We start from the raw sequence: 144,179 nt of genomic DNA on the forward strand, positions 1-144,179 counted from the left end.
GGGGACCCCTGGATCTGCCGGAACCGGCCTCCAACAGGGTTTCTTAGTTGAAAATGGAGTTTTTCAAATAATATAACACGGCAATTCTGGGAACCAGATTGTCGTTGCTGTTTGTGTTTATTTTATTCCATGTTGCCTTTTTTTAAAGTTTTTAAAAATTTATTTTGAGAGAGTGAGCACAAGTGGGGGAGGGACAGAGGGAGAGAGGGAGGGAGAGAATCCCAAGGTGGCTCAGTGCTGACAATGTGAGTCTTGAACTCACAAACCCTGAGATCGTGACCTGTGTTAAAGACAGACACATGACCGCCTGAGCCACCCAGGCGCTCTCCCCTCTTTTTTTAAGGTTTGTTTTGTTTTTTTAAATTTTGTTCTGTGTTTGCTTAGAGACTTTTCACGTACAGCCCCTGGAGTCTGTGTTCATTGATCACCTACCGGTTGCACAGAGATTTTGTTAAAAGCTCAGAAACAGCAAGTCTGCTGGGCAGAGAGTGTGTGTGTGTGTCCTGGGGCACGCATTCCACACTTAGCCAGACAGTCTCAGACTCTGCCTCAGTCTACACTTCCTATGTGAAAGATGGCCACACAAAGATCACATATCTCAGAATCCGTTTTTATGAAATGTCCATACACGGCAAGTCTAGTGAGAGAGAAAGTGGATTAGTCGTGGACGGGGGCTGTGGGGAGGGCGGAATGTGGGTGACTGCCGAGCGGCATGGCATTTCTCTTCAGGGAGGTGACAATGTTCTGGAATTAAATAGTGATGATAGTGCATGTGCTAAATATACTTGTGAAGATACCGAAAAGCACTGAATTGTGTACCCACAAAAGGTGAATGTTATGTTTCGTAAATTATATCTCAGTTTGAAAAAGGCTACATGAGGTCATCTGGACTTGGTCCATGACATATCTGCTTCTGGCCAAGGTGGCTTAAAAGAGCCTGGACGTACCAGCCAGATGGGAAACTGAGAAATAGAAAATAAAATCCGGGACAATGGCTTTGACGCAGTGGGCATCAGGCACTAGAGGAGAGTGATCTCTGAGAGATGAGAAACAGAGTGTCTCACAAGTGCCCTGGATCCTTGCCCTGAGAGCTATCGGGCCACCAGGCAGGAAGGGGAGTAGCAGGCACAGACCAGAGGTTCCTGAGTTGAGGAGACGGTGCTGGGGAGACCAGCGTACTTAGGTAGATTACGAGAAATGGCAGAGCAGCAGACAGAGAGGAGCCCAGAGATCTTCAGAGGACTCCCCGCAAATACTCATCAAAGAGCGGAGCCACACATGCACACGAGGAAGCGGCCAAGGGTTGGGATGGAAGGCAAGGCCACGCGACTGCACGTCAGGAGCCCAGGGCTCACGCAGGACCGGACCAGTGCCCGTTTCCACCAGTCAGACTGGAAGGCTTTGTAAGCATCAGGGATTGGGTCCCCTACTCGACGCGTGGCATGGGCTCATTAGCCCCAGCCCCATCATGCCCCACAGAGTTTCAAAACAAGCCCTAAGAACATCAAACTGCTTCCGAGAAAACGCATTCTAAAAAATATATATAGATATGTGTAATGCATTCTCAAAGTAATTAATCAAAACATAATAAAAATTAAAAAACTTAACTTATCAATAAAAATCTTCAGTTTCCTGCAAGCTAAAATTCCCCAAGTCTGGCATCCAGAAGATTATTAAGCATTAAAAGCAGAAAAATCACATCATAATAAGGATAACAGTCGATCAATTGAAACCAACAAGAAAAGACACTGTTTGAATTAGCAGAAGGGACATGAAAATCATTTTTATAACTGCATGCCATGTATCCAGAAAGCCAAGTAGAGGCATGCAAGTCATTTTAAAAAACACTTAAGTATCTAGAGATTAAAATTCCAATATCAAAATGAAAAATACTCAGAATGGTATTAATGGCAGGTTGTGCATTGCAGGAAAGATTGGAGAAACTGGGCGCCGCGGTAGAAAAACCATCCAAGATGAAGCTTAGAGAAAGACTGCAAACCAGAAAGTCACCAGAGCGTCAGTGCGCCGCAGGGCAAGCTCGTGGGGGGGGGGGGGCAGTACGCGTGTGATGGGAGAGCGCAAAGGACAGCGGTCTGGGGACAGAAACGTTCGGAGAAGCGGCGGCAGGGAGTCTTCATGGGGAGGGGGCAACGGGGCGTGCAGCCAGGGGGGCTCCGGGTCTCCCCTGGGCGGGGGGCTTGGGCCCAGCGCATCCCGCCAGAGCGTCCTTCCCTGCCGCTGCCGGGTCTCCTCATCTCTCGGTTGCTGATTCAGGGAGCTGCGCCCAGGCCGGCCTCCGAGCTGACAGTGAGGTGAGGTGTCTGAGGTGCTCCATGTGCTCCACCTTGTCTCCTCTCAGGGAACACTTTCCTCTGTGTTGAGCCCCTCTGACCTGCTCTCCAGCAGTCTGGTCAGCTAGTGCTCACATGGCAAGACACTCCTCTTCAGCCACTTCCTCTTTCTTCATGCGTCCTGCAGAGCGCTCAGGTGTGACTTCCCCTCAGGATGGGGCGCTCAGGTGTGACTTCCCCTCAGGATGGGGCGCTCAGGTGTGACTTCCCCTCAGGATGGGGCGCTCAGGTGTGCCTTCCCCTCAGGATGGGGGGCTCAGGTGTGTGTTCCCCTCAGGATGGGGTGCTCAGGTGTGTGTTCCCCTCAGGATGGGGCGCTCAGGTGTGACTTCCCCTCAGGATGGGGCGCTCAGGTGTGACTTCCCCTCAGGATGGGGCGCTCAGGTGTGTCTTCCCCTCAGGATGGGGCGCTCAGGTGTGTGTTCCCCTCAGGCTGGGGCGCTCAGGTGTGACTTCCCCTCAGGATGGGGCGCTCAGGTGTGACTTCCCCTCAGGATGGGGCGCTCAGGTGTGTCTTCCCCTCAGGATGGGGTGCTCAGGTGTGTGTTCCCCTCAGGATGGGGTGCTCAGGTGTGTGTTCCCCTCAGGATGGGGTGCTCAGGTGTGTCTTCCCCTCAGGATGGGGTGCTCAGGTGTGACTTCCCCTCAGGATGGGGCGCTCAGGTGTGACTTCCCCTCAGGATGGGGCGCTCAGGTGTGTCTTCCCCTCAGGATGGGGTGCTCAGGTGTGTGTTCCCCTCAGGATGGGGTGCTCAGGTGTGTCTTCCCCTCAGGATGGGGCGCTCAGGTGTGTCTTCCCCTCAGGATGGGGCGCTCAGGTGTGACTTCCCCTCAGGATGGGGCGCTCAGGTGTGACTTCCCCTCAGGATGGGGTGCTCAGGTGTGTGTTCCCCTCAGGATGGGGTGCTCAGGTGTGTGTTCCCCTCAGGATGAGGTGCTCAAGTGTGTCTTCCCCTCAGGATGGGGCGCTCAGGTGTGTCTTCCCCTGAGGATGGGGCGCTCAGGTGTGTCTTGTCCTTAGGCTGGGTCATTCAGGTGTGACTTCCCCTCAGGCTGGGTCGCTCAGGTGTGACTTCCCCTCAGGATGGGGCGGTCAGGTGTGACTTTGCCTCAGGATGGGGGGGCTCAGGTGTGAATTCCCCCCAGGATGGGGCGCTCAGGTGTGTGTTCCCCTCAGGTTGGGGCAGTCAGGTGTGACTTCTCCTCAGGATGGGGGGCCTCAGGTGTGAATTCCCCCCAGGATGGGGCACTCAGGCATGACTTCCCTTCAGGATGGGGCGCTCAGGTGTGTCTTCCCTTCAGGTGCGGAGCTCAGGTTTGTGTTCCCCTCAGGATGGGGGGCTCTGGTGTGTCTTCCCCTCAGGATGGGGCGCTCAGGTGTGACTTCCCCTCAGGATGGTGCACGCAGGTATGTCTTCCTCTCAGGTTGGAGCGTGCAGGTGTGTCTTCCCCGCAGGGCGGGGTGCTCAGGTGTGTCTTCCTCGGGGCAGTGACCCTCTCCGCCCCTTCCAGTCCATCAGCATGGGGCCAGCCAGGGTGCCTGAGTGCCTGACAACGAGGTGTCAGTGGATAGACAGTCCTGTGGAGGTTCTCAGGCTGAGCCCTTTCCGCTGCTCGCTGCCCATCACCCCCTGTTGTCATGGACTTGTTCCTGCAGAAATGGCTCTCTGCCTCAGTTTCCATGGCGTGACGGCGGCACAGGACTGACAACATCCCAGCCCTATTCTGGCTGCAGCCCCCTCTGCTTGGGAACGTTGTAGCTCCTCCCCTGAGTTATTGATGACTCCTAGGAATAGATTATTAATTGGTGACTATCAATCAGTAATCACTTGTAACTTAAACACAGTCATGACACGTGAGAAGCAGCACAGGATGGGAGGGGTCACCGAGGTTTCCCTGGGAGGCGATGCTGAACGGACACGCTGAGTGTCACTGAAGTGTGAATGAGAGGTGGCATCGGGAAAGGAAACATTCCGGGCAAGGGAAGTCAAAGAGTAAGAAGCCTGGCTTCTCTGAGGAACTCGTGAAAGCTGTGTGGCTGGAGGGGATGAAAGAAGGGAGGAAACGCGAGAGGTCCCACGACCCAGGGCACTGGGATTTCGTCCCAAGAGCTGTGGGTGCATCTCTGCCGAGGTTTGGGTGGGGGGACTAAAACGATTTGGCCTGAGTTGTAATGAGCTAACTAGAGAACGGACTGGGGTGGGCAGAACCGTTCAGACACCCGGGCAGGACTCCACGCGTCTGGACTGGGGCGGCAGCCGTGGGCAGGAAGGAGGAGGAGGGCACGTTTGGGGCTGATTGTGTGCCATCACCTCTCCCTCCCCCCTCATGGTTGGGAAATGAGCTCAACAAACACGGCAGCTCCCGTGTGTAACGGTGCTGACGTGTGATCGTGACCCAGGACTAGTAGAAAAACAAGGAGTGGGGTCACAAACATGACACCATTTAAAGAACTTCCCTGATGAGAATTACTAAAATTCGAGAAAGGGCAGAGGAACCAAAGATCTTTAACGATCATCATGTCAAGGTGAAGGGCACCAGCCTTCACCCTTCACTTCCGGAAACAGTGACCTTCATTGGCGGGCAGCCTGGCCTCTGCTTTGAGAAGGTTTCCTGGAAGAAGTTATGCTCGAGCTTGGTATGGATGTGGAGGGGGATTTACACGATCTCTGGGAAGTTAAGCCCACGGAATTCGGTGTTTTATGGGGCCACTGCCTTCCGCCGGTCCCAGGAGATCAGTATAGACAGAAGAGGTTCTCATTAAAATAAACATAATTTCTCACCCATGAAGGGCAATTAAACTTCAGAGGCAGGTGAACAAGAAGTTTAATGAAGCTGTAAGTGTTTAAAAAATCATAAAATAACCATTTCCTCTTCCCCCTTCACGGGTGAGCTGTACTTGGGTTCACTCGCCAGGTGTGCATGTGAGCGCCAGGCCCCGGTCCGGCGCCAGGAGTCACAGCTAACAAGGGCGGCGAGCCTCTTGCTCCCTGGGTTTTGTTGTGCGGATTCGAAAGCCCCTTCTGGCGGGGAGAGGACCCATTCATCATTTCCTTTCTTCCCTTGTGTAAAATCGACACATACAGCTAGAGGATGGATATTAAATTAAACTCTCACCGTATGGGGTCCACTCACCTAACTAGTTCAGAATATAGGGCCAGGGCCCATGCTCCAAAAACACCATGATGGTTCATGTGTCCACTTGACTGGGTCACGGGGCACACAGGTATTTGGTCAAGGATTTTTCTGAATATTTGTGAGGGTGTATTTGCATGAGATTAACATTTGAATCGTTGGACAGAGTAGAGCAGATTGTCTTCCCCAGGGTGGGTGGGCCTCACCCAATCAGTCAAAGGCCGGAATAGCATAAAAAGGCTGAAACACCCCCCACCACACACAAAGAATTCCTTCTGTCTGATTTCCTTTGACCAGGGGCTTCGGCTTTTTCCTACGCTCAGTATGAACTAACATACCAGCTGGTCCTAGGTCTCCGGCCTGCTGGCCTTCCAACCGGGAAAACACCATTGGCTTCCTGGAACTCCAGCTTGCGGACCCACCCCGTATGTCGTCAGACTTGCCACCCTCCGCAAACCCGTACGCCAATTCCTTAGAATAAATCTCGTTCTGTGTATATGTCCTCTACTGGCTCTGTTTCTCTGGAAAACCCTAACACGGCTTCTTGTCATTGCCTTCTAGGGATGCCACAGACCGGCTTCCAAAAAGCCCGGAATAGCGACCTTCAACTTTCTGCCCATCTTGTTCCTCAGGGAAACGTGTTTGTGGTACAGCCTGACTCTCAGCAAGCCCTGTACGTCTGCATTCTCCTCCTACGTCAGGACGGGCCCCTTCTCCCACCTTCCGCGCTCTCTGCCCTGCCTCTTGGCAATCGCAAAGCCAACAAAGGAGACCAAAGCCAGCTGTGTCTTCTCTCAACTGATGTCCCCAAGAACAGCTCTGGAATATCGAAGGATGCATTTTCCTCTCCAACCCTCCACATTACCTGTTTTTATGTAAAAAGTATTTTTACTTCGTCCCCAAGCATAACCCCAGGGCAGCCTCCTGCTGGCCCCACAGGGAGACCAACGTGGCTTTGATGGAGGAGCCTGAGAGACGACGTAGCTAAGACCCTTCACCATCTATGGCTCAGGAACAAGATGGGGTTTCTCTGTTTCAATTACCCTCTTGTTTCAATTATCCCCCTGTAGAGACCTTTTGGGGCTGGTGCAGCCTCCTATGTCCTCTGAGAAGGGACAGTCTTCTTAGGGGGCGTGTATATACAAGACCATGGGAGGACCCATCCTCATCATGGTGGCCATAGAACTATTGAAAATCAGTTATGCGTAATTATTGTATTGACCTAGTGCCTTGGTAGGATTGACACGTAACCAGTCTGTTAAGTGCGTCGCTCTTCATACCCAGCTTGGGATTCATTTTTGCTTGAGTTACACTCATCCTTCCTTTAAGGTGACACGTTCTTGTCGTGACCGCGACTTCTCTTGTGCTGAAGATTCCACGTGGCATTGACCCCCTTCTTTCTCCATCTTGCCCACGTTGATTACTTTAGCATCTTGAAAACCAGTTGAAAATCAGGTCTCGCTCTTCAATTTCAGTGATCTCTGTGTCTGTTCTTAACGTCAACTCCAGGTAGTCCTAATAGCACTGTTTTGTAGTAATCAGACAACTTTCTCCAATTTTCTTTTTATTTCTCAAAATTGTCTTGGCTTTTCTAGGTTCTTCTATACCCAATATTTCATAAATCTCTGAGAATTTGTATTTTGTATAATCTCTTGCTATTTCTCCTGTATGACCTCTGTTTCTTTACCTGCCTAACAAAACACTTAATGGGGCGCCTGTGTGGCTCAGTTGGTTAAGCGTCCGACTTTAGCTCAGGTCATGATCTCACAGTTTGTGAGTTTGAGCCCCGCATCAGGCTCTGTGCTGACAGCTCAAGAGCCTGGAGCTTGCTTCGGATTCTGTCTCTCTCTCTCTCTGTGACCTCCCCTCCCTCCCCTGCTCATGTTGTCTCTATCTCTCTCTCAAAAATAAATAAAACATTAAAAACAAAACAAAACAAAACAAAATTTAGTGAAAGTATTAAGCTTAAGAAGAGTAGGTGAATTGCTCAAAGTTTAAGCCACTAGTGGATCATGTTCCTTGCCAGCCCTTATCTAAGGTCACATTTATTTTGTGTCCTGCACAAAATACCAGGAACAGAGAGAAGCAGGACAACAATGTTGTGACCTCACTGTAAAGACATCAGGGTGTCGAGATACTCTTGGGATTGCCTTGTATTTTCCCCCCACTCCTACCATTGTCCACCAAGAAAATAGAGTTGAATGACTGGCCTTAAAGAAAACACAACCTTATTCACAAATCAGTTTTTGGGGCACCTGGGTGGCTCAGTCAGTTGGGCGTCCTGCTTCGGCTCAGGTCATAATTTCGCAGTTTGTGAGTTTAAGCCCCGCATCAGGCTTGCTGATGTCAGTCTGTCAGCACAGAGCCCGCTTTGGATCTTCTGTCCCTCTCTCTCTGCCCCTCCTGCACTTGTGCTCTCCCCCCAAAACAAATAAATCTTTAAAAAAGTAAAAAAAAAAAAAGAGTTTTCATTTTTGCACCCATGGTGCAGTGAGGGTATTATTAATTTTTATAAAATGGGTAGGAGTCACTGGACAATTTGATCAGTCATTGATAGCACCAAGCCTGGTATATAAATCTTTATGATCATGCAGGTAGAAATTCATTAGTCACATTACCCTCCTTCATACTGTTCCCCATAAAAAAGACAGAAAAGGTGCTTGGGGAAAAGCTTGAGCAGTATTCCTATAACTTTTCTTCTCTCCTTTAACTGAATGTAAATATACTATAGGCTGTCAGCTCCTTATTGGAAAAAGAGGTTTAATGGCAATTGCAACTTCAGGAAAAATAAAGCACTGAATTTCAGACTTGAATGTCACCATATCTTTGGAGACAAAAACAGGAAAGAAATTGATGTTTGGCCAAATTGAAAGCTTTTAGCTTCAAGTATACACCAGAAGTGAAACAAGAGTTTATTAAGGAGTTAGCCTCTCTGAGCAAAAATGCCTTTCATTTTACCTATGAAAAATGATATGGAACTAGCATGGTGTGAGTTGCTGGGGAGAGGGGGGTGAATGGGGCCATTACTAAAAAAGCAGAAGGCACTTTTTTTTTCTTTTAAAATGCTTATTTATTTTTGAGAGAGAGAGGGACAGAGTGCAAGCAGGGGAGAGGGGCAGACAGAGAGGGAGACACAGAATCTGAAACAGGCTCCAAGCTGTCAGCACTGAGCCCGACGCGGGGCTCGAACACATGAACTGTGAGATCATGCCCTGAGCCGAAGTCGGACGCTGAACCGACTGAGCCACCCAGGTGCCCCAGAAGGCACAGACCTCCTAACAAGCTCATTCTCTTTAAAGGTATAATTCTTTCATGGAAACATCCCAGAAACGACACAAGAGAATATACCATGGATTGTCAACTGGTGTGGCATATACAACACATTAAATAAAATTTAGAGAATTCAGAGATGATGGAAAATCATGGAGTGGAGTATTAGACTTGACCTTCCTTATAAGACAGTAGAATTTAGGCAGACAGGTGGAAAGAGGGTCTGAGATTTAATAGGTAGGTCAAGAGAAAAGATGGAAACTGAACCCTGCCATGTCATCTGTAAAATAAATGGAGCTAATAATACAATGCAATAAAGCAGCATATCAGGCGGGATAGCCTAAGGAAGCCACAGCCAAATAACCATCAAAATCCTCCCAGGTTAAAATATGGTTTTATTCTCCATTCATCCTACATGTCCTCTGTGGGCCGGGAGGGGAGACTACTCAGCACAGCACACTGATGGAGCAGCCGCCATCTTGGATGCCCTATCTTGGAGCCACACAAGTAAGAGAGTCTTGGAGGAGAATTCCTATCAGCAGTTCAGTGTTTGAGCCTGTCTTCGCTCGTGTCAGTGACGGGCTCATAACTCATGGAGCAGAACTTAACACACTCACCACGGTGGGGCCAGGAATAGAATACCATGCCTTGGAATGTGGGGATGTAAATGGTATTTCAACAACATTAGTGTTGTTGCATAACACGTATCAAGGGCTGAGCACAATGATGCCTGAACCACACTGAGTCCTCAGTAAATATCGGCTTTATAATTATGTTTAAAAAAATTTTTTTTAAATGTTTTATTTATTTTTAGGAGAGAGAGAGAGACAGCATGAGCAGGGGAGGGTCAGAGAGAGAGGGAGTCACAGGCTGAAACAGGCTCCAGGCTCTGAGCTGGCAGTCAGCACAGAGCCCGACGCGGGGCTCGAACCCACGAACTGCGAGATCATGACCTAAGCGAAAGTCGGACACTTAACCGACTAAGCCACCCAGGCGCCCCTATAATTATGTTTTTAATGTTTAACTTACTTTTGAGAGAGCGCAAGCAGGAAAGGGGCAGAGAGAGGGGGACAGAGGATCTGAAGCGGGCTCCGTCTGACAGCAGAAAGCCCAATGCGGGGCTTGAACTTACGAACTGTGAGATCACGACCTGGGCTGAAGTCGAATGCTCAATTGACTGAGCCACCCAGGTGCCCCACAGCTTTTACAGCTATTAAGGAGTGAGCCTGTAAAGTTTTCGGCAAGTAATAAATTAAATGCTCTTTAATAACTACTTTACCATATTACTTTTTAATCTCTACAACCCTGAAGTATTATTATCACTCTATTACAAGTGAGAACACAGACTAAGAGCCCTTAAGCGACGTTCCTCATGTTACACAGCTTTTACTGTCTAAGTACAGATGAGTATCCAGGTAAGTTGGACTCCAAATGGATTTTCACTATGGAACATAGTGTTTATAAAAGACTCTATCAGTACTGTGGCTTGTAAGGAACATAAGTGTTCTGAGTTCTGTAAGTGTATCCATTTTGTGTAAAAATAAGATTTCAACATATATTTACTAAATACATATTCTATGTTACTAGATATCCTGATAGGTTCCAAGGATTAAAGGGTCAAGATATTCGCAAATGACATATCCAATAAAGGGTTAGTATCCAAAATCTATAAAGAACTGAACAAACTTAACACCCAAAAAAAAAAAAACAAGCAATCCAGTGAAGAAATGGTCAAAGAACATGAACTGACACTTTTCCAAAGAAGACATCCAGATGGCTAAGAGACACATGAAAAGATGCTCAACATCATTCATCATCAGGGAAATACAAAGAAAAACCACAATGGGACATCCCTCACATCTGTCAGAATGGCTAAAATTAGTAGCTCAGGCAACAATAGATGTTGGCAAGGATGTGGAAAAAGGGGAACCCTTTTGCACTGCTCGTGGGAATGCAAACTGGTGCAGCCACTCTGGAAAGCAGTATGGAGGTTCCTCAAAAAATTAAAAATAGAACTACCCTATGACCCAGCAATTGCACTACTAGGTATTTATGCAAAGGATACAAAAATGCTGATTCGAAGGGGCACATGCACCCCAATGTTTATAGCAGTGCTATCGACAATAGCTAAATTATGGAAAGAGCCCAGATGTCCATCAGCTGATGAATGGATAAAAAAGATGTGGCATATATACACAATGGAATATTACTCAGAGATCAAAAACAGTGAAATCTTGTATTTGCAAACACTGTGGATGGAACTAGACTGTATATGCTGAGTGAAATAAGTCAGAGAAAGATAAATAGCATATGATTGCATTCATATGTGGAATTTAGGAAACAAAACAGATGGACATAGGGGAAGGGAAGGAAAAATAAGGAAAAAACAGAGAGGGTTGGGGGTGCCTAGGTGGCTCAGTCAATTAAGCATCCAACTCTTGATTTCCGTTCAGGTCATGATCTCATGGTTTGTGGGTTTGAGCACCGCATTGGGCTCTGTGCTGACAGTATGGAGCCTGCTTGGGATTCTCAACTCTCTCCCTCTCTCTCCCCTGCTTGCCTGCTCTCTCTGTTTCTCTCTTAAAAATAAATTAATAAACTTAAAAAAAAAAAACCTTAAAAACAGAGATGGAAGGAAACCATAAGAGACTCTTAAACACAGACAGTAAACTGGGGGGTGTTGGAGGGGTGTTGGTGGGGGGATGGGATAAATGGGCAAGGGGCATTAAGGTGGACCCTTGCAATGAACACTGGGTGTTATATGTAAGTGATGAATCACTAAATTCTACTCCTGAAGCCATTATTACACTACAGTTAATGAACTTGGATTTAAATAATTTTTTTAAAAAGATAAAAGATCTCTGTCTGAATATTATCCAAATATCCATGGGGAAGATACATAAGTAAACAACACTTGCAATATGTGCTAAGTCCCCTACCTGAGATGTTATCAAATGCAATGGAAACATAGAGGGGAACCAGTTAGCCCAGAATGGAGGTGGAACAGGGAAAGCTCCTTAATTAGGAGATGTATGGTCCCCGTCTGCAAAGTCTAGTACAAAATAGTTGGGTAAAAGGGGCACAGGTCGGAGGGACACATTTCAAGCTGAGGAAGTCATGTGTACAAAAGCACAGGATTTAAAAAGCATGGCACAGCCAGGACATCATGTGGTTGTTTACGGCTGTGGGGCAGAGAGGGAGCGATGGTGGAGGTCATAAGAATGGAATCTACACAGGCATTGGTGAGCTCTTGACGGGCTCTCTGCACCATGCTTAGAGATTTGGATTCTATTCTGGAAGCAGTGAGGATCCTTTAAATGATTTCACGCAGAAAGATAATGGGATTAGACTGGCATTCTTCACCAAAAGATGAATTTGGATTCGAAGAGGCTGGACTTGGATACAGTGAAATGAACTAGGAGGCTTTGTCAATTAGTCTTGTTGAGAGCTGATCAATGTTTGAGCTTCAGCTCTAGAAGCAAAGATAGAATACAAGGTACATATATGAAAGTATAGTGCAAGGACCATCACGGAGAGGGATAGCCATGTCACTCCCACACACACACTCCTGTGTGGGAGGGTCGAGGGTCCATGGGGCACACCAGGGTGTCCACTGCAGCCACGGGACCTTCTCAGTCATATTCCACGTACGTTTATACTCTGTGATTCATTTAATCCTTACAACAAATGACAGACAGGTGCTATTAGTGCTCTTCTGTTACAGATGAAGAAGGTGAAGCACAGGCAGGCTGGCTGTAGAGGGAACCAGTACTCAGGACCAGAACCCAGGCTCCAATGCCTTCCCTCTTTCCGGCTCTCTCCTGAGCCAGGGGATGTAGCACTTCCGTGTGCCGTCCACATGAACAGCCTGCAGGGAATCCCCTGCACCCCATCTTGCTAGGACGTCGGCCCCTCTTGGACAGCGCAAACCATTTCCAGGTCTTATGCTCGATGTTTCACAGTGAATCCTGTGCCATTTCCCCAATGTCTAGTGAACGATGCATTTGTCATTCATTATACAAGCTTTTCTTCCAAAGAAAATAATTGGGTCATAAAACCGCTTAATATGTAACAGTAAAAATTCGAAATTACGGGAACATGGGAAAAATGTGGGCTTTCTAGACATGGTAGGAGGCTGGAAATAGAGCCCAGGCAGTAAAAACAAAAAATTTTTTTCATTGATTATTTTTAAGAAAGAGAGAGAAAGCATGTGAGTGAGGAGGGGCAGGGAGGAGGAGAGAGGATCCGAAGTGGGCACTGTGCTGACAGTAGAGGGCCTGATGCAGGCTCAAACTCACAAACCGTGAGATCATGACCTGGGCCAAAGCCAGACCTCAGGCATTTGAAAAGGTGGAGGATACAGCCACCCGATGGCTAAGATGGAGCTTGGAAGCATTCATACTAACCATAAAAAAGCAGTGGAATCCTCCAAACCTCTGACGGCGGGAGCAGAGTGGCCCCATCACTGATGGTAACCCAGTGCATGAACCCCAGAAACACTGCGCTGAGGGAGAGGAGCCTCGCACAAATGGGAACAGCCTAATTCGTGTGATTTCTGTGCCGTTCCTGAGCAGACAAAGCGAATCCGTGGTGAACAGCAATCTGGGTAGAGATGCCTCATGTGGAAAGGGTTGGACTGGGAGGGACGTGGGAACTTTGCACAGAGACGGTAGTGTTCTCATCTGGATAGCAGTGTTCTGTATCACAAGTGTATGCAGTTTTGAAAACAGAGAATACATTATTGATATTTATACACGTTTTTATATGTACACTTTGCCTCAGTGGGAAAAATAAATGTTGAATTCTCGTTAGCGATAAGCATTTTGAAGTACTGGGGGAAGTGTACTGATGTCTGCAGCCTCCTTTACTTATTTATTTTTAATGTTTTTAAATTTATCTTTGAGACAAAGAGAAAGCACGAGCTGGGGAGGAGCAGAGACAGGGAGACAGGGGCCAAAGCAGGCTCCACGTGGACAGCAGCGAGCCCGCATCGCAGCGAGCCCGATGCGGGGCTGGAACTCACGAGCGATGAGATCATGGCCTGAGCTGAAGTCAGACGCTCAGCTGACTCAGCCACCCAGGCTGCCTTAAATGCATTAATAAAATAAGGTGATGACAGACAGAGAAATGGGTGGGTAAATGTGTGGTAAGATGGAGATCGTGATTTGTAGAATCGGTACAATGGTAGAATCTAGGTTATGCGCAGAAAGGTGTTCAATGTGGAATTCTTTCAACTTCATTGTCTGATATTTTTGTAATAAAACATTGGAGGAAAGGATGGAGGACACCAGTGGCCGAGGTGCCCTGATGCACAGTTTTGGAAGACGTTTTCTTGGTAAAATGTCCTAGTAAAGCCCCCAGTACCGTTCCTTAATAATCTGGGTGAGATGACATTATGAAGCATCACCTGGATGGATACAGGTGAGGAAGCATTTCTGGTGTAAGTGAAACAATGGAATGTGCTGAGACATAAGATGACTTTGGGAGGAGTGTTGGAAGTGGGGTTTGAAGGTAGATAGTGACCATATGGTTAAGGACTCCCAGAAAGACAACGACATTGCATTTCAGGAAGACATCGTTGGGTAAATGTTGGGGAAGATCACACGTGAACCACCCAGAGCTTGAAGATTGCCAGTATTCAGCATGGTAAGATAGCTGACCTCCTTCTCTGATAGAAATGTAAGGAAAAGCCTTCTATATGGGGAGAGAAAAGTTTTAAAAAGCATATGAATCCTTCCTGCACACCAGCTTTATTTTCATGAATTTCAAAGAAGGGGGTTGGTTGTAGCACAGGCATGAGATATTATTTTGACGTACGAGTCCTTGCTTCAAAAGGAGATACATAGCCTGCAAAATATTAGCAAACTGAAGCCGTATGTGGGAAGTCTCACAGATCCAAACCTCCTGTCTGAAATAGAGATACTCATTGAATTATCTCTCCATCAAGATTCGCAGAGTTAAGCAATCAAATGTTTTATGGTGAATAAACATTCTAGTAACGCAATGATCATTGGTTTTAAAGAAATCAGAGATGAAGAGAAAACATTTAATACTAAGATTAGGGGCACTTGGGTGGCTCAGTCAGTTAAGCGTCCGACATCGGCTCAGGTCATGATCTCACGGTTCGTGGGTTCAAGCCCCGCGTTGGGCTCTGTGCTGACAGCTCAGAGCCTGGAGCCTGTTTCAGATTCTGTATCTCCCTCCCTCTCTGACCCTCCCCTGCTCACACTGTCTCTCTCTCTCAGAAATAAATAAAAACATTTAAAAAATTTTAAAAACATACTAAGATTATAAGGAAACTTTTTTCCTCCATCCATTCTAGTTAATGGACATCAAGTTTCCCAACGTGACGTGCTGTGAAATCAAGCTTTATTTGTGTTTTGTTTCTGTTGTTGGTACTAGAGAAGCACGAAACTACCAGTAAATAGGCTTCCATTTGATAGATTTCCCCCATACACTAGAGTTTACTGTATTTGGAAAACATGAATAAAATCACTACAAGTAAGTTTTACGTCGTAGAATTTAAAGATCTTTTTAACGTTTCTGAGAAAGAATGAAGGAATTTTAGATACATCCTGGTCCTCCCTGCCACGGTGCTTTCACTTCCTTAATGCAAGAACTGAAAACATCCTGAAAAATATATGAGCAGTTATGGTTTTCTGCATATTTAAAGGGAAATTGCTCAATCCATCAAGAGAGTCTCCCAGAGAGAATCGCCTGGAAGGGACAGTCTGTGTCCTCTGCTTTTGAAAGGAGCCAGCCTGGTCTTGTAAACTGATACTTATGTTCTAAGTCATCTCTCTGGAAGGGAAATTTGGCCATTCAGTGGGGACGCTCAGTGGCTTTCCATTCATTCCATGAGGTTCTTACCTCTGATCTCAGTGCTGCCTTCCCCCACTTGGCCACTAGCATCTAAATGTAATCTCATCAGTGCCAAAGGTGTCATTGGTACCCTGGTCTAAATACTCTTCCATTCTCCGCCTTGAGACTTTGCCATTTCAGAAGTGAAACTGTACCAAGAAAGTGGCCTTCTGGTAATGTCCCTTTGCCCTGCTCCATCTAGATAGATATAAACCTCCACATGAAAGGAAACCTCCCTGGGCACCTGGGTGGCTCAGTCGGTTAAGTGTCTGAGTCTTGATCTTGGCTCAGGTCATGATCTTGCAGTTTGTGGGTTTGAGTCCCACATCGGGCTCTGCGCTAATAGTGCCTGGGATTCTGTCTTTCCTTCTTTCTGCCCGCTAGTGCTGTCTCTCTTTCAAAAAAACAAAAAACAAATACATTAAAGGAAGGAAGGAAGGAAGGAAGGAAGGAAGGAAGGAAGGAAGGAAGGAAGGAAACCCCCAATTGAAAATTCTGAGAACGCTAAAGTATGGGGAGTTTTTATACCCTTTATACCATCCTATTTGCTACCATGTGAAAACATCAAGTGAGTGCAATGTTCCTTCCAAAATGTAGACTTGAGAAATGGAGCCCCAAGATCCATAGGGGGGATATGAAATATTGACATTAAAATGTCTGTCTGAATTTGCTTGGTGGACCTGGAATATTTTGTGAAGTCCAAAGGTAAGAAAGTGGGGGGAAAAAAACAAAATAAAACAAGGATGGGGCTTGTCAAAAGGTCACAGGAACCAAAGTAAAAGAGCTCCCAATGATCGAAGTAGAAGCAATCTGAGAAACAAAATAAATACTGATAGTACTTATAGTATAAAATAAACATTTAGGATTCCATTCTGACATAAATAAATGATTGAATAAATAAATAAATGAAGAAGGGAAAATTCTTGCTTATAGAATTTCAATTAACAGGGAAGGAGTTAAGGAAATAGAAAACCATTACAATATTAGAATAATAATTGCTGTAAGCAAGTTCCCCCTATAAATGCTAAAGTTAGTGAGCAGAAGTTTAAGGTTAAATAGGATATTTGCAGTTTCAATGTACAGGAGTCCTCTCTCCAGTCCACAGCTTTGCTTTCTACAGTTAAAAATCACCTGTGATTGGGGCACCTGGTTGGCTCAGTCAGTTAAACATCTGACTTCAGCTCAGATCATGAGCACATGGTTCATTAGTTCAAACCCTGTGTCAGGCTCTGTGCTGACAGCTCAGAGCCTGGAGCCTGCTTCAGATTCTGTGTCCCCCTTTCTCTCTGCCCCTCCCCTGCTCATGCTGTCTCTCTCTCAAAAATAAACATTAAAAATAAATGAAAATCATAGTGGTCAACTGCAATCCGGAAGCAGATGATCTTCTTCCTGATGAATCAACAGGCCTCACACTATGTCACATGCCTACATTACTCACCTCCCTTCATCTCTTACATAGACATTTTGTGATCTCATATCATAAGCAGAAGGGTGAATGCAGTACAATTAGATATTTAGAGACAGAGAGGAACTACATTCACATTACTTGCATTATAATTCATTGCTACAATTATTCTATTATTAGTTGTTGTTAGTATCTCACTCCTGCCTACTTCATAAATTAAATGATGATAGGTATGTGTGTATAGGAAAAAACATAGTATACATAGGGTTCTGTACTACATCTGGTTTCAGGAATCCAACGGGGGTCTTGGAATGTGTTCCCTGTGAATAAAGGGGGGAATACTATAACTTTCCCAAATATTTGTTAATTATAAAAAGAAAAACAATAACTTTACCGTGGAGTAACCCGGTAGATAACCCTCTCCCAGGTGATCACCTTGGTTACTTACTTAGCAATAAGACATATCAGTATCATGTAGCCCTAACAGGATATACATTGTAAGCACATCACAATAATGACACATCACCTTTGTGACATCCCCCCCCCCAAAATCTATAATCTCAATCTCATCATGGAAAGAAAAATCAGACAAACCCTAATGGAGGAATATGCTATCCAATACTTGATCGTTATTCCTTTAAAGTCTCAAGGATGTGAATGAAAGTCAAGAAAAGGCTGAGGAAGTATCACATATTGAAGAGGATTGTGGGGCATGATCTGCAACACAAGATCCTGTATTAGAATAAACACATTAATGGGAAAGCTGACAAAATGGAATACAGTCCCTAGTTTAGCTAATAACATACCATTGTTAATTTCCTAGCTTTGATGATTGTACCATGCCTTTGGGAGATACTGACAATGGGGAAGCCAAGTGAAGGGTGTACAGGAACTCTGTACTATCTTTTAAACTTTTCTGTAAACTTATAACTATTGAAAAAGAAGAAAAAACTTACTTTAAGGCTCTGCCTATGATGAAGATGCGGTTTTTAACATCTGTGTAACGTGGAGAGCTCATAATGAGCTCAAAAGTAGTCACAGCAACTCAGTGTTTATCACATGAAGAAGGCTCCTGATTCATATTTGTCAACTGAGTTTCTTTTTTGAAATTAAGCACAAAAGCTTTAATCAATCCTTATTTTTGTTTGTCTATTTATTTATTTATTTATTTATTTATTTATTTATTTATGAATGAGGGAGTGCACACGAGTTGGACAGAGAAGCAAAGAGAGAGAGAAAGAAAAAGAGAGACAGAGACTGAGAATCCCAAGCAGGCTACACACTCAACACAGAGCTCGATGCGGGGCTCAGTCCCATAACGCTGGGATCATGACCTGAGCCAAAATCAAGAGTCAGATACTCAACAGACTGAGCCATGCAGGTGCCCAATCCTGACTTTTAAAATCACTGGTTTGATCCATCATTTTAACCACAACAGCTCTTTTTAAGTTCTGAGTTTATCACCCACTATGTTATTACTTCTGCACATAAAATGATGGAAATTTCAAATTATGACACTCACTGAATTTTGACACCATCAATGGCATAAATAAATTTATATTACTCATCATAATAGTGTGTGTTATATTATCTTGTTATACATACATAATATTATAAATATCACGTCCAGATTTTAAAACTTGGTACTTCCAGGTAGGTGGTCTGAGAAGGCAACACTAACACTTACCTTGTCTGCCCTTGTATCTACGAAGCATGTTGTGATTTACAGCTTTTCACGCATATTGTGTCATTGAATATTAGCAGCTGATATGAATTGTGGAATCACGCTTTTCAAACACAGAGCTATGATGCTGTGAGAGAAGCATGAGGGGACCATCCGCTTCGTAGCTGTGTTGGTCTGATATCTAGACACACCCTCGATAAGGCCCTATAGTATTATCTTATGATCCTTTGTATTTCTGTAGCATTGGTTGTAATGCCTCCCCTTTCATTTCCAATTTTATTTGACTCTCCTTTTTTCCTTAATCTAACTAAAACTTTGTCAATTTTGTTTATCTTAAAAATCAACTTCAGTTTTTTTGGTCTTTTCTATTGTTTGTCTGGTTTCTATTTCATTTATTTCTGCTCTAATATTTATTATGTCCTTCCTTATACTAACTGTAGGCTTAGTTTGTTCTTTATTTTCTATTTTCTTGAATTGTAAATTTAGATTGTTTCTTTGAGTTCCTTCTTCCTTGCTATAGAACTTTATTGCCATAAATTTTCCTCTTAGAACTGCTTTTACTGCATCCCATAAGTTTTGGTATGTTGTGTTCATTTTCATTTGTCTCAAGATATTTTTTGATTTCCCTTTCAGTTTAGAAGAAAGCATACCAGGAAACCTTTTTGATACTGATCTTGACAATGATTTCTTGGATTGGATATTAAAAGCATAGGCAACAAAACCAAAGATAAGCAAATGGGATTACATAAAACTAAAAAGCTTCTGCACAGCAAAGGAAACAATCTACAGAGTGAAAAGGTAGTCTATGCATTGGGAGAAAATATTTGCAAGCCATCTGTCTGGCAAGGAATTAAAATTCAAAATATTTAAGAATCTTCTATAATCCAATAGCAAAAACCCCAAATAATTAATAAACAGGCAAAGGACTTGAATAGATATTTTTCCAAAGAGGACATGCAAGTGGCTACCAGACATATGAAAATGTTCTCAGCATCACTAATCATCAGGAAAATGCAAGTCAAAACCACAATGAGAGAGTACCTCCCATCTGTTAGGATAGTTATTATCAAAAACAAACAAATAGACACAGAGAAGTATTGGTGAGGATGTGGAGTAACTGGAATCATTACACACTGTTGGTGGGAACATAGAATGGTGAAGCCACTATGGAAAATAGTATGGGGGTTACCCCCCAAATTAAGAAAAGAATTACCATATTATCCAGCAATCTCACTCCTGGATCATATATTCGAATGAACTGAAATCAGGATATCAAAGAGAGATTCGCATTCCCATGTTCATTGCAACATTATTATGGAAACAACCCAATGTCCATCAATAGACAAATGAATAAAGAAAATGTGGTGTGTGTGTGTGTGTGTGTGTGTTTATGCAACGAGATATTATTCAGCTTTATAAAAGAAAGAAACCCTGCCTTCACAACAACATAGATGAACCCAGAGGACATTGTACAAAGTGAAATAAAGTAGTCACAGAAAGACAAATATTGCATGATTCCATTTATATGAGGAATCTAAAAGAGTCAAACAGACAAGGAGAAAATAGAACGGTGGTTCCTAGGAATTGGGGAGATGGGGAAATGGGAAATTGTTTTTCCATGGGTATAAAGATTCTGTTTTGCAAGATAAATAGGTTTTAGTACCTATAGCTAACAAGACAGTGCTATGCACTTTAAAATATGTCAAGAGGATAGATATCATGTTAAATGTTCTTATCTCCCTCAAAAATGCAAAAACAAAATACAAAAGAACACCAGGAAATGTCTGGAGGTGATGGGTATGTTTGGTAACTTGCTTGTGGTGATAGCATAATGGGTACATGCATACATTCACTCTTCAGTATGTATACATTAAATATGTACAATTTTTTTGGTATATCAGTTATACTTCAATAAAGCTTAAAGTCACAACAAAGCCATCTTTGATTAAAGGGCCATTATATAAAAATTTACCTGAAAACCACTTTTGCAAAATTGTAAAAATACTGAGGTAGAATTTGGTCAAGTACAAAGTGTAGAAACATGTCACAGAGTTCCATTCCAATTGAAATTGATTTTTTGTATCAAGATTCTCCATTTTTCTAACAATACTATTAGATTAAATCTACTTCTCTACATTTTATTCACATTTATATTGGTGAGGATCTTTTCCCTATAGCTATAATATATTTGGATTTTAGCAGTATTTTGAGAGAACAAGGGCTTAACTAAAAATCTCAGATGTGCTACTTATTTGGAGAAGTAAGGGAGATAATTTATTTTCAGAAATACCAAATAAACGCTGTGCTGTCTAGTTAACAGTAGGCTTACAATCTATTGGAAATATGTATGAACTCTCCTCCCAGCCCAACAATGGAGCCTGAAACCCCTAGGCACTTCACTTCCTGGTTCTTCTTCCTCTCTCCCTTTCACAGGTTTATTTTTGCTTTGCAATGAGCATGCGCCAAAGAACAAAGGGAGGAGGGACTGAAAATCTCCGTGTCACCTCACAGAACGTACATTTATTCCAATCAGACTACTTTTTGCCTTACATGGGCATAAGTGAAGGCTGTATCCTCTGTAGTGCTCAGCCAATGAGGATCCAGGGGAGGGACTTGTGTGCTAGGAGATAAATGGTCTGCTGTGACTTCCCTGAGTGTGCCTGTCCATCAGACCCACGCTCTTGCAAGAACGTTGATTAAAACCTCCCTTCGCTGTATTCCAATCCTCTGTGTCTTCCTCTGACTGCGTCGGTGGACTTATTTCTCACACTTACCTGGAAGTGCACTCTCCAGCAGATGACTTCACCTCATCCTCACTTTGTCTTTGTGACAGAGGTGATAATTATCCTACCTACATAGTTGCAGACATGTTTCTAATTGCTTCATAAACTCTGTGAAGGAAAAGATGCTGGTCTGTAGTATACAAATATCCTCCTCCACCAGCCATCCCTTTAGGACTTCTCTGGGTCTTGGATTCCTTTGAGAAGTTTACTGAACGTCATTTTGGACTTTCCACTGAAAAATGCACAAGTGCACATGCAGAAAATTTGTACATTATTGGGGTGCCTGGGTGGCTCAGTTCGTTAAGCATCTGACTTCGGCGTAGGTCATGATCTCATGGTTTGTGAGTTCGAGCCCTGCATCAGGCTCTGTTGACAGCTCAGAGCCTGGAGCCTCCTTCAGATTCTGTGTCTCCCTCACTCTGTGCCCTGTGCCCTCACCCGTTCATGTTGTCTCTATCTCTCATAAATAAACTTAAAATTTTTTTAAAAAATTAAAAAATAAATAAATAAAAATTTGCACATTATTTTAGAGAGTTCATGGTCGACACAAATCTCTGTGCTTGGAAACCCTATTGTGTGTGTATATGTGTGTGTATTAGAGAGAGAGAGAGAGAGAGAGAGAGAGAGCGCTATAGTGCTTTGTTGACCATGATTTGCCCTTAAGTGAATCCATTCTGTTCTACCATATTCTCTTGAAGTACTCACAATTTAAGTAACCTGTTTGCAAACAGTCTGGATTTTAGCATCTACCCTTCCCTTTTAAAAAATAATCAGAACACCAGCACATCCTTCACCTCTGCACCCCTCCTCCCTCAGCTGCCAGCTCGTATGCGGAATCTCTACCATCCTGCCTCAGTTCCTCTCAGTGACGTGGCCAGTCCTATGTCTGGCTCTGATGATTCCAACTCATTTGAGGTCCCCAGATGCTGTCCCACTGGCCCCTCATTCACGTTTGCTCTCTAATTGTTTATTCTACCTGTCAGTTTGACACGTTTCTCCTTAACACAGATGGAAAAGCAACACAAGATTGGAGAAAGTCTGTTAGATGTCATTCGTTAGCGTTACAATGTAAACGTTACGTGTCTTCCTCCCTCCCTCCTGTCTCCCCCTGCCTTGTCTTCCAAGCATTGCTAAATTTCCTACTTGGTCGCCTTGCCTTTCCTCTCTTCACAAGTCCTGCTTATGTAGACCAAGGGAGGGTCAGGAATGAGGTGGGTGTGGGCAGAGGGCTCAGGGTTGAGGTTGGCTCTCTTCTCTGATTACAGAGGCCCTTTACTAGTTCAAAGGGGGTCCATCTTGCAGTTTTGTGATTTCACTGGAAAAAAGAAAAAAAGAGAAAAAAGATAAAGGAAAAAGAAAAAGATGGCCAAGGGAAAAACCCACAAACCGCTAATATTTTGCTTCACACAGACAAAGTCTAAATGCCCCTGAGCCAGCATCCGCGGTTACAAGCAACACCAAATAAACTGTGAAACCCCACTTGCCCGAGCTTTAAGGTCCCCATGACCCCTGGCATTCTGAAAATTCCCCCTTGAGATAATTCATGGCCCACGAGCTCATTCGGCCGGTGGGGGCTCTGGACTCGACGCAGCACACTCTTACGGTGCTTTCCTTCCCAGCCTCTCCATCACCAACGCCCTGACTGACGTCGACCCGGACCTGCGGATGGCCCGACCAGGTGGCTGGAGGTTTCCGTGCTTCCTCAGGAGGCCCAAGGGTCCCGGCCTCTGAGCAGGCAGACCGCAGCCTGGTTTCTGGCCAGAGAGAAGAGTCCTCTGTCCCGGCTGGTCAGGAAGCCGACCCACGCGAGGCTCCCTCGGGACCTGGGTTCCTGCATCTCCTCCATCAGCTGGCGGTTCTGCTCCTCCCCCCCCGGGAAGGTGAGAACGTTGGAAGGTCCCTTTCCCTTTGGTACCTTGTTTCCAGGGCTCCTGTCTCTGGCTCATCAGCTCTGCCAGGTTCGTGCCCTTTACCTTCGAGCCGTGTCTCCGAAAGACCCTCCTTTGCCCAAAGTGCACCAACAAGCACACACAGAGCGAAGCCGTCATGCATAGCATTTCATGCAGGTGAGTATCTAGAAGGTTCATCTACTCACGACTTACACGTAACCTACTTCTGGACCCCAACTCAGACTTGGAGACGCGGGCTTCCCGGGATGACCCAGCAGGGTCCGTGGTTTTGTCCTCCATGTGCAAAGCCCTGCGTCTTCCAGCAGAGCTGAAATGCAATGCTTGAAATGCGATCCTCTGAAGGTCCAGCTCAGCCCAAATTCTAGGACCGTCCCAATGAGCCAGAAAAGCAGGGAGGACTTTAGCGAGGGTCAGTCCCACCGGGAAGCAAAATATCAAGTGAATGTTGTTACTTTTGAAGGCTTCTGATTCTCGAGGTCTTTGCTGAATCTGGCCGTGCCAGACGTGCTCATCTCCCTCAATCCACACGACAGCACCTCTGCTTTGTTGCCCTGATTCTAGGGGTGGGGTGCGTCCTCCTCCCTGTTCCTCACCCAGAACAGAGGCCAGGACCTGGGTTCGCTGCTCGGACAGCCTGTCCACATCTTGCCTGCCCGCCTCACTGTATCGCACCTGCGACTCCCAGAGGTGGATGGCGCGGAGCCAAAGACCACTCTGCATCGGAGCAGCCATCGTGCCCCCTGCACATGACACGCATCTGCTCCCTAATTACCCTCCTCCTCCACGGTTCTAGGACCAGGTCAAATTCACAGGCCCTGTTCTGAAAGCGACCCCCCAGTGAGACCCCAGGGGCCTCACGTCTGGAGCTGCCCTGTTAGTGAGGTCTCTGCAGCTCTTGGTCCTACTCTGAGTGCCAGCAAAGCAGGCCAGGCCCTTCAGGGAGGGTTTACAGGTTACTTACGTGTGTGTGAGGCTTGTCTGCTGCTCCCCCGCATCCATGGCACAGGCTGCCTCCCGCCCTGGCTTTCCTTCAGGTCACACGTAGCCTCTGGTACACACTGGACCTAGAACATGGGCCTTGCTTCATAAGTGCTGCAGTTAGCTGTCCGTACGATGACCAGAAACCCCTACTTGAAATGCGTATTTATTTTTGAGTGAGCATAAGAGGGGGTGGGGCAGAGGGGGGGGGCCGAGGATCCAAAGTGGGCTCTGCTGTGTCAGCAGAGAGTGCGTCGCGGGGCTTGAACTCACAAACTGCGAGATCATGACCTGAGCCAAAGTCGGACACTCAACCTACGAAGACATCCAGGTGCCCCAGGAAGCCATACTTGACAAAAATTGCTTTGGGGATCAGAAGTTCCAAATGCTTTGTCAACTTAAATTTCCTAGTACTCCCGGGAATCAAAGGGAATTAAGGGAGAAAGGGTAAGAAGGTGTGGACGGTCACTGCGTGCTGTTTTCTGTCTCATTCTCATTGGCCGCCTGGGATTCAAGCCTGTTCTTCCCCTTCCCTTTTCCCCACTTCCTCCTGAAGCTGCTTTCCTACTGCTCTTAATTGGTTACTAAGATGTAATTCATTCAGACTAAGGTGCTAATGGGTAGTTAATTGATGTGTTACCCTTTCTGGAAAACTGCTCCATTTTCCTGTGACTTTCATGCCTCACATCCAAACAGGGAAGAATGTCCATTTTAGTCTCTGATACACAGCCTGACCTTTAATTTTCCACTCTCAAGGCATTTGCATTTGGAAAAGGAACTCTTTTTCAAAATATTTATTTATTTATTTTGAGAGTTAGAGAGAGAGCACCCACACGGTCATGTGCAGGGGAGACAGAGACAGGGAGGGAGAAAGAATCCCAAGCGGGCTCCGTTCATCAGCACAGAGCCCGATGCAGGGGCTCAAACCCACAAACCATGAGATCATGACCTGAGCCAAAACCAAGAGTCAGACGCTCAACTGCCTGAGCCACCCAGGCCCCCCCTGAGGAAGAAACTCTTGGTGCCTCTTCTACAAAGCTATAATCCTCAAGACAGTATGGTCCTTGCAGAAGAACAGACACATAGAGTAATGTAATAGAATAGAGAACCCAGAATTGGACCCACAAATGAATGACCAACCAATATTTGACAAAGCAGGAAATAGTATCCAATGGAATAAAGACAGTCTCTTTAGCAAATGGTGCTGGGAGAACTGGACAGCCACATGCAGAAGAATGAAACTAGACCACTTTCTTACACCACACACAAAAATAAACTCAAAATGGATGAAAGTCCTAAATGTGAGACAGGAAATCATCAAAACCCTAGAGGAGAAAAGAGGCAACAACCTCTTTGACTTCAGCTGCAGCAACTTCTTACTCAATATATATCTGAAGGCAAGGGAATTAAAAGCAAAAAGAAACTGTTCATGTCAAGAGATCTTAAAGACAGCTATGGATCCATGCCAGGGGCAGTGAGGATTTCGGGTTGGGCTTCGTTAAGTTAAACCTCATCAGGGGCGCCTGGGTGGCTTAGTCGGTTAAGCGTCCGACTTTCGCTTAGGTCATGATCTCGCGGTTCGTGGGCTCGAGCCCTGCGTCGGGCTCTGTGCTGACTGCCAGCTCAGAGCCTGGAGCCTGTTTCAGTCTGTGACTCCCTCTCTCTCTGACCCTCCCTTGCTCACGCTGTCTCTCTCTCTCTCTCTCCTAGAAATAAATAAAACATTAAAAAAAAAAAACCTCATCAATTATTTGTAAGGTGGACTGGGTTTCCATGCAGTGGCAACATTTCTGTACTTTCAATAGCTTCCCAGCAAGTCATGTATTTAAAAGGCATTTGGGGGGCACCTGGGTGGCTCAGTAGGTTGGGCTCCTGACTTCGGCTCAGGTCATGATTTCACAGCCTGTGAGTTGGAGCCCTGTGTCGGGCTCTGTGCTGACAGCTCAGAGCCTGGATCCTGCTTCCGATTCTGTATCTCCCCCTCTCTCTCTCTGCCCCTCCTCTGCTCATGCATGCTCTGTCTCTCTCTCAAAAATAAATTAACATTAAAAATTAAAAAAAAAAAAAAAGGCAATTGGTCAGTGGACAGGAATACTTCCAGAAATTGCCTTAGAAGATTGCTGAGATCAAGTCTGAAATGTTCAGAGATGAACAGAGAAATAGAAATAGAAAGGACTGAATTCCACACACTTGGAAACTTGGAACTCAGTGGCCCCCTCCCTGCCTACCGGCCATTACTGTCCCCAGAGAGGCCACCCCCCACCCCTGATGACCCACTCTGGCTCCTTGGGCATGGACACAGGCATCCAGGCACTGCCTGGGGAGGCATCTTAATGTCCCTCAAACCACGGTTGTACCCACTTGAGCCCAGGGCTGGAGGCTGTTGGAAAGCAAGTAGGAAGAACAAAAGACATAAATGTCTGAAATGTTTGCAACGTTCAAAGAGCCCCGGAAGAAAGAGAAGGGGAATCTGAAAACTGTGTACAAGACCTACCTCCAGCCCCCAATCCAAACCTGGGGAGTGAAGAAATCAATCGAATTCTTACTCAGAAACATCCTCTCATTATCCCCCACCCCATCAGAGCTCACAGCCCCATTTTCCATCAGGAATCTGCTGTGTTCTAGACCTAATACGGTGACTCAATCATGCCCCTGAAATGTTACAGTGATCATGGCTTGATGTGTTTACCTCTCCTGCTAGCACTGCTCTTTTTCTAATGTTTTATTTACTTGTGATTTGATCCAGGGGTTTCAGTGATTTAGGTCAGTGGCTGTCAAGCGTCAGCTTGCAGCAGGATTTGCCTGCAAGGCTTGCTTAGCACCGATTTCTCCACGCTACTGCGGGAGTTTCTGATTCAGGGATGAGGTCCAAAAGTTTGCATTCCAGCACGTTTTCAGGTAATGCTGATGCTGCCCATCCGGGTGCTGCACTTTTACAAACACTTGCTTAAGTCATATGCGTTCCCCAGGCCATGGGAGAAGGCAGCCCATGATTATTTTAAGGGGGAAATAAGCAAATGTGAGAACTGGGTTCGATCCATTAATAAAACAACAGAATGCTAATCACCGGGCATTTACTGTCAATTTTCACGCTACGTGCTGGGCAGCTGACCAAAACCAACATATGGTTCTTCCATAAAAAACGTCCAAAAGGAAAGTGGGGGACCTGGCTCCAGCTCTGTTTCTCTGGCCGAGAATGCACTTTACGTTGGCGGTAGCGGCCTCTGGGTCTCCAACCGCCTTCCCTCCACCAGGTGACACGCACCTACATGGGCTCCTGTATCCACACCCGGGAGGGCCCCCACCAGCAACCCATGCTTACTCCTCCCCTTTATTTTTATTTTTATTAAAAAAATTTTTTAATGTTTTATTTATTTCTAGGAGACAGAGAGAGAGACAGCGTGAGCAGGGGAGGGTCAGAGAGAGAGGGAGTCACAGACTGAAACAGGCTCCAGGCTCTGAGCTGGCAGTCAGCACAGGGCCCGACGCGGGGCTCGAACCCACGAACCGCGAGATCATGACCTAAGCGAAAGTCAGATGCTTAACCGACTAAGCCACCCAGGCGCCCCTATTTTTATTTTTTAAAGTTCTTATTTTAGTTCCAGTTAATTAACCTACAGTGTGCTATTAATTTCAGGTGTACGATACAGTATTCAACATTCCATACGTCACCTGGTGCTCATCACAAGTGCACCTGGGTGGCTCGGTCGTTTGGGCGTCTGACTTCGGCTCAGGCATCAGCTAGCGGTTCATGAGTTCGAGCCCCGCGTTGGGCTCTGTGCTGACAGCTCAGAGCCTGGAGCTGCTTCAGATTCTGTGTCTCCCTCTCTCTCTGCCCCTCCCCCACTCACGCTCTGTCCCTCTCAAAAAAAAAAATGAGTAAACATTAAAAAAGTGAAAAACAAAAAAACAAGTGCACTGCTTAATCCCCATCACCTGTTTCTCCCATCCCCTTACCCACCTCCCTTCTGATAATCGGGTTTGTCCTCTGTGGTTAACAGTCTGTTTCTCGCTTTGTCTCTTTTGTTTTGTTTCTTAAATTCCACAAGTGAGTGAAATCATATAGTATTTGTCTTTCTCTGATTGACTTCTTTCGCTCAGCATAAGTGCTCTTTCCCTTCTAATCTTCCCCTTTAGACGGCAGAGAAGCTATAGCTCAAAGCCAACTGGGAACCTGGTGGACAGGGGCGTCCTGGCTGCCACTGTCTTCCCAGAGCCACCCGCTATGATGAGCACGTGGGGTCTAAAACATGCCGGGGTGCTGGAGGGGCTCAGTCGGTTGAGCATCTCATTTTGGGTCAGGTCATGATCTCACAGTTCGTGAGTTCAAGCCCCCTGTCTGGCTCTCTGCTGTCGGCACAGAGCCCATTTCAGGTCCTCTGTCTTCCTCTCTTCTATGTTCTCTCAGGCATGCTCTCAAAAATAAACAAACATTAAAAAAAGAATGAATGATAGAATACTTTTAAATGTTCTAATTTTAATTCTAGCACGTGATGTAACTGACAGGAGCAGAGCCTAAGAGCTGCGTTGAACCCACATCCCTTGGCCATCAACACCGTCCCTGAGATTAAAATGACTTCTCTTGTTAGAATTCACGCCGCACAGGGTCAGGGGTCAAGGGAGGAGCCCCAACCTTCAGCCTTTTTGTTTGTTTTTTCCACCTCAGTGTAGATAAATGCATGAAACCCACCCTGCCGTGCAAATTCCCTGTGAGTTCCTCTTTATAGCAAGATGAAGAGACTCCGTGAGGAAGGGTGCATCCACAGGACGGCTGGGAAGATGGAGGGCAGGCAGAGCAGCACATGGGGGTCGCCCCATGAGCCCCCTCTATGTCACGACGGCACCAGCAAGTACAGTGAGCCCAGCTGAACTTGAATTTTGACCAACAACATATATCTTTTGGGTTGTGTGCTCAACTACTGTATGGGTCACACTTGCACTAAAACACGATTTTGTTGTTTTTCTGAATCTCTGTTTTAACTGGGCACCCTGTATTTTTATTTGCTAAATCTGAAAACCCTTAGCTGCTTGAGAATAGACCTTTTACGGCTCAACAAGCAATTTTGGCTTCATGCATTGTTTTCCAAAGTATCGCTTCCATTCAGTGCTCCACAACTGGTAAGAAAATACGGAACCCGGTTTAATTTAATTTTATTTATTTATTTTTATTTTTTTTTAATGTTTTCTTTATTTCTAGGAGAGAGAGAGAGACAGCGTGAGCAGGGGAGGGTCAGAGAGAGAGGGAGTCACAGAGTGAAACAGGCTCCAGGCTCCGAGCTGGCAGTCAGCACAGAGCCCGACGCGGGGCTCGAACCCACGAACCGTGAGATCATGACCTAAGCGAAAGTCGGACGCTTAACCGACTAAGCCACCCAGGCGCCCCAACCCGGTTTAATTTTAAGAGATCGTGCACGAAAAATGCTTTGAGAAGCATGTCACAGATGAAAACTTTTTGCAACCTTTTTTTTTTTTTTTTTTTGTTTTTACCCTAGTAGAATCTGTTGTCAGGCGATCTGCCCCACTTACTTAGTTGCTTTGCCCTTAAATATGTGCTCCATACTCTTGCTCATCCAACTGTCTCTCTTTTTTATTTTTGGCAGTATTTCCACATCCTTTTGCCTTAAATTATGTAACTAGAGAGCACGTTAATCTTCTAGCTCACACATTCATTTCTTCAATTCAACAGGCATGGAAGAGTGCCAAGTCTGTGCAGGGCACTCTGCTCAGGGCTGGAAATGTCAGCTTCAGGTAAAAGTCTTTCTGAGTGGACGTGACGTCCCGGTGTGGGGAGACGGACTGCAGAAATGTCACAGATCACGTGGTGTCACTACCGCCGTGAATTGTAAGCTTGGGTTAAGTGCTTGGCAATGCAAGGGTGTGAGTGGAGTCTGTATTTCGGATATGGCACTGGGGAAGGGCTCACCACCAACATAGCAGGGCTACTAAAGCAAGTAACAGGCTGAGCATTAGGACATGCAGGGGAGCAACCTTGGAGGAGGAGGGAACAGCAGGTGCGAGGACCCTCCAAGTTGGGTTGAGAAGCGGCTGAAGCCAGGGAGCTGGGCGCGGTGAGAGAGGGTGGATGGTGGGAAATGCAGTGAGTTGCCAGAGACTGGAGAATGCGGCGTAGACACTGTAGACATATGCGGTGTCTTGCCGGGAGCCGCGCCGGCCTCTCTGGATGGCAGTCACAGCAAGGAAATGGCAGCGTGTGCACAGCTCCAGCCATGAGAAATGAAAACTGGTATCTCCTGCTACTACTGGCTCATGTTGTGCTGGTATTGACCAGGCCTCGCAATATTCCATATCAGACCAATATTCTGAACACAGATGCCTCATAAGGAAAAGCATATTCCTGCCTTTGCAAGAGAGATTTTAGATGAAAGCTCTATGGATGATTGTCAAAAGGCTCTTCCTAAGGGCCTTGCAGATCCAAGACTTACGGGGTTAAGAACACAAGAGTTACAATTGAGCCTGGCCCCGAGACAAAGAGCCTAATTTAGAGTTAAGGTACAGATCAGGGCAGAACTTAAGCTTGACTTACACCTTCTCCTAACTGGTGATGTAGGGCAGTCCCTTCCCCAAGGCCTACTTTCTGCAAACACCCTCCCTTACAGGTGGCTGGGATGAGGATAGATAAGAGGAGCTAAAACATTACCCACAAACAAAAGGCTGACACATTTAGGGCCTCCATGGTGTTCACGCATTCAGCATCAAATAGGTTTCCACAAACAACTTATTAACCGACTCAAAAACATTCATTTGAGAGCCAGACAGAATGACTCTTAGCCCATCTATACACTTAACCTATGACCTAACCTTAGCGTTATTAACTTAGAACAAATATGTATCCTGTCTTTTACTAAGAATACCCTGCTAATTCTTTAGTTATAAGATTTACTTAACCTCACTATGATTGGAATAGTTCTGCAAGAATATTTCTATAAAACCTGCTTCTGTACACCTTCCAAAGCATCTTATCACAAAGAGTTATCTATTGTAAAAATTCCTTTTTCTGATGTCATGTTATCATTTAACCTATAAATAAAGACACCAAAACCGACAGGACAGAGATGCCTGCCTGGTGATCAGAGAGAATCTCGGGGCTCTCTCACTCTCTCTCTCTCGCTGACACCGTCCATCCTTCAGGGACCCCTGGGCCTGCTGGAGCCGGCTCGGCCTCCAGCAGTGTCTCTTAGACCAGGGCTAAGACTTACTTATGGCAGCGCAAAGTTTAATAGATACAATATACCCTTGAAAAATATGGGTTTGAACTGCACGGGTCCACTTACACTGGAATTTTTGGATAAGTACAGTAAGTACTGTAAGTGCATTTCCTTTCCTTATGATTTTCTTAATAATATTTCCTTACCTCAAGCTTACTTTATTAACACTATCTCTAGCATTATAAGAACACAGTAGATAATACACAGAACATATAAAACATGTGTTGATTAATCGGTGATGTTCTCGGTAAGGTTTCTGGCCAACAGTAAGCTCTTCATAGTTATGTTTTTGGGGAGCCGAAACTTTACTCAGATTTTTGACTGTGCATGGGGAGTGGGTCAATGTCCATACCTCCGTGTTGTTCAAGGGTCAGTTGTATATACTGGTTCATCGGTTCCTTCTGAGACCTCTCTCCTTGGCGTGTAGATGTCCATCTTCTCCCTGTGTCCTCACATGGTCAACCTTCTGTGTGTGTCTGTGTTCTAATAGTTCTCTTCATTATGGACTCCAGTCAGATTAGATTGGGACCCCCCTTTCATGACCTCATTTAACCTTAACCACCTTCTAAAAGGCTCTGTCTCCAAATATAGTCACATTTTGAGGTTCTAGGGGATAAGACTTCAGCAAATGAATTTGGGGAGAACACAATTCAGCCCATAACCTAATTAGAACTTGTTTGTCACTGGATCTTAGGAGAAGCTAGCAATATTTATTGGTTTTATTTCCTGTTTAAGCATATATCAAAATTTTAATTTTTGGAGACTTTACAATGGGGGTGCCTGGGTGGCTCAGTCAGTTAAGCATCTGACTTCCGCTCAGTTCATGATCTCACAGTTTGTGGGTTCGAGCCCTACATTGGGCTCTCTGCTGCCAGCACAGAGCCCGCTTCTGATCCATTGTCCCCTTCTTCCTCTGCCCTTCCCCAGCTCATGCTCAATCTCACTCAAAAGCAAATTAACATTTTAAAAAAGGAAAAAAAAAACGTTATAAAATAGGTTATTATATCAAGACAGAATAAACTCAGTATTGCACTCATTTGTGGCTTGCAGGATTTGTAATTCATTTGAGCCCAGAAAAAGATCAGAGTAGTGCACTGAAGACCAGGTTTTTGGCAGTGGGGAGTTGGCTCAGAGTAGAGAGTATCGTACTGCGTCCCAAATGAAGGAGCAGCTCCTCGAGAAAAGGCCACTTACGGAGAGGACGGGTGACAAGACAGACCTCTTTCATCAGACCCCTAAAGGTGCCAGACTCTTCCACACACTCTCTCTGTTCCTGTGCTGTGGCCTTCAGTGTCGTAAATGGTGGACATCTTCCCTCGCTCCCACCTTCATACCTACAAAAACTTTGAGGGCATTATGCGAAAGTAAACTAAACAACTAAAGGTTTTGAACAACATAGGCCAGCATTTCAAGAAGTCAGGTACGCATCTTAGCATCTCATCCATTTTTCCTGTTTGGTATTTAGTTAAATGCTCTAGAGAGTTAGTCCATTCTTGGACCGGTAAGTAGCAGATCATATACCCAGGCCACAGTGTGGTCGAAGCCGACTTTCCAAGGACAGCTATGAAACTGGCTCAGGTGTCTGAGAGCACGCCCGTGATGCCATGGTGCGCGGCATCTGCTGACGTGGGCTGATCCTCATCACGAGGGCTGGGGTTAGGAAAAACGAAAACTCCGCTCTCAGGTTTCTGAAGGCAAACAGGTCATAAATAGTTCCAGCCTCCAATGGCTACAATTAAACCTTGAAATTGTAAGCAATTTTTTCCTCAATGGCAAATCCAATTTTATAAAACAGCGCTCAAGGGCTATTTAAAAGGGTTTCCACAAAATGCTCACTCCGTGGAGGTTCAAATGTCATTAGGTATTAGCTGAGCCCTTGAGGAGGCATAAGCCTGTGAAGTCTGAGCAAAACTCAGGAATTTCTGAATCTGATAAAATAAACTATGCTAAAATGTTAACCTTCTGTGTATCACAAACTAATGCTATTTTATATGTTTAAGATGTAAATTCAGTATCGAGGGAATTAATGTCTCCCTATATATTTTTGTAGCAATTAAGAGTGGGTTTCAGTTATATGACATTTGTTACACATATATTTAAATTGGGAGACCGGCATGTTTAAAGAACGTCAGCTATATGGAGATCTATTGCCATGGACTTCCAACAGCTCTGGGTTTGAAATCTGCTATGTACTTCCCACTATGCTACTGCAGATACCATATGAAGCTATAAAATTCCTGTCATTGTGAAAATTTTAAATTCAGTTCATGAAGATACACATGCAAAAACCCAGAAGCACACAGACAGGCACACGGATACACATGCAAAGATACACAGACACACACACACAGACACGAAGACGTACATATATCACATTTTGTATAATAATCTGTTTCTAACACTCCGGGTAACAAACCAACAATGTGAATGCTTAAGGGTTTCTGAAGATCTGGGCGAGAGCTAGGTGATCCTTAAACAGAAACTGCTCTGTTTGGATGAGGAGATGAGATTATTGGGAATGCAATTTCAGCCAGAATGCTTTTCTGTAGGAAGGGTTTTATTTATTTATTTATTTATTTATTTATTTATTTATTTATTTATTTAAAATGTTTATTTTGAGAGAGACAGAGAATGTGAGCAGGGGAGAATCCAAAGTAGGATCCAGGCTGAGGTGTCAGCCTGATGTGGGGCTCGAACCTACGAACCATGAGATCATCACCTGAGCCAAAGTTGATGCTTAACCGACTGAGCTACCCGGGTGCCCTGGGTTTTATTTATTTCTTTTTATAAGTTTATTTATTTTGAGAGAAGGGTGCACATGCTTGCTCACAAGCAGGGGAGGGGCAGAGAGAAAGGGAGAGAGAGAGGATCTCAAGCAGGCTCCACACTGTGAGCGCAGGGCCCAACTCGGGGCTTGAACTTACCAACCATGAGATCATGACCTGAGGAGAAATCAAGAGTCAGACACTCAATCAACTGAGCCACCCAGGTGGGCATGTAGGAAGGGCTTTAATGGGCAGCGCTGTGGCCTGGAATTTCCCAGTGAGGAACTGGTTCCCAGCTCTGGATTTACTGGCTGGTCTTGACTACTCCATTCAACCTCTGTCAGGAAGCAGTTGGCTCGACAGCCCACTATTAGAAGCCGAGAGAAGTTACTATACACTGATGGTTGTAACGTGAAAGTCTTCTGGGAAGAAAAATGGAACCATTTTCATTATCCCTTGGCCAACGCTAGAATACAGTGGTTTGGATTTTGTGTTAGAAAAGAAGTGGGGAGAAGGTTAGACTGGAGAAGGGGAGGAAGAAAGGAGGAGAAGCAGGAAACAGAATGAAGAGGAGTGTCCCTTAACGCTGCAACATGGCTTGCCTTTCCTAAACTCTAATGACAGCCTTGGATGACTTCCAAAAGTAGACCCCAGTGACCACCTGTGGTTGGATCACTTACTTTTCAGTCTACACAGGTCATGAAGGGTCAAGAAGGTTTACATAAATTAATGAATATCAGAGAAGATGAGAAAGCCAGCCCCATGAGACCAGATCCCTGGCACTGTGTCTAAAAATTTAGATATGAACTTTCTTCTCATGTCTGAAGAGCACTTAAACAGATTTTTTTAAGTTTATTTATTTATTTTGAGAGAGAGAGAGAGAGCAGGGCAGGTGCAGAGAGGGAGAGAGGGAGAGAAAGAATCCCAAGAAGACTCAGCTGTCGGCACAGAGTCCTACTCAGGGCTCAAACACCTGAACCTGTCAGATCATAACCTGAGCCAGAATCCTGATGCTTAACCAACTGAGCCACCAGGTGCCCCTGAAGAGAACTTTTAATGACATTGGCATTGGAATTTGGGAGATGTTTGACTTCATCACTTTAACGCTTGACTTCATCACTTTATTGTTATGCTTCTTAGGCTCCTGGAGGTATTGCATTCTTATCTAAATGGCCAGGAGCCTCCTGCGGACTATTCCTACCCAAATTTTTCTCTCTTGGGCAGGATTCAGTTTCTCTTGCTCCACTCTCTTACCACGTTAAATCTCTGAGAAGCCCTGGGGCGCCTGGGTGGCTTAGTCGGTTAAGCGTCGACTTTCGCTTAGGTCATGATCTCGCGGTTCGTGGGTTCGAGCCCCGCGTCGGGCTCTGTGCTCACTGCCAGCTCAGAGCCTGGAGCCTGTTTCAGTCTGTGTCTCCCTCTCTCCCTGACCCTCCCCTGCTCACGCTGTCTCTCTCTCTGTCTCCTAGAAATAAATAAAAATATTAAAAAAAAAAAAATCTCTGAGAAGCCCTGAGAACACCATGGTCGAGATGCCAAAATTAAGGCCCTGGATAGCAGAAAGTAGAGTTAATACAGTCATCGGTAACTGACATATGAAAATACAACAATTGTAACTGGCTTATAATAAAGGATCTGCTCCACACCGGCCTTGTGCCAGCCACCGGTCATACTTTCTATTATTCATTCAGCACTCCCGAAAGCTTGCTTGATGTAGGTACCACCTTTCTTTGTTTCACACGTGGAGGCAACGGAGACAGTTAAATGGTGAAGTGCGTATTCTCGATCACGCACTTCAAACACGTTTCACCAGGGTAATATCTCCCCATTAGAGGTGTCTGAAGTCAATGGCTAAATGAATAAATGAATGCATCTTCCTTGTCTCAGTCAGGAGTCCCCTGCTAGAAAACCAACTGTTTGGAGCAATTCACACAAAGATTTGAGAGTTCAAAATTCACATGCAACTATTATCTGAAAGAAGTGTGTTGAAATGGAGACGACAAATTAGTATTTCGATATTTAATTGTCAGTGTGAATTTTAGACCTTGGACAGACCTCGCTTTCAATACACTTGTGAATCCTACCCCGTACCGCTGCCTACACAGGAACGGCTTTGACAACGAGGGTCTGTGTCACCAGAGGACTCGGCAGGATGAAAAGAAGGGCACAGCTGCGTTTTCTTGCAAAAACCTGACACACGGGCTCGTTCCGGCGCTCACCCACCCACTCAGCAAACTGAAGGGAGCTTTTCTGAAATCTCTACTGAAATAATATTTCTCTCCCCTTTCATTAGAATTGAAAAATCGAAGGCCAAATTGCAAAGGGATGACAACCAGTCTGATCCAGGGGCATAATTTAGGCTTCAAAATCACACAGCGACTTTAAGAAGGTCACGGAGAGCCCGGCCCAGACTAGGGTGGTCTGAGAAGCAGGAAGCCCCCATCAATCACGTTAATCACATACTTTGTGAATCACTGACTTAAGGATGATTAAATTAAATGACAAAATATAACAAATGCCAGAGTGGTTTTGCGGTTCCCAGGAGGGCCATAGAAGAGTTAGTAGGAATTTAATAGCTATCTGCAAATCTATGTCAGGGACAGGAAAGCACAACTTTGCTTCCACTCTAGAGCAACAGTCTATAAACATTATTGATAGTCTGGGCCCTCGGTAAGAAAGGTTGAGTTGGTAACTACCATTCATTTTTGAGCACTTATTGGAAGAAATATCCACAGGTGTTCCCGTTTATGAGAACGGATTCTGGAACAAGAATCTATGTGTAGGTTGGGATCCCCATTCTCTCTCCTATTTGTTGTAGATCTCCATCATTCATTCACCCAATGGTGCCTTCTTTTAAGCATCTAGGAAATGAGGATGATAGCGGGAATTAAATTGGTTGATACATAGAAGTCTCTTTGAGGGGTGCCTGGGTGGCTCAGTTGGTTGAGCGTCCGACTTCGGCTCAGGTCATGATCTCACGGTCCGTGGGTTCGGACCCCGCATCGGGCTCTGTGCTGACAGCTGGCTCAGAGCCTGGAGCCTGCTTCGGATTCTGTGTCTCCCTCTCTCTCTGACCCTTCCCTGCTCATGCTGTCTCTATCTCTCTCTCAAAAAAAAAAAAAAAAAAAAAGAAGTCTCTTTGAGCTGTACCTGGCACAAAAGGCATGGTATAGAACGTTAGCAGTTATTATAACTGTCAGTGCCCCAACCCCTGGTAATGTTCAAGGGTCAACTGTATATTAAATATTATGATATTTACATATGTATATATCTTCATGTATTTATATACATGAAGATATATACATATTTAAATACATGAAAAGAGAGATTTTTAAAGAATGAGTTAAACTTAAATAGAAATATAGCTTGTGATGTTTTCCTATACTGTGTCAATGGATGACTTGGGTGCTTATTGGTGACTGTACATTCTAGTCTGAAAACCATTTCTCTATATCAGGAACCAGCAAATGTTATCTAGAATGGGCTGGAATAGTAACTACTTTAGTGTCTACTGGGCACACAGTCTTTGTAGCAAATACTCAACTCTTCCACTAAAGCACAAAAACAGCCATATGCGATTTATAAAGGAATGGGCTTGGGGATGTTCCAACAAAACATTATTTACAAAATTAGGTATCAAGCCAGGGTTGGCCCAAGGTACATAGTTTTCCCAACCTTCTTGAGCAGAAAGAAATGGGACAAATATATGTAGATCATAGGGAGTCAGCTCATCAAGAACAAGATATAGTGCAGCAATGTCAGTTCTCTTATTAATGAACTTCTCAGTACTGACATTATTTAAGCAGAAGCTGGAGTATCTCCCACAGATGATTTCATAGGAATTCTGAGTTAGATGAGTGAGGCTAGACACAGAGACTTTATAGACCCTTCTAAACCCAAGACTAATTATTTTTATTCTAAGTAATGTTTACCGTTTCATACATCCTAGCATAGAGAGTCAACTGATTGTTGACAGGGGCACTAAGAATACACAATGGGTAAAGGATATTTTCTTCAATAAATATCGTGTTTGGAAAACTGGATATCCACATGCAGAATATTAACATTGGACCTTATTTTGCACCATACACAAAAATCAATTCAAAGGTTAAAGATTTAAATGTAAGACTCCTAGAAGAAAACACAGGGTAAAACTCCTTGACATTGGCTGTGGCCATGATATTTTTGATAAGACACTAAACACTTAGGCAATAAAAGCAAAAGTAAACAAGTGGGACCACACCACATAAAATGCTTCTGCACAGTATGAAAAATAATAAACAGTGACTCTTCAATCTGCCCCCTCTTCTCTGTCTTTCTCTCAATGGATATTTGAGATGTGCAGATATTCATATATTCTGTGGCAGCCTCAGACTTTTGCTTTTCTTATTAGAAAAAAACCCCACTGTCTCTCTTCAGGGCTTTGGAAACTAGCTCTTCCTCTTTCTGTGCCCCTAAAACAGGCCTCTGTCCATAATGTCAACTTTTGCTCTCTTGCTTTTACCTTTGCCCTGACCATTCTGCCCTCGGGGCAAGAAACAATGTAACCCTGGCAATAGGAAGGTGGGAATCACACTCCATATTCTCATGAAGAAGTCTCCAATTTCTCTGTGTCTGGCAGATCAGTCTGAAGACATTAGAAGCTGTCTCAATGCAGGATAAGTATGCTCTTTGTGGCACTGTTTTCTGAACTTTATGTGTTCTGAACTTCAGGTGTTCCTTTCAGGCTACATAGGTCTCTTCCACCGCAACCTCCACCACAAATACAACTATTGAGAAATACCATGTTTAATTACCTGGTAGTTTCTAAATAATGCATGTGCAAGAACAGTTAAGTAGGTAAATGTTCCCCTTCTGATGATAAACTTTCATATTATTGAGGCAAAGGAAAAAGACAGCACAGATGTCCTCTGATAAATATTAACCACCAAAATTCCACTTCACTTCCCATTGAAAACATTATGTGCAATGAATTTTCAAGTGTCTGCAGGCATTATTTTTTGGTCTGTCTCAAAATATTTTTAAAAATGTGTTTTAATCCCTGATTTGCTGATGGGGAAATTAAGGTTTGGGAGATTAAGTGATTCCTTCAAAGATGACATGGCTGATAAAGGACAGGGCTACGATGTTTACTATTATGCCTAAAAGCTGTCTTAAATCTTCAGTCTGGAGAGAAGGAAGAAAGAGAAGAAGGTAGGCGGGCAGAGCAAAGCCATTATCTGTGATGCAGAAGTAAGGGCATCGTGTTGGCATGTGAGAAATTCTCTCTTCTCCTTTGTTCACCTCATTCTTTATGTCAAGTGCTAAGCGTAATGCCTTACCATGGTAAGGAAATGAGGATATATACGATGTACTATCTGATTTAAGTCTGACATTTACACTCCCAATTTTACCATTAAGGAAATGGGGTTTTAAAGAGATTAAGTAATTGTTTCAAACCCACAATCCTTGTAAGTTACAGAGCCAGGATCAGAAACTGACACTATAATCCAGACAGTGGGTTTCAACTTGCTTCTTCTGTAATAATTCTTCAGAGAATTTATCTGAGTTTACAGACCCGAAGCCCAAAGAAGATTATGATATGTCATCCTCCATCCCAATTAATTCAAATTCAAACACTGCTAAGATACACAGAGACCGATAAAGTTCTGATTTGACATTCATTTTCTTGAAACATCAAACACTGAATTATTTTAAGTACTTTTTCTCCTCCTTTTTCTATTTTTCCAATTCCTTCCACTTTTGTGTAGTCAGCCTCTTCAGTTGGAAGATTTGCACACCCCAGGTCAAGCAGACATCCTGGTGACAGCGGCTGGTACCGACCACAAGCTTCCTGTTCACACCTGTCAGCCAGTGTAGACATGTTGAATATGCAATGGCTTTTGCTGACTTTTCCTGGGGTCTCTGCTCCCCTGCCTTTGACCTTTGTCTTCCTAAGAGGTGTTCACCCATTTCTTCTCCCATACCAGTATGGGGGCATCGATTTGGGAGACTGACTGCCCCCAGTTACTTACTTAGCGTCTCACCATTTACCATCAGCGTATACGGTCCTTCATTTACCCTCTGGTCTCTTCTGTCACCTTCCCCATTCCTAGAGTGGCTTTGCTCCAGGTCTGCAGTCCCATGTAGCCTCATGGAGAGTCTCAGTAAGTTATTAATCTACCAGCTGTGTTCTTCCAGTCTCATACAGTTGACCTAAATGGGCTCCAACAACCCTTTTCCACGCTGGAATTCATGCTCCCAGATCAAACACATTTATTTTATTTTTATTTTTTAATGTTTTATTTATTTTTTGAGAGAGAGAGATATAGATAGCGTGAGCAGGGGAGGGTCAGAGAGAGAGGGAGACACAGAATCTGAAGCAGGTGCCAGGCTCCGAGCTGTCAGTACAGAGCCTGACATGGGGCTCAAGCCCACGAACTGTGAGATCATGGCCTGAGCTGATGTCGGACGCTTAACCGACCGAGGCACCCAGGCGCCCTGATCAAACACATTTATATCTTTATTTTGTTTCACTATTTAGAGAACAATCATTATTGACTATGTTTTGATGGTGTTTGTGGCTCGCTTTGTCTACTTGGTGCTGTACGCTGTCTGGCCAAGGACAAGTATGAAGAGTAGATAATTCTGGATTGTCACAGCTGGGAGAACGTTTACTTTTTTACATTTTTTTTAAGTTTTAATTTTGTTTTTGAGTAAGAGAGAGAGCATGAACAGGGGCGATGGGCAGAAGGAGAGAGAGAAAAAATCTCAAGCAGACTCCATGCTGAGCACGGGTCTTGATCTCACGACTGTGAGATCATGACTTGAGCCAAAATCAAGAGTTGGATGCTTAACTGACTGAGCCACCCAGGTGCTCCTAGCTGGGAGAAATTTTCGATGGTTTTAGAAAGTTCTCTGCTTTTATAGATGAGAAAGATAGGGCTGACTTGATCAGATGTATACAACTAAATTTTAGGGAGCTTAACTCAAACACTGATGTCCCGGATTTTAGTTAAGCATCGCTTATGCCACCTAACACAGCCTATGTACCCTTTGTTGGCAAGATGGTGACATAGATGTCATTTGTCGTTGCTGTCCATGCTTCTTTCTTTCTTTTTTTTATTTTACAGATAGTTTACTGTCAAGTTGGTTTCCATATAACACCCAGTGCTCATCCCCACAAGTGCCCTCCTCCATGCCCATCTCCCCCCTCCTCCCCACACCCATGAGTCCTCAGTTTGTTCTCAGCATTCAAGAGTCTCTCATGGTTTGCCTCCCTCCCTCTCCCCCACCATTTCCCCCCTTCTTCTCCCCCATGGTCCTCCGTTAAGTTCCTCCCAATCTTCGTATGTGTGCAAACATATGATATTTGTCCTTTTCTGCCTGACTTATTTTGCTCAGCATAACACCCTCAAGGTCCATCCATGTTGCTACACATGGCCAGATTTCATTCTTTCTCATTGCCGTGTAGTATTCCATCGTATAGATAAACCACATCTTCTTGATCCATTCATCCGTTGATGGACACTTAGGCTCTTTCCATGATTTGGCTATTGTTGAGAGTTGTCAATGCTTCTTTCTACCTTTGGAAACCACAACATATCTTTAGCTCCCCACAGACCCCACTTCTGCCTCTTCAAACAAATACATCAGCCCTTCACACCCCTCTTTCCAACCCCCTCTCCAGGCTGAAATGAAATTAAAATATAGTAACACTTCAGCTTGGGTTTGGTTTCCAAAAAAAAAATAGATCCTTTGGCCAGCTCCTTTGTTCTCCATTCCAGGAAACACAATGTTTAATCCCTTTCAGGGTAGAAATATCAGACAGTGTGGCCAATCTTTGAAGATGAGCTCTTTGTCAGAGAAGGCTTCCAATCACCTTCTATAATCGACCTCACCATTAAAATCCTCAGTAACGTAGTTATCAACCTGTGTGCACAGAGCACCCCATCAGTGTCTGGGGACAGCAGACACGCCATATGGACAGATATAGGAGCTACTAGGGGAAAACATTCCCCAGGCTTCAGTCGTGCCGTATGGGCACCATCTCTAACCGGAAAAAGAAGGAAAATAGCATAGCAGTGATAAAGCATGTAACCATTCTCCTTCCTCTTACTCATCCATGATGACACCAACATGGGAATACAGCTCAATGTGTAAGTGTATCTTCTAAGTGACACTAGTGCAATTAGCGAGAAGACTAATTTGCCCTTTATTTAGGACATTAAAAAAAACAACAACAACTCTTTCCTTGACTTGAAGATGATATAGAGATGAGCGCAAAGGTGTTGGGCTATCTATTTTCCTAGCCTTTACATTAAAATAGAGGGATTTGGGGACCAGTTATTAAATCAGTCTTTGGAGAAAAGACAATGAGTTCTAGAAGCCTATTTCAGTAACCAGTATGATTTCATGAAGAAAGGGTTATGCTTCACTAGCTTGTTAAGAATTCTTTGAATTTCACTCTCACTTAATCAAAGCAACTGTAATGAAACTGCATACAATACAGCAGTGGGGCAATCACGCTGCTTGGTAACAATTTTCTCTGTGTCAAATTACACTTCATTCAAAGAACAGAACCATGTGATATTAGCCAAGGGCAGGAAATGTGGATCATCCTGCAAACGGCATGGAATTACAGAACCTAGAAGCTAGACTTCCCAAATCTGGAAACGATTCTTCAAGACTATGTCTCCAGGACCATATTTTAAAGTAAAAAATTCCAGAAATTTTGATTTGCATCCTTAGGACACACAGCTAGGACGAGAAATGAGATACTGGGGCGCCTGGGTGGCTCAGTCAGTTGGGTATCCGACTTCGGCTCAGGTCATGCATGATCTCACAGTTCATGAGTTCAAGCTCTGTGTCAGGTTTTTTGCCGACGGCTTAGAGCCTGGAGCCTGCTTCGGATTCTGTGTCTCCCCCTCTGTCTGCCCCTCCTCTGCTCACACTCTGTCACTGTCTCTCAATAATAAGTAAGCATTAAAACATTATAAAAAATGAGACACTAACTCCAAGGACTTTTCCTATTACCCAGGGATGTGCCTTCCTCCTTCTCAATGAGAGAACATTCTGCCCATCCTCCACCAGGCTCTGTAAGAGTTTTGGTACAGGATGTCACATCATTGTTGTTATTAGTGAACAGTGATACTGAAAGTGATGTTTTTCAGGTTGGCAAATTATACTAAATAGTAAACCTCAGCAACGAATGGTAAGAAGAATGGAAGGGACCCTGGAAGCATTCATTCCAGGGTAGTAGATGCGATTAAGCAAAATTATGTATGGAGCTATTTGCTAAAAAACAAAAGAACAAAAATAAAATGCAAAAAAAAAAAAAAAAAAAAAAGGAAACTCTGTTGCATCATACCCAGAAAAAATGTTTGAATTGAGAGCTATCAAGCATCTAATTTGTTCTTACTACAGCATAGAGCCATTCTGGAAATTGTTAATTCTTGATGTTAATAAAATATAACTATATGTAAGTATACATATAACTCTCTCGTCTCTATATTGATAGCTAGCTAGCTAGATGATAGATAGCTAGATATTTGGCAAAGCAATGAATGTTTCTTCACTGAGAATTCTTTCTGTTAGCAATGCCATCACTGAGAAGTTGTTTCAAATTCCTTCTGCCTCAATTTCTCCATCATTTTGTCTTTCAATCGCCAATCATAGCAAGGACTCTGTGATCAAAATCCCTTATTTTACACATGACCACAGAGGCCTCCACTGGCTGAGACTCACCCAAGGGCTCATGGCTATTACGAGGTGTGGCTGAACAGGTGACACATTTAAATGTGACAAGGACCTGGGTAAAAAGACACAGGGATGGACTTTTCTGAGAACCCTCTACTTCTCAAGGGCTGAGCTTCTATGACCAGCTCAGATAAATCTCAGGCTGGCATCTCGTGGAGAATCGCCATGATACCACCCAACTGACTGGTCTTCACTCCCCCGATGACTGTCCCCAGTTATTTAAACACCAAGCACCAAAGTTACCAGGACAAACCAGACCCTCCAGAAAGAGGGGCCAGATATTACTTCTGAGACCCAGTGTCCTTCCTCCCATGACAGGCTCTCTGGTACCCAGCACCCCCCAGTGCCTGCTTTACTTTCCCAGGGCTGCCTAAACCAACTCTCACAAACCTGATGGCTTAACAAACAGGACCCTATAGTCTCACAGTTCTGGAGGCCAGACGTTAGCAATGGCCGTGTCACCGGACCCATGCTCCCCTGAAGCCTGCAGGGAACTGTCCTTCCTCACCTCCTCTCACGGCTAGAGTTTTCCAGGAGTCCCTGGCCCCTTGGCTGGCAGATGTACTCCTCCACCCACTGTCTCTGCCATCGGGGCTCACTGTCCCTCTCCCCTCCTGAGTACCCTGGTCACTGGATTAAGGAGTCAGCCCCATTCCAACATGCTTCCTTCTTACCTTCACAGACCACACTTGCAATGACCCTATTTCCAAAGAAGGCCACATTCTGAGGTTCTGGACTTAACCACATCTGTTTGAGGGGCTACAGGTCCACACATGATGGTGCCACACCTCTCCGGTGGCTCTCCCCCACGGCGGGGTGTGGCTGTACGGAAAGGCCCCAACACCATGCGCCCTGCCTTCGCAAGATAACCTGGTTTCTAGCTCGGCCAGCACTTCCGGTCCCTTTTGGGCAGCCTTTGCCCTGAGAAATCTGTACGTTCGCAAAGTGCTTCCTCAAGAGGGCAGCGCAGAGAAGGGTCTGGACAGTTTTTTAATCCAAACTTGTGCGAATCAGCAGCTCATGTAGTAGCTGCTCTTCTAAGAAATGCGGTTCGGTCCTCTGCAGTCACATTACAGAGGCCACGGGGCAGAAGGTTTTTTGGAGCCACATTCCACCTGCCCGTTGCCCTCTGAGCAGGGTTTCCTCTCGGGTCAGCTGCGCGCAACACAGCTCACACTCTCTGACCACATGCTGGGGCCGTGCTGGAGTGGTCTCTGAGCAGGGGTCTGATTCAGCTGTTCCCCTCGGGGCGCCCTCAGTCTGGAAGAGAAATCATGTAAGGGTGTGTGATGGAACACATTGACAGGTGCATGCATACAGCTTTTATATGTAAAGCACCGGGGGGTGGGGTGGGGTGGGGCTGGAACACTGGAGGATTAATTCTGCATTCCGAAAAAGAGAGAAAACCAGAGAAAGGCATTGTATCTGGATCTCAAAGACAGGAGGAGGTAGCAGAAGACAGTCCAGTTTGGCCATGATGGGGAGGCCAGTGTGTGACTGGACAAAATTGGAAAAAGAGCTTAAGGATGGGAGCCACACCCAACACAGGGCTGCAATCCTGGTGGGAATGGAGGTACAGGAAGTGAGCCCCACACTCACTGCAGCTTCCTGGTGTCAGGGAAGAGGGCCTGGGGAGGAAACAGCAGGGTCACTGGGTGGAGGAAAATCCACATTGAGGCTCTTGAGACAGCTGGATGTGGTGGAAGGGTGCTGGTGAGGGGGAACACAGAGAGAAGACACTAGACGTCTGCGGACATAGCCCCCAAGATCCTTGGCGAGCTCCAAGCTAAGCACAGGGCCACCTACAGAAAGAATAGCAAGGACAGTTACATCGAACCTAAGTGCAGGGCAGAAATGAAAGGTCACACGATGTGGGGAGAAGTTGGAATTGGTGCCTCGCACAAGAGTAGAGACCTTGACGAGTTATCCAGTTGTGACTCTAGAAAGTCCACTCTGTAGTAAAAAGAGAAAAAAAAAATCCAATTGAATACTCCTTAACTAAGCCTAAAATCAAGGCTTAACAAGAGAAAAGTGATTCACTTTTCGGTAATTTAATTTTCTGCCAAAATAAAATTCAACACTCTTTAGAGGAAGATAATGTCATACAGACATGCTACAATATACAGCCACAGTCTCCAGCTGACAGCAAAAAACTCATTGGATGTCATGATGTGTAGGAAAAAGTGACTTATAATAAAGAGATGAGTTACTAGAAACAGATCAAGATTTGGTAGCTTGTATAGTTTTTATTCTTTTCTTCTGCTCTTAAGCCCATCCAGTAAGTCTTCATTTCTGGCATTTTGAAATTCAATTTTCCATGTTTAAATGTAGGATTTCTTCTTTCTTTTATTTTCCTCCTCCCTCTGTTTATGCCTTCCTTCCATGCCTCCTTCCTTTTTTTTTTTCTTGCTGAAATGTTCCATCTTCTTGCCTAATTTGATCATTCTTCCATTAAGTTCTTCAACAGATTTTAAATAGCTATTGCCAGGCTTGTCTGTTAATTCCAAAATCTGGGTCGTTTCTGACTCTGCTTCAATTGCCAAATTCTTCTTTTGCTCATGGCTCATAATTTTCTCCTTCATGTCACGCAATTATTGTTTTTATTGCATGCTGGATATCGTGCAGGAAGAGCAGTAGAGACTGAGGTGGAGAACATTCTCCCCTAGTAAAGTTCCTCTTTGCTCTGTCAGGCAACTGGGGTAAGGCTCTGTTTTCTTCGAGCCCGTGAGGAGATGATCTGGGTTGGAGCTGGGCAGTCTCTGATGACTTCCGTTCACCTCCAGTATCTTGAGAGTGAGATCAGACATCACAGCCTCTCCAGAAGCACTTCTGTGTCTCTACATCACACAGTCATGAGCGTTTTCTCTATGTTTCAATCCAGCGTTCTGCTTCCTGCGTCACGTTTCATCCAGGAAAAATGCTGCGGTGCAGAAGTTCTGGGTCATCGTGCCTGTTTTTGTGTTGTGGAGCCTTCTCCTGCAGGGTCATTAATTATTCAGCTATTTTCTCCTGAACGTGCAACCTGGCATTTCCCCCTCCTGGCTCCTCCTCCCCTGTGTTTCCAGACTTGGCGAATAGCCTGCGGGGATAAAGTGACTGCTTGCGTCTGCTTACCCGGGAAGGCTTTGTTCCGGTCTGGAAGATAGTTTATCCACTCCCTTCATATCCAGTGCTCTTTGATCTGAAATTTTAAAGTTTAAGCCATGTGTCTTCAACGTTACAGAAAGACCTATGACCTTCTTTATGAGTTTCTTCGTCCTCGCTAGATGCAGTACTCACCTGCTCGTGTCTTAACTCAGGAATACGCAAGATCCCCAAATTTGTCCCCAACGGTCCCCTAGTAGATATAATGACCATATATGGAAAATGGGCTAAAATTATATTTTCAGAAATTTTGTCCCCTCGTCCTCATACATATGATTAGCAGGTTTCTGGAAGCAAGACTGGAACGTATCAGATTTTCTCAGGTTCATCCACCTCTGGGCCCCTCTGCTGCTTGCTTTCTAGGTTAGCTGTGAGCCATCACTGCATCACAGGATGTGAGCATGTCATCACCCTTCACCACCTGCTTGTCTTTTAGCAACTGCTCCTAGGGCAGGTTAGTGACCGGCAAGTCTGCTTTTTCGTTCTCCCACCGCCCGTGGCCAGCTCCCTCTGGGCACAGGCAGTTCACGAGGCCAGCCACCGCGTGCCCCCAAGCTGCCAATTGTGGATATGGATTTCTTCAGTCGTGCTGAAGTGAGTTATACTACCTGGAAGTACTTCAGGCAGTAGTTATGAGTAAGTAGATAGACAACCGTCTTGGTCTGTCTGATGGACTTTTCCAAAGCATGGTTTTCCATGAAGACTTTTTTCTAAAGCTTATTTATTTATTTTGAGAGAGAGAGCAGGGGAAGGGCAGAGAGAAAGGGAGAGAGAGATTTCTTTTTTTTTTTAATTTTTAAAATGTTTTATTTATTTCTGAGAGAGAGAGAGAGACAGCATGAGCGGGGGAGGGTCAGAGAGAGAGGAAGATACAGAATCTGAAACAAGCTCCAGGCTCTGAGCTGGCAGTCAGCACAGAGCCTGACACAGGGCTTGAACCCACGAACTGTGAGATCATGACCTGAGCTGAAGTCGGACACTTAACTGACTGAGCCACCCAGGCGCTCCAGGAGAGAGAGATTTCTAAGCAGGGCTCCACACTGTCAGCACAGACCTCAATGTGGGGCTCAAATCCACCAACCATGAAATCATGACTGGAACCAAAATCAACAATTGGTGACTCAACCGACAGAGCCACCCAGGCGCCCCTGGACATCTATATATTCTTAACGTTTAGAATTGTAACACAGGTGAAAATCCGAACATGGTATTCATCAGGGAGTGGAATTTGTTTCTCTGACTTATTTATACAGAGCCACTGCTTTTCTGGATTTCTACCTCCATTCATCGAAAAGTTAGTGAAAAAGTGATAGGACAATATTGTAAAAACTGACTCGAAGGCTTTCAGTTATGGAACTGCTGTGGATTAGCTGGTGTATGGTACACCTGCATGACTTTTCTGAGCCTCAATTTCCTCATCACATTAAACAAGGATCAAGCAAAAGAGCCTGTGAAAACACCTATGGGCACATACTGGGCGCTCAGCAAAGTCAGCCTCATCTGAATCCCTGTGTTTATTTCAAACAAATTGCTTTGCTTTATGTAGCTTTTAGAAGGATGTCCTATCCCACCTCTGGATACTAATTGCCTTTTCAGATTACGTATCTCATTAAGCTTTGTATATCTTCATTTCTAGCGCCGGTAGTAATTGAGTGCTCAGTCATTGTTATATTCGCTATCCTGACAACATTTATTAAAATGAAGCAATTAAGTATTGTCTTAAATGGAGTTTAGAGGTAGGGCTCATTAGACCCAGGCTCATTACAATTAACTTAAATGATAAATGCAAAATTATTTCATCCCAGCTCAACCCAGAAAACTGGTTCAACTGTATTTCTCTGAGCTGGCTTTCCTTCCCTGCATAGAAGAGAAACTAGTTTGGAATATTTTAGTGAAACACTGTATTCATTAAAAGGATATTATTAAAAATGTAAAGCCTCAAATTGGCTCATAGGGGCTCCTGCGCTGTTAACATCTGAACCCTGGCGTACCTTCCTTCTCAGGCTGCCATATAATTGGGCTCGGGGGCTCCCTTAAGTGGGAGAAAAGAAGGAAACAGGCCCAGCTTTAAATGGTCTGAGTGTTCATTCACATTTGTCTGTACAGGCAATGCGTTCCTTTGTGCACAGCTGTAGGACGGACGGGGCAGAAAGACGTCCCTCCTGCACTGGATCTGCTTTAGGGAGCCCGCGGCTCTCGACCTCACTCAGCACTGGGGAGAGTCGCTGTCTTGCCGAGGATTTAGATGGTTTTAATCTGTTCAGTTTATTCTGAACAGTTCTGGAGAAAACGAAATTGAAAGAGAGAGGGATCCCGTCCCTCCCGAGTCAGCAGATAGGAAACTTCTGGAAAGATGTCATTCCAGAGTGACAGAGCATGGACTTTAGGGTCAGATAGAACTGTGCGTTATCCCTGGAGGTGCCAACCATTTCGGGTGTGATCTTCCAGACTCACAGCTTCACACAGCCTTACCTTTGTGGCCTGAAAATGGAAATAGTGTGTAATCCTTCCAAGTCTGGGAGTAGATGAGATAATGAAGGGGAACACTTAGCTCAGTCTGTAGCATATACGATGGGGGGGGGGGGGCAAGTACTTCCTTTGCCCTTGGCTTCTCTGGGTTACACCAAACATTCACTGTGGTTTGAAAGATATAATATGGATGCTGTGTAAGTACTGGATCAATGAATACTGGGTGATGTGTGCACTGGATGCTGTGTGTACTGTGTGCATTGGATGCTGTATGTATGTACTAGATACTGTGTGTACTGGACGCTGTGTTTACTGGATGCTGTGTGCACTGTGTGTATGGGATGCTGTGTGCACTGCACGCTCTGTGCACTGGACACTATGTGTACTGGATACTGTGTGCACTGGATGCTGTGTGTATTGGATGCTGTGTGTACTGGATGCTGTGTGCACGAGATGCTCTGTGTACGGGATGCTGTGTGCACTGGATGCTGTGTGTACTGGATGCTGGTGCATAGGATGCTGTGTGTACTGTGTGTACTGGATGCTGTGTGTACTGGATGCTGTGTTCACTGTGTGTACTGGACGCTGTGTGCACTATGTGTACTGGCTGCTGTGTGTACTAGCTGCTGTGTATGTACTAGATACCATGGGTACTGGATGATCTGTGTACTGGATGTTGTGTATACCGTGTGCACTGGATGCTGTGTATGTACTAGATGCTGTGTGTACCGGACTCTGTGTGCACTGGATGCTGTGTGTACTGCATGATGTGTGTCCTGGATGTAGTAGAGTATCTGCCATATGTGACTTTTACACATAATATTTTCTTTGCCTCTGTCATCTGGATGACTGTATGCTTTGGTTTTTGATTCAGATGATAAGACCTCCCCAGTATGGTCCCTGAAGACTCTCTAATAATCAGATGGCAAATTAAAATATTTTTACGTCTCAGGGACCATTATTTGATTGTGAACTAAGTAAAAAGAAGAAAAAAAATCTTGCTTTTCAACAACACTGTTGAATATGAAACAGGCAGGAGAGGCATTTCAGGGTTGGGGTGGGAGACTGTGTCAGCTAACAGAAAAACATCTATACCATAGTTTAAAATAATCAGGTTTGGTATTTTCTTTCACATTCAAAACATCTATCATTCAATAGTCTAGGGTTTTGAATGAAGTGGTTCAATAATGCTATTAGGGTCTCAGGATCTTTGTTTCTTTCTTCTCCACTGTTATTAACTGGATGTCTTTTATCCTGATGTTTGCTGCCTCGTTGTTACAGTGATTGGTGGAGTCCAGGGAATAAGCCTGTGTTTTAGTTCCAAGAGAGGATGGGAAGGCAAGCATGAAATATTTCTATCTCCCGAAAGGGAGGCAATCTTTTTCTTCCACCAAGATTTATGAAATGGATGATCCCTGAACTTCAAAGTGGGAGTGATGTTTGGCCAAATATATGAGACAATGTCCACACTGTAGGGCCATGTGGATCTGAGGAGTGGGGGTCTCCTTGGAATGGTGCCATGGAATCCGGCGGTCTGCCCTCGGTAGTTATAGCCCATGCCCTTTACATTGTACATGTACATTTTGCATCTCACGTTCTTTGCGTTTTTGCACCAGGGAGGATCTAGCTGAGAAGAGAGGAGGGAAACGCTTGGGGCATGGCAGTGTGCAAAGCCTGGGTTAAACATCTGTGAGCGCGTTGTGATTCAGTGGAGAAGCAGAGCTTGAACAGCTACAGCAAATGCCTTTGGACAATGGACCTGATTCCTTCATCAACACCCAACTGAGGGCACCCGGAAAGATCACCACTACGGTAAAGAGAAGGAACAGTGTCCTCAGAACGTGAGGCCCTGAAAGAAGAGACACATCCAGAACACTGGAATTAGGACCTGAAAATCCCCAACCTCCCCATAAGAGTAATGAAACCCTGGCCAAAATGGCCAAAAGACACATTGCTTTTAAAGCTCTGGAGTTCTAAAAATTCTGACTGTTGCCTTGCAACAACCCAGAGACTGTTCACCCAAGAACAATAATGGGGGCTCGCTCAGTGGGAACAGTGAGCCTGTGGTGGGTTAACTTGTGCTGTCTGGTTCCCCGCTCACCAACAGCCCCAAACAGCAGGAAGTGTGGAAACCAGGAAGCCCTTCTTGGAGGAGTGTCATCGCTTGACCTGACTGGCAGTTTCCTGAATACGCCCACCAGGAGGACGTGTCTCACGTGGCCTGATTCAGAGCTGTCTCAGTGCAAGCAGTGCTTTCTCTGGAGATGTTGTTAAATGGGTGACATGTCAGCTGCTTGAGGTGGTGATAACCATTAGAATAAAGCAAGAGGCTGGCCGGAAAATTAAAGGAGAAGCTAGGGAGCAGGATGGGCAGGCTGTGACAAGCTCGCACACACCCCCAGGGATCACAAAGGCCACACGCATGCATGGCCAAGGCCTGGGAGACTCGGAGCTCCCCATGCTGGCTGCACTCCAGCGCCCCAGCCAGCAGGAAGCGAGGGCTAAGGCAGGGCTGCGGGTGTCTGAGTGAGGAAGGCGTTGAAGGCAAAGGCGAAAAGACGTATTGGTTCAAGGTATTCAAGGACATCCTGGTGTCTAAGGAAACGTCACAGGAAAAGAAGCAGTCGACAGAGACTGTCCCCGAGGAAGCCCAGATGTGGGACTCCTTGGGCGAAAAAACTTCACTTGTTTCAAATATATTAAATTTTTTTAATGTTTATTAATTTCTGAAAGACAGAGAGACAGAACATGAGCAGGGGAGGGGTAGAGAGAGAGAGGGAGACACAGAATCTGAAGCAGGCTCCAGGCTCTGAGCTGTCAGCACAGAGCCCGACGTGGGGCTTGAACCCACGAACTGCAAGATCACGACTTGAACCGAAGTTGGATGCTTAACTGACTGAGCCACTCAGGTGCCCCTTAAATATTTTCAAAGAACTAAAAGAAGCCATATCCAAATAATTAAAGAAAAGTATGAGACTAATTCCTGACCAAATAATTACAAAGATATACAGAGATATATTTCCTTTTTTATCTAACTTTTAAAAAATTTGTATTTATTTTGAGAGAGAGAGAGTAAACAAGGGAGGGGCAGAGAAGGGGAGATAGAGAATCCTAAGCAGGCTCTGCACTGTGAGTCCTGAGCCCTACATGGGGCTCAATCTCAGGAACCACGAGCAGAAACTGACTGAGCCACCCAGGCGCCCCTCCCTCTTCCACTTTTAAGGACCCTTGTGATTACATTGCGTCTACACAGATAATCCAGGGTAATTTCACATTTTGTGACCAGCTGATTGGCAACTTTCATTCCCCCTTTGCCAGGGAGCAAATCATGTTCATAGGTCATATTCGTGGACAGTTTGGGTCCAGGGGCACCGTTTGCCTACCACACTACCCAAGATAACTGAAAACACATATTCGTACAAAAATCTGCACAGGAATGTTCACAGAAGGATTATTCATAATAGCCCCAAACTGGAAACAACCCAAATGTTCACCAACTAATAAATGGGTAAACAAAATGTAGAATTTTATTCTTAGAAAGGAATGAAATACTTCTAGATGTACAATATGGACATAACTTGAAAACATTATCTAAATAAAGAGCCAGTCGCAAAAAGGCCACGTACTGTACAATTCCATTTATACGAAGTGTTCAGAACAAACAGATCCTCTGGAAGATGAAATGTAGTAGTGATTATCAGGAACTGGCGAGTGATGGCCGGTAAGTGTGGGGTTTCTTTCTGGGCTGATGAAAATGTTCTGAGGTTAGAAAATGGCGATGTTCAACACAACTCAGCCAATGCACTAAATGACATTGAATTGTACCCATTAAAAGAGTGAGTTTTATAGTATGTTAATCGTATCTCAATAAAGCTGTTACTGAAACATAGGAAATCCTTGAAAGAACTTGTGGACCAGAACATTCTGAGTCCCTCAGAGAGATTCTTGCGGAAGAACTGGAAACACTCACTAAGTGTTTGCTATGCTCATGTGCACTCAGATGGGTCACTTGTGACTTACTTCTAATAATATTCAACAGGAGGCCACACTACGTAGAGTTCAAGAGCATCAGTTTTGCTGTTGCTGTTGTCATTTTGTGTTTTATTGTTTTTTTGAAGTCAATCAAGCCAAAGTTCAGACCCCAGCTCAGCAATTGCCAACTCAAGAACTCTGGCGAGTTATTTTACTTTTAGTTTCCCCTCTGCATGAGGTTTAAATAACTGTGAGCCCTCCTTCACGAAGCTGTTGTGTGGATGGAGTAAAAGTATGTATTTATAGCATATGTTCTCAGAGGGGTTGATATTGCCCCCTCCCAGGGGGTGAAAATTGGTTCTTGGAAGGATAAAAGATCCCAGATGTTAATGGTCTCTGTCCCTCTGAAACGTAGCCCCAATTGATGAAATTGTCGTCCTTAGTGATGCCATAAAGCTGGAAAGGGCAACTAGGGAAATCAATGTCTACAAAGGCTTCTTTGGAGGGCGATTTTATTGGTTCATTGGAAGCCCTCAAGAATCGCGGTTCTTTTCCATCATGGTGGACTCTCGTCTATTCTCAGGCTGAAACAAACTGTTGTGTCCAAGTTACAGACTGCTGGGTGATCTGGAAAATAAAGAGGTTTCTGCCCGCCACCCAAACTATATATTTCCAAGGATGTGCCATTTGACTAGAGATATGGGAAGAGGAATCGAAGAAAGCACATCCATTCAATGAGTATTCCTCTCCTTCCCTCAATGAACCTGGGGTGTGTCAATGAACCTGGGGTTTCTTCTACTAAAAGGGACACTGTGTGTGTTTATTGTTCTAAAACACCATGCCCTGACTTCAGATGGGACTTGTGACTGGTGATGAAGTCCTGCTTCACTTTGTCCATCATGCAGGCTAGGCCGAGCAAAGGCAAGCCTGTGGAGTGCCCCTCCCTCCAGGGTCCTCTGAGGATTTCCTTTCTCTATTCAGGGTCCCAGGACTGCCTCTCTCCTCACTCCCCACTCAGCCAAGTGGGTCCCAAAGGTTGTTAAAGATGGAATGTGTGTATCAAACATTAAAAAAAAGTTGAATATTTTAATAGGAATTGAATTACTACACCTACTAGGCATTCACATGTATAAACCTACATCTTCATGGATGTTTTTAGAGTCAAACTCTTCCCTGTCCATTGATGACTTCATTTCTTTAACAACTTACCTCCAAGAATACTAGAGGTTGGTTTAAAAAATTGAATGGGATGAAAGATGCATCCTTCTATGATGAACAAATATTTATCGAGTTTTAGCTGCATTCCCGCCTTGTCTAGGTACTAGGGTTAGAGAGATGAGCGGGGCAATTACGCCCTTGACTCTATGGGACTCACATTCTTGTGTCTGTGCATATGTGTGTGTGTGTGTACGTGTGTGATAAGTGAATGGATAAATTAGGCAATATCCGAGCAGGGATCTGAGAACACCAAAGGGGAATATTGAAGGAAATCGTGCTCCACGAAGAGGGGTAAAAGCCCTGAGATGGGATATGTGGCTGGTGGGCCCAAAGGGCTTCCTGGAGGCCAGTGTGGATGCAAAGACCTACCACCCCCATCCGACGCCCCACATGTGCATCATTTCGGCTAATGTGAAATTGCAGTTGATAATGTTTTGTTTCACGGAATGGAGCCTTTTACTTGGTTTCTTTTCAACTCTCCAATTCATTCTTAATGTCCCCCAATAGAGGTTCTCCAGACCACGGTAAGAACCTTGGAGACTATATGAAAGTTCAGGACTAGAAGACATGTGCACATGACATTTTCGTCTACCCACTACAGCAGACATAGTCATCTACTTGTGAAAATCCTGACCTTGTTTTGGGAAGACTCTTTCCCCTTGTTCAATTATTAGCCACACAATTTATGATTTCTCCATTAGCCTCCCACCTCCCCATCTGATAAAAGATAATCTGATGTAAAATATGTTCTTAGCAACACTCTAGTGATTCTTGCCCTTTCAGTTAAGAGACAGAACATTTCTGGGACAATAACAAGAAAATATGTTAGGTATATTGCATATCAAGTGCATACCTCTCTACTAGATGCTTTAAATCTGTTATTTTAGAAATTATCATAACAATTCAAATCCTAGGTGTATTTTTCTAAGAAAATTTTAAATGTTTATTTATTTTTGAGAGAAAGAGAGAGAGAGAGAGAAAGAGAGAGAGAGAGAGAAAGAGAGAGAGAGCGCAAGTAGGGGAGGGGCAGAGAGAGAGGGAGACACAGAATCGGAAGCAGGCTCCAGGCTCTGAGCTGTCAGCACAGAGCCCAATGTGGAGCCAAACCTACGAACCGTGAGATCATGACCTGAGCTGAAGTCAGATGGTTAACTGACTGAGCCCCCCAAGCGCCCATCCCCAGGTTATATTTTTATATTATTATTTACACATTACAGAAGCCAAAATGTTAACTAACTTGTCAAGGTCAAGGACCATGTAGGTGGCTGACCTTGACTGAATATTTGGGTGTCTCACTCCTGTGCGCTGTCTGAACTTGGGCATGAAGCCTCCATGGGATGGCAGGAAATGAAATGAGTGAAGAGAAGCTTCACCACGGCCATGACGCCCACGTGCCACCCCCATGCCATGGACAGCCAGAGGCGGCAGGTCTTATCTTGGTCACTTCTGCAACCGCTGAGCAGGATCAGGATCTCCCCAGAGAGATGGGGGCAGAGGCTGTCCCTGCTGTGCCACCAAACCCAGGAAGCGCAGAGGGGCCCGCGACAGTATCTGCTCGCGTAGCTACACAAGGAGGTTTTCTTTGACTTTAATTGTACCTGACAGATGGGGACAAACACATTTGCTTTTGCTTTTAACAATATTTCAGTGGTATCTGGAGCACGTTTGAACATGGCAGTTAAGGGATTCTCCACCCCGCTGGGGCGCTGGGGCGACTCCTTCAATTGAGTGTCTAACTTCAGCTCAGATCATGTTCTCACGGCTCATGAGTTGGAGCCCCACATCTGACTCGCTGCTGTCAGCTTGGAGCCTGGAGCCTGCTTCGGATCCCCTGCCTCCCTCTCTCTCTGCCCCTCACTGCTCTCTTTCTCTCTCTCTCAAAAATAAATAAACATTAAAAAAAAAAAACACGATTCTCCATTCCACTGCTATGAAAGGGTTCTCCCTCTCTCTCTCTCTCTCTGTATATAATATATATATGGCATATATATATGTATATATCTATATCTATGTGTATACATATAGATATATTTATCTGTCATTTCTAAGAGTAGTCATTTTTTATTGTTTTTATTGCAGTATAATGAAAATACAACAGATACCAAATAAATCCAAGGGTTCCATATGTTTGCATGTAGCTAGGTAACCTTCATCAAAACAGCACATAAAACATTTCCACCACCCCAGGGAGTCTCTTCATCACCTTTTCCAGTCAATTTCCCTCAGCTCGTAGAAGTGACCACTTTCTGACTTCCATCATCATAAATCGATATTTGCTGGTTCTTAGGATTCAGTATAAACAGAATCATGCAATTTCGTGTTCGGCTTCCTTGGTTCAGTAGAATGTTTTAGAGATTGTCCCCAGTGTTGCCGATATCAGGAGTGTGTTCCTTTCATTTGCCATGATTTATTTTACGACATAAAGATACAACATTTAAACAAATTCTATTTTCCTGTTAATGGGGATCTGAGTTGTTTCTTATTTGGTGCTCTTTTGATTAAAACTACTCTGGGCATTTTTATACAAGTGGTATTTGAGGACATATGTTTTTAACAGCTTTATCTAGAAATTATTGACATAATAAAATGCAGTATTTAAGGTGTATAATTAGATCACTTGGGTAAAGAAAAGCACCACCGCCACAATCAAAACAAAGAACACATCCATTCCCTTAAAACTCCCTCCCTATGGTCCTTGGTAATCCCGGCTCCCAGCTTTGCCCCCTCCCCCCCTCCATCCGGAGGCTGTCACAGATTGGCTCTCTGCCATTAGAGATTTGTTTGACCTTCCTCGATTATAACAGGGGAACGACAGGTTATTATTTTATAATTGTCAATAAAGGTATTTGTAAGCAGCCTTAAATATTACTGGTAAGGGTCCAGGCTCCACCAGCCTCACCCCACATCTGATCATTCAAGGGTGTCAGAGTTCTAAACTGCCTTCAGAGAGCAAGCAAACTTCCTGACATCACAACGTGGGCTTGGTTGGAGCTAGACATTAGACGTTCTACCTTCTGTTACCGACTTGTCTTATAGGGAAGACGAAGAAGAGAAAATAATGTTTGCTCTTGCTCTCTTGTTACTTCCTGGCCAAACATTAAAAATGCAAAATGAAATTGCTATAGTCACATTATTCCCTTGCACATTACTTACTAAATGGATTTGAGAAGGAGACAACATTAAGCATTTATCTCCTGGCGATGCTTTGGAAATGCTTCCTCTGTCCTCACTGCATCCCCTTTCTATTATATGGCATTGGTGGCTGGAGGGGCCCAGGATCGGATCAGATGGAGTCATTCCACAGATACTACAGCAGGTGACCAGAGCGTGAAGAAGGAGGCCACCTCTGAGAATCCCTGAGTTGCTGTTTAGGGGTCCCTCTTATGCTCCTCCCCACAGGCTGGTCCGTCCGCCAATTCATCTATCCACTAGCCCGTGGTCACCTACTGATTGCTTGGTTCCCACAAGTTTTTGCACGTTGGAAGGGCACACTAAGAGAACCAAAACAGAGCAGAAGGATTCTCCAGTGACTTAATATCAGGCTTCGTGAGAAGAAGCAGACATACACAGTGCAGCAGCGGTCAGGTACTGGTCCCACGGTGGGGACAGGAGAAAAGGGGACGGAACGGTGAGATCATAGTCCTTAGGACTTAATGACCCCATGTTAAATTCGATGAAACACCAAGAGATCAGAGAATGGCAGGTGACTGACCAACATGAAACAGACTCAGAAAAGATGGGTGTAGGGGCGCCTGGGTGGCTTAGTCGGTTAAGCGTCGGACTATCGCTTAGGTCATGATCTTGCGGTTCGTGGGTTCGAGCCCCGCGTCGGGCTCTGTGCTGACAGCTCAGAGCCTGGAGCCTGTTTCCGAGTCTGTGACTCCCTCTCTCTCTGACCCTCCCCTGTTCATGCTGTATCTCTCTCTCTCTCCTAGAAATAAATAAAACATTAAAAAAATTAAAAAAAAATATGGGTGTAGAAAAGTCAGAACAACTAATTAGGTGACCACGTGCCAAGCAGATTTCCACCTTCACAGATCAGGGCTTGTGCTTGGTCAGCAAATCTATGTCAGGACCAACATGTGACACGTCCCATCCCGGGCAGGCCAAGAGGAATGTGACTGGCTGATATCATCTCTCTGAAGGTCATCGAGGAGGATGGCCCAATGCTCTGACCTTGGTGTGTAAGCAGGGCACTCTCTGCCCCAGGCAGCATTCCGAGGACCCTTGAACAGCTGACTTGAGACACAGTGTTTTCAAATTTGCATGAATGATTCTTATGCAAATATATTATTAACTCAGGAAATATATGGTTGCAGTTAATCAGTAACCATGATAAGTAGGAGACTATAATTATTGAACATTTATTACATCAGGTATTGTTCTCAGTGCTTTACATATAGTAACTCCTAATTCTCATAACAACCTGGAGGAAAGACTGAGGCACAGAGAAATACAGTTTCCCCAACTGGGAGCTCTGCACAGGATCTGGGATTGACACCCTACAAGTCCACGCCGGTGTCCTCCAGGGCCAGAGTCCACACCCATCACGTATCAATCAGACTCTGGTGCAAATCTCAGCCTGGAAACCTTTTAAGGTAACACTGCGTTTTTATACGTAATTATAAATTGATTTTCTAGATTAGTGCCCAGGAGTGGTTCCTAGGTGCACAGAAGGTATTTATGGTTGCCAGCATACATTCCCAGGTCCTGCATGTGGTTTCCATAATAAAAGGGATTAATCCTAAATTGTCCCCAACATTACTATAGAGCTTTTTGCTCCTTTCTAGATTTTCCACTTAGCTTTCAGTCTTTCTTCTACTTAATGACTACGGATTTTGTCACTCCTAGATGTCCTCTGCCAGGCCCGGGGTCCCAGGAGCTGGGGTCAAGTCCATAAGAATATCTCACGGGAGGATGATTGCTTTTCACGGAAATGAAAGTTCGTGCTCCTTTGAGGGTAGAGGATGGTTTATAAGCCCTTTCACCGCTGCCTTGAGACGTTATGAGCTTCCCTCACAGAGAATTGTGCACGGGGCAATGCTTATTTTTTCTAGATGACAGGTAACTGGAAAATTATCTTATTTGGGCCTAACTTCTCTCCAGGGCAGCTTCACTGTTCCCATGGTAGGCCCGGTACACAACTGACAACTGGGCACGATGTCTGCCTCTTAGGAAAGGGCCGCCCACTCTGGTCCTGCTGCATTGTCTACAATTTTAAGCCTTTTAGGAGGAAGGATCCTTTTGAGAATCTGGTGAAAATTATACTGTCTCCCTCTGAAATTCTTGTGCACACGTACCTAAACACACATGCGCACGGGGTTCTCTATTCAAACCCAGAGGCTTTGGCCCCAAACTGAGAACCTTTTGATGGAGGGATCTTCCCTTGGATTACAATGTTACTGTTTCTAGAAGCAGTCTTTTTTAAAATGCAACCACTAGTCAAATGCAAATCTAAACCACAACGAGATACCACCTCACACCTTTCAGAATGGCTAAAACCCCAAACACAAGAAAGAACAAATGCTGGTGAAGATGTGGAGAAAAAGGAGCCGCGGTGCACTGTTGGTGGGAATGCAAACTGGTACAGCCACCGTGGAGAACAGTATGGAGGGTCCTCAAAATGTAGAAAACAGAACTACCTTATGATCCAGCAATCGTGCTACTGGGTACTTACCCAAAGAATATAAGAAGACTAATCCAAAGGGGGTGCATACACCCCTATGTTTATAGCTGCAATACTTATAATAGCCAAACCATGGACGCAGCCCAAGTGTTCATCGACTGACGAATGGATAAGGAAGATGTGGTATATATATAATGGAATATTACTCAGCCATAAAAAAGAAAGAGATCTTGCCATCTGCAATGACGTGGATGGAGCTAGAGAGTATCATGCGAAGCAAAATAAGTCAAGCAGAGGAAGGCAAATACCATATGATTTTATAAAATGATGAGTTTAAGAAACAAAGCAAACCAGCAAAGGAAAAAAAGAGACAAACCAAGAAACAGACTCTTAACTACAGAAAACACACTGGGGGTCACCAGAGGGGAGGGGGTGGGGGTGGGTTAACAGGTGATGGGGCTTAAAGAGTTCATGATGGGTACCGAGTACAGAATAGTTGAATCACTATACTGAACACCTGAAACTAACATAACACCGTGTTAACTATACTGGAATTAAAATATAAACTGAATAAAAAATAACATAGGGAAAAACAAACAAACAAAAAAATCAGCCAATAAAATAAAATGTAACCCCGGCAGTGAGTAATACTCCAGAGTTTTTCAGTGCACAACTTTGTCAGAGATTGCCAAACCAGGCTACTGCTTGATTCTGGGGGGTCCAGAGGTGCTTTGGGGGCAGGGAAATACCTTCAGGAAGGAAGAAGAGATATTGAGAAAGGAGATGTCACCTCTGGTCAGATCCAGGTCAGCCTTTTGTGATGGGGACAGAGTAGAGGGTCACCTGAGCCAGACCACCTCATGACACATCCTATTATCTTTCCCACTAATCTTCTTGTTCACAAGGTCAGAGGCTGTGTTGGCATAGTTCTTCAAACCAGAGCCTGGTTCCACACCCCGAGTGCCGATAATTCTCACAACCATCCCGTGAGATATCGTTCTGCTTTTATAGGTCAGTAAACTGAAGCCCAAAAAGTTTCAGTGGCCTGTCCAAGGTCACCTAACTCCTAAGTTGTGCAGCTGCAATCCAACCTTGGTCCTTGTTATAATCAGCCTCGGGTGTTGGGACTCAACTCAATCACTGGGGACCCAACAAAACCAACATCACAGAAGCAGACATCACACTGGCGAGATCACACACAGAGTGAGAGCAGGGATTTGCAGCCCGATCCCTGGCTGCTGTGATGGGCCTAGATGTTTTGCAAAATGATGCAAATATCATCTAGAATACCAGTAAAGCAGGTGCAATTCTAGACACTTCTTTTTATATATGACTAAAACCTTTTACATGTTACCTAAACAGTGAGTTATTAAGGGTTATGAAAATTAACATTCATAAATAAAAATGAGCACAATGGCAGAGCCCCCCAGTACCCTTACTCAGTTTTATATGAAGAAGAGGGGTTGCCATGAAAGGTCTAGAACTGTTTGTTAAGCTTCTAGAAAGCAAATACACCTACGGATAGTTACATTTCTCTCTTTTCAGGAAGGACTTTGTAATTATTGCAACGTCAATGTAGAGTTAATTACGATGTTCAATTGCTATTATTTTTGCTTTTGGGTTACAAATTCCTATTAGCTTACATATTTATCAGTTCCATTTTTTAATAGTGTTTGCCTAATGTAAAATGAATAGAGATGAATATCTGTGTCAACAATATTTGTGCCTGGGATTTTACAATAAATAGGCTCTAAGTACTTCCATATTATAACTCAAATATTAATCACCATCCCCATACTGCGAATGGTAAATAATCCATGGAGATACTCAGGTATGGTGGCTTACCATGGTCTTTATGTTTCTTCCCACATAAAATTGGATCTGGACTTGTTGGTCAATTGTCCCCATTAAACTGAAATTGAGCCAACAGTGAATGATATTTGGTGACGACCGCATTAGAATATGTTAAGACAAGACATATACGCATATTAAATGTTAGACTAACTGCATACACAGTGATGAGATCAATGCATATTAAATTCATCTAAGTCTAATTGAGGCAGTAGATTCTGAGTATTTTGCATTTGCAGCCAGGCTGTTTGATTGCTGACTGACTGATTGAGTTACTGGCTAGAAGGGGACCTTGCCAGGGGGCTGGACATGGCCTGACTCCAGAGGGGAGAAGAGAATTTCAGCCAAGGCAGTGGGTTGAGCAAAGTCTTTGGCCAGAAAGGTGAAGTGTCTGCAGATTGGTGAGAGGAAGATGTGGATGATGGAGGAAAGATCTAGAAGAGCTGAGCTGGCAACCAAGATTGCTCCCTTAACCACCACTTTGTACCTTCCCTGCTTTCTGTCTGGACCCATCATAGCCCGTCACCAAGGGGACACTCAACATCTTCATGGATGACTGGTTCATCTGGGAAGAAAGAGATTGTAGGCGATGTGTGCAGGCACATCACAGCTCATCTACGAACTCAGCAGAAATTCAGCAGGGCTCCCAGGGATGGATCTGAGTTCAGGTATCAGTTCTCTTCTCCCCTGATGCTGATCTGAAAAGATCACCCTCCTGAGGAAACCACTGGATTTTCCAGTTTTCACTGGAATCAGGTCCTAGAGATTACCCTCCCCAATGGACTCCAAATTCCACTGTGGATCTGGCCACGGCATGTTTCATTAATTGGAATGAACAAAGTGCCAATAAGGCTGAGAGTCATATCGTTTATGGATTCGTTTTGAAATTTCATAAAATCTAAAGGACTATGAGATACAAATGATAGAAAGCCCACGCACAAACCACTGAACCCAAGGAAAGGAGTATTATTAACAAAGCTAATGAACAACATTTGAGTCTCTGTGGCCTCTCTTTCTCTTTTAAAATGAAGCATTAATGTAAATTTTGTGTTTGCAATTTCCTTGTTTTTCTTTGCAGTTTTACTAAATATATATATGTGTTCCCCAAACAATCTGCTTTGTTGTTTTGGAGCTTTTGAAATGATTTCATGCTATGTGATGAAAACATATCACTTGTTTTTAAAGTGTCTTTTCTTTTAAGTAAGCTCCATGCACAACATGAGACTTGAACTCACAACCCTGAGATCAGGGTCACATGCTCTACCGACTGAGCCTACCAGGCCAGGCACTCCACTTGCTTTTTTTTTGTTTTCCAGAAAGGAATTTGCATGTACAGGAATCACTCATGTTGATACACATAGCTTAAATTTATTTTATTTTTATTGTTTCATATTCTGTATGAATATGCATATACTCTAGTATTTTTATTCACTTTATTATTGGGGGACATCTAATTTTTCCAGTTTGGGGAGTTTCCTGTCGTGTTGATTTTGCCATTAAACCCATGCCGCTGGTCTCCTGGGCAATGGGAGAGTGTTTCTAGTGGCCATAACGAGGAACCTCACTGCTCAGGAGAGGACCTGTTGATTCCAATCTCTCCTCCCAAGAACCCTCTCTTGGGTCTCAGCAGGTTTCAGTCGGGTCTCTGGGATTTCCTGAGAGAAACTACTGAAGACGTAACATAAAAGTAGCCTCTTCTCTGAGGTGCGAAAGTAGGAGACTATTGAGATGACATCATTGAGGAGAGGCGGGCTGGGACACGCCCTATCACTGGAATTTCACTCTTACCGATTCATTCCTTTTCATCAAGCAGCACCTTTCCCGTTGCTTTTCCTTGAGCCCATCAGGGCCGGGAGAGAGTTGCAGGAGAGACAGTAGGGAAGGGCAGAGGAAGAGAAGCACAGGGGAAATGTGCTTCTGCTGGACTTTACTCAGGAGAAGTTTGTCTCTGAGAGATCTGTCACTGACATACCTCACCAGCGAACACACAGACGTGAGAATATGTGAGGCCAGAGAACAAGAGGTAAGGAGAGACTCAGTCCTTCTGCCACAGTGAGATAGATGCGTGTAGAGCACAAAGTTCCCCAGTGCTAAGTGGCCCGGGGTCACCAGTCCCAGCAGCGGAAGGCTGGGAGGCAGGGGACCTGGGGGAGGGGCGACAGAGCCCGTGGTCTGTGCCACTCAGGACCTCCACTCTGCGAACCACGGCTCAGCCAGGTTATGGGACGTGATGTGTTAAGGCTTCCTTTTCTTCCGAGCAAGGATTCTGTGCTTTAAAACTTCCCGGACACTCCATGTTTTGAGTAACCTGTTTACATTGAGGGAATGTCATTCTAATCTCTTCATCTCCAATTGTACGTGGATGTCTCCTTCTTAGCCTTTTATGTCCAGCTCGAGTGTCACCCTTCCTGGGGGCGGGCTGTCCTCTGACACCCCGCCCCACTGTCCGCCTCACCCCCAGCTCGCCACTTTCACCCACTGTGTTCGGTCTGTAACCATCTTGTTTTGTCACCCTGACTTCGGCATGGTCTCTCCTCCCCACCTGCCTGTCCTCTGATGTAGGAGCCCCTACCACGTTGCTATCTGCTGTGTATTTGGCTCCTTCCACGTGTTAGGTATTCGATAAATGTGAATAAATACAGTTTAAAATTCTTGCTGTCAGGAGACTCCCAGATAAGAGTCCTCTAATTTTAGATAATGACTCTACTATGTCCTGGGGCAGCAGGCCATAGCTACTGAGTCCAAATGGAACTGTGTGGTTTTCCACAAACCTGGAAATTGGATTGCTGAAAAGTGGTAGAAAGCGGCTGTGCCTGGTTTCTGGAAAATTGTGGAAAATGACACAACATGTTACACCTGTGCTGTACTTGCATTACTTTTAGCCAAACCTTTGCAACAGGCAGAAAAAGCTGGCATTCTACCGAAAAAAAAAAAAAAAAGAGAACTCTATTCTCTGGCAATTACTTGGAAAGGATTTAGCTACTAATGGGGACCAAAGTTGCTAGCAGGTACACAAAGTATACTGCCAAGAGAAGTCCAGGCCTGAGAACATTAGCAACATCATTAAGGAAGCTGCTTAAATATTTATGTGCTTTCTTATTTTTAACAGAGGCAAAAGAATTCACAATAACCAAGGCTACTTTCCTTTTTGGATGTGGATAAATTTGTGGGCTTGTGTATCAGAGGCACATTAAAAAAAAAAAGCTTTTATAATTATTTTATTCAGGGGCGCCTGGGTGGCTCAGTCGGTTGGGCATCCGATTTTGCCACGACTTCACCATGGTTCATGGGTTCGAGCCCCACGTCGGGCTCTGTGCTGGCGGCTAGCTGAGGCTGGAGCCCGCTTCGGATTCTGTGTCTCCCTCCCTCTCTGCCCCTCCCCTGCTCATGCTTTCTCTCTCTCTCTCTCTCAAAAACAAATAAACATTAAAAAAATTTTAAAATTATTTTATTCATGCAACTCCTATGTTCATCCATGCTTGTCCAACTCCTAGAAATTAATTCTATTGTGTGTGTTCTTTGAATAGTTTGGTTTGGAGAATATCATTAGCTCTGATTTGGCCCCAATTTAGGCACAGGGATGAATTTTTCCTAGGACCAGTCTTATGAGTGGACCAAGTAGGTGACTGCCTGTGTGGTCCTAAATAATCTATGACCTCAACGAACATTCCGTTAGAAGAGCATTTTTCTTTAGAGTTTTGCAGCTTCCAGCCTGTGACATACAGCAGGTAGTCATGGTAAAATAATTGAATGTACATATTTACAAGGTGATGATGTTTAAGGATGATGTTAAGAAAGAGGAGATGAGACCAGGGAAGAGGTTGGGGCAACATTTGATGAGTTTCAGAAGGTACGTGATGGAGCCCATACTGTATTGTGTAGACATGTCCGAGCCACAGTTTTACGGAAGGGGCAAGAGCCCAGAATCTGAGAATAAAAGCATCACCCCTTTAAGAGTGATTTCTGTCCCTTCTGAAAAGCATTGCTAGAGTTCAGAAACTTCCACCGTTTCTGAACTCTGGCTCTGAGAATACACTTGGAGAAATGATTTGTCTTCTAGCAACTTGTCTCTGTATTTTCTTTTGAAGAGTTGGATGTGTGGGTAGGTGTTGTATTTTTGTTTTTCATATGTCAAAGCAGAAAGTTTCCTTTCATCTGATTTGCTTGTCTTTAGTGCAAAGTCAGGCTAATTCAGGGTAGAAAGAAAGAGGTATGGAAACGAAGAGCAGTCAGGTCACATCTCTACGTGCTATTCTGTGCTACTGTTTGTCACTCACCCCGCCCCGTGCTGTTGAAGGGAATCGAGCTGGCATCACACATCTCAAGGGGCCAAAAAAGTTTCTCTTTGTAACTGTCCTCAAGTTATCCTGTTTTCCTGAGGTTGTGAAGTTTTGCCTGTAAAATATGAAAGGATCAGCAAATTCATTATGATGATGTTTCCATGACAGTGTGAGATCAAATAGCCACCTTGAAAAGAGGTGGCTTTACTTAAAGGTTAATGGAAGGGCCTGGGGCAAAAACTCACGTTATACTGTCTGCCCCCTGTTTGTCTGGCTCTTCATTCACCTCGCTTAGCAGAGCATCCTTTTGGGGAGCTAGGTCAGGCAGGGCCCCTTTCTGCCATAAAGAGGAGGAACTCTCATGTCAGACTCTCATCAGGCTTTCTGGGAATATCACGACGTCTAAACAAACGTCAGAGTCCCGTGTTGAACATACAGATAGATCCATCCTCAGACATGTGGCCAAATAGCTGCCAAATACACTGCAAGTTGTGAGCAAAAGGAAGAAGGAAGGAAAAAAATAGAAAGCAATAAAGAATTTGAAGTAAAACTTTCAAACTTCAGAATATAGGAACATTTTCTGGACAGCTTGTTAAAATGGAGAGTGCGAGGTCTTGGCCCCTGGGTTTCTGCTTCAGTGTGACGGGGCCTCAAGAATTGGGGTTTAGAACAAGTTCCGAGGTGCTGCTGATACTGCTGGTCTGAGGCCCGCTCTCTGGAAACATCTGGTGTAACATTTATGACATAAGGACCGTTTCCCCACAAAAAGACGCAGCTAGCAGCATTCCTAATATGAAAGACTGAATGCTTTCCAGGATTGGAAACAGACAAGGTGTCCACCCTCCACACTTTTATTCGGGATTTTACTGAAAGTGCTGTGTATGTGTGTGTAAGAGAGAGAGACAGAGAAACAGAGAGATGGAGAGAGAGCCGGAGAGAGGGAAAGAAAGAGAGAGAAGAGAAACAGAGAGAGAGTGAGATTAGAAAATCCTAAAGAATCCACAAATTATCAACTATTGACAACAGGTGAGCTCAGCAAGTCTGTAGGACACATGGACACTTCTATGTATTACCAATGAGCAATTGAAAACTAAAATTTAAACATAATACCACTCAAAAATTATTTCAATAAGATCACCAAAAGATGTGCATTTCTGGTACAGTAAAAGTTACAAAATGTTACTGAAATCATAGACGACCTAAATAAATTAGATTGACCACATTCATGAAATGAAGGACTCAATATTGCTAAGAAGTTAATTCTCCCCAAATTAATATGAATAATCCTAATCAAAACCTTCTAGGACTTTGTTGAACAGAAATAGTCAAACTAATTACAGAGTGGAAATGAAAATGCAATGGAACTAGAATGGCCTAAACAATTTTGAAAAAGAAGGGGAGAGTTGGGGGACTGACATTTGTTGATTTTAAGACTTACTATGTATCCACAGTCAACAAGACAAAGCCGTATTTCTGTAAAGGCAGCCATATATAAGATGGAATCAAATAAAAAGTCCAAAAATGTCTTACATGCATATAATCTACAGATTTTTGTCAGAAATACCAAAGTGACTCAATGGGGCAAAGACTGTCTTTTCAACCGATTCTGCAGCAAAAGAATGGATAAGCATATGGATGGAAATAACTCTCGATATTTACTTCACACCATTCACAAGAATTGCCTTGAAATGGATCATGGATCTAAATGCAGGCAGTAAACATAAGACTTCAAAAAGAAACCATAGATGTCTTCCTGAACTTGGATCAGGCAATGACTTTTCAAATAAGACCACAACATCGTAGCCATAAAACAACAATGATAATAGAGAAATGAGATCTTACCCCAATGCACGATGCTGGCCTATCTGGCTGTCGCCAAGCCCATTGAGAGCCAAGTGCGTGTCTCCTCTGGTTGAGGCCCTCGGGCCATTCCGAAGCTTCCTGGACACTCACTCCACAGCCTCCACAGAGGGCAGCAGTGTATGGAGCCACGGAAGGACAAAGCAGGGCCATGCAGGTGGGTCTGTGAAGTCCCACAACTTAGTTCTCAGTACTGGACTTCCTGGGCTCTTGAATTATTAGAAATCTCTGCTGGTGTTTAATAAGCAAGATGATGTTTCACAGTCCTGCCATGAAGGACACCCTACGGAATGGCCTCGTTGCATGCAGCCCTGGGGACAGATGGTATCATGTTCCTCCTGGTACACCTGTGGCTACCAGATTTCCAGACTCCCTTGTCCTTGACTTTGCACTGATGACAATGGGCTTTGCTCCACCGTCGAAAGCCATACCCAGAAGGCCCAGCAGTTTATAAATCACTCTCCCAGGAAGAACTGCAAAGGATAAAGAATAAGAAAAAACAGAAGCACGATGAGAGAAAACAGAAAATACTAGAAAATTGCAAACACTTGGCTAGTGAACCAGCTATACAAAACAAAACAAAAAACAAAACGCCTCATCTGTGCTGTAGATCTGTCTCAGCATCTAGCAGCCCCAGGAGTTTTTATATGATCACAGTATTTTCGGAAGTTTGGTAAAATACATGAGGCTGTCATCACGTGCAGGCTCACAGGGTCTGGGCACCCTGGCTCACCCTGAATCCCATTGGAAGACCCTCTCAGAGCCACACAGTGCGTCATCAATGCGGCAGTGGATGGCGGGACACTTATGACATCTCAGGTACAACCAAATACCACAGTAACTCCTGGGAGACTGTGCAGCATCCAAAGCCTGACCACACATATCTACGTGAATCGGGGATGAGGCGGCCGGTGTCACAGAAGAGGAAATGCAGGTGAGTGAACACCTAGAATAGAAAAGCAAACTGCTTCAAGAATTATTTATATTAACTAAACCTCAGTTGTCTTCAACTACACGTGGGTCCAGTGGATAAGAGTAAGAACTAAGTGACACTGGGGCGCCTGGGTGGCTTAGTCGGTTAAGCATCCAACTTCGGCTCAGGTCATAATCTCATGGTTTGTGGGTTTGAGCCCCGCGTCGGGCTCTGTGCTGACAGCTCGGAGCCTGGAGCCTGCTTTGGATTCTGGGTCTCCCTCTCTCTCTGCTCCTCCCCGGCTCACACTCTGTTTCTGCTTCTCAAAAACAAACGTTAAAAAAATTTTCTTTTATAAAGAACTAAGTGATGTCACTGGTCTCTCCCCCCACCGGGATGACCTCAGATTCTCCCACGGTGGGGAATGTTGGGAATTCCCAGTGGATGCCTACAGTGTGCCACCTGGTTTGGTCTAAATCTGGTGTGGGCATCCCCACCAGCTCATGCAGGGCATGGTCCCTTCTCTGGGTGCCTGGGTTGGGTCACAGTTGTCATTGTGATGACTTCTGCTGTCCCCGCCCCTCCCAGGCAGGCCCCTCCTTTCCCCAGCTCCCCACCACTCTGCAGACTGGCCACAGAAGCAATCCCCCTACTGGCAGAGAGCCTTCGGTGTTGGTTCTTCTTTTTTTTTTTTTTTTTTTACAAATAGTTTATTGTCAAATTAGTTTCTACATAACACTCAGTGCTCATCCCCAAAGTGCCCTCCTCCATGCCCATCCCCCCCTCCCCCCCACACCCATCAGTCCTCAGTTTTTGTCAGCATTCAAGAGTCTCTCATGGTTTGCCTCTCTCCCTTTCCCCCACCATTTCCGCCCTTCTTCTCCCCCTTGTTCCTCCGTCAAGTTCCTCCTAATCCTCCTATACGTGCAACCATATGATATTTGTCCTTCTCTGCCTGACTTATTTCGCTCAGCATAACCCCCTCAAGGTCCATCCATGTTGCTACACATGGCCAGATTTCATTGTTTCTCATTGCCATGTAGTATTCCATGGTATAGATAAACCACATCTTCTTGATCCATTCATCTGTTGATGGACACTTAGGCTCTTTCCATGTTTTAGCTATTGTGGAGAGTGCTGCTATGAACATTGGGGTACATGTGCTCCTATGCCTCAGCATTTCTGTATCCCTTGGGTAAATTCCTAGCAGTGCTATTGCTGGGTCATAAGGGAGTTCTATTGTTAGTTTCCTGAGGAACCTCCACACTGTTTTCCAGAGGGGCTGTACCAGTTTACATTCCCACCAACAGTGCAGGAGGGTGCCCGTTTCTCCACATCCTCGCCAGCATCTAGAGTTCTCTGATTTGCTCATTTTAGCCACTCTGACTGGCGTGAGGTGGTATCTCAGTGTGGTTTTGATTTGTATTTCCCTGATGAGGAGGTGTTGGTTCTTCTAAACAACCAGAGGATGACGTGGGTTTTGATCCCTGTGGTGTCACTCAAAAAGCCTCTAGTGTCGCCTCACTGACAAGGAGAGGTCAGTCCAACACCAGCCTTCCCTTTTGCCCTCTTCTCTTCACAGCCTACAGCCCAGGTCGGGCTCTCAGCAGAACCTTGTCAGCCTCGCACATTGTCAGCAGCCATGAGCATGGATGATTCACCCACTTTTGCAGGCCGGGCAGCCCGGTGTCCCCAGATGGGCTTTCCACACCATAGTGTCACGCACTTGGCGCACACAGCAAACCACACCAGGAAATGGAATTCCTTGGACTTGAATCTTCTGCTCAGCACAGCACGGGAACGGGAGGGATTGCTCCAGGTGGAGACGAAGAGGTGACTGTCAGCCCCTCCAGTGCATCACAGCACGGACAGCCGCCCACCAGCGCCCATGCTGCTGTGGCCGATGAGGGGAGCAGAGCGGGGGTGGGGGGGATCAGCCTCTAGGGTGCTTGCATGGTGCCCAGATTTCCACATGGCTCCTTCCTGATCTCATAGTTGACACACCCCCCAAAGAGCCCCAATGAATGCTCTTCATGCCTCAGCTAGTGTGTAAGCTCACGGTGGCTGAGGTATTTCCTCATGAGGCCTTGATGCACTGCATCAGCATAATAGCTTTGGCATTGTTTCTCATGAGTGATACTATTTTTAACTCACAACATTAAACTTGTAGTACTAATTAAGATCCCAGATGAGATTACCCAGAATTGTTCTTACTTTGGCTCTCTTACTGAAAATGTGCAAAGATCACGGCAGCTCCCTGTTTTCTGACTTGTGGAAAGAATGGTAATATCCTAATATATTCATGAAAAATTTGAAAATTAAGAAGATAATGTTTATTGCATTCTCTGAATACTTGGAGAAGGAATACATGTAAATCAAAATTGGTGGTGGTGTTTAACGGCTAGAAGGATGTGGTCAGCAACGGTTTAGAGTCGCATAGATTTATATCCTATATTATGCATCACACATTTAATTTTTTTAGTACTGATTTATTTTTGATAAAGAGAGAGACAGAGACAGAATATGAGTGGGGGAGGGGCAGAGAGCGGGGGAGACACAGAATTGGAAGTAGGCTCCAGGCTCTGAGCTGTCAGCACAGAGCCCGAGGTGGGCTGAACCCATGAGCCCTGAGATCATGACCTGAGCTGAAGTCAGATGCCTAACCGACTGAGCCACCCAGATGCCCTGGGTCACACATTTAGAAACTGCTTTTCTTGTCTCTTAGTTGTACATTTGGACTTTCTTTTTCAATGGTTGTTAATTATATAGAAAATGTTCAAAGATAGTTATTATAGACTAAATACAATTATCTCTTTTCTGATGTTCTTCCAGTATACAAGGAAATGCCTTAGAAACAGAATTTCAGCTCACAGCTGACTTATCAGAAGCTAGAATCTAGCGTAACATTTTTATTGAACAAATGGTAGTTCTGTGGGATATCTATTTGGAAACCTAATTGTTTAGTAATTGAAATGTGTAATAAAACGATATCACAAGTACATGGCCAGGATAAGGCTATGGTGGGGAAAAAGAAAAAGAGATTGGGGATCCTCTAAAATTAGGCCATATAACTCGTTGTAGATAATTTTAGTTAATTACAGAGGATAGTGAAGTATTTTACTAAGACATAATCTGAAGTGATGTTTTTGGATAACACACAATTTCTTGACATAGTTTGAAAATGGATAATGAAATAAACTGAAATCAATTGAGTAGTGGACAAAAACGGATTCAGAAACTGTGACTATGTTCTGTCTAAATTAAGTATCTGGGGAGAAAGGGGGAAAGTCTGATCTCCTCGAGATTTTCAAAAAATAATATGTGACAAAAGATATTCCTTTATTTGTTAAAAATATTAAAAGAATAATGTGAATGCCAAAAGACAAAGCCCAGAGATTTAAAATAATAACAGTAATCTAAAACACCTTATTAGGGGGCACCTGGGTGGCTCAGTTGGATAAGCACCCTATTCTTGCTTTCGGCACAGGTCATGATCTCACAGTTCATGGGATCGAGCCCTGAGTTGGGGTCTGTGCCGACAGTGCGGATCCTGTTTGGGATTCTCTGTCTCCCTCTCTCTTTGCCCCTCCCAGCTCTATCTGAAAATAAATAAATAAGCAAACAATAAAAAAAATAAAATAAAACACCTTGTTAGGAGGTGATATGTAACACCATGTTCGAGTTTTCAAGGTTCCGTCACTATCTGGTCTGGTGACTTTCTATTAAATATAACATACAAATTAAATGGCTTTGTCCTGAAGTACAGTGTATAAAATCTGTTCCTAGATATCCCTTGATTCGGTTAGCTGAGGGTGTAGAAACAGCTAACTACCTAGCCATTTACATTATTTTTGTAAAATTCTGCATAAATGACAATCTCTAACTTCCATTTTGAAGTGATTTTAGGAGAGCATCACAGGAAATCTAGAAAACACACAAAAATGATGGTAGGCTTAAAAAAGAAGACAAATCAGGCTTCCTCAAAACTTCACACTTCGGTTTTCCAATAGCTGACATGATGAAGATAAAGAGGCAAGCCGCAGATGTGGAAAATGCTTGCAAAGTTATAACCGGTAAAGGACGTATCTACAAAACATATACACGCACACATGCAACTCAATAACAAGAAAATGAACAATTTGACTTTTTAAGTAGGCAAACAACTTTTTGGTAAAGTGAGTAGACACTTTACCAAAAAATGACATGATTACCAAAAAACACAGCATTCATTATCTTCAGTCATGAAGGAGATTTTTTTAAATTCCAATGACATTCTATGATATAATTATTAGACGGGCTAAAATTTAAAAAAGGAACAAGTTTGGGTAAAAAACATGGAGCAACTAGAACTCTCAGGAACACAACTGTTTCTGCTCCTGAGAAATTCTGGTGGGGCTGTGAAACGGTACAAATACCCAGAAGATCGTTTGATGGTTTCGCACAAAGTTAAACATACGTTTATCCTACAGCTCAGAAAATCCTAATCTTAGGCATTTTCCCCAAAGAAATGACAACATGTGCACACAAATACTCATATTCCAATGTTCAAAACAGTCTTATCCACCTTAGTTCCAAACTGAATGCAACCCAAGAGCCCTTAGGCAGTAAGTAGAGAATTTGATGCTTTTCTAAACTAGAATACTCCTTAAAACCAGACCACACTTACTGATACACACAGCAACATGAACGGATATGTAACGCATTATATTAAGAAGCCAGAAACATACATATATATTATGCATGATTCCATATATATGAAGTAACAGAAAAGGCAAAACTCTAGAAAAATGGCTGATTGCTGATTACCAAGAGTTATGAGAAGACTTTTCGGGGTGATGGACATGTTCTTTATCATGATTGTGTTGATGGATACGTGACTACATGCATTTATCAAAACTCATCAAACTGTACCCTTAAAATTGGTGGATTTTATTTCATATCTATTTTAACCCAATAAGCCTGATTTTAAAAAGTAACTCTACTTGGGGCGCCTGGGTGGCTTAGTCGGTTAAGCGTCTGACTTTCGCTTAGGTCATGATCTCGCGGTTCGTGGGTTCGAGCCCCGCGTCGGGCTCTGTGCTGACTGCCANAGTTTTGTGGGTTCAAACCCCACATTGGGCTGTGTGCTGACAGTGCAGAGCCTGCTTGAGATTCTCTCTCTCTGCCCCTCCCTTACTCACACTGTCTCTGTTCTCTCAAGATAAACAAACTTGGAAAAAAAATTTTTTAAACGTACTCTTAATGAGGGGGCGCCTGGGTGGCTTAGTCGGTTAAGCATCCAACTTTCGCTTAGGTCATGATCCCGCGGTTCGTGGGTTCGAGCCCCGCGTCGGGCTCTGTGCTGACTGCCAGCTCGGAGCCTGGAGCCTGTTTCAGAGTCTGTGACTCCCTCTCTCTCTGACCCTCCCCTGCTCACGCTGTCTCTCTCTCCTAGAAATAAATAAAACATTAAAAAAAAAAAAGTAACTCTACTGGCTTGCTTATGCAGTTAATGAAAGAAAACTAATTGTTGAGCTCATACTTTTGCGAGGCACTTCACAAGTCTATGAGGGAACAAGAGAGGAAATGTGCCCTCACCATGCATCACAACCCAACCCAACATATCCAGTGAATCCGTACAAATTGTAAGCTTCCCTTCCTTTGCTGCTGCCTAGCACTGAGTCATGGTCCAGTGGCAGTGAGGGAGGGATACGCAGATCAGACCTCCTCCTCCAAGGAGAACCTGCCTTTCGGTCCCCAGGATGAAGGCAGCAGTTAAAGCAGCATCACACTGGTCAGGGCACGTCCACACATGTCCACACACATCCACACATGCCACACAGGGCATGTCCACACAGGCCCGGGCCAGGCTGCTCCTGGCCTCTCCTTGACATACAATCCGTATGTCAAGTCTCTCCATTTGGATTGCCTGAGACTTTTCAGACCTTTATTATGGTCTGAGTGCCTCCCCCCTTGTCTAGTTCTGCTTCATCATATTTCTTTTCCACAGTATTAACTGCCTGGACAGCATCTGGCATTCCAAACTCCATTGCCTATCTGCTTTGGAGCACCTGACCTGTCGCACTTAAAGAATAACACAGTTGTTCTTACGAGGAGGCATTAGGCCACGTAAAAGTACTGTTGGTTCAGCAACCATCTTGCATATCCCATATGCTTCCGCTGTGATGACACTGGGGGTGTGTGCACGTGCGTGTACCCACTTCCAGGCAGGTACACATGCTGTTGTCATGTGCGAGTCCGCGTACAAGGAGCAGCCTTCCTCTACTCGTAGGTACTTACATAAGTACTCCATGTCTGGAGTCAAAATGTCATTCCTTTGGAAGAAGTTTATTTTAAGCTATGGCCAGGTGGACACAGCACATCCAAAGCGCTCTCCAAAGAGAGGAAGGATGATTCATGGGACTTCGGGCCAAGAGAAATCAAAGATTCTGTCCAGAGTCAAGCACCTCTTCCCTAAATCAGCTGCCTGCAAACCAATAGGGCACCTTGTCTCTACCACCCTGTAGCGAGCACACTGTCTGGTTTTGGTTTCCCCCCGCCATCATGCATATTATCAATTCGACACTTATGCCGTGGGATGAACTGAGATACTCTCTCCATGCCGGCTGCTTCCTCATCTCTGTCTGGAGAGAAATGGGGATGAGAATGAATCCCTGAATAGCTTACAGATATCTGGCACCAGCTTGCGTGGGGGTGCATGTACGGACAGAAGGAGAGACACACAAATGTAAGATGTTTCCTTGGCACTGTGTCGCAAGTCTAACGGCTCCCATGGATTCACTGAAATCTCCCTCCTTCGTGTGAGGCAGGACGGGATTTCTTTGGAAGAGAATTTGCACTTGATATAAAATGAATGCCTCTGGCAAACCTAATGATATTATCCTAACAGTTTTCAAATGTGGGGATCAACAGAGAGCCCCTAGCCATTCCTGCAAGAAAGAACGAACCAGAAGCAGAAACCTGCCTGAGTCATGAGAAGTGCCTTCTTTCTCTGCCTCAAAGGCAGTGGGAGCCGGATGAAATGGGGGAGAAAGAATCCAGGGGCTGTCTGCACCCCACCCTGCTCTCTACAGAAAGCAGAGGGGGTGTAATGAGAGTCCAAACGCTCAGTCCTCCTCTCTGCACGGCTGTCCATTTCCAACCAGTCATGACTGAAGAATTTCAATGGAAAGTGATCTAATGCCCAGCCCGAGGCAGTTTTCAAAAGTAAGCCTTGGCTCAGATCACTGAAAAATCTGAGTCTTGGGCTAGCATCAGGGGCGACATGGTGACGCAGGACCTCAAAGGATGTCACCACGACCTGGTGATGGAGTCCGCCAGCCTTTCTGGCTCTCCTCCCTGCACTGGCTCCCTCCGCACCGGCCACCCAAGCCGTGGTGCTAATGGAAGCTTTGACTTTGGCCCCACACTCAGCTTGGCCCCAGCCGGGAGGGGAACATTTCTCCCTCAATGTCGAAAATGCATGCATATTCTGGGCCTGAAACTGATTTAAATTAGCTAATGTAACCATCTTTGAACCAAAAGTCACTATAATCAGGGGAAGGTGTTGATTACTCTGAACAACAGGGCTGATCCCAGGTGCTGAGTGAGGGTCAAACCTGACTTTGTCTGCGGGGACTGGAGGTGGGAGGCTGGCCTTATGGAAACTCCTGAGTGGTATTTTATGGGATGAAGTTTGAATGGATGATGGGTCAGTTAAGCTGATGCTGTGATAAGAACAACTCTCTAGAATCCTCCACTGGCTTTTCGATGGAAGAAAAGCTACAACCAATGTCAGAATTCCAAACGTGATGGGGCAGGAAAGACAGAGGCAGGTTGGGCAGGGGCTCAGGTGGGGCCAGGTCCCCATGGAGGCCGGGCAGGGGAGCTCTGGGTCAGGGCATGGCCCTCCCCTCTCCGTGTGCAGCCAGGCCAGGCTCCTGTCCCCTGCTGCACAGCGACGAGCACTTCCACACACCCGGGGCAGGAGCTGTGGTCTTTCTGGATTCCACAGCCATCGCCGATGCTGCGATCGATCATTAGTATTGGCGTAACGTGGAAATCAGCACCTTCCCCACACACAGGACAATTTGTGGTTTCCTGATGACAAAGCCTCAGGAATTGATAAATCTCTGACCTGAGAGAACAAACAACTGATTTTGGCAGGGGTAGGGGGTATGGGGATGGTTTTCAGGATTTCAGGACTTAGGACCTTCTTGGCATTTCTGGCTTTTCCCCGGGTGTCCATCTGTGCACCAGCCTTCCAACAGCCTTTGCCTGACTCTGTCTGTCTCACTGTGGTGTGTGCACAACACAGAAAGATCGCCTCTGGCCTCGTCAGGGACACCAATTACCCCACCCTACTGTACACCCCCCCACACACCATACATACACCACACATACGCACACACATACTACATGCACACACCACACCATACACAAACCACATGCATAGACCTCATACAACATATATACGCACACACCACACACATATACACCCCCTACACCAGTACCCTCCACCCCTCACCCCCACCCCTGCTGTTTGGACATAGCACCCAAAGCCTCTTGTTACCAAGACAGTCACATGGAGCTGTGACTCCCAGATGGACCACACCTGACAGGTTCCTTGTGGCCACTCAGCTCTCCTAAGAGACAGCCACGGCCAGTGTGGACATTTCAGGGATCTCTGGTCCCATGTTGTCCCCCATCCTCTCACTGACATGGTGGCCCAGTTGAAGAGAAGCCAGGTGTCTTTGGGAAATGTCAGATGAGAACTCCATTTCACAGCTACCCCCTGGTCACTGTTGACACGGCACCAGCCTGTCCCGTGGCTCGCAGGCCACCTGTGTACAACTTTTCAGGCCAACTCACTCACACAGAGGAAGGGCGTGATGGGTCAAGAGGGGACTCCTGGCTGGCTGTGCCACAAGTGTCACAGCAGCCGCCAGCCACTCCATCATGTACCGACGTGCTAAGGCACTGCGGGGACACTGCACTATTGTCCGAGAACAGCACGGAGCCACAGAGGAAGATTTGATGCCACAAGGGAAGTGAGCCCTGAAATGGAAGGGGAAGGAGTGACAGAGGAAGGCCACAGACAGAAGCCAGAGGGTAAGGTCTGCTCCGCCAGGGGGTGCGAGACAGAGGGAGAGGATGGGCCCCCCCATCTGGCTGCCTCGCAGGAGGCCGGGAGGGGCCCAGGCCTTCATGTGGGGCTCCCTCCGTACCAGGCTGAGAAGTGCCTTTACCAGCTGTGCCAGTGTTTGAGCTCTTAGCCTTGAGCCAGGAATTTCTCCCTTGCGGAGAGGATTCAGACAATGGGGTGAAGGCGCAAATGGAAAAGAGTAGAAAGACCGGGAGCTCCACGGATCCCGGGAATTTGCAGGGAGGTCACACACACTTTAATGTCTTTGGTGAAGTTTATTTTCCATTGTAAAATCAATATATGCTCACTGTCGACAGCCTAGGAAAGGCAAAAACAGAGTGAGGAATAGGAGTGCATATTAATTCCATCACCAAAAGGCAATTATGATTAATAATATATTTAAAAGACAATTACGATTAATAATACATTTATTTCCTTCTGGTTCATATCCCCTGCAAAGGTGAGGTCACATCACCCAAAAAAGCAGGATATGAAATTGTACATTTCACATATTGCAAGAGTTAGAATTCATTCAGAGAAAAAAAAAGTATGTTTCCTGAATTCTGAAGTTCGAGGCCTTTCTAGCCCCAGAACATCATGACTTCTCACGTAGAAAACCAGTATCAGACACTCAACGGCTTTCTAGAAGAACCTGTGTTCTCAACTCAGTTTATTATTGCCCTAAATAAGCAAAAATACACACACATGTAACACACAATTGCTTCTTTTAAGTATGACTTAGCCCGGGGCAATTACCATTGAAGTGACTCATTATGAATTTGCCAAAACTGGAGACAAAAGGCAAAATTAAACACGAGATTTTACTGCACTAAGTTGTTACATCGTGAAGAGTTCCTGAAGAATCCCGAGCGAGAACTCACTCCTGTGGGGATTTCGGTGACAATCCTTTCAAAATTGGGACTCCCCCTCCCTTAATCTATGCCTCATAAAATTCCTATCATATGGTACCTGATTTCCCATCATGTATTGAATTGCTTGCTGTCTGGTTCCCCCACCAGAAGGAGCAGCCAGATTGTTTGTTTGCTAATCCCAATCTGTCTGGCACACACGCCAAAATCCTGAATAGATATCCTGTTGAGTGTTGATTATTAACCTCCTTCAAGAATATCGCAAGGGGAGGGGCGCCTGGGTGGCTTAGTCGGTTAAGCGTCCGACTTTCACTTAGGTCATGATCTCACGGTTCGTGGGTTCGAGCCCCGCGTCAGGCTCTGTGCTGACTGCCAGCTCAGAGCCTGGAGCCTGTTTCAGTCTGTGACTCCCTCTCTCTCTGACCCTCCCCTGCTCACGCTGTCTCTCTCTCTCTCTCTCTCTCCTAGAAATAAATAAAACATTAAAAAAATAAAAAAAAAAAGAATATCGCAAGGGGAATAGGGAGGAAGATCCAAGATTTTAGTCTAATCGAGTACTCCATTGGATCTAATACTTTAAGCAATCTCTTATGGAAAATATCATCCTTCTAGATGAGCCAGTTCTTTAGACCTTTTCCTCCACCCATCCCCCCGTTCTTCCTAGAATAGCATTTACATGGATGGGGGGTGTGGGTAATTCTGTTGAGTTCCCACCCAGATCCAGTCTCCACCCTTTCCCTAGGTCCATGCTCCAGGGAGGGGGACTCTACAAACCTGGGCCGCTTGCACTCTGCCTTCTGGCTGGGTTCGGCCAATGGGAGGAGACTGGCAGGAGATATGAAACAGGATGATGTGGCTGAACATTTTCCTTCCATTTCTTCCCTGCTTGGCCAACATGGTTCTTCTGACAATAGCCGCATGTCTCTACTTCTTCTCTTGTGGGGCAGCCCCTCTTCCATAGCTCGAGCCCCACCAGGCTCCTACAACAGTCTCCTCCCTCACCCCTTCTGGCCTAGGCTTGGGAACCATTTCCTGCTCTTGCTGCGCTGAGGGTGATTCAGCATCTTTTGTTGGCTCCCTTACACCTGCTCACCCCCTGAAAGAGCCACATCTTTAAATTCTCTTCAAATCCTGAGCTTCCTGTAGCTTCTGTTTCCCCCTGGATCTCTCCTGGACACACAAGGAGCCTGTACGTCTTCATGGCAGAGAGGGGAAGAAGGTGTGTCCCCAGCCTGAGTTGTCTCAGAGTGTCAGTGCTGGCTTAGGGGCCCTGGGACATACCTAGTGCTGTGCTGATACCCTCAGCTGAAGCTGTAGTTGTTGTAACTCACAGTCCCTACCTGTCTTAACGAGCACTTGGGGGTCTTTCCTGTTGCTCAGACAACCTGGCCCTTCCTCTGAGTGATACTATTTTCCATTCAATCCCAGATGGATTCACAGCCATCAACTCAGCACTTTCTGAAGGTCAACAGAAGCCTCAAGGTCCCCCCCACGTCATGCGAAGTCATATTTTGTTTTACTCTGTCTCCTCCCCACAGCCAAATCCCACGAGCCTGTCTCCTCTCAGGTTCTCAAACAGGGAAACCGAGCAAAGTTCTTGTGTTTTCAAATATTTTCCAACCACTTAAGCACAGCATGAACGCCCGAGTCTCTGGCCCTGTCAATGAGGTCCTGCTCACTTTCAGACCTCGCCTTCCTTTTCCTCTCAGGACTGTCTTGTCAGGATGGCTCTGTTTTCTATGCCTCCATTCTTGACTCTCCTGGCGCCCCAACCTATCTCATCCTCTTCTTTGTCTTGAGGGATTTTCTCACACAATTGTGGGAGCTGGCACAACCCAAATCCGTAGGGCAAGCTGGAAATTCAGGCAAGAGTTGATGTTGTATTCTTGAGTCTGAACTCCCCAGAGCAGCAGTCTGGAAATTCTAGCAGGGAAGAAGAGAATTCCTTCTTCAGGACATCTCCGTTCTTGCTCTTAAAGCCATCTATTGATTGGATGAGGACCACCCCCCATGGAGGTGATCAGCTTTATTCAAAATCTGCTGATTTAAATGTTGAGCACATCTAAAAGAAAATGCCTTCACAGCAACATTTAGACAGGTATTTGACCGACACCACAGCCCAGCCAAATTGACATATAATATTAGCCATCACACCTGCATATTTATTTAATGGTTTTAAAGGAGGCTGCCCCCTCCTGCGTTAGTTCTAGGAGCTGAGAAGCAGATACCAAGATGTAAGATATGCAAGAGTTTTAGGGGGGAGGGCTTAGGGGGAGGGGCAGAGCAGGTCTGGCACCCGTGTAAGGAGACAGGGAAAGGGTGTTTGAGCCCCGAGTCTCCTATGCAGTGCAGCTCCAAGGGAACTTTGGCCCAGCTGAGGCGGACTCCTCCAGCCAAGGTCACCTATTGGAAGAATCCCATCTTTTGTCAAAATGGACGTGCCTTTTTACCCCTGTGTTGCCCAGTAATTGGCCGGGAGTGGTCTGCAAGGAGCATGGCTTCAGAGCATGGGGCGGAACAATGTGTGCCATTAGCCACCTTTGCCCCACAGCAGGATGATGCCTTTTCACGACTCCATTACTATAGTTAACTTCATGAGGGTACAGTTACACATGAACATCATCTAAATACATGAACCTTCCTAATATGTGCATGTATGTATGTATGTATGCATGCATGTAGGTATTTCACTAAGGTCCCAATGCCATCTGTCAGCATTAGGCTTCTTTTATTTTTATTATTTTTTTCAGATTTTACTTTTTTAAAGTCATCTCTACACCCAACATCAGGCTTGAACTCACTACCCCAAGACCAAGAGTCACATGCTCCACCAACTGAGCCAGCCAGGTGTCCCCCCCAGTACATGCATTTAGAGGAGTCCCCTATATAGAAATACAGGAAGCTTCAGTAGGACTAGAAAATAGTGACCGTGATGGGGTTCCACAAAGCCTTTTTCAGTGGGGGAGGTATTTTTTTTTAAGTTCAAAGATGAAGGAAAAGTAACTTTCAAATTGATGTGTGTAGCTCTATATATGAGAATTCCTAGCTGTGAAAGAGGATCAAAGGGCAAACCAGAAAAGAGATTTTTTTTTGTACTGTTGGATTGTATTCTGTGTTTTCATACTGGCTAGATTTACATTCCTGAGATATGAAAAGGAGATGAATATTTTCTTACTCATGTATGGGTGTGGGTGTTACCTCACTGTACAGATGAAATGAGATGGATCCTTTTATCACCGAAGGGGTGGAAGTATGTGTCTTGATATAACTCTTGGCTGTGATTTTTCCTTGTAATTATCAGATCGATATAAGGAAATTGTGCAGCTAGGGCAATGAAAAGAAATGAGTTTCTCAGAAAGTATGTTGGGTTTATGTAAAAAATAAGTAAATATTCACTTAGAACACAAGAGACTTCAGTTTGCTAAGCAATTATACAATGGATTCTAGGCTGCACAAATGTATTTGTTTATACTTTCTGGAACATTGATGAAGGTTACAAAATGATCTAAAATATTATTTTGATAATGCTTCTGATGAGCATTGGAGACTAAATCATAAAACCTGGAGAAAACATTCAAATACTCATATCCTATCAATCATACTGAAAGGTAAAGTCAATATATCTTCTGGAGTCAATTTCATTTTTATTTCCCAACCACTCTTGGGAGATATTCATCCTCAGGGAACACTGGAGGCCAAACCGTCATATAATGCATACACATGCCCATGTGTATCAGCATTGAGAGTGAGTGTGTGTGTGTGCTCTGGCTCATGCATGCACATCATGGCAGAGAGCAGATGGAGGAGGGCTGTACGGAGAGACAAGAGATGGTGCTGAGTATCAGGTCCTCCATGGTCTTCATCACCTCTTCACTCATTCCTTCAAGTATTCAGCTGCTATGTTCCCAATCTTAAGTCAAGTCTCAACTTCACTGGTACAGCCAAACCTGGGATGTCCGAAGGTCACGTTGAAGCCAATTCCTTAGAAGGTTTCTGTCAACCACGTAAATGTTTGAGATGTGCCCTTTAGATCGTGTCATATCTGAGAGAAGCCTATCTCTGAACTCAGCATTCCAATCTTCAGGCACTTGACCCCAGTAAAGCAGCTATGCACAAGTTGTCCCAGACAATACTGACGAGAGAACTTCACAACTGCATGATCACTGGAAGTGGAAACCACACACAAGTTGTAAAACAGTAGCAGCGACAAAGGGGAGATGTTCTATCCACATCGTGAGAGAAATGAATCACCCCAAGGAATGAACCCTACTTCTCACCTATTAGTTTTGCTATTTCCGTTGTGAAAAATTTCCAAGAAGCTAATTATGAACCCACAGCTAAGGGAGCCTCAGATTTCCTCATTATATTTAGATGCACTTCTCCCTCACACAGGTAAAAACGTGATTTTCACCTAAAATAGAAAAACAGGGAGGATATTAAATTGCATGTACTCTGTAATTACAGCCAGTATCATTGGGAAATGCTTATGAAGCAGTCTGCATGACCATTTTCGTAATGACAGCACAATGTTTTATTGAATAGATATACTGTTCTCAGTGTGGTTATTGGAGAAAATCTAAACTGATTTTTAATGAGTTAAGCTGACATTGTAAATTTCCTATATTAAATATATAGCTATCATATTCATTTATGCTGTATTTTAAGCATATCTGTAGTTATGCCACATTTCCATCCATGCACCTGTAGTTTTTCATTAACACTAAAATTAGCAGGAATGTAATGCTAACAGTAAATTCTCAAAGGATTTGTTTTTCCAGTACTGTTCATATCAACTCCTTTCCATATTTCCCTATACTTCCACAGTCATTACCACTCTGGAAAAAAAAAACAAACCCCGAAATGGGTCACATTTATCTTGACTTCAAAGTCCATTCTTTTTTTAACCACTTAAATTCTTTTTCATCCTTCCCAACAGCGTCCCAGGGCTCCCAGCCTCTGTTTGGCCCTATTTTTTCATTAATGATTAAAAATGATAGTTAATGTATAGGCTACCTCTCTGAACTGATATGCAAAAGAATATCAATCAGCCAATACGGAGTCTGTTATTCTATTAGGAGACACTTATTATTGAAAGATACTAAACTCATCTGGGAGATACTGAAAAGAACAAATACACAAGACTTGTGTGGTATTCTCTCTTTCTGTATTGGACAGTTGACTGCATAGGACCCAACACTTGACCTTGAAGCCTAGAATCCAGGGAGTCACCAGGCAGAAGGAGCCAGACTTTGGACTCTCCATTTTAAGCAGACCTAAGAAGGAGCATTTGCACTGGAGTTTGCATGAATGAAAAATACACTTTTACCATACTAAGCCACAGATTTAGGCTGGTTGCTTATACCAGTTATCTTGCCCTAATGCATAAATCTGAACTAGAAGTAGGGTTTTGCAAAAAGAAATGAAAAAAGGAAGGAAGGAAGAAAGGAAGGATGGAAGAAAGGAAGAAGAAGGGAAGGAAGGAAGAAAGAAGGAATGAAAAAGTCAAGGAAGGAAGAATGGAAGGAAGAAGAAAGGAAGGGAGGGCGTGTGGGAGGAAGGGAAGGGGGAAGGGAGGGAGGAAGGACATAACCATGTAATATATGAGACAATAGCTCCACGATGGTCTGTTTGCATCAGGGAAACTCCCTGCTAGGGTGACTCTGGGCTGTCACAAACACTCCTTAAACGGTTGCCCACCAACATCTGGGAAAGCAAGTCATGGGCCCACTGGATCAGTGGCCTTGGGGGAAATGATCGGGCAAAACTGGGGTCCTGTTGTGTGGGATTATCATTGGATACATTTATCAAGGTGTCACCAGCAAAGTTTAGTTCAAGAGAAAATAAGAATAGCCAAGAGTCCAGTCCACTGAGGCCTGAAAGATTGTACTGCTTCTAAAGCCAAACTGTAAGAAGTGGGGTTGAGAAGGTCTTTGAGTGACATTAAGGATCAAGCTCCGGCCTTCCAGCAAAGACCAGAATAAGGTGTGGCCTTCTTCCTCAAGCCCAACCATCACAGGGCAGCAGGAGCTAAGCCGAGAGAGAGGGCAGAGGGGCAATGGAGCAGAGAAATTTGAAACACTTGAAAATGAGATTGGGATGATCATTGTGGGGACAGTTACCAGTTCCAGAAAGTGATGACAACAAATGGGTCTGAAGTCCAAGTGTGACCCGACTGAAGTGTAAGAGAGTCTGAACAGGCAGGGATTTTGGCAGTTAAGACAGAAAACAATCAGCTGCTTCTCCAACTCTGGGGGAAAAGAAAGAACTCTCCAGAGCATAGAGAGAAAGAGCATGGAGGACAAGGGTTTCCCTGACAGGCAGCACGACCAATGCATAATCAGAGACCCGCACCCTCAGAGTGTCACCCCGGAGTCCCCACATTGCCCGTGAGCCCCTCCTCCACCCACTCCCACTTCAGAACCATTAAGAGTGCCCGAATAGGGCAGCATTTAACTCCAAATCAAGAATTAGAAAATTTCAGATCCTCTGTGACCTGTGCAAAGAGTATTACTTTGTACATGCTCATGACTAGAGACCTCACACGAGGCTGGTCTACATGGCAACACTGCATGCTCATCTCCAAAGACGAGCGATGGATTTGGGAAATGTCCACCTCAGAGTCCTGGAAGGACACTTCTGGGTCAAGAACGTAGATTAGTAAAGCACAGGTTGTTTGAACACCTGAGGGTAGTCAGCACAAGGGATGCCAAACAGAAGGGAAGACAATGCAGAGACTGAGTCAGTGCTCGCAGAAATCATTTTCAATCCACTATAAGACCACTCCCCTTCTCCGGCCATTCCCATCTCCCAGTAGAGGCCAGCTTTCTGACCCAGCTCATTTTTTTCCTGCATGGTTGTGTATGGTTATGTGTGTGACTTGTTTTAAAACATTTCCACATAAACGTGAATATGCATGGGTCCAAGTTAGTTCCAACTTACACCTAGAAGAGGTTCCTGGGTACCTGAGGTGTGTCCATTAGGAATCACCTGTTGGGACTATGTTTCTCCCAGGGATTCAGACTGACTGGTTTACAGTGATCTCAATGGTCAGGTTTACAGCCTGAAGCCCTTGATGTGAAAAACAATGAGCTTTGTGATTCTGAATTATCTTTTCCCTCTCCACGGAATCTGGCTTTCAAAACAATTTTCTCACTACGGACAAAACAAGCCAGCACTGAGACTCTAAGGTCCTATCCTGGATGTCAAAAGCTGAACATTATATTTTTCTTTATCTTTGCATTTTGGCTGCAACAATCCTAAATCTCCATGCGGCAAATGGGTTCCTCTGGCCCAACAGAGGAGGTCACAAACAAGGAAATGCAAAAGAGAAAGCACGCAAAATATTTCAAGAAATATTATTCCTGCCACACAGCTGGGGCACGATCTTGCCTTTCCTCCATGGTTGAGTTTCTTGAGTGAGTTTCTCTGATTTATTGGCACCCAGTTATGTCCTCACCATCACTCTGAAATTGCTACCACCAAATGTCACTGGCAGACTGCTTTTTGCTAAAGCCAGCGGACACTGTGTGAGTCAGAATGTGCTTCCTTCCATACAGAAAATCCTCATATTTCAGTGGCTTCAGTCAACCGAAAATCCTCTGAAGGTTTTCTTATGTCACAGTCCAAAGGAGGTTGGGGGGGGGGGTTCTGCTACAGAGTCAGGGACCAGGCACCTTCTATCTCATGAAGCCACCATATTCTACCTTCTATCTCATGAAGCCACCATGTTCTACCTTCTATCTCATGAAGCCACCATGCTCACCCTCTAAGGTCACTGCAGATTGGGATACAGGGAGTAGGGACGACTCCTTGGACAATGATATGGGGTCAGGTACATCAGCCAGATGGTCACATGGCTCCAAACACATGCAATGGGCTGGGAAATGCAGTTTGGCGAGCCCAGAAGGAAGAGCAGATACACAGGTATCCGTGAGCAACAGTGTTCATGGCCAGCATCGTCTTGGCTCCTCATATGCCTGACTCTCTTTGCAGTTTTCTGACTCCGCTGACCTTCCATTTCTCTTGAAAGGCTCTTTTCTTTCAAAGAGATTCAAAGGCTGCATATACTCGTGGTCTTTCTGCCTCCTCTCTGGCCACTTCCTGGGAGGTTCTTCCTCGTGGTCCATTACTTAAGAGATGCTGCTGTGCCTCTGCTCTGTCTCCCTTGGCAACCAACCATGGGAAGAGTCCTGAGCATGGCCCCCAGCTCAGGCTTGAACTTTCCACCCGCTGGCAGCTGGCCTCACCTGACGTACACTCCTCACCCTCCTTGCCTGTCTTACTCAGTGACTGGCCCCATGTCCCTGCAATACCCCCAGCACCATTGATTTCTTGCTCTCTATCACTTCCTGTTTCTGATCACAAAGTACTAACAATTCTGCCACCTTAATATGTCTCTCATTGATATGTTTATATCCTGCCCTCTCTGCATCCTGGCTCAGGAGCCATGGCCATTTGCCCTGTTTATTTCAGCTTCCTCCTAGGGGGGCTCCTGGCTTATGTAGTTTTCTTCCCCTCATTAGTCTCCACAATGCAGATGGGTCTGACCAACCTCAGTCCATGATCCTCAGGATAAAATCCCACCCACTCTCTGTATGGCTCTGATTCCATCTCTCCACAGGGGGCTCCTTGTAATCTCTGGGCCAACTCTGTGCAATTACACTCGGGCCACAGGATTCTCTTCCCTGGCCAGAGCTTGGCTGTTTCTGAGGCTGGTGGAGTGTCCAGAGGCACTGTCCTTCCGCTTTCATTTTCTCTGATTGATTTTATTCATACTTAGGGAGGCTGTTCCTGAACGTTCAGGGCTGGTCATGTGTCTCCTCTCTCTCCGCCCCCCATCAGGTCTTCATATAGCTTTATAACCCTCATTACATCTCTAAGATCGCTATCCTACATGCCTACAGGCAACAACAGGTACGCAGCAGGATTCAATAACATTTAACTGAAGAAATGAACAAATCACAAGAAAAGGAGGAAGGGGAGAAGGAAAGAAAAAGAAGTTAGGTGTTTAATAATCTGAGGCACATACGGGTATAGTAATTCCTCATTATACTAAAAACCAACAAAATACTGAACTACAAATCCTCCGGTAAGTAAACTTACAAATAAATTATGTGTAATTAGCATTAAAGAGCTTTCAGAGTGGTCCTGGGAATGTTCTTAAAGTGTATCTATGCTCTAAATTCATTATTTCTGGATTATCTTTAAATGAAGAGACCCTCAAAAATCTAGGAGCAAAGCCCTGTAATAATAGCTGCACCAAATTGGTATTTAACTCTTCCATTGAAAGCTGTTTTCCTAACACACGATAATCTATTTTATTAGTATCGAAACAGTATCCATTTTTTTCATCACAAGGGTAGCTACAGTAAGCAAATGTTACTCTTTTTAATCTTAAGAAATGATCTAGAATAAAAACAAATTAAAAAACTCATTTCCTTTTTTTTTCATCAAATGAGCTCAGTGGTAATAATTTTTCTGTTTGATATGCTTGCATTACAAAAGAAACATCAACGATGTAGACTGCATTTTAATCACCAAATACATCAGAATTGCTAACAAATATCTCCGGGACTGCTAAATTTTTCTTCCATGCATGATCAATAGGCAACCAGGACTCTTTCTGGTGAGTGAAATGAACAGTATCACCATAATTATCATGATTTATCCTCAGCCATGGTAATGGCTGAAGGTTGCCCAAGGGGTAGCTAGCATTCAGTGTGCAAAGAGCAGTGATCACACAGTGAAACATCCCTAGAGGGGAATGGGGGCAAACACCAGGGATCAGGAGATGACACAGTAAGAGACACATCAAGAGGGGATACAGAGTCTGCGATCATGGTGTTGAGGGGTAACAGGATACAGGAGTGTGTATGTGTGTGCAGAGCATGTGTTGAAGATAGAAAGAGACAGAGAGATAAAAGAGGGTTAGTCACAGGAAATGTGTGCTCTAACCCACCGTGCCTGGCTCTGAGATATTTCCTCTGAAGGCTTTGTCCCAGGTGTGCATATGTCCCATACCTGACAGGTGCAAGGTGTTGTCTCATAGAGAATTTAACTCGGCATGATAGTCTGTCAGTTACAGAGGGTACTGATTGTCAGCCCCTTTCACAGATGAGAACAGTGAGAATTAGGAAAGATAAAAGTGATTTGTCTACTTGATGAGGTTCATAGTGAAGACTAGAGCCTGGTGATTTGAACATCTTGCCTCGGGCTTTTCCCAGCTTCCCCTATAGCAGCACTGTCTTCCATACAAGGGCATGAAGCTTAAGCATGACCAATGGTCATCCAGATGGTATAATTGACAGAGATATGAGATGGACTCCACCACCCACCCAGTAACATCGCCAACAATCAAGAAACATCAAATCAAGTCAAAAGAAGACCACAGGGCATAGTGGTCAGGCATAACCCCTCGTGTCTCATTAGCCAGTTATCCCCTTTCTACGTTTGAGAATGGAGAAGACAGAACCCACAAAATGCTCTTTTGTCTTTCTCCCCTCCCCAAACAAGTGTCATAATAGGTAGCCCCTGTGCATAAATAAATATACATGCCAAGATGCTATGATCAGAAAGATGATCAGATAGATACCTAGCTAGACAGACAGACACACAGAGTGATGTTAATGAGGATTAAGCTGGTTCTGTGGTGGGCTGGGTCCTGGACCAGCTGTATGTAGCCAACCCAGAGGTCATGGGAAGCAGTGTGAGTGACCAACAAGTGGTCAGACATCTGGGAGAGCAAGGGCTACATCAGCCATCAGCACCTAGGAGCAGGTGAGAGAACGTAGGTGGGTATTGAAATGATGTTATCATATTTATATAGTGCTGCCCCCTGTGCTTTTAAAGAGGCTGAATTATGCCCTAGATTCTTTTCCTCCAGGTAAACAAGATTTCAAGGTAGGTGGGGTATTACTCTTGTCCCACTTGTCAACAGCTCCTGATGAGTTCATTTACATCCACGACGGTGATAGCTGGGAAGATCTATTAGGCTGCAACTAAAAGACATTTTTTCTTATTGTTTGTTCCTTCTGTTCATCTAATTGACACAATGTGTTTTATTCTGTATTATATTTTGGTGCTTTACGGCAAAATGTCTGCATTTCTCATCCAGTTACCACAAGGTGTTTCTTGTGAACAAAGGCTAAGATAGCGACCCTTCTTTGAGAGGAAGAGCAGTTCCTCAAGTTTTTCCAAATCTGTGTTCATGTCAACATGCCTGGATCACTTGAAAGAAGGGACCTCAAAGTTGACTGTGATGGTGAAATACAAAACTTAGTAAGAAGCTTGGAGAATGGGGAAATCTATTCTCATGAAGTTAGTATTGGATCTTACCTGGTGAAAATAAATAGACTTTTTACAAAGACTGAAACACTGCATATCTCAAAAGGTATACTGGAATTTCAGAAATAGCTATAGAATTAATTTAAAATAAACTTGAAAATTCACCATTTTAAAAATTCAGATCCTTCATCATAAAATAATTGAATTTCCAAGATTGGATTTTTATCCAAGAGATATAGGGGTGCCTGGGTGGCTCAGTTGGTTAAGTGTCTGACTTCAGCTCAGGTCATAATCTCACGGTTCATGGGTTCAAACCCTGTGTTGGGATCTGTGTTGACAGCTCAGAGACTGGAGCCTACTTCGGATTCTGTGTCTCCCTCTCTCTCTACCCCCTTCTGAAAAAATAAATATTAAAAAAAGAATCCAGGAGATATGCTCTCTTTTTGGTGTGTCCATCAACCCAACAGTGAATCAATCAATGAGCATTTTTCTCTGTGGATGCCATACTGAATCCTGCCCTGAAATGTGGCCCCAGAACTAAAGCTTAGGAAGCCAGGAAGAAGGTATAACACAGTGCATGTACACGTTGAGGACTGTGAATGGTATGTCGCTTCAGCAAAGGGAGAATATGTTGGAGCTGGATGCTGCATGGAAGAGGTGGAATTTGACACTGGCTTTGGAAATTGCACATTGGGAAAGGGAGAAAAAAAGTTGCTGAGGGCTTGAGGCACTTGAGTCTGCCAGAACACGTCACCAAGTCAGGAGTACACACAGCCAGTGGTCAAGAGGCATAGATGGTGGCCCCATACAGGATACAGCTCACTCTTCTACTATCTGGCACATGATCATAATAAACTTTAATCCAAACAGTCAAGTATTGGCAAAAGTATTGATTACTTTTAGATAGAATCTAAGGGATGAGAAAAACACCTCTATAAATTATTGATGAAATATGATGACACTCCAGTGGCCACGGACAGCTCCCTGATTTCAAGAAGCTGCATGTGCTTGGGTTATATCTCGTTCTTTCCTTTTATCCTGACCGCTGGAAGTTGCGTACCCTGTGTATGTCTCCCCCACCAATTTTACTCATTCATGCCAATCTGTTGATAATCTGAAAATTTCTTAATCCATAATCATTCCCAGTAGAAACTGAAATTAAAGATGGAATGGCATTCTAGAATTTCAGTTATGAGCACAGTAGTGCAGGCCAGGAGGCATTTGGAGGCATGGAAACTACTTTCCCAAGGCCTACTGTGTATATATATGTGATGACTATTCTCAGAGATGACACCTGAGGAAGACAGAATGAGGATGTTGTTTCCACCTCAAAGTCTGCATTCTTCTTGTCTTTACAGAAAAGAGAAGCTGCTCCTGTTCTTTTCACAATTACTGTCCCCTTCTCTGTGTTACTTACCCCACGAAGACCTTGTATGCATTTGGTGTACGCACACACCTTGTGTACAAGCATCCAAAGCTGGCATCCTTGGGTTATCCATCACCAGCTGCTAGCATAGCTTGGTCTAATAGCAGACTGTCATCAACTTCTTCTTGTTCTGAAGTTTTGTCTCTTTATATAGTTAGGTTTTCTGCATTCTAAAGTTACAGAATTAGGTGGGTACACATTTTAAACTTTTTTTAATGTTTATTTATTTTTGAGATACAGAGAGAGTGTGAGCAGGGAAGGGGATGAGAGAGGGAGACACAGAACCTGAAGCAGGCTTCAGGCTCTGAGCTGTCAGCACAGAGCCCAACATGGGGCTCAAATTCATGAACTGTGAGATCCTGACCTGAGCTGAAGTTGGATGCTTAACCAACTGAGCCTCCCAGGCATCCCAGGTGGGACATTTTCAATTGCTGTATCTTTTAAGTGAAGAGATTCATCAACATATCATTGATATCTTTACTTTTAAAATGTCCCTTTCCCCTTAGAGTATGCATTTTTCTGATGTTATTAGAGCTTACCCAGCTGTATGTATTATTATTTTATTAGCTTTTCCTAAATAAAAATAAATTAGTGTTTGTCTGACATCTTTTTTCCTTTCCTTTGGTTCAGGTTTTCTGGGTTCTTATGTTTTATGTCTTTTTAACTAGAGAGTTTGGGTCCATACTGTGATCACTGAAATGTTTGAGTTCTTTTCTTCCATAATTGTTTTTTCTTTTTATTTGTCCTACTTTTTCTGCATCTTTCCTCTTTCTCTCCCATTTTTCCTACCGAAAAGGATTTGAGGTCTGTTTTTGTTTTGTATTTCTTCATTCAACTTCTTCATCGGTTTGGATGCCATTCTTTCCAGATCTTTTGGAAGCCCTAAGCATCTTAATCAGTATCTTTACAAATCAGTTCAATTATACTGCTTTAAATCTGATTGTCCATTAGTGACTGAGTTTCTAACTTCCACAATTAGTTTGTTTCAAAATATATCTATTGTTCTTTTTAGATTTACATATTCGCCTGCCATTTTCATTCCCCAACTATTTTTATTTGTCATGCCTTTCTTTGGAGTGTTTTTTCTTTTTCCCCCAGCAAGACTCTTGATGGAGGATGCCTTCTGTTGACTGACCCCCTGAAGCAAGCGCCTTAGCTCGTCCTCATCCCACTTCCGCTTTGAGTACCACCGCTCTGGGAATTCCTTCAGTAAGTGCCTGTCAGGGCCAAATCCCTTCAGTTTTGTTTGCTTATTTGTTTTGTCTGTTACTAAGAGTTTTTATTTTGTCCTTATTCTGGAACAAGAGTTTTGAGGTAGAAAGAGTTGTTAACTGGGAGGCTTTCTCTACTTGCTGCATACGCTGTTGAGAGATGAGCTCCCAGCCCAGAATCATCCTCTGTGGATGGGTGCCTTTTCTCTCTGAGAGATGCACTTGGGGCATTCACTGCTCTGCACGCCAGGCTGATGCTTCTCGGCAACAATTGCTTCCTGCCCGCCTGGATCAGTGCTATTGGGCCTCCTGCATCTGAAGACTGGATTCCAACAATTATAGATTTTCCTTCCATTATCTCTTCAAATAATATCTATTTTTATATTCTTTGTCGTCTCTGACACTTTGATGGCATGAATCTTCGACTTTCCTAGTTAACCCGTGTTATATTTTGATACGGCCTTCCATGTGGCAACAGGGCACTTTCTGTAGACCCAGCTTCTGGGTCAATAATTCTCGATCAGCATCGTTTAGCATAAGGCTTGTTGTTGCGTTCATAGATGAGAGAGGTAGGGGAGTGGGGAATTGATTCTGAGAGGAAATATGAGGTCTCCAGTCAGAGAACAGACTGTTCATCACTCACAGAGCGTCTTGGCCTAGCTCCCCAGAGCCCAGTTGGATGGACAGGTGTTTATCAGCATATCTGTCATATTGAACTACACGTCCTTCCTTTAATGTGCCCCACCTCTCTCACCTCGCTGCTGTTCTCTCTCAGTAGAAACCCCCCAGCCTCTCCTCATTTGGGTGGTGCACTGTAGTTCATTTTAACTTCCGTCAGGTACCACATGATCCAGGAAGCCTGGTGCAGACTTCTCTGCAGCCTTAGCACCTGTACTTATGTCTCCCAAGGCGCTCATCACATAGTTTTCCAATAAATGGATCCCTGTCTGTCTGCCACCCAGCAGTGTAGACTTTCTGACGGCAGGAGGCAGCCTCCCCATCTTTGTGCACTTCATGCCCATCCTAGAGCCTGGCACGTGTTCCCAGTGTCTCCACCACCCTCCCGGAACAGCCATTGCTCTCCCATATTCTATTCTTTATTATTATATTGTAAGACTGTGAGAATCAAGAAGTGTTAGATGTAGAAGAATATCTACTTTGCATTACATCAATTTGTTATATTTAGAGTTCATTTCGTTTTGGCTTTAAGGATTGATACCAACTAGAATACTCTAGCCTCATGTCCCCTGTATATCACAGACAAGGACAAGGCTAAGCACCTAAAATCTCATTTCTTGGGAGGACAGACTGGCAAGTATCTGCCAGCAAGGAAGGGAAGAGGCAATTGGGTAAGTGAAACACAGGTTTATAAATGTTTTAGTCATTCTGCTCTCCTAGAAATGGCTCAGTAAGGAGAAGGGAAATAGGACAGACATTTCTTTCTTTTGTTATGTTTTCCCTAACTTCCATTATGGAGTTCTATGAGTTCTGTCGAAGTCAACAGAGTGGCAAATTTAGCGCATTTCCTCAAGTGCGCGGTGATTTGCATTGTTTCATAACCTGTTGGCGTCTGCTCATTGATAATTCTAAGCCTGGGTGCTCCTGCTGAGTTTTACTGCAGAGGTGGAAAAGCACTAACTAGCAATTTGTTCCCTTAATTTTCCTGTGCAAACAAAGTCAGGGAACAAAGAAAGATGCACGGTGACTGCAAAATATCATTATTATTTTATCAACAATAATAATACAGTACTCCATTAGAACAACATCTTAGTAATAAATGCACCTAAAAGCAAGATAGTGAAGTAATGCAAAAGATGAATTTCCATAATGCTACATGAATTATTTTGCATGGGGCCAACTGCAGCCTATTGCTGCCTAACAGATGAATTGTAAGTTTTGCAATTCTCCATCTATCTCACTGGCTTTCGGAAGGCGCACTAGCTATGACCAAATCGACTAATGCAAACCCAAGCTAATTACAGGCATAAGCAGAATTCCTGGTACAGCAGTACTAAGATTTCGGGGGGTAATTGCTGGAAATCTCTTCAAAAGCAAAACAAGATCTCCCTTGTGACTGAGGGAGACAATTTAAATAGTACCCCTCCTTGGGGGTGCCTGGGTGGGTTAGTCAGTTAAAGTGTCTGACTCTTGGTTTCAGCCGAGGTCATGGTCTCATGGATCATGAGTTCGATCCCCCACCAGGCTCTGTGCTGATGGCGTGGAACCTGCTTGGAATTCTCCCTCCCTCTCTGCCCCTCCCCTGCTTGTTCACTTGCTCGCTCTCTGTCTCTCAACATAAATAAACAAACTTAAAGAAGATCAAGGGTGCTCCTCTTTGTTTGATAAAATGCATGGACTTAAATTCATTCTAAGGTTAAGGTGACAAAAGATGATGTCTACTTTCCGAGAGACAGGACAGGCTGGAGGGCGCACAAGGAAACTTCATGCTTGAAGTGTAAAAGGGGGCCCATGAAAGACTATGGAGGAAAAATTATATCTTTATCGCTTCTAAGCACTAACTGAAAACTAGCTGCTCCCAGTAAAAGCCACTGTTCCATTAGAAGCACCTCTGACTTCTGTACCACTCACTGATTTTTTATATCACATTGCAGTTTGCAAATGTCTTCAAACACTGTTCACTTCTAGCATGAACTTTGAAATGATCACCCACAACATCTTAATTAAACGTGGCATATGGTACTATATCAAATTTATTTTTTTCAAAGTTTTGATAAGGGCAGTTTCAATATAGGCCATTGCCTTATAATCCTCTGGGTTTTTTTTTTCCTTTCTTATTCTTCACCTTTTTGTGTTTAAAAACTTCATTCTGGGGAGGGTCTACAGACTTCACCAGATGGCCACAGGTCCGTAGCTCAGAAAAGGGGCAGAACCCTGTCTTAAAGGTCAAAGAAGAAAGGAAAAGGTAGAGATTCTGTTGATAAGGTTTTCCGACTTCACAATTTTGCTCTTGGCAAAAAGAGCAGATGCTCCCTTAGGAACACACTAATGCACAATTTAAAAATCAATTTCAGGGTAGCGATGGTGAGCACAGCTTCCAAACAGAACCCCTTTTCTGTGTGGCCAGCCAAACACCATCCAGACCCTAAGCCTCAGCAGACGCCGGACACCTGAACCCCTGGGCAGGGAAAACACCTTTCAGGTAGCAACGAAAGAACCCCATTTCCTAATCAGGGATAATTATCTTGTTTGGCTTTAATTGAGGAATAAAAACAAGCATAAAAATTAAGTGGGAAACAAGGGAAGACAGTGACACCCCCTCACTTACAATCATTTCTCTTTCCTCTACAAGAAACGTATGAAGGTAAAGAATCCTTTTGCCCTTTCCTACCCACAGTCTTAGTGAATCACACAAGGTCCATTTGGAGGAATGTTTTGCGTTATGAGTTTCTAGAGGTTTGCTTCTGACATGGCCGAGCTCACTTGTCATCAAACCAAATACACAGTTTATCATGTTTGAGTGCTAATTGTGTAGTAGACACAGTGCTGAGCAAATGAATATTTATTGAGCACAAGCTATGTGCCAGGAACTTTTCTACACGAAGGGTTAGCAAGGTTGTTCTCCAAAGGGCGAGACAGAAAAGATTTTAGGTTTTGCAAGTCATGCTCCTCACAACTGAGTGCAGTGCAAAAGCAGACGTAGACGGTCTGTAAACAAACAGAGGGGCTCTGTTCCGATAAAACCTTATTTATGAAAGTAGGTGTTGGACCATATTTGGCCCACAAGCTGTATTTTGCTGAATTCTTTTCTAGATGTTACAGCAGGTAGCAAAGGACAGAAAACCCCTGTCACATGGGCCTATGTTCTGGCACAGGGAGACGTACAATCGGCAAAGTGAGCAGGTTAATTCCATAAACACTTCAAGCTGATGGGCACCATATTGGGGAGTCCAGTAGGCCCAGGGCCTGGGTGTCATGAGGGGAAACAGCAATGTTCCCGGGGGGTCAGAAAAGGCCTCTTTGAGAAGGAAATGTTGGCAAGACAGTTCCAGCTTCTTGGATCATTACAGCAACTGTGTGGCATAAACCATGGCCTCTCTTTGAGACTTATTTAGAAAAGGCAATTCCTTTGCCAAATCCAGAGGCCCAGGCCCATCAGGGCCTAGATGTCAGTGTTCCTGGGAGCCATCAAAGGCCTTGTGACTTGTTTAAAGCTCTCCAGCTGGTTGCAACATCCAGTCAGGACGGACAGCCTGCACTAGGCCAGACTGCCCTTTGAATTATTGAATTTCTTTTAAAGAAAACAAACTACGGGTGTCTGGGTGGTTCAGTCGGTTGAGCCCCTGACTTTGGCTCAGGTCATGATCTCACAGTTCGTGAGTTCAAGCCCGGAGTCAGGCTCTGTGCTGACAGCTCAGAGCCTGGAGCCTGCTTTCGATTCTGTGTCTCCCCCTCTCTCTGCCCCTCTACTGCTTGCCCTCTCTCTCTCAAAAATAAACATTAAAAAAGAATTAAAAAAAAAGAGAACAAAAACTACCCATATTTTTACATGCAAAACCATAAGTTAGCAGTGTCAGACATTTTGTCTCTTTGGAGATGCTCATTATTTTGGTCAAGAAGTTCTGAAAAGCAGCTGACAAGGTACGATCAACCGCACAAGAAGTTTACTAGGGGGTGCCTGGTAGACAGTGGGGTGGGGCCTGGGAACCATGAGGCCCAGTGCCGGCAGGAGAACTGAGAGCCCGGAGGCAAAATACAAATGACTACTGCTGTCCCTCCCAGCTGACTGGGAGCTGCTTCTTTTAAATTTTTTAAAATGTTTATTTATTTTTGAGAGACAGAGAGACAAAGACAGAGTGCAAGTGGGAAGGGGCAGAGAGAGAGGGAGACACAGAATCTGAAGCAGCTCCAGGCTCCAAGCTGCCAGCACAGAGCCCGACACGGGGCTTGAACCCATGAATGGCGAGATCATGACCTGAGCGGAAGTCGGATGCTTAACAGACTGAGGCGCCCAGGTGCCAGCTGGGAGCTATTTCTGATGCCTTGGCCTATTGGAATGAAAAAGAACGCATGTGCCCAATTCGTGGTTGCACACAGCATACATGAAGCCACACTTAGCTGCTGTAGCAGTAATACCACATCTGACTGCAAACATGGCTCATTTGTTAGTACAGGGGGAGCCGACATTCTTTCTCCAGGACTGGGTCATTTTTCACAGGGCCCAAAACTGCTGACTTCAGTGGGTATGAGGTGGGGATCACTTTCCTTGTACTCTTTGAGTCTTTAATGGTGGCACAAATCTTTGCCTCCATTAAATGGACAACTGACTGGGAGCTACGGCGTGTTCTAGAGCTATGACTTTTGTAGCATGTTAATTTATTTTTTCTAGTTATTCAAAATTTTCCTAAAAAATGATGAAGGGAAATTCAGGAACTTAAACACAGATTCCCAAATTATGAGATTTTTCTTTAGAGAATCCTGTGGGCAACGTGGCTTAGACACTTATTTAAATGTCATATAAGTCAACACAGTGAGGTGGTTGAGCCACTTCCCAGCTCGATGCCCTGTTACAAAGAGATAGTAGAGGTAGTAGAATAAACCTGTGTCCTCTGGGAGATAGTTTTATCTCAAAGGACTGCAAACAATGCATTAAGCACTTAAAAATTGATTTTGAAATCACTGTTATGTTTGTCTTTCTAATCATATCACAGGATCAGGGTCTCCATGTACAGCTAATGACGTCACTGCAAATACCCACTGGTGCTGCAAGCCATTCCTGAGAATGTCACTCTCATCGTGACGGGATGTCCCTGGGGACAGCGGACTCCCACCTCTCGCCAACACCTGACATTCAACATGAGTTCTCGAGATCGGGGAAAGAGACAGCTAGCGCTTCACCATGAAAACTCTGCCTGTCTGTTCTTTCTCTGTGATGTTTCCACTGTAAATGGTAGAGTGGGGACATTAAGTGGGGGATATTCAAAGGAGCATTGAAATTAATTCCCCACTTTTCTTTTTTTCTTTTTAAATTTTTTTAATGTTTTATTTATTTCTAGGAGAGAGAGAGAGAGAGAGACAGCATGAGCAGGGGAGGGTCAGAGAGAGAGGGAGTCACAGACTCCGAAACAGGCTCCAGGCTCTGAGCTGGCAGTCAGCACAGAGCCCGACGCGGGGCTTGAACCCACGAACCGCGAGATCATGACCTAAGCGAAAAGTCGGACGCTTAACCGACTAAGCCACCCAGGCGCCCCTTAATTCCCCACTTTTCAAGCTCAGACTTCTATAGACCCTACTGACTCTGAGTCCATAAACAAAAATACCCATGAACATACCAACACAGAAAAACTACCCAGCTACCCGGGCAATGGGAGGTCAAGGTACTTTGTACTGCAGCTTCCATCTGGCAAGAGCATGCTTCATTACACCTGAGAGTCTTCGAAAATTGCATGGCGTACTGTCTCAATTATTATTAACAGCCAATACGAATTGGTGGTTTGCCTCTAAAAAGCATCAACATGTGATTTCAAAAACTAGCGTAGATTCTAAGTAAAACTTTATACTCTTTATTACTGTCCCAAATTGCTGATTTCCACCTTGAATATTAGTTAATATTTGGTACCTTCAAGTTCCTTGGTGCCATGGACTGAACCGTGCCCTCCTTCTCCCCAAGATTCCTATGTTGAAGCTCTAACTCCCATCGCGATGGCACTGGTAGATAGGGCTTTTGGGATGTAATTCAGCTTAGATGAGGTTCTATGAGATTAGTGCTCTCATAAGGAGACACGCCAGAGAGCTTGCTTCCTCTCTCTCTCTCTGCCATGTTAGGTACAGGGAGCAGGAGGCTGTCTGAAAGCGAGGAAGATGGGGTGCCTGGGTGGCTTAGTCGGTTGAGCGTCGACTTTCGCTCAGGTGATGATCTCACGGTTCGTGGGTTCGAGCCCCGCGTCGGGCTCTGTGCTGACTGCCAGCTCGGAGCCTGGAGCCTGTTTCAGTCTGTGACTCCCTCTCTCTGACCCTCCCCTGTTCACGCTGTCTCTCTCTCTCCTAGAAATAAATAAAACATTTAAAAAAAAAAAAAAAGAAAACGAGGAAGAGGGTCATTGCCAGGGAACTGACTCACTCGGCACCTTGGCCTTGGACTTCCCGGCCTCCGGAGCAGGGAGACGTGCACCCCTGATATTTGGCCCCCTGGTCTCTGGTGCTTTGTTCTAGCAGCCCACGCTAGCTTTACAGTTGGAATAAAGACTATGACCTGAGAATTAAACTGTAAAATCAACCAAAAATACATTATGCAAAGTCACCATGGACAGAAAAGAACTCTTGGGTGAGAGCAAGAGTTGATGAACATCTGATGAAAGGAGGTAGTGCAGGGGCGCCTGGGTGGCTCAGTCGGTTGAGCACCCGACTTCAGCTCAGGTCATGATCTCACGGTTCCTGAGTTCAAGCCCCACATTGGGCTCACTGCTGTCTGCACAGACATCACTTCAGATCCTCTGTCCCTCTCTCTCTGCCCCTCCCCTGCTTGTACTCGCTCTCAAAAATAAATACATAAATAACATTAAAAAAAGAAAAGAAAAGAAAGAAAGGTATTGGTGGAGGGAAGGAAGGCACAAGGCAGGGGCTGTGTCTGGGCTGCAGAAAATAATTATGGACTAGAGGACCAAAAAACTGCTGGGGCAGGAATCACTCACCGGCAGGCCAGCCCTGTCCCTGAGCGTAAAACGGTGCAAACTCAGAAAGGTGAGTTGAAAGTAAACTGGGGAGCTTAACGAGGTGTGAAACAGTCTGCGGCATCCCCGCGAAAGCACCATGTCGACACACTTCAGAAGGAGTCTGAGAACAGCACGCTCTGTACTGGCTTGGCCACCGCTTCTGTGCAGGGAGGCCAATGGACACACCGGGGTCCCCCCCACCATCTGGCCGTGGGGCAGCCCCTCGATGGTGCAGGTGCGGGGACCCCTGCCCCCCAAGACCTATAGAATTCCTTTTCTTAAGTTTTCTGTTATACAAACACCACTCACAGCTGAGACAGCTGCAAGCCCCAGCTATCACACGATATGGCGTATTAATAAACAATAATTATGCAGGTGCTATTCCAGCAAAACACAATTTGCAACCAATCTAATTCTAGGGCACATCTTGCTCCCACTATTGGATTTAAAAATACTATTACATGTCCGGAGCAGTTTTCTTCTTCTTCTTCTCTTTCCTCTTCCTCCTCTTCTTCCTCTTCTTCCTCCTCCTCCTCCTCTTCTCTTCTATGTTTATTTACTTATTTTGAGAGAGACAGAGAGAGCATGAGTAGGGGAGAGACAGGGAGAGGGAGAGAAAGAATCATAAGAAGGCTCCGTGTCCAGAACACGCTCAGGGCTCAATCTCAGCCCCATGAGATCATGACCAGGGCCCAAATCAACAGTTGGATGCTTAACCGACTGAGCCACCCAAGGGCCCCCATAGGAGTTTTAATATAAAGGTGTTTCAACTTAACTAAGAGCTCTGAAGGTACAGATACTGTTTTATGCAAAGCTTTCCAATCCCAATAAAACAGATAAAACAGTTTTTGAAGTGGCAGTAATGCAGCGGTCTCTTCTCTTTGGCTTTACCTTGCATCACATCCATCCAAAATATTCTCTATATTATTACAGAGACTTGTTAATATATTAAGTCTGCTCTCTCCTAATTTACTATCCTAGTGTTTACGATGCACCTGTTATTGAGGTTGATTATCCTGAGATAATCCGGCTTCCTTGGCTCCTGTCCAAACCCGGGCCATCACCAGCTTCCACATCTTCCAAGTTGGCCCTATGACCACGCTGGTCCTCAAGGCAGGGAGACGGCAACAACCTCCTGTGGGCGTTCTTAGCTCCCTTACAATGTTACGTCCTTGATACCTGTGTGTGTGTGTGTGTGTGTGTGTGCGTGCGTGTGTGTGTCGCACAATGTATGCCCTGTTAGAATGTACTTTTTGGAGCCAGCGTAACAAATGCTTGATACATCCAGGTTCTCCAAAGAAAATGCCAACACAAAGTAAGAGCTTTAGAATGTGTTGATTAGCTAACACTTAGCAATTTGGAAGAATGAGCAGTTATCTTTTTCTTGCAAACACACACACACACACACACACACACACACACACACAATTAAATATTTAAGCCAAACCGAAGTGTACCCTTTAAAGCACTCGAAGACAGCTATTGTCAGTTCTTGTTATTCGTAATAGATATATTCTGTTAATTCTCTGTGAACACTGAATTAGCAAACACTGGACCATTTTTCCTATGGAAAAAATAGGCTCAGATTCCTTGAGCTTCTGGTCACAACATTTTTCACCGAAAAATCAATATATAACTTCGTTTTATGGGTGTTTCTGTTTCTGCTTAAAGAAACCTTGCTTAATATCTATTGTTGCCTCATTAACATTGAACTCCCGGCCAATGCCACTAATTCAGCCTGAACAAAGCTTGTCCAACATGTGTATTTTCCCCATAAGGCACATTATAGCCTTCTTGCTTTTAGGAGCACAAGAAAGCACTTTAGCACGACAATTAGGGGCCATTTTAAACAACAAAACCAGCAACAGAAAACGCAGAAAACACGTCACTAAACAGATTGTGGGGAAAAATCCACACCTGTTTACAGCCTGAGAGCTTGTTCGACCCGCACGCGGAATCCCACCTCCGGCCCCACAGTGTGTGTGTGGCCCAGCGCGTGTCTGTAAGAGTCCACGGGCCCGAGTGCACTGCCTGGGGTCACAGACCCGTTTCGGTGAGAGGGCGATTTCACAGATAGGGCTCCGCAGACCATGAAGGTCAACTCTGCAGGAATCTCCTCGTCGGAGGGGACGTGCAGGGGCCTAAGGCGGCTCTTCTTCTGCAACGCTACCTTACAAACCCATCCACACCCTTGAAGGGCATCGAGGGAAAGGCAGGGGCATCACATCATGAGACTTCTATTCCAGCCAGGCTCTGCCAGCAACAAAGCATTTACAGGTGAATGTCATGTTTTCACTTTTTTTTTTAAAAGAGATTTTATTTTTTTATTTTTATTTTTTTAAAATACTTTTTATTTCTAGGAGAGAGAGAGACAGCGTGAGCAGGGGAGGGTCAGGGAGAGAGGGAGATACAGACTCTGAAACAGGCTCCAGGCTCTGAGCCGGCAGTCAGCACAGAGCCCGATGCGGGGCTTGAACCCACGAACCGCGAGATCATGACCTAAGCGAAAGTCGGACGCTCAACCGACTAAGCCACCCAGGCGCCCGTGTTTACTTATAAAACCCAACGTGACAGAGTGAGGACACCTGTTTTCATTGAGTGTGTGAAAGGACACACGTGCTTCTGATGCTCATTAATTCGGGCTTAAAATAGTGTGATTCCTCCATAAAAACAGTTTGTTGATTCATGCGATCCCTCATACAGTGTGCATTTACTAGAGAAACTGAGCGCTCCCGTTGGGACCAATATGTCCAGAGTAGAAACGTGGAAACTTTCAGCAAGAGGACTGTGACCTCAGGCCCACCCGGGCAGGAGCTGTTCCATCACAACCAGTAATTAAAAATTGACCCTGGGGCGTCTGGGTGGCTCAGTCGGTTATGCGTCCGACTTCGGCTCAGGTCATGATCTCACGGTTCGTGGGTTCGAGCCCCGCGCTGGGATCTATGCTGACAGCTCAGAGCTGGAGCTGCTTCAGATTCTGTGTCTCCCTCTCTCTCTGACCCTCCCCTGCTCACGCTGTCTCTCTCTCTCAGAAATAAAACATTAAAAAAATAAAAAAAAAATGGACCCTGAAGGGATGGTGGATCTGAAAGAAGGCAACTTCAGAAAAATGAAACAAAAATGGTATCGATGATGTGGCCCAGTCTGTTAAGCGTCCACTTCAGCTCAGGTCATGATCTTGAGGTTCGTGAGTTCTAGCCCCACATCAGCCTCTGCGCTGTCAGTGCAAAACTCACTTCCTCTCTCCCTCTCCCTCTGCCCCTCCCTGACTTATGCGTGCTCTCTCTCAAAAATAAGTAAACATTTAAAAAATGACATGGATGATGATGATGGTGATCATGAGTAGAGATTTGCTGTTTTGAAAAATAAGAACAAAAAACAAAGGAAGGGAAACAAAGGATTATATTAGCAAGTCAGTAAACAGAGAGTGGTGTTTACACAATATCATATAATCTGCTCAAAACTGGCAGTGAGAAGCTGGGCAGCCACAGCCAAGCAAGGAAACAGAAATCAAGTCTTTGTACGTAGAATTTTTTCTCCTTTGTTATTTTCCTTGACAAGGCTTAGATGATCCTTGCCTAATAAACTACTATTTATGTATTTATTTTTGTTTTGTTTTATTTTTTAATGTTTGTTTATTTTTGAGACAGACAGAGCATGAGCGGGGGAGGGGCAGAGGGAAAAGGAGACACAGAATCGGAAGCAGGCTCCGGGCTCTGAGCTGTCAGCACAGAATCTGACACGGGGCTCAAAGTCATGAACCATGAGATCATGATCTGAGCCGAAGTAGAACGCTTAACCGACTGAGCCACCCGGGTGCCCCTATGTATGTATTTAGTTTTAACTACCTACTTTTAAATTAAAACCTCTTCGCCCCTGCCCCTGGGAACTGCAGTATTCCAAGGCTGGCGTTTTCCACGTTCAAACATGTTATATGTAAACCGTTGCTTACCACGTGGCCAGAAAAGTCATCACCGGTCACTGGATGCTCGTTAAGCCCAGCAACGTCATGACCACAAGGAGGAAACCGGTGGCTCGCAGGCCTTCCCTGAGCTTTCCAGCCATGACGGGTACATCAGATGAGGTCAGAGGGTCCAAGCACTGAGTTGTGAAAATGAAGTGAGCGATGCCTTTTGACAAAGTTCGGTGCTGCAGAAATGGAAGGTGCTCAAAATGCCGAGGAGGGGAAACAGCAGCGGGCGTTCTGGATCCTTGTAGATTTCCTGACTCCCTTACAGGTGGCTTTGGTCCAGGAAGGCAGGCTCCAGGTGGTCAGAAACGTGGAATTCTCCAGGCAGCTGCTGGACGGCCCCTCCACACGTCCCTCGGTCCCACCTGGTTCATTGAAGGCAGGTGATGAATTGGGCAGACATTATTCACCGAACGTGAGAGATGTGGCAGACAGCCCGCCGGGTGCTGTCACTTAGATTGTCATGGGAACGCTTGATGCGTGTACTTTTCAATTTGGGGAGCTGGTCTGAAATACCCAAACAGCCATCTTTCATAAGACTGTGTGATAGATGAAGCCTCTGGCACTCATTTCTTTTCCTATAAGGAACTTCGTGTCTCCTTATGAGCCCGCCTTTCCTCACACCGTCAGGAAACTGGGTGCCGCTGTTTTTTTTTTTTTCCCCCAGACTGTTAATTTGTTTAAATCTTTTCTATTTGAGAAAAAAAATTGAAGTCGCAAGATGTGTACACATCATAATAGGCCATTCTTCCCAGAAAAATGTTGCTTTAGATTTTGTCACCTTTCAGATTGCAAAGGAATACACCTCTAATGGGGAAATATGAGGCAGAGACAGGTCTCCACTTCTTGGCTGTTTCCAGCACTGTCTACTGATAGGCTCGTTGTCCGCGTCCCTCAGGCCACAGGGCACCTCCTCCTTCCCACAGACGCCCAGTGCTGGTGCTCGCTGGACCCGGCACGGCAAAACTCACGGTGCAGCATTCACGCACGAGTCTGCACTTCACCAAGGCAAGCGTCAGAACTCACTGTGCAGCGTTCACGCACGAGTCTGCACGTCACCAAGACAAGTGTCAGAAGAACAGCACAGTTGTTTTGAGGCAGAAACTCCCATCTTCAGAGTTGGTCTCCACCTCAAAAAAGGGAGAAAGTAGTGGAAATTCCAGGATCACAGGGAGCCAGAAGGTTGAGGGATAGAGAGGTGAGGCGGTCAGTTCTCAGTCCCGCAAGAAAGCCGGAATGAGGACCATAAACCAAAACTTAGGGCTTTTACGTGTTAGCAATATTGAGTATACACAGCAACTCACCTGCACAGGAGAAAGGTACTCATCTAAGTCAGTGCTGCTAAAAAGATTCATTTGGAATGAATCTAATCCTAAAATTTAATTTATCCTTTGTTTAGGAGAATGCACATTTTACCAATGCATTCCCTATACCTATTATTCCTTCTCATTATAAAATTTATCTGACACAAATCATGATGGATCTTTATGTTTTCTAGGTTTTTAAACATCTAATATAGCATGTAATCTCTTACAACATAGAGAAAATCTATAATAACTAGATTAAAAAGGGTTGACTATCGTTATAATTCAATGAAATGGGTAAAAAGCATTTTTATTAAATTAAAAAAATTTAGTCTCGCTTTTTAAATCGGATGTGCCAATAAAATTACTCTGCATCTTCATTTTCCCTTAAAATGGAAAAAAATGCAGGCAATTTTTGCTTCAAAGGCAATGTAAATGTAAGAAAAAAATTATGAAAAATAACAACTTGGCCAAACTGCAATTTAATCAAGGAATTAGACAAGAAATGTCAAGTGCGTTGGTATTTATTATGAGTGAAAGAATGAGACTTGAACTTGGTGGTGGTGCTAGGGGGAGTTCAGGCCACGGGAGATCCTGGACTAGAAATCAAGACATTTCAATTCTTGCCCTTGACTTAACATTGACCAGATCATTGTGGATGGGACTTAAAAACCGCTGCTCGTTCAATAAATGCTACTGAGCACCTGCTGTATGTCAGGAAATGTATATAGAGTCAGGGCTCATCCGTGAAAAAGAGTGACGGCACCTTCAGGCCTCACATCAGGGCTCCTGGTCCCAGGTTCATGGCTCTGTGGTCCCAGAACATGGCTTCCACTTGCTTCCTTCGTAACGTCCAGTCTCGTACTTCCAAGCACCATCGGCACAAACACCTTCCTGTTCCTTATCTCCAGGTCTGTCCCCCTCCCCTGAAACCTGGGTTTATCTATCCCACCGCTCGGGTGGTTAATAGGCATCTCTAACGGAACCAGACAACTGATCTTTTATCCCCAACTTGCTCCTCCCACAAACACCTGGGATTTGCCCTTGCGTCCTGTCTGGCCCCAGGTTTCTGGCACAGCATCCGTGAGCTCTGTGTTAAAAATACTGTGACCTCAGAATCCACTGACTTCTCCCCGCCCCTGCCGCCATCACTGGGACCCCCAAGACTTTGCCTGGATTCCTGCAACAGCCTCCTGATAGGTTATAAAGCAATTGCCCTTAACCCCTACACCTAAATCTTAACACGGCAGCCAAAGTGACTTTTAAAAATACAAGGTCTTGTCACTCACTGCTCAAGAAGTCCAATAACTAAGCGGCTCATCCAGAGAAAACCAGTAACTTTCCAGTGGCCTCCGTGGCCCTACATACCGTCACCTCTCTACCCTATCACTCTCTGGACTCACTCCATGCCAGCTCCATTGGCAACCGTCCCCACCCCCTGCCCCTCTCAGACAGGCCAAACAATGCTGCCTCAGGGCCTTTGCACCTGCCACCACCACCATGGGCTCACCCTCTCTTGCCTTTGGGGTCTATGCTCAACTAGCATTTTCTCAGGGGGCATCTCCTACCCAACCCCCTTCATATCCCATGCCCTCTCCTTGCACTGTTTGCTTCATAGCATTTGCCATGATCTGACATACAGAACACTGCACTTATTTTTATTCTCTGTCTCTCCCTACTAGCACACAAACTATATGATTATGGTCTTTTTCACCACTGATCTCCAATGCCCGGCACATCAAAAACTCCTGATAATTATTTATTGAACTAGGTGACAATAAACGCATTGAAAAAATAATTAGTATGATTATATATTATTTTCACATAGTGTGTGTCAAACAAGACACAGCATGAGGTCAAGGTGGATGAAACAGTTACAGATCGGTGGTTCAAGCAGAAGGGAGCCCAGGGCTCTCCCACAGCTTACCTCACCCACCGTCTGGGTCCTGAAGAGCCTCTTGGAGGCCAAGGGCTCCTCAGACTGTCCTTGAAAACCACTGATGTAGACAGCTGGGGTTTCACTTCACTCCTGATTTACATGCTCGTGGTGGCATCTGGAAACCTGGTTAATATGGCAGGTGACAGCCGACGCTGCCTGAAGGGCTCTCCCTGTGCTGGAAGTCAAGACATAACCCACCTGAGCGGCCTGGGGCCTGACCCATGTTTTCGTTCGTTCAGTCAACAAATGTGCCCAGACCTACTGTGTGCCAGGCATTTTTGCAGGTTGTAGGGATATAAAATAACTCCCCCCCCAAAAAAGCTAATTGTGTTAACACTTGTGAAGGCAGCACACAGGCTGCTCACGTGAGGCACACACGGCCATTGCACGGGGCACCAGGCTGGCACTGTTTCTCCAAGTGCAGTCTGTCCCCACTATTCGCGGATTCCCTACCTGCACCTTCTCCTACCTGCTACAATCTATACTCACAGCCCCCAAATCCATCTCGTGGCTCGTTAGCTGTCATTCACACACATGTGCAAAGTGGTGGACCGTTTAAGGGTCCGTCACGCCTGCTCACTGCTGAGGTCCAGCAAGGTGGGGCTCTGCCTCCTCATTTCCAATCCCGCTGTAAACCAGAGCCCTTTCCTCACTCCATGGCTGCCACAGTTTTCAAATTTGTGTGCCTTCTGGTGGTGATTTCGCGGCTGGACACGGCCCCCAAATGTAGTGCGTAAGTGTTGTCCAACATTCTCGCACTCGGGCGCGAGGCTGTGGTGGGTCTGATGGAGAAAACCCGTGTCAGATGAGCCCGGGTCATGGCGCTGTTGGCCATGACTTCTGTGCTAATGAATCCGCAAGATGCACATTCAACAGAGCTCTTTACCCAGAAACACACATAAAAGAAGGTTGTGTATTGATTGGTTAATGAAAATGAAGTGACAGAGGCTCACGGGAAACTAACCCTGTAGTTCTCCTGGACGCGATGATTCAGTGTCTAGGAGATTTCATCAAACATCCTACCGTGGGTTATAAGAATCGACTGTAGACGATTTTGCTTTGTTGTATGTAACTGAGAAGAATGCCGTGTAGTTGGTGGGGAGCAACTTTGACCTTAGAGTCAATGCCTCCTCAGTACAGTTCTCTGTACATGTGCCCTATCCCATTGCCACAGTTTACACTGCAATAGGATTATGTGCAGCAGCCGAGCTCACTAAGGAACAGAACAGGAGGGGCACCCGGGTGCTCAGTCAGTTAAGCGTCCAACTTCAGCTCAGGTCATGTTCTCAAGGTTCGTGAGTTCAAGCCCTGCATCTGGCTCTCTGCTGTCAGATCCCCTTTGGATCCTCTGGCACCCCCTCTCTCTCTGTCCCTCCCCTGTGCATGCTCTCTCTCTGCAAAATAAATAAACATGAAAAAAAAAAAGAACAGGAGCACCTGGGTGACTCAGTCGGTTTAGCATCCGATTTTGGCTCAGGTCATGATCTCACGGTTCATGGGTTCGAGCCCCGCGTCGGGCTCTGTGCTGACAGCCAGCTCAGAGCCTGGAGACTGTTTCAGATTCTGTATCTCCCTCTCTCAGAAATAAATAAAAACATTTAAAAATTTTAAAAAAATAACAGAAGAGGAAATACGAATGGCCCCTAGACGTGGCTTTGGACCAATGGTCTCTCCATGGGACTCGTGTGAAGGATTGGAGAAATACTACTTTGAGCATAATGCTCCTTAAACTCAGTTTTCTGAGCAGTTGCTTAAAAGTATAATTTCTTAGTTAAGACTGGTACCGACTATACCTGAATAACTGTTATTATCTTGCCCATTCAACTATATTTAAATAAATCAAAACTCCTAATAGTGGTCTATAAAACCTGTGATTTAATCACTGCTTTACTTTACAACGCTTTACTTAATTATAAATTATTTCAAACAAATGGAAGAGGTCAGATGATAATAGACATTCTACCAGATATTGATCTGATGTTAATCACATTTTGTCATATTTGCTTCAGATTCTTTTAAGGAGATAAAGTCATACAGTTAAACCTAGCCCATTCTCTCCCCTTTCCCTCCCCCAATTCCCGGGTGTAGGACCCTCATGTTGGCATATATCCCCCCTCCTGGCTTGATGCCTTTACTATTTGTGCAGGAAATCATGGAGAGCACAGATCATGGTTTTGACACGTAAGTTCTTATGTACCTGTTACCATTCTCTACATTTCCTTCTGCATTATCTATTTTTTTTTTTTTTTTGGTAAGCAATGTTTTAATCCACTCTGCCAATCCCTGTCTTTTAAGCAGCATATAGAGACCACTTACATTTAAAGTAATCGTTGATAAGTTAGGGATGGAGTTGCCATTTTTTCCCTCCTATTTCTCATTTCTCTATTTCTCTTAAGTTCCTGTGAATTAAATGACACTTTCTAAGATTTTGTCCTGATTGTTCACAGTATATTTGAGTCTATTACTTCCTAGAGTTTCCGTAGAGGTTGTTCCGGGCATTACAACACAAAACTCATTATGGAGAGAGCACCCATGTCTTCCCACTTGGGGTGGAGTGTAGGAGTCTTACTTCCCCTCAAGTCCCTCACTCTCCCTGTCTTTTGAATTGACTTGTCATGAGTATTTCCTCTGTGTGCACAGAGCACACCATCACATGCTGTTATAGGTTTTCCTTTACCTATCCAACAGGACTTTTAGAAACTACTGAGGAGGGGTTCCTGGGTCAGCACAGTTAGCACAGAGCCCGAAGCGGGGCTCGAACCCACGAACCGCAAGATCATGACCTGAGCGAAAGTCGGACGCTTAACCAACTAAGCCACCCAGGCGCCCCAAGTGTCCAATTCTTGATCTCAGTTCAGGTCATGCTCTCTCGGTTCATGAGTTTGAGCCCCACGTCGGGCTCTGCACTGACAGTGTGGAGCCTGCTTCAGATTCTTCTCCCTCTCTCTGCCCCTCCCCTTCCCACACTTTCTCTCAAAAATGAATACACTTGTAAAAATGGGGGAAAAGATTTAAATTATTTTTAAAAAACTGTTGAGGAGTAAGATGGTCTGTTCTACTATGTTTGTCCATGTCTGTGCACTTGGTTTATTTCTGACATTATAAGCCCATTTCTGTTATCAATTCCTTTCTGCTTAGAAAATTTCCTCTAGCCATTCCTTAAGGACAGATTGGTTTTCCTCTGTCAGCCTGTGCTTTACTTCCCTTTCATCCTTGAAGTACATTTTCTGTGGGCAGAGAATTTATAGGTCACGGTTTTCTTTCAGTGCTTAGAAAGTTGCCAGATCCTTCTGGTTTCCAAGGCTTGAGATGAGAAATCTGCTCCCACGGGAAGTGGTGTCCACCTATGAGAAATGTGTCATTTCTCTCTGGTCACCTTCAAGGTGTTCTTTTGTCTTGGGCTCTAAGGGTGTAGATGTTAACTCTTTGCTGTTTACCCATGGGGGCCTCAGCTCTGATCATTTTGTTTCTATTTCTGTCTGTTGTCCAAACGGGGTCAAATCTATTGACATTCCCTCAAGTTCTCTGATTCTATCCTCTGTAGTCTCTGCTCTGTTACTAAGCCCATCCAGTGAGGGTGTTGTCTTTTTCGGTGGGGACAGATAATTGTATTTTTCAGTTATATTTTTCCATTTGTTTTCTTCATTCTGACATCCCTTTGCTGAGATTTGGGGTCAGCATTTGGGATATGATATTCTGAGCCTGAATCTTATTTCATGCGTTCTGTTAGCAAGCATGCAGCACGAGGGCTGAGTGGGTGGGTGCGTTCACCTTCCCACCGGGCCCCCGACACGAGGTGGGGCTGAAGGGGGAGAGCAGAGTGGTGGCGACCCTGGCCCCACCGTTCCTTCATCTCACAGGAGCAGGTGCAGGCTTGGGCCAATGTGTCCAGCTGAACCGCTCTGACGGGAATCGGAGTCTGATGCCCACTTGCCCGGGCAGGGCGCAGCGTGGAGTGCCAGCTTCCCACGCGGCCCCGCCGAACCCCCAGCAGGGCCTGGTCCTGTTCTTTGCCCCCCGGAGCAGCACCGGCATCACTAAGAGTGTTTTCTTGTGAGGCCACCGTCTTCCAGGTCATTTGGCTAGGCGGCCAGGCTTTCCCTGGTGCTGTATTTGTCGGCACCTGAGTCCAGCCTGGAGGACGTGCTGTGCACGGTCTAAGGGCAGCGGGAAGAGACCCTGGGATCTCACCACCCTGTCATTCATTCCTCAGCGCTAGACGTCCCAGGATAGTCCACCTCTTCATCCTGCCTTTCCATCTCCTGTGCTTGTTTGCTGTGTGTTAGTTGTAAGGGGGGAACCTGGGACACACGGTACTGGTCCACCCTAACAGCCATTGACGACCTTTTCTGAGATGTGTGTGCGTTATTACACATGGAGGCTTAGTTCGTTCAGTTTAATAATCAGCGGTAGTCTGTTCTGTAGGCAGAGGGGTGTCTTCGGTCTTTTTCTTACTCATAGATGTTTGCCCCCCCCCCCATTATTTCCTTTCATGAACAGTGACAAAGGCACATCCTCGTAACAGGCGTCCAAGACTTCGGGAGTGACGCAGGTGGCTGGATTACTGATGTGTAATTTACCCCTTTTCTCTGTCCATCTCTGTACTTGGTGGTTTTGGCTGCTCTACTAAGCCCCTGTGGCCCCTAACCAGGGGAGGTTTTATATCCATGCTCTAATTCCTATTCAGGGGTGGGGGGCGATTGTCAGGGATCTTATATATCCAGCCACTGAGCTAGAGGGAAGCTCAGCCCAGATTCTGACTTGGAGGCAACGTCAGATCCTTCCGCCTCCCTACACACGTAATGGAGCCGTGACGACTCTGTAAAACTCACTCACTAACCAGAAGGGACCACTACCCCCCAAGCCCTTGGTATAAAGCAGTGAGGCTGCAAAGCCCCCGCCTGGCAGCCACCCTTGCCGCGTTATTTCCCTTACACAAACTGAGCTCCCAGCTGCCTTTGCTTAGAGACCAGCAAGCCGTACTTTGGTCTTCATTAAAGCTTGTATCTCTCTTGTCTGGCTTCTGGCCCACAGAGATGCGTATTTCACTTAAAACTAGCTATGCCTCTTCTATTTTCTCCATGTATGTTTTCAAAGCAGAGGGTGGGCTTGGGAGAGGGGACTCAAAGCATGAAGTTAGAGAGCCTCCTCCCCCCAAATGCCTGTCCTACACTCCTATGTGGGATTCTCTCCTTCGCCCATGGCATGCCTACAACTCTGCCTACGGGTCGGTTCCCAACGGTGCCAAACTTTCTTCCCTTGTGCTCCTCATACGTATGGATTCCTCAGTCTCGACTTAAACGTTAACTCAAAAGTCTTCTTTGCATACCGGTCTAAATCAGGTACCTTCCTATTACATTCAATGTAAGATCCTTGTTTCTTTCACACCCCCTGTTATGACTTGTATTATTTTATCTGTTCACTTGTGGCTATTTAACGGTCTCATCCACTAGGGTAGGAGCTTCATGATGGCAGGGGATGTGCATCTCTAGAGCAATTAGAGGCTCACGTGGGCCTGGCACACGGTTTGCACTCAATATATACTTGCTGCATAAATGTGGAGTGGGCTACCATGGACCGTTATAAACCCATTACAATAATTTGTCTTTAATCATCATCCCTAGTAATTTTGATTAAAATGTGCTCTATGTAAAATACTGTTTTTTTATTTTACAAAAATGTTTGTTTTTGAGAGAGAGAGAGAGAGAGAATGAGTGGGGAGGGGGCAGAGAGGGACACACAGAATCTGAAGCAGCTCCAGGCTCTGAGCTGTCAGCACAGAGCCCAACATGGGGCTCAAACCAACGAATCATGAGATCCTGACCTGAGCTGAAGGTGGATGCTTAACTGACTGAGCCCCCCAGTACCTCCTATTTTACTGTTTTCTTTAGGACTAGCCAGGGTGGCAATAAAAAAAAATTGCTTGCTCTTTTAATACTGAATGATGACCTTATTAGGTTATTAACAATGCCAACGTAGAAGGGCAAAAATTGCGTTGTGTCCTCCAACTCACGTGCTTTACTTTAACCCCTTACAATTTCTAGAAGCTTTATTTCCATCTGAAGTAAGCCCAGGATAACTGAACAATGATTACTGATATCCTGTTCATTTACTTGCCTTTGAAATACACGCATATTGTCTTAAAAGACGAAGCTCCCTTACATATACTGCATTCGGTAAATTTTCAACTCTGTTTTGCATGTTGTCAGGGTCACTGTGGCTGGACTGCACAGCCAAGTGATGGCCCCGAGCCCCTTCAGGCTGCTCAGAAAGAGCATGGGTAGCTCGGAAGACAGGCGCCGCCAAGCCCTATTCCATCCATAATGTTTTGTATCTTCAGATCAGGGTCTGCTGCCCTGGCACCACTCACAGAGACAGTCATCCAGACGCTGGCTTTCCCGTGTCCCCCACGGTGAGGGGACCATTTCATAGGGTGTGGCAGGATTCACTGGCTGGGTGGTCTCAGAAAACCCACTGCACAAATACCCAGCCAACTGGCTCCTGAACCCTTGCTTTTTAACTTTTAGAACATGAGAAAATGGCATTGAAGCTGAATCTGCAAATACAAATGGAGAGTGAAATTGGTTCTACAGAATCCGAATAGCACACTGCTTCCTGCTAAGAACTGGTGGCTACTGAACCATTCCTGCCTATTAACCATGAGATAAAGTCAGCTCCATCGCCAGGCATTCAAAGACCCAACCTGCTTTTCCTCCACGTCATCATTTTTCTAGAATAAGACTGGCCTGCCTGGTTTACCAAGACAGGCTGAGAGAGGTCTCCACCTCCCCAACCTTTACTTAAAATAATGCCCATGGCTCATAATAACCAGAACCACTTTCCTTATCTTTCAAAATCCTCCTCCATTGTCAGGGTGAAGTCCAATCACTTCTCCAAGCGACCTTCCCTGGCTCCCACAGCCCATGCTCCTCTCCCGGTCCCCCGCGTGGACAGCTCAGAAGGTCTGTCCTGCAACATGGCAGCAAACACACATGCTGATATGTAACCAGAAAGTGGCCCCATTAAGCAGGAAGAGCCCCAGACTGAGATTTCAGATTCCTGCTGTGGGAGCCATCCCTGCTCAGCACTGACGTGTGGCGGTGTCCTTGCTGGGCACGCAGAAGTGACAGTTCCCAACCCTCCTGGGATCGGTTAGATCGATGGGACTAATTCCGGCCAGTGGACTCTGAGCAGAGGTGAAAACTGCCCTCTGGGAGGAGGCAATGACCCGGTGCACATGCAGCCATCCAGCTTCCCACCCTGGCGGTGAGAGGCCACACGGTGAGATGACAGGGCAGCAAAGTGAGACTGGCTGGGACTCTGCGTCATCTTGCGGCCCAAAGACTGGGAGGGAACGAAACAGCTTTGTTAGGCTAAACCACTTTTGTAGCGATGATCTGCAACCACATTAGTAACGGCTCAGGTTGTAGTCCTGCATCAGTCGTTAACTGGAACCTCGGGCCAGCCTCTGATTGAGGAGTCCAAATCCCTCCGGAAGGCCAGCACTGTTTCCGGACCGCACAACACTTGCCGGTGACCCCCCTGGTTTCCTCACCAGCTCTCGCAGGGAAGAGCGTAGAGATTGTTCTCAGCTCCCCATCGTTACAAACACTGCTGTGATGGGCACCCTCGTGGGCTTGGAAATAAGGGTCTTTACAATAAGAAGTCCACGATCTCAGGGGCACCTGGGGGGTGGGTTCAGTCGGTTAAGCGTCTGCTCAGGACATGATCTCAGGGTTTGTGGGTTCGAGCCCCATGTCAGGCTCTGTGCTGACAGCTCAGAGCCTGGAGCATGCTTCAGATTCTGTGTCTCCCTCTCTCTCTGCTCCTTCCTCACTTGCACTGTCCCTGTTTCTCTCTCTCAAAAGTAAAAATAAACATTAAAATATTTGAAAAAAAAAAAAGGATGGGATCTCAAGCTGGCGTGCTCACTGCTGGAAAGTTTGCAGGGTATTGTGGATGCGCTTAATGCCACTGAATTGTACACTTTAAGATTTTAAAATGGTAAATTTTATGTTATATGTGAGGTGACTGAGATGCCTGAAAACAATTTTTTCTCTTAAGGAGTTCAGTTTTGTCTGCACTAGTGACTTGCTTAGTCAACCTCTTCTTTGGTAAAGACCATGAAAGCAAACCAGCCCAGATTTTGCCAGATTAGTGAGGTTCCAGTTAAGGAAGCTTTAGAATATAGCTTGAAATTCATTAACTGGACCAGGAGTCCAGCCAGATTCTGCCATTCTCACAAGAGAGGACCTCAGTGACTTTTAAAAAAATGAAATTATTTATTTTCCTGAAAAGTATATATGATATAGAGCAGCTTTTTATTTCTCCACACTGAAATTTTTCAGTTCTTCCAATGAGTGTAGTGAAAATTACTTTAAGTAGGTTCTTTAAATCTGAAGTCATATTTGACCTATGTATACTGACCATCAATATATTTTGATATAAATTTGGGGGGAACTGGGTCACCTGGGTGACTCAGTTGGTGAAGCATCTGACTTCGGCTTGGGTCATGACCTCATGGATCATGAGTTCGAGCCCCGCCTCTCTGCTGAGAGCTCAGAGCCTGGAGCCTGCTTCGGATTCTGTGTCTCCCTCTCCCTTTCTCAAAAATAAATAAGACATTTAGGGGCACCTGGGTGGCTCAGTTGGCTAAGTGTCCGACTTCAGCTCAGGTCATGATCTCACAGTTCATGGGTTCAAGCCCCGTGTCGGGCTCTGTGCTGACAGCTAGCTCAGAGCCTAGAGCCTGTCTTTGGATTCTGTGTCTCCCTCTCTCTCTGACCCTCCCCTGCTTATGAGGTCTCTATCTCTCTCTCAAAAATAAATTAAAAATATATAAAAAAATAAAAATTTAAAAAATTTTAAAAATAAAACATTTAAAAAATTTCTGGGGAATTAATGTATCACAGTCAATAGAAGTGATGGATGAAAAGCTGTTCCAAACATCACAAGCAACATGAGCAGCGTGCCTGCAACACAGAGCTGGGAAAAGGCAAAGTGTGAGGGATGTTCTGGAAGAATACAAGAGTTGGCATCTAGAAGAGGTGGAGAAAGGTGGTGGAGATGAAGAAAGACCAGCACGAAAGAAATCGGCACTACGCAATGTCACTTTGCTGAATTTGGCTGGCATGGTTCCAACATCTAATTACAACAGCAAGCCCTGGAGAATGGACTTTGTCCTAAGGGTCTTCGATAGAATTTTAGAAATAATAATTCGGTACACTGAATTAACTGCACTCGATCCATTAAGAAGATGCCCCTATATTTTCAGGAGCACCACATCGTCAGACCAATACAACTGAATTATGATGGGGATTTTATTAGTCAAGGAAAGCGGCAGCAGGGAGGCATTCACTTAATCACAGCTGCATGATTTAAAGCAGGGAGACGGAACAGATCATCGCTTTCCAAAATTTCCTATTCTGTCCTCGGTGCAAGTGTCAAAACAATTCACACAGCCTTACCGTCGAGTGGAGGCCCTGGCGGCGTACGCTTGCCAGAGAAAACACGCACCGATTCCTTTGACACTGTCATTCACAGCAGCTTCTAAATACATGCTGAAAACAGTTGCGCGTAGGTGAGCGTGCTCTTGTACCCCCGCAGACCCCAGACCCTGGGTGCACGCACATGCACTAGCGCGTGCACAGACACACACACACACACACACACACACACACACACACACACACAGCAGGGACTGCACCCTGCATCCCCTTGTGCCTGGGATTTGAATCTTGCCTCACCAGGATCGGTTAATGCCGTTGAAAGACAGCTGCCAATTCCAATTGCTTTTCTTTTTAAAATGTTTTTTTAAATTATTATTATTTTTGAGAGAGAGAGAGTGTGTGAGCAGGGGAGGGACAGAGAATAGAGGGAGAGACAGAATCCCAAGCAAGCTCCGCGCCATCAGCCCAGAGCCTGATGACGGGCTTGAACTCCTGAACAGTGAGACCGTGACCCAAGCCAATGTCAGAGGCTCAACCGACCGAGCCATCAGGTGCCCCATGAATTGCTCTTTTATCCATGTTTGGAATGATGTGGAGTGGATCTTACTTAAGGTTACCAATAATTATCTGGAACAAGCTTCTCCACTTCCTCTTGGCTGTGCATGGACTGAGAGACAAACCGGTTGCTCACAATCTTCATGTGAAATACAAGTACGTCGAGCTACATCCCCTCCGTGGCCTCTTCTAATAAGAGCTCACATGTAATTTTAGAATATGATTCAACCAACCTAAGGCAGTAGCTAGGAAGTTATACCTTTTGATGAGATTTAGTTCCAAAGTTCCCGGTAGATATAGGCTCTAACTCTAGGCTCCTCACATGCATGTAGTCCCACCAGAAGACGATTCTGGAAACACCACGGGGAGGTATCAGCCCCGCTCCTTGAGAAACAGACTCTGCTTTGGCAATAAACGTGAGAGGAAAACCCCTGTGAGAGGGGAAATGCAGGAGATGCCTCGGAAGCTTCCAGACCCCCACGCGAGTCTGATCCCAGTGAAGGAGCCAGGGAGGGAAGCTTGGGGGCCTTTAAGGTCTAACAGACATCCTTCAGGGAGCCCGTGACTGGCGGCTGGCCATCGGTGTGGCCCCAGGCCTCCCTGACCGTCCCCGCGGCTGTCCTTACTGGCTGGGAGGAGGGGCCATGACTTCCTCCCAAGTGCGGGCCAGATTCCAAGCCACAGCTGGGGTCCTGTCCAGCGATGCCCCCTGTAGCTAGAGGTGGGCCACAGCTTTCTCCTGGCTGCCACACAAGATATGGAAGGGCAAGGTGCACTTAGCGACTGCCAGCACGGGCATGGGGGACTGACTCAGAGACACAGCTCAGAGCATTGCATCCCCGGCTGAGGGCCAAGGGTTCTTCTCTGCAAGTCCCCCTGGTCACCTCTTTAAGGTTGCCAGCAGGCAGTGAGCTCCATGGCACAGACAGCCTCCCACACACCCAGAGTGTAGTCGACACAGGTGCTTGTGGCTAGAAATTCAGGACAGAAACGGCGGAGACATGGGCAGGGCATGACGGAGTCTGCTGCCATTGGTAGGCAGAGATGGAGATGCACACGGCCCCACTCCACATCCCTCCCTCCAGCATCAAGGCCGCTTAGAAGGACCTTCTAAAGACAGAGCACAGTCAGGACTTGCTATGTGTGGCAGCTTTAACAAAGCAAAAATACTGTCGACCTCACTGCTCCCCAGCTTCTTGCTCTTTCAACGAGATACAGACACCTTGGGGCAGTCCCCGTTCTTTGCAGCCAAGGAGCTGCATTTATTCTGATCAGCGCCCACCACGAGGTTTTCCCTTTCTTTATGACATGCATTGAAAAGACTATTTTTATTATTTATTAAAATTTTTTTTGACATTTATTTTTGAGAGACAGAGACAGAGCATGAAAGGGAAGGGGCAGAGAGACAGGGAAACACAGAATCCAAAGCAGGCTCTAGGCTCCGAGCTGCCAGCACAGAGCCTGACGTGGGGCCGAACCCACAAACCACGAGATCATGACCTGAGCCGAAGTCAGACACTTAACCAACTGAGCCACTCAGGTGCTCCGAAAACTATTTTCATAATTTTTAAGGATTTTATTAAGTAATCTCTGTACCCAACATGGGGCTTGAACTTACGACCCAGAGATCAAGAGTTGCACGCGCTATTGACTGAGCTAGCCTGGTGCCCCAAGGTGACTATTTGAAAGTTAAATAACAGGACTATCAGTTGGGAAGACTCCATACACCTGGGGTGAGAAGACAAGGTACAGGACAGCTAAGTTTCAAACAGGAGCAGAGCCAGCATCGCAGTAAGCCTGAGGGGCCCTAGCCAGTGTGGGGCGCACTGTAGGCACCTGTCACGGGTGCGAGGACCTGAGCCTTCCGCTGAAGGACAGATTCTGGACAACAGGATGTCCACAACAGCTTCTAACTGGTGAGCGTTACTTGCCAAAAGCAATCTTGGATTACTTCACTGTTGGCCTAGGGTTATCTCATCAACTAAAAACAATTTTTTTATATTTACTTTTGAGAGAGAGCAAGCAGGAGACGAATAGAGAGAGAGGGAGACACAGATTCTGAAGCAGGCTCCCGGCTCTGAGCTGTCAGCACAGAGCCTGACGCGGGGCTCAAACCCACGAACTGTGAGATCATGACCCTGAGCTGAAGTCGGACGCTTAACGGACCGAGCCACCCAGGTGCCCTGTCAACTGGTTGTTAATAAATGACTGAAAGGGCCAAAGCAGTCAAATGGCAAGTTCAGCTGGATGGGCTTGTAAAGAGGGCTGCATGTACCTGCACAGGTATGAAGGTCAGGCACGCATAGCTCCTGGGAGCACAGGGCTTTCAACCAGGTGCCTGGGGCTGCTGGCATTTTTCTCATGCTAATACAAATTTCAGAGCATTCTAGAACCGCCCTGGATGCCAGGGTGACAAATATGTGCTTGGTAATGAGCGTTCTGTAAGAACATCAGCTCCACTGAGTGCCCACTGAGAGTTCAGTGGGTGTCCAATAAATGTTAATGAATGTTAACACTAAATCAATTATGGAAGTGGTACCTGTGCGCCACAGGAAAAGCTTCATTGCCCTGCATGTGCGTCTCTCAGTCCTGTTTCCAGACTGAGGAGAATGATCTACAACAGGTCAGTTCACTCTTCCCCTAGATCCAGGGCTAAAGGTGAGGCGGCCACACGTTACAAATGTCCCCAACTTTTGCTCTCGCCCCCTCTGCGGTAAGGACGGGAGGGGAATGTGCATCACATGGGGTTAAACCAAACTACCCCACTTTTCTGAAAGAGATTACTTTAGATTTTCAGCTGGTAGACATATAAGGCACAAAATGTAAGTCTTCTTGTCTGTGTTCGGAAGCCTGCTTGGTACCATGTGAAGGACAGCTGAGGGTCAGTAAACTCTCAATCTTAATATCGGAAACGAGGGTTCACCGCTATAATCTGAGGTATCAACTCAAGCACTGGCGGCCTGATGGTGACGCCACAACTTATTCTTTGCAACAAGTTAGCAGAAATCTGCAAGTTATTCGCAGATACCCATCCTCGCCCCCTTAGCTCTCAAATATCAGCACCCGTGTGCTCTTCCGTTCCTCACTGAACTTCTCAAAAGAGCGAGGTACACAACTGTTGAACAAAGAAACTGTAGCTGAATGAAGCCAATGATGTGCGGCTGAGTTGAACCTCGCAAAAGCTATATCATATTCGACTTGCCGATTTCCTCATTTCTGGGAGGAAGGAAGTTAGGAATTATCGCCTAATTGTTTCGTTTTTACTTTTGAGAACTCCTCTGTCACGCTCCCCTGGGGTGGTCACTGTTTGCTGCGACCTGCGGGCCATCAGAAGGTGCTCAGGGGACCGGGAAGTCAGCAATGATCCTGTTAGCGTGGCAAGTACAGAGCCTGCTGGTGTCCAGGGAGGGGGTGAGGAGAGGAAGGTGGGGGTGAGGAGGGGAAGGTGGGGGGGAGGGGAAGGGGGAGGGGGGGGCAAAGAAATGGTCTGGAAGCTTCTGCGCACGTCCCCCTTGCTCGCTCCTCTGCGCCTGACACAGTGGGAGGTCTCGCTCGGTATTAGCCCCATCAGGACTGAGGACCGAGCGCCGATGAACACTGCGAGATCTGTAAGCTCCAAATTTTAGTATCAAAAAAGTCGGACATATGGGCAAAGCTGGCCCCGCGACGCGGCACCGCCTCCCCTTCACGTTAAGCGTGAAAACCACAGCGATGCGGGTTGCAGCGGGCTGCTTCGGAAGCGACTCCCGGTGATCCCCCCGGAGGCGCGATGTTTATCACGAAACGGCCGGACGCTTCGAGACGGCGAAGCCTGCGCTTCTGCCGAAGCAGAAGGGCTGTTCTAATCGTACCTAATAAACTCGGTTATTTGGCTAAAGGGATTTCTGAGCACCGCGGATGTTCCCACCTGGGTTTTCTCGCTACTTCCAGTAGGAGAGAAGAGAGACACGTGGAGGGAATAATCATGAAACGAGAAGGAAACAGGAAAACCGAGACAGAAAAGACAGAGCCTTCTGGGTTCACCCGCAGCCTGCGGGGGGCTCAGAAGCCGTCGCTGCCGGCTCACAGCAAGGGACCCCCGAATGAACTGGAAGTCGGTGACGGTTCTAGACCGGGGGGTGGGGGGGGGGTCCCAGGGCGCACAGCTCCCCAGGAGCCTGCAGAGGCCGGCGGACGTGCCGGCCCAGAGCAGCAACGCTGCGGCACCGCCAGCATCCGTGGTGGCTGCAGGCGGAGAGGGGACTGGCTCGAGGGCGAGGAGGTCGCGGCCACGCTCTCGGGTCCCGCCTGCAGAAACGACCGCCCCGGCAGCCGCGGCTGTGACTTAACAAGCGCCCCCAACGCCCCAGGCTCCCAGGGACACTTGCCGTTCGGCGAACACCTGCCCCGGTGCCCGAGCGCCTCCTACGCATCAACACCTCGGGGTCTCAGTGTCTTCACCTGGAAGAAGGCGCTCGGGTGCCTACCTCGGAGCCGGAAAATAACCAAGGGAATCTTCCCAGAGATGTCTGCGGGGACGGCGCCGCCGCCAGCCCCTGCCTCCCCCGCGTCGCTGTGCCCCCGCGCTGCCCCCTGCCCGGCACCCGTCTTCCCACTCCCAGGACAGCAGCCTCGCCACGTGCTCGCGAACTTCTCTGCGGGGCAAGAACCAGGAAACGGGATAACGTACTTTACGAAATGGGCGTTATTCCCCTTTGGATCTGGCGCTACTGCGGAAAGGGTGCGCGTCAGTAAACTCCGAGCGACACCTTTTCCCTCTGAAAGCGGCACCACAAAGAGACGTGGTTCTGTTAGGAGCCCGACACGAGCCAAGGAGGAGGTTCCGGGCTGCCTCCCTCAGCGGAGGCCGACTCCTTCCCTCACTTTGCAGATGACGGAACTAAGGTTGCGGGGCGAGAAAACAGACACCGAATTACGCCACTTGATTCTCCACCCAGAATATTCAAGCTGAGAGATCGCTGACCTGGCTAAGTCCGAAAAACACCAAACCAAACCAAACCCCAAGGTCTGGCCGCAGAGTCACACAGCCGTGCGCTAACGGGCTCCCGGCCCACTATTCAGACTTGATTTTCCAAAACGTTGCGATGCGGTCTTCAAAGCGCAGCTGGCCTTCTCGCGTCGTCTCTCTAGTTCCCGAAGCTCACTCTTCCACCGCTGCCCCAGCACTGCCTGCTTGGGTCACGACCTCACAGGCGCCGAAGGAGAGGAGCCGGAGCGAGCCGGAGACGGGCCGCGGGCAGCCTGGGCGCGCTCGCCGCACACCCCTGCGTCGGGCTGCGGAAAGGCGTGGGCGCCCAGGGCCGCCTCCCCCGACCCTGCGCGGGGCCACCGACCCCCCCCCCCCGGAGCGGGCGTAGGCGGCGGGGACCGTGCGGGACAGCCCGGTGCCCGCCCCTCGGCTCCCCGCCTTCGCCCGAGCGGCGGCGCCCGGCGGAGCCTCGCGTGCCACCTCGCGCGCGTCCCGGGAAGCCGCGGCGCGGGCGGGCGCCGGCCCTCGGGGGTGCGGGTGCGCACGGAGGCCGCCGCGCCGGAGCGAGCCCGCGGGCGTGCGGAAGGCGCCCCCGCGAGGTGCCGGCCGCCGAGGCTCCGCCCGGGGTGGGGGTGGGGGGGGGCGCGGCGGCCACGCTCCCGCGGTCCCACCCGCCGGACACGTACCTCCGCGCCCTGCTCCGAGCGCCCGTGGGTCCGCGCGGCCTCCCGGATCCTGAGCCGCGCGCGGACCGCCTCCCGGGAAGGCTGCGCCGCCTGAGCGCCCCGCAGCCGCCGGCCTCGGCTCCTCCCGGGTCCCGGCAGCGGCTCCCCGGTGCGGCGCGCAGCCCGGCGGACACCGGCGGCCCGACGCGGCCGGAGCGCAGGACCCCCGGCTCCTGGCGCCGCGCTCCGCGCGCAGGAAGTTTGGAAGGTAGAGCAGCGGCCCCAACTTCCTCCGGACATGAATCAGACGGCGGGAGCCTCCAACAACGTCAGGTGCCCCCCGGGGAAAGGCCACAAGGTAAGGGGCCGCGAGGAGGCGGGTGGAGGCCGCGGCGCGCGCGAGCCGACCCCCGCGGTTTGCGGAGCTGGGGCCTCGGGGTCCCCCCGCATCGCGGCCGCGGAGCGGGACGCGGTCCTGGAGTCTAGGGCGCAGCGCGGGGGCTGCGGGAACAGGTGGCGCGTCCCAGACGCGAGCCCACAGTCGGGCGGGTGCACCTGCCTGGGCTCCGCGGCGCACGGGGAGCCCGGGGCGCGGACTGCGGCCGCGTCGGCTCGCGGCTCGTGCTGCTTTCCCCCCAGACTGCGGAGTTTTGGGGGGGGGGGGCAGGGAAGGTCAGCGGGAGGCAGCGCCTCGGGAATCAGAGTGTGACCCTTGGGCCAGAGCCTGAGGAAGAGGGCGACCCGGGGCGGCGCTTGGGGCTCGGCGGGGCGCACGCCCGCCTAGGTGTCAGGGACACGTGCTTAATTAACTTTAACGGGCCGCGCGTGCCTGGAAAGGTTTCCCGGAGATTAACCGCAGCTGGGAGAAGGGGGGACCGGCGAGGAATTGCTGCAGAGTGTGCAGGTCGAGCCGTGGGGGAACGTGCGCTCGCACGCGCGGGGAGACAGACGGCCACAGAGGCCCCCAGCTCCACCCAGTGTGTGCGGCACAGCCTGCGTGGCCGTGGCCAGTGCGACTCTTCCCGTCACCTGAGGCTCACCTCTGGTCGCAGTTAGTTTGCAAGGAAATTCCTTACCCGGTTACACAGGGAAGCCGGCAGCACTGTTATGTATCAATGCACAGTACTTTTAAGATATTTTGAAGTATTTCTAATTAAGAAAAAAAAAAAACAAAACAAAACCCTGAAAGCAGCCCAGTACTTTGGATCTTAGATTTGATATGTAGCCTGAATCTGTGCTCTGGTCTTTGATCTCGTGCTTGCTGCACCTGTTTGTGCATCTTTAGCATGTTCGTTGGTAGATGATAGTTGTTTTTATGTTAGTAGATGATGGCTGTATTTGGCAGAAACTGCAGATATGAGGGGTTGGATTTAACGATGACACTGGATTCATTTGGTGGATGAAGGAACTCCTGGCCTCTTGAGTTATGTAAGGTGAGGATTCAGACGGAATGCCCGTCCATCAGTCGAGTGATAGCCAGCATTTTCCACTCCAGGCAGATCCGGGTGAAATATTTCAATCAGCGGGCCGAGCTCTGGTCTCCACGCTCATTAACGGTGATTCGAGCTGTTACGCTTTTCACAATTACTTTATTTAATATCAATAGGCACTGTCTTTTTAATACGTAGTAGAGGATATTAGAAGATTTTAAATGAAAAATAATAAAGTTTCATACACCGGCGAGTATGTGGTAGAGACATCTGTGGAGTTCAGAAGATCAGTCAGTAATTTCCTTTAAAAAATGCCTTTGGTTCCAGTGTTAAAGTGGCTTTTTGGCAGAATCGGGCTGCAGGGTGTGGACACCAATAAAATGTTCTGGGAGGCGTCCAACACTGGGAAGGGGGCAGCCATTCAGAAGGTACTAGGAAACCTGTGAGTCGTGAGGAAGCGCCTAGCGGTCCGTCCAGCTGTACTGATTCAGTGAACAGTCATTGTCAGCCACTCATGAAGCAGAAACCATCAACTCCGCTTAAGTGCCAAGGACTGAGCGCCAAATAGAAATTTAGAGATTACCTTCACCGTCTAGAATGAAGACGTCGTCATACCCGCTCCTCATGCTTCGACATTTTTGATGGTCCCCATAGCCTGCTGTCCGTCTGCTGGGAGGGAGAATTCCAACTCCCTCCCGATTCTCTGCCTCAAAGGATCTGCTGAAGTTGTTGTTTGCCTGGGAAGTTTGCAGATTGGTGGTGTGTGGTTGTGGAGGAGGTTGTCGCGGTGAGGGGGGAGCACCGGGGTCGGAATCAACCGGGAGATGAGGGAGTGAGCGTGGCATGAACGGGGCACACGCCCGGAGCGGGGGGTTGACAGTCAACACCGGAAAGTAAGACGGGTCTTGCGAAACTTAGGTTACCGCGGTTTCTGCCGAACTACGAAACTGGATAATAGTTTATTTTATTAGAAGATTGAAATACGCTCAATTCCATTTCACCTGCTGTCCTGAGGGCTCTTCGTGGGAGACTTTCTGGGAAGAAGGGCCTCCCCCTCCCCCGAGAACTCATTTTTGTGTTGACTCATTCCAGGTCACAGTCACAGGTCTTCACATTGGACACATTGTTAGCGTTCTCCGAAAGCATTTGTTGTCTTTGTCGTGTAGGGTGACTGCTCCGTGGCTGCGTGTAGCCTCCGCTTCTGTTTCCTTGCCCCTGATTATGGAGGGGGGGTGATCCACCCCCCATCCCCATAACCAGCCACTCATGGCCACTAAGGATCATAGCCGTAACCACGGCGGTAACTTCCTGAGCACACAGCTCCAGGAGTCGCGGTCCCTCTGCGCTGGGGAATTAAAGTCCCTGTGGGACTACGCAGTCGTGCCCACCATGTGGGTATGGTGTTGGGCACAGTGATTACTATTCATCAAATCCTGGTCAATACTGGCCAGAAGTTGGACTGTTCTGTAAAGACTTGAGACCTAACTAATGATTGCAAGCTAAGCATGACCAGCTGAGCACCCCACGTCGAGTATTTCCACCGTGGCTGCCTCTGTGTCCACAGGGGCCCGCTGGAGAGGGTGAGACTTTCTGGAAATTTATAAAGTGTCTTCTTTTCTTTTTTCTTTCTAGATACAGAATGGTATACATTTTATTATCCTAATTATTTAAAAGTATCTGAAAAGATAGTAAGGAAATATATCAAACTATTAAGTAAGATTAATTTGGAATTAGGAGAAAGAATGACTTTTATTTTTGCTATATTTTCCACTTAAGTTTTCTATGGTCATGATGTATTGTGGGTTTTTTTTTTTGAGTGCTTAATGGATATATTTTGTGATAACACTACTAAATAATATGAACGTTTAAAACTTTGGTTTTGAAAACTTATGTACCACTGTACAAAGGTTTATCAAAATCCAATATAACCTCTATAAACAGAAGAGCTACAGTTTTATTATTTACATAAAATGCTTGCATTTCTTTTTTCATATTCTCAAAGACACGAACGCCTTCCATGGTAAAGTTGTTGGTTACTCAGTATTGCAGAACAGACAGCTTAAGCTTCAGTATGCGGTAATTCACGTATTCCAGAATTAATCTTTAATTTGTTGTTTTTAAAAAAAGATTTTCATTAAATCTTTTCCACAGTTGTTAGCTTATTAACATCACCAGCACTTAAATCTTTCTTCATTGCTTTTTGAAACGTACAAGTCATGGGACCTAAAAGCTCTTCCTACGAATACAGGGTGAATTAAACTTTTAAGGTCACGCATATTTCAAGGAAAAGAAGCTCGTATTTGAAACATTTATTTACTGATGAACTAGACCCAGTGTTGTTTTCAAAGCTCTCATCTTGATTGTCTCATGAGACGCACGTTTATCACTTGAGGGAGGTCAGCCACAGGCCACAGGGCGAGACCGCAGGTTGACCCTGGGCCCGAACCACTGCCGGTCCTCAAACCGAGCGCTCTGCCCTCCGTTCCCCCCGGGGAAGTAGTTCCAGGGTCTCAGCCTTGAGAGAGTAAGGTGTCTCCAGGTGGTACAGGGGACTCTGCCTTGTCAGGCTCCTGTGAACCTGAGGATTCTGGCGGGAGTGTGGAGATGCGTGGTCTGGTGGCCCCACCACGAGCCTGGTGTGTAAGCTCCCTGCCCTCACCGTCTGGACCCTCTGTCCCTGCCCTCCGGGGGTGGGGGCGGGGGGCGGTTCCACCTCACACCCCCCGAAGCCCCCAGGGTTCCCAACTAACAGTAACCCAAGTGTTTGAAGCTCTTTTTGATGAATTTCAGTTTCTACTCCCTACTTACATTTTCCTATTTCTAGTACTTAATTCACTAAGGGACAGTGAAGATTTGGCCACTGGGCTCAATTTGGCTTGGGTCTCTGTCATTTTTTCCTTTAGGATGTTAAAAAATAAAGCCTCTTAATTGAGCCATTTTCGTTCAGTAGGAATGCATTTTTGTAAACTAATACTAGCCAGACCCTCTTGCATTTTTATTTTGCCTTCATTCTAAAAGCTGTTGTGGTTTTGTTTTGTTTTGTTTTTTCTGGTCACAGATTCCTGATTTTTGGTTTCCCTTTCAGTGCTTGAAAGAGCTTTCCAGTGAATTCTGGTCTTGGATTTTTTTTTTTCCTCCTAGAAGTGAATAGTCATTTGATTCATTGTCCCTTCAATGCAGTGAGCCACTTTTCTGTCTCCTTTCAAGATTTTCTCTTTACCATTGGTTTTTAGTATTTGGGTGTCAGACACCTTGATGTGGTTCCTCCCCCCCCACCCCCATCTATCTAGTTAGCGCTTCATAGATCATCTTGAATCTTTAGATTTACTGCATTCGGTGAAATGAGGTGTTTCTTCTGTCCCATCCCTAGGCTGCTGGGATGACAGTCATTCATATGTATGTCAGACACTTGGTGTGACGCTGCAGGGCTCGGACACGGTTCTGCTTTCAGACCCGTTTCCTCCGTCATCTTTAGATGTGCTGTTTTCGCTGCTCCGTTCTCACTTTCGTGCCAAGCTTCCCCCCCCCCCCCCCCCCCCCCCCCCCCCCTTGCTGGCTCGCCCAGCGGTCTATTTCACATGTTGTTCTTTAATTCTAGAAATTTTACTTTTCCTTTCTTCAGGATTTCTGTTTTTCTTGCTTAGAGCGCTGTCTGTCCTTTCATTCATTATAAGCACTTTTCCCCTGTAAGTAACGGGCCTTATTACGACACGTTAAAACCCGTGTCCTCTAGTTCTGACGCCTGGGTCACCTTGGGACTGGTCTGTGTTGATTGCACTTCTTTCTTAGGGGGGCCTGGGGGGCTTGGTTGGTTGAGCGTCCGACTCTTGGTTTCGGCTCAGGTCCTGATCTCGCGGTTGTGAGATTGAGCCCCACGTCGGGCTCTGTGCTGAGCCCAGAGCCTGCTTGGGATTCTATCTCTCCGTCTCTCTGCCCTCCCCACCGTGTGCTCACTCTCTCTCTCTCTCTTAAAATAAATAAACATAAAAAGGATGGATCACATTTTCGTATTTCTTTTTAGGTTGGCTGGTCTTGAATTTTCTCCCTTGTGAATGTTGAATGGAGGGATTCTGTTATGTTTCTCAGAAGATTGTCTGTTTATTAATTTTTAGTGAGCCACTAAGAGGAGTAGAAGTTTACATATAAAGTTTTGTTCTTTTATCTTTATCTAGGCCACCTGGAACTTACCCACTCCTTGCACAGCTCGGGGACCCCCAGAGATTCGGGCACTATTTGAACACAGAATTTCAGGCTCTCTGATTTTCTTTCTCTCTCTCCTTTTTTTTTTTTATGTTTATTTATTTTTGAGAGAGATTGAGAGTGCAAGCAAGCAGGGGAGGGGCAGAGAGAGAGGGAGACACAGAATCTGAAGCAGGCTCCAGGCTCTGAGCAGTCAGCACAGAGCCCAATGTGGGGCTCGAACCCACAAACCGTGAGATCATGACCTGAGCTGAAGTCAGACACTTAACCGACTGAGCCCCCAGGCGCCCCCCTGATTTTCTTAGTTCTAGACTTTCCCCCTCTCTCTTTCCAGCTGGGGCACATGTCTCAGACTCTGTCCTCTCCAGAATCTGCTAATTTGGGTTGTTCTCACAGCTGTCAGATTGTTTGCTCTGTGTTTTGCACGGAGATGTAGTGATATGTGTGACAGCTGCTTTGACATGACCGTAACCCGGCTGTCATGGGGAGCGGGACGCCCACACTCTTCTTTTTCATTAGTCAAGTCAATACCCAGGCTTTAGAATCAGTAGTCTGGGGACTTGGCTTACTGCGGCCCTGGAGCCAGTGACAGGAAGTTTCTAGAATGATGCAGCACTCACTAGACTTACTCCTCACTGCATTTTCCTCAGCCTTCAGTTCAAAACGTGTTACCCCTCTGCACCTGGGGCCACATCCAGGAAGGAATGGTCAGCCCGGGTCGTGCCCCGCATCGGTGCTTCAACCTTCTACGCCCCCTCCCTCCAGGACCTTGTTATATCTGTGAGCTGCTCTTCCCTGTGATTCCCAGTCGCTTCCGCTTCCTCCTCTCCCTGTCATGCCCTCCCCAGTGCGTCACATTCTCCCGAAGCCCATTTTGTTAAAGCCACAGCCCTCCCCCACCCCCTGTGTCTTTCCCACGCCTCCCCGCCCCCCTCAAGTGGACAGCAGGCCGGGCCCGCCCACGCCGTTCATCCTGTTTCCACGCTGTTCCTGGGTCCGCTCGTCTCTGGAATTAAGCAGCCGCTGCCTCCTTTCCACGGGCTAAGGGGTTTTCCTGCTGCTTTTCCAGACACGGCTTAGTCAGAGCCTCCCCTTCCGTGGGAAGCCTTCCCTAAGTGACTGTGTCAGTCGGCGACCCGAAGCCACCTCAGACGCCACCAGCACAAGCAGGGCTTGACCCGCCCTTTCCCCTTGGTCACCCATTAGCACACGCACACTGCTGACGAAGTTTCCATCCCAAGTCGTGGGTGCCCGTCTCACTCTCCACTTGGCCGTTCTGGCCTCAGTTTCGTACCTTTCCACGTGCTCTCACTCCTCTACCTGTTTCTCAGCCCGGGGCTCTGACCGAATTCCCAGCTCCCCTAATCCTGACCGTCGATGCCAGTCCTCTCCGGTGGCTGTGCCTGATCCCTCCTGTCATGGAAAAGCCTCTGTTCCTAATACATAGCATTTTTTTTAAGTTTACTTATTAATTTTGAGAGAGAGAGAGAGAAAGAAAGTGCATGAGCAGGGGAGGGGCAGAGAGAGAGGGAGAGAGAGAATCCCAAGCAGTCCCTGCACCGTCAGCGCAGATCTCGACGCAGGGCCGGAACCCACCAACTGTGACATCATGACCTGAGCCAAAGCCAAGAGTTGGATGCTCAACCGACTGAGCCACCTGGGTGCCCCCCTGATATGTAGTATTTTGAAACAGGATGTAATTTCGGAGGTAACGTGGCTCCATCCTTTCGTTTCATAAACCCTGGGCTCCGACAAAACGCAGCTACAGGTGGGACAGCTGAGATGCAGACCCTCATTCCCTGGCCCGTCGGTGGGTGCTTGGTCATCTGAGGCTGAGTCATGTCTAACCCGTTGGAGCACAGAGTCGGGGCCGTGCTGGCTGTGTGCTCGTACGTCACTCTGCTGGAGGCCACTTCACTAGCATTCAGTGTCCCTGAGAGCACATCCAGGTGGAGGTTGGTCTCGCCCACCAGAGCCCTTCACGCAGGCTGAACAGGAAGCTTACTTATTTGGTCGGTCATTCCTCAACGAGATAGGAAAGGGAACCCATATAAATTTTTAAAAGATGTAAGTTCTTTTTCCTACCCAGAACCTAAATCACCGCGAAGAATTGTAGAATGTTTAATGTGATGCATAAAACATAAATTGCTTTAATGACTTCCTGGATATTAGCGAAAACCTATTTATGTTATTTTGGTTTTACGTTTTATTGATTAAAAAAAATTTTAATTGTCCACATTTTCTCAGTAAAATATATAAAATGCGTATCAGCTCATGCATACGTTAAATTTCCAGGAATAGGAGGCAGCAAATGAGTAGTAATTGCTTTTCTGGTTAAACTTGCCGGATCACTTCTTTTTAAGTCAAAAGCTGTCCCTCAGATGCGGTATTTTAATTATGTCACATCTTGTACTTTGTGAAGGAAATAGACTGATTGGAATTTCATAGACCCACCCCCCCATTCATGTTATTTTGGTTTAAGTGTCTGGCAATCCGTGTTAGCAGAGACGGGGGAAAGCCAGGTGCCTGGCTTCTTGCTGGTCCCGTCCCCACATTCGTAGGGCCTGAGGCATTCAGCGCTCTGTGCGTAGTACATATAATGGACATGGTTTCAGTGTCTGTGTCTTATGTTCTCTGACAATTTCAAATGCAATATTAAGAGGTTATAAGAGGGGGCTCCGTCGGTTAAGCGTCCGACTTCAGCTCAGGTCATGATCTCGCGGTTCGTGAGTTCAAGCCCTACGCTGGGCTCTGCGCTGACAGCTCAGAGCCTGGAGCCTGTTTCGGATTCTGTGTCTCCCTCTCTCTCTGCCCCTCCCCCACTCGTGCTATCTCTCTCTGTCTCATAAATAAATAAACTTTAAAAATACTAAAAAAAGAGATCGTAAGACATTTACACGTGGCTGTAAATTGAAAATTGTATCTGGTGTAACATGGACACAAGGGAACAGTTTCACATTTTTCATAAAGTAAAGAAGTCGAAGATGCTCTGGGCCTTTGTTAAACCAGTCGTAAGTGTATGAGTTCGGGGGTGGAAAAGCCCATCCAGGGAAGGACTGATTACCGAGGGAGCAAGAACATAAGGGAGAAGGAGTCAGTAGGCTGGCTGAGAATGAGCTAAGTTGTGCCTCCTGTTGAGGTTGAGTCTCAGGTAAGTGGTTGCAGCTCTCTGTCCTCTCCTGCCCCCCTCCCTCCAATCCCCGGCCCTCACTACCTGAAGACTAAGGCTTCAGGGCCCCATCAAGCTCTTCCTTGTTGATGTTCCAGCCTGAGAAAGAGCCATAGGCAGAGTGATTGCCATTATTAAGGCATTCGTGGGCACAACTGTTACAACCAGTTCTATATGAAGCGTACTTAATGCAAGCCCTAATCCAGTGGGAGTCCTTCACACTTTAGTATGAAAACAGACACATACTATGCATATCTGATATAAGCAAAGCTTGCAGCCTGAAGACAGAGGTACCATATGAAATGAGGAGAGGATCAACAGTTTGACATGTCTTTCCCCATCTCCCACTTGTCATCAGTTTTTCACGAATGCTGTCCCATCTTCACAACAGCTGCCAAAGTAGGTAGGTATGTTTTTATTCCTCCTTTTGTTTTTTAACTGAGGAAACCGAGCCAAGTGATAGGCAAGTCACTTCTGGTCACAGGGCTAGTAAAACTGAGAAAATGTTTTCAAATTGAGACTGTGTAAATAATGAATAGTATTAAATCTTTAAAAATTTTTTTACCATTTTTATTTATTTTTGAGAGGAAGAGAGTGAGTGGGGGAGTGGAGAGAAAGAGAGGGAAACACAGAATCTGAAGCAGGCTCCAGACTCTGAGAGCACAGAGCCCGAAGCGAGGCTCAAACCCATGAACCGTGAGATCATGGCCTGAGCTGAAGTCAAATGCTTAACTGACTAAGCCACCCAGGCACCCCAGTATTGAATATTTTATTCAGAAAGCTTCAACTAATGCTTCTTTCAACCTGTAAGTCTATTAATTTCCTCAATGTCAAGTGTTATTTTTGTATTTTGTAAGCACGGACCCCTTGCTTACTATTCTTAAAAAAAAGAAAAAAAACAATAAAGAAACTGTCACTTTCATTGGTGAGTAAGGTGGGCCTTTACAGATGAGGTGGGAAACAAGTAGAATAAAAAATAAAAAATAAAAGGATAAAATACCCGACTGTTAAAAAACGAATAAAGCCAAATTATGGGGTTGGGGTTAGAGAAAAGTGATCAGTCCAGTCTAGTTGGGGAAGACTTCACACAGGAAGGGGGACTCATTGCTTACCGCTCTCACTATGCAGCCTGCAGTCCAGACATTACAAGCAAACTACTGGCTTCGTAACACCAACTTTTCCTGCTCCCCAAATGATAAATCAGATCCTTGGCAACCCAGGAACCCATGGAGCTACTGGGTAACCTTTGCTATACTTGGCTTCTGGTAATTTCTGTTTGTGAGCACTGAGATCGGATTCTGGTGCCTTCCACGACAGGGACTCCACAACTTTTCTTCCTCTGTAAAACAGCCAAACGTCTGAGAAATCATAAAGAGGGGCATGATCTGAAAACAAAAATAAGGCAATGCTTCTCATCTTCCACACGCTGCTGGCTTTTGTAACGGTGCATCATTTCTTTCTTAATTCACCCATCAACTGCCAGTGGACGCCTGTGTAATGGAGATGCTGTCCATTGCCTCGTGGGCCATTTATTGTCTAAAAGAAAGACCCTGCCTACAGCCTCGCTTCTCTGGTTTGAAACGCAGGGCTCTGCCTGCTCCCAGATCTGGCTGATTAGACTGGGGCTGAACACGTGCTCAGGGGAAGAAATCCACACGGTGAGCGGAGCCAATCAAACAGTGTCGCTGGAGATTTGAACTAAGAGACCTGGAGAGAGTCATCAGAGCATGGAGGGTACCGTCCGGAAGATCCCATAGACCCTGACATCCGTGGGTGGTCATGGGTAGCTAAGGATAACAGTGGAGAGAAAGAGCCAGCGGGGAGCAGCGAGGGGACAGAAATGATGGGCCCTGCAGCATGGGGCACGTGGCCTCCCTTCTGGACTCTCGGGCACCCTTCACCAGAAGCCCGCCTCTACTTCCCCGAGGCCACTTCTGCGTTCTGTTTACCATTATGTAAAGTGCACAGAAAATAAAGAAGCCTTTTTTTAAATGTTTTATTTATTTCTGAGAGAGAGAGTGTGAGCAGGGGAGGGTCAGAGAGAGAGGGAGTCACAGACTGAAACAGGCTCCAGGCTCTGAGCTGTCAGCACAGAGCCCGACGCGGGGCTCGAACTCACAAACCGTGAGATCATGACCTGAGCCGAAGTGAGACTCTCAACCAACTGAGCCACCCAGGCGCCCCTAAAGAAGCCTCTTTAATTACTAACAGGGTTGCCTATGTTTTCTCTCATCGCCCATTACCCCCAAATAAAACGTTTTCCTGTTGAACAAAACTTTTTGGTAAGCTTCTTTGCTTTTGAACTTTGTCTCCCAAGAGGCACACGCGAGAATTAAAGAAAAGGGAAAAGGTCACCGAATTGCTTTCTAAGCAGGAGTAGTAGCGATGGCTCCTTTCCAGGTTATTACTGGACAGAGCTCACCAGACCTGAATTTACCAGAGAAATAGAGGGTGTCTCTCTGTGAGGCTTTGTGGCAAGAGATAAAAGGGAACAAGGCAAAAAAGAGGATGTGGTGGTGGCCGGGAGACACACTTTGGGGGACAGAATAGAAATGTCGGTGTGCTGCAGCTTGCTTTTCAGAGACGTGTCAATAAAACGCTTTTGGGTCCCCTACCGTGTTATATAGTGAGACCTCAGGTTTTGCGGCCGTGGAAGTGGGTAGCTTGATGTAATATGGGCTATAGGTTCAAGAGAAGAAGTGAGACCAGAGTGTTCTGCCCAAGGGGTGCTCCTGAAATGTCGATTACATCCATAATTCATTTGTGTGTTTTTTTTTTTTAATTTTTTTAAAATATTTTATTTATTTCTAGGAGAGAGACAGAGAGAGACAGCGTGAGCAGGGGAGGATCAGAGAGAGAGGGAGTCACAGACTGAAACAGGCTCCAGGCTCTGAGCTGGCAGTCAGCACAGAGCCCGACGCGGGGCTCGAACCCACGAACCGCGAGATCATGACCTAAGCGAAAGTCGGACGCTTAACCGACTGAGCCACCCGGGCGCCCCAATGTTTTTTTTTTTTTTTAATTTGAGCTAGTGTGTGTGTGTGTGTGTGTGTGTGTGTGTGCAGGTTTCCACTTTTCTCCTGCAATCAAATGAGCCCTAGCAAAAATGATGTATCGTGTGAAGGAGATCTCTAGCTGGCTGTGTTTGTTGCCAGATCGTGAAGATGTTCTAGGCTTTTCTGGTTCTTTTGCACTACAAGTAGTGTCATTTCAGAAGTTAGGATGGCCAGTGCAGGCTGATAGATTATCAGCTCCCGAACTCGCTCGAGGGCAGGCTTCCTCTGTCCAGCAGGTTGAGTGAGCTTCCGGTCGGCACCTGAGGGGGGCGGGGGGCTTCTTCTGTCTCCTTCCTAGCGTACCTCTCCCCCCTCCTCCGGACCTAGTGCCCATTTCTGTCTGCTCCAAGGTTGGGTGGGGAGGGGGAGAAATGAGGGTAAAGGCAGAGTGTAACATGGTAGGTGTGTCATGGTCTGCTGATCGGTCTCCCTGGACGGGACACAGAGCTGACCCTCTCCTGACGGGAGCTTGTCAGAAGCTTATCTTGGCTACCGTCGCGTAGATACTGAGGTGTGGTGTGGCTTTTGCTCCAACTGTCATGCTGTCCTATGTCCTTAGGCTTCTGTAGGAAGTCTGCCATTACTTTGCTCTGTTGGGTGGGTTACTTTCTTTAGTTTTTTAAAAAAATTTTCAGTGTTTATTTATTTTGAGAAAGAGAGAGAGACAGAGTGTGAGCAGGGGAGGTACAGAGAGGGAGACATAGAATCTGAAGCAGCTCCAGGCTCTGAGCTGTCAGCACAGAACCCAACACAGGGCTCGAACTCATGAACTGCAAGCTCATGACCTGAGCTGAAGTAGGACAATTAACCGACTGAGCCCTCTAGGTGCCCTGGGTGGGTTCCTTTCTGATTGGCTCTTGGCTTTGAGGAGCGCCCATGTTTTCCACCATCACCATCCCAGACACAATGTGCTCCCAGTATGGCCCTGCTCTTCACATCTGGCTGTTCAAGAGAAAGTTCTGGTTGTAGCTTCTCTGTTGCAGACTTTTCCAGGTGGGGTCCAGGTATATGCTGCTTATGCTTTCAAGGCACCCATTTCGAGCCCCTGAAGCGTTCTCTGACTCCCTCAGTTGGTGTGTGCTGAGAGAGGGTACCTGTATCCCTTGCACATTCCTTCCTCTCCACCCAAACGGTGGAAGCTGCCAGAGAATCCCAGCAGCTGTCTGTATTGGAGGCATCCTCTTGGGAGCGATGGCTAATGTGCATGAGCCATTTCACACCCTTTCCTCATTTCCTTTCCTGATAGTCTAAAGCCCACTTCCAGATGTAGGGATGCTTGGCAGCCATTTTTCCAGATCTTTCTATTTTACTTTTTTTTTTAAATTTTTAAAATTTTTTTTGTCTTTATTTTGAGACAGAAACAGAGAGCGAGTGGGAGAGGGGCAGAGAGAGAGAGGGAGACACAGAATCTGAAGCACAGAGCCCGGCGTGGGGCCCAAACTCACGAACCATGAGATCATGACCCGAGCCAGGGTCAAGAGTTGGATGCTCAACCCACTGAGCCTCAGTTGGAACTGATAAAGGAAGAGACTGGTAAACTTGATTCTTTCTACCTGTGGCTCCAGTATCTCTGAGAATACTGGGCAGTTGATGGGTGGAAATCGCAAGTGCCATCGAAGCTCAGCGTGTGTGCGGGAAGAATGCATTTTGGCTTATGTGATGGGAAGAGCATTTGTGGAAGAGGTGGGGTTTCAGCAAGGCAGTGGGGGGCACAGCATTTTACACGAGACTGTGTTTTACCTAAAGGACATGCGTAGTCTCTCCAAAGTCAAACATTTCCGCTTTCTTCACACCTTAAGTGCTGCACTTGCTTTTTATGTGCTCGTGTGCATCCAAGGAAAGAGGGGCTCTTGGGTGTCATTCCCTTCCTCACTAAAACCCCTGTGTCACGGTGCTTCTCAGCCACTGCTGGGCACACTGCTCACCTGGGAGTTCTCGTTAACATGCAGGTTCTGACGGAGTGGCTGCAGGGCGGGGCTCGAGACCCAAACGAGGCCTTGCTCTTCCTCCCAGACCACGCTCTGTGTAGCAGGGCACTACGGCTTTTGCTGAGTAACACGCACCTTAATACATAAGGCACTTCATTGTGACACATCAGTAGAAGCTTCTCATTTTGGGAAAACGGTCTTGGATATAGTTTGTACATAATAGTCTCTCCTGCCCTTGAACTGTGATGAGACGCTTTGGTGCCATTCACTCAGAAAGGAGAATGAGACTGTCCTTGTTGGCTGTGCCATCGCCTGGCTTTGGGCCATTACTGTCGGCATCTCCAGAGTTAGGCTCGCCTATCGAATGGTTTGTCATGTGAGGTGGTCTCCAGGGCTCTAGGGAATATGAATATTATATTTCTAAACCTGCTTAATGCCTTAATTACTTAGCTATATTACTTAAAAAAAAAACAACGCTGGGAGCTAAGCCTATATTTTTACATATACTTTTATTCATGGAACACGAGATTGGAACCTTGCGCGTAGTGCACGCCCAGTGTTCAGGAGTGAAGATGGTGCAGAAGAAGGTTGGCGTGGAGGTACGAGAGGAGGGGCCAATATTGTGGAGTCCGTGAAGGTTTTACAAGTGTCCTGAGCAACTCTTTGTTGCTGGGTGGTGTTGACTTCCTAGCGGGGAAATAACCAATTCCACGGTGGCCGTGCACTTGGTAAGTTTCTCATCTCTCACTCCGACGAGAGCGAGTAGAGGCAACCCTTCCTTGTAAGGTCCAAGAGGATCAGGGGAGTAAAAGGGTTGAAGGCCTTCTCATTATAAACACAATACAGGTTTTTGAAGGAGCAGGCAAAGGAAGTCTCTGTTTCCTTGCTGACCCCTTCAGTGCTGCTACATCTATAAAACTGCCCCATTCTCTTCAGGTTCCAGTTCGTGAAGACAGCCTCCTACTTAGTCTTTCTAAATACGTAGGTGCTACATCCTGACTTCCTAAAGTGTCTATTTCCATTCTGTCCATATCAGAATCCACGTAATAATTTGAAAATCCATCGATCGAGCTATGAGTCCTCATGTTATAGATGCCACTGGGTTGTCATAGTTGAGAAGAGTCGAGACAAATATCGACAGAAAAGGCAAAATGACCCAGTTGTAGTCTGTAAATGATGTGTTATTACAAACAAAGAAATGTCACTCTGACATTTACTAGCTAGAAAGAAGACAGGAAGGGGTGGGGAGGAGTTGTAAATAGTTGATGAAGTCCAGAAATTTCTACGTGATAGATCCAAGTGATACATGCAGGCAAATATTTCCATTTATCAAGGAGGGCAGGAGGATAGACACTCAGTTTTCCTCTACCTGTGAAATTGTAGCTCTTAGTTTAAGGGATAGATTGAGTGAAGAGCTGCACTGAATGTGTTTCTGCAGAACATTCTAGTATAAAGCTTATGTCTTCCCCAACTTTGAGAACAATGTGAAGCCTCTCCATCTATGTATTACATAGGATGAGAAACTCCGAGGTCTTATTTGGGACAAATCTATCAGCTACTACACAACTTTGGGTTTACATCGGTCCACACTGAAGTGCCCTTTGCAATAGTGCTGCTTTGATGACCCCACAGGCATCCATTCTTGTGTTTCTTGTAAAGTTGACACCTGGGATGGACATGTCCCTGAGGTTTGTGAGTGCAGCGGCTGGATGGGGAAAACTGGGGAGGTTAGTAAAGATTGAGGCCGGGGAGCCTGGGGGGCTCAGTTGATTGAGCGTCCGACTTCGACTCAGGTCATGATCTCACAGTTTGTGAGTTCAAGCCCCGCATTGGGCTTTGTGCTGACAGCTCAGAGCCCAGAACCTGCTTTGGATTCTGTTTCTCCCCCTCTCTCTGTGCCTCCCATAATCATGCTGTGTCTCTATCATCTCAATGATAAATAAACACTACAAAAAAAAAAAAAAAGATTGAGGCCAACATGAGCTCCTTCAACATCACCTAAATGTATTTCAACATCTGAAGCAGATGTTGAAGACTTCAAATTAGGAATATTGGTAACAGGATTAGGGCTGCAAGAGGAAAGAAATTAAGTGGCTCTGGGTGTGGTCTTGTGGGGAATAAACTGGAAAGTTAATACGGGGTCGATAAAGCAATGTCCAGACAACGGTGGCAATATAGTTTGAAATAAATAATGTAGGTCTGTTGCAGAACAGGGACTTTGAACTTCCTTCGTTAAAGTGCTATGACCTGCAAAAGGAAAAAAAGTGTATTCCTTTACTTAACCCTTGCTGTAGTCCTAGGAGGTAGTATTGTAAAGAGGACCCAGAGATCTTAAGGACAAATGTCGGTTGAGGTGCTTCAGGCCTAGACTTGGAGCTCACTGCTTAATTCCAACATCGCAATGGAGAGTAAATGGTAGACAAGAAGTAAATTAATCAAAGTGGTCATTTAACAATTTGGCCATTAGTTGAATTGGCCTTTGAGTACATAAAGTTCTTCTACATTAGAGGAAGAGTATCTATCATGCAGTAGCAGTAGCTTTCTAGACACCAAGGCTCTGGTTTATTTGCTGAAAGATCACTTATTTTCTGAAATTGACCTTGGGTCCATTAATCTTACAATACTTATTAGTTCTAATAATTGGTCTTGCTGATTCTGTATTTTGATCATATCGTGCACGCATAATGACAGATGTTTCTCTTACTTTCCATACCTGAGTATTCCTATTTATTTATCTACTCGTGTGTTCTTGGTCTGGCCCCCTGTACTGTGAACCCCTACTGTTAAGAGTGGGGTTCCCAGTGAGAACTGCTCAGTGATCCAGCTTGATTAGGGGATGGGATGGTGTCATCCCGAGGTAGGGAGGAATGAGGGAGGAGCAGTTTGGTGACACACATAGTCATGCCTGTGACATGCCCATGCCCATGTAAACATCTCTTACTCTGGGAAGAGATAATCTGGAGATTTGAATGTGAGAATCATCAGCGGATGGGTGTTCATTTGAACTGTGGGACCACCCTTCAGTCTCAGCTCAGGGATGCCAGAGTAGGAAAGAGTGTCATACCCACCCTTACAAGAAATGTCAGTCGACATGCAACTTCATGACTCTTTGCTTCATGATAGAGATGAGATTTCAGGACCACCAACTCAACCCAACTCTAGGGAGAGATGGGGGCCCCAGCAAAGATGGGGTGTGAACACTTCCTTGAGTCTGGCATCGTCAGACAACAGTAAGAAGAATTTAGCTGGAATAGTTGGTGAATTGGTGGAGGTCAAGTGCAGGCTGTTGGGTGGGCATAAAGCCCCTGGAGGCTGCCTATATGGGGTGGGGGCAGGAAGAAGGTTTACACTCTGATGAAGGAAACTAAGTTCTCTCATGAATAACTAAATGCAGTAAGGGCTCCAAGATTGGATCCTGGAACAGAAAAAGACAGTAGTAGAAAATCTGGGGAAATTCAAACAAATTCTTTAGTGTAGTTAAACTACTGGAGTAACATTCATTTCTTGAGTTTGCTGCTTGTCTTCTCGTCATACAAGATGTTAACATGAGGGAAGATGTGTGAAGGGGACGCAGCCATTCTCTCCACTGTTTGTAGCTGTTTCGTGAGTCTGAAACTATTTCAAAATAAAGCCTTTTAAAAACAGGAGTTTCAGAATTATAGAGAAGAGTATATAAAGAAAAGAGCAATACTGGGTATCATTCCAAAAAAATGCCCACAGGAAGGAACATTGTTGGAAAGTGGGAATGAATGTTTAGAGAAGTAAAGACAGCAGAGAATCTGAAGGTGATCACGTTTTGCAAACCAAAAGAACACATTCTGCAAAAGCATCCTTGCAGAGTACTTCCATGAAATAAACCCACGGAATAAGGAAACGTTTCCATGATTATATAAATACGTGGAATAGTTGAACCTTCTTGAAATTCATGGTACATATGAGCTCAGTGAAGAGTTTGAGAAAGGCTTCACTACTAAACTCTTCTTTTAAAACAAATCCAGTGTTTCCCCAAATTATTCAGCTCTGAGTACTTTTTACAGTTTTTTAAAAGTTTATTCATTTTTTTTTGAGAGAGGGGGAGAGAGAGCACAAGTGGAGAGGGGCGGAGAGAGAGGAAGAGAGAGAATCCCAATTAGGCTCTGCTCTGTTAGCACAGAGCCTGATGCAGGGCTCAAACTCCCCAGTCACGAGATCGTGACCTGAGCCCAAATCAAGAGTCAGATGCTTAACTGACTGAGCCACCCAGACGGCCTGCTTTTTTACATTTTTAAATAGCTGTTTGATATCAACTTCATAAAATCAGAGTCAGATCTATTTGGTGCCAGTTATACAAATACAGATCATAGTGTGTAATAGACGTGTACTCATAAATCCTTATCACACACCTTTTAGATCCTGGGTTTTGAGGGATACACTTGGGCAAAGCTTGGACAGACATAATAATGACAAGAGGGTAGTGACTTTGGGGCAAATAAGAGGGAATAACCCGGAGAGGGTGCAGGTAGAAAAATGACAAGCAGTTCTCTCTGTAGCCTGCAAATATGATGGGTGAAGATCAAATCTAGATTGGTGAATCCAGAAAGGTATATTGGGGTGCCCAGAATATGAGCTTTGATTGATCAGTTTTGCCTACTGTCCAATGGGATTCCATTTGGATTTTGATGCAAAGATGTAGACTTTCAAACAAGACGTCTCCCCATGGGATGGATCATAACCTGATGTCTCCTCATGGAGGAGATTGGATTGGATTGGATTAGGAGGAAAAGAAACAAATATACTTTCTAACTGCTACCGTAGGAATAAAAATTAAAAAAAAAGAAAAAGAAAAATGATTGCCATGATAAATTTCCCTGACATATTTATTACAATTCTTTCTTGAAACATTTGTGCAGGAGACAATGATGAAGCCTGGACCATTTTATATACTTGGGCATATTCTCTGAATTGTTTTAGAAGAGAGAGTTTTTAGTGCAGATTAATGAATTATCTGTGTGAGTCAGGATAATGAAGCATTATGATTACTTCTGGGCCCATTTCTCACCCTGCCTGCTCGGTTTGCAATCTTCCACGGGCTCTGCATTGGCCACCCATCGCTTTCAATTCCTGAAGTTTCCGTCCGAGATAAGAAACAGCCCAAGGACTTGCCTGGATCCTCCATTAACCCTAGATGAAGATTCCCCGGGGCCGTGCAGCTGCCCCAGGACTGGGCCTAGGTCTTGGGCACACTGCTGGCCGGCACTCTGTCCCTTTTCCCTGAGTCAGTTCCTGTGAGAAGCACCAGGCATGGAGGTGTGTTTGCCTCCATGAAAACTTACCTGCTCGTCCCTGAGGCTCTCTTCGGGACAAGGGACAGTAAGCCTGCTCCCCGCGCTCTGGGCCCCTCACAGAAAAGTCACCCTAGGTGGGTGGGAGGTGTGGAGGTGGGAAATGACTTGAGGGGACAGGGAAGGGTCGTGGCAAGATTAAGTTCACTTTCCCTCCGATCTGCCCCAGGGTCGCACACACCCCATCCTTCCTCTGCTAGGAAATGGATAACCTCAGTTGTCTTGAGGATATTTGAATCTTAGCCTAATTTATCAGATGTTTTCAGATGTTTTTCATGTTCTTTAAAAAAAATCTTTTTTACATTTATTTATTTTTGAGAGACCGAGAGAGACAGAGCATGAGCAGGGGAGGGGCATAGAGAGAGGGAGACACAGAACCCAAAGCAGCTCCAGGCTCTGAGCTAGCTGTCAGCACAGAGCTCGACGTGGCGCTTGAACCCACGAACCGTGAGATCATGACCTGAGCCAGAGTTGGGCGCTTAACCCACTGAGCCACCCGGACACCCCATTCATGTTCTTTTTCAGATATCAAGGTACCTAATCGGGTCATAAAGCAGTAATTGCTAACTGTCTGAAAGTCACAAGCTGCTATAATAATCTGAAGGAAGATGTGGACCCTTTTCCCAGAGAAGTGTATACATGTACTGATTCACACACACCACACATGTAATGCTGGCTATTCAATCTGGAAGGAACAATCAGGATTATTGTGGGTAGATGCTAGTTTTCTCCCTGATTTCTGGGCAACCTTTTGTCCTTCACCAGCATTTGGGAGAATTTAGTCCCACCCCGTTTTGGGGATGTTCCGTGATTTGTCTAAACCAATTAGAATCATATCTCCCCTAATCTCCCCAAAGTGACCAGTTCCTGCCTAACCCCGGGCCATGGTGGGCGGAGCCCAGCGATCTTGAGTGGCAAGAACATAAGTAACTCACAGCAGCTCTCCTGCGGAGGGCAGCTGGGACTCTTAGAATAACCTAGAATAAGGGATTCACTCTGTGATCACAAGGAGACTAGCCCTGGCACCATGGGAATAAAGTTGTCAACCAGAGTCACAGGCGGGCAGCACAGGGAAATAAAACTTGAGCCTTGGACAAAACCTGGAAGCCCTCGGGAGGCTGGGATTTAGACAGTACTTATAAGAGCTCTAACTACCCTCAGTGTCCCCGCCCTTGTAAGTTGCATTTACTCTTATTTGCAAC

At 45.8% G+C, this 144,179-nt stretch overlaps 1 long non-coding RNA gene across 1 annotated transcript; it reads right to left on the bottom strand.

The window, feature by feature from the left end:
- Nucleotides 1-65,857: 65,857 nt before the first annotated feature.
- LOC120230947 lies at nt 65,858-68,996 on the bottom strand. Its single transcript, XR_005528220.1, has 3 exons — nt 68,509-68,996; nt 66,912-67,148; nt 65,858-66,781 (listed from the first exon to the last, which is right to left on the bottom strand). It is a non-coding gene; the product is annotated as an uncharacterized LOC120230947 (long non-coding RNA).
- Between the last annotated feature and the right edge of the window lie 75,183 nt (nt 68,997-144,179).

Source organism: Hyaena hyaena, unplaced genomic scaffold (assembly GCF_003009895.1).
Source record: "Hyaena hyaena isolate Hyena2069 unplaced genomic scaffold, ASM300989v1 scaffold_50, whole genome shotgun sequence".
In the NCBI taxonomy this organism is placed as follows: domain Eukaryota; kingdom Metazoa; phylum Chordata; class Mammalia; order Carnivora; family Hyaenidae; genus Hyaena; species Hyaena hyaena.